Here is a 144,179-nt window from a genome sequence, read left to right on the forward strand (position 1 = left end):
TTGCATTAATGATTCAATTACAGGTATGGATGTGTAATTCACTGTGGTTGGATTTATCCTGCAATGGAATATTTATTGTTTGCCATGTTAAATGATATGTTAGGAAAACTAGGTATTTCAATACTCACTGTTACTATCCTTTTCCAACTCTTGAAAATTTGAGTAATTAGATTTAAATTTAGAAATCAATAGTTAAATCAAATTTTGTGGTAATTTATCATCAATTAATTTATTTAAGTCACAAACTATATGTCTAAACATTCTATCTAGCTATCACAATTGTTATCTAAGTCTAATTACAACTATCAATTTGAATTCTATCCTAATTCATTCCTTAGTTTGTGATAAACCATTTAAGTAAACTATATACAGATACAAATGAGCTATGTTTCATCTTTTGCAAAAGTAGTGGTGTCTTTATAATCATTCCATAAGAATCAAAGCAATAAGGTAATTTTAGATCTATGGAGTGAATCAAATCATGTAATTAACGATTCAATTGTTATCCTAATTGTGTATGCAAATTGACCTTGCTATAAGTACTGTGAGGTCACAGCCAATGGGCGTCCCCTGAAGAAGTCATCTTTGATGACGAAACGCGTTGGGCGTGGCTAAGACGGAGGAGGCACTTTCCCACTGAATACAGCTATCACGGACTATTTGGATTGCAGTGTGAGAGCGGCGAGCCAGATAAGAAAAGCGGACACATCCTTACCACTCCTGGTAGTGCAGCAACCAGACGCAAGCAAGCTAGGACACAGGCTGTGGTTCCTGTGGTTCCCGGAGGGATTTCCTTTTGCGGGGCACACGACCGGGAGGACGTCACTTCCGGTGAAGGAGACTGAGCCACACGTGCAGGACAGGTCTCCATTGCTGATCCGGACGCTACTGCTGGCATATGAGAGCCAATCTCATAACTGCTTTATTTTACCGTTTGACTTGTGAGTGGGCATTTGTCTTTTTTAATGTTCCATAAATTGTTTGTTTTACTTTAATGCACTAGGTGTGCGCCTGTTTTTTTCTCTTTTTCTTTCATAGGTATCTACAAGGGAGTTGTGATCCCTTTCAAACGGGCTGCCATTACCTGGATGCACTTTATTGGAACTGGACTCTATGTTTTTTAAGGTTTTGGTGTTTTTTCAATAATTTTTATGTATTTTTTAATTATACAATATTTTTTTTTTACATTTTTTATAGTAGTTTTTATTAAAGTATTTTATTTAACATGTGGTACCCTTATAACATAGGATCTATTTTATAATTAATACCCCCTCTGGCCACCCCATAGGTTGTCTCAACACAGTAGCTTACTTGCTCACAGTTAGGCAGGTTGCAATAGTAGGCGCTCCTTAATTTTTTGTTTTGTTGTGATATATATATATATATATATATATATATATATATATAAAACAAAAGGCACAAATCAGAGACAACAGGTGGTTAAATGTTTAAAACCTGTGGGATAAATACGTAGAATATCCTTATAAGAATCCAGGACGAGATATGATCTATAAAAAAAATGCCAATATAGTGAAGTACGTTTTATCATATAAATAAAGCGCAAGAAAAGTGGCTACTTACAATGTAGCTGAAATAAACAGGCATGTAAGGATAAAATCCTTTCTGTGACTGCAGCAGAGGGGCTGGTGATGTCAGGAACTCCTCTCAGGTTACACACTGTGCTCACAATCACTGAAGTTCCCTTGGTTGAAAGTGAACTACACAGTCCCAATAGCCCAATAACGCTTTGCAGCACAGGCAGGAGAATAAAATGTCCTTACTTCAGACAGACAGGGAGATCTGTTCAGATCTCTATCTGGAGAAGCGTTGCCATGGCGTCAAATCAAGGTAAGGCGCCGGGAATCAAGGTAAGGAGGAGGAGGGGGGCGCGCATAGAGGAGGACATCCGGCAGGGGGGTGCAGGGAAAAAAGTTTGCGCCCCCCTGGGCTAGAGTAGCCGTGTGTATTAACCCTGGTTGCATATCTAAGTCACGTTCTCACAAGTGTACTGTTCGTGACATATTGTATATTGGGACGGATTGAGGGGTGATATTGAGATGAAAAGTGGACCAGCTAGAGCACTGTGTATTAAACCTTGTTCTATATGCAGGTCACGAGTTCACAGGTGTGCCGTACGTGACAGCAGGAATTACTTTTATTTTCCCTCAGTTAACACCCCATTCACACAAGGAAGAGGTATCTCTCCCCCCAGATGGAGTGTACAGAAAGTCCAATAGCATGCATTCTCTGGACCAGCGTTGCGCAAACTCCCCACGCCTGTGCCCCCCACCGCGCCCCCCCACCGCACCCCCCCTCCCTCTAATCTTGCTTCAAATAACGCTGCGGGGTCATGTGAGGTCACGTGACCCACGGCGGCATTTGACGCCACGTCTCCATGGCAACGGGCGTCCGTTGTCAGAGACGTGTGACTGGAGCCGGGTAAGTTTACAGAGGCCTCGCGCTCTCAGCGCGGGACCTCTGTAAACGCCACGACCCCCCAGAAAAGTCTCCCAGTTTGCGCACCGCTGCTCTGGACTCTAGAGAGCATGAGAACTTACACAATGGGGAAGGACTGTACAGAGACAAGGTGTCTGTAACAATGAAGATGTGCTGGATCTGAACATTCACAGCTCACGGTTTGTCTTCAGTGGCAGGGACAGCTCCGTACAGTTATCTGCTAGCTAGCTGATAGAGCGTCCTTCATTACCACAGCCGTATACGGACTCACTTAAAGGGGTTAGCAACGGTCAAAAGGAGTTAAGCTGTGAATGTTCAGATCCAGCACATACTTGCCTCTCCATTGTTACAGACAGCTCAAGTGTCCCACTCCACCCTATATTTGTTGCTATAGGGTTCCCTATGCTGAGGGCTCTCATAGAAATTCAGGTGCCAGCATTTAAACATACAACCACAGCTACCTACACACGTATGCAGTTTAAATCAGCCGTGCGCAAAGTGGGGGGCGCTGGATTATTTTGGAGGACGCGGGCGCTTGCAGAGGCCCCGTGCTCTTCCCCAAGGCATTTAAATTAAATGCCGGGGGATCGCGTGAGGGCTCTGCAACAATAAAACTTACCTTGATTCAGATGCTGTGACGCGTCGCCATGGCAACGTGGCATGAAATGATGCCGCGGGGTGACGTCACACGGCCATCTCCATGGAAACGGGGTCACGTGACGTGACAGGTGGGCGCTGCTCAAAAAGTTTGTGCTCCCTTCGTTTAAGGTATTGACCTCCTGGTAAGACCTCTTTCCCCTGTCTTCGAACCAATTACTGTACTTCCTATTAAGAGTACCTACCAGCGGCAATTGTACCGTTGTGCAGCTGCAACTCAAAAGTGTCTGTTTTCCAACCAACACTTAACTAGAAAAGCCTGATATTTTGTGGTGGCTTCTATTGACAACTCACATAATGTGTTTGTTTGTATCTGTTTTCTAATCTGCCCCATTTATTTGATCCTATTTGCATATATTATTACAGTTTCGTTTTTAACCTATCAAAATTGCATTAAGCTCTTTATCTGGGGACACTAAGTTACTCCCTACACAGTATGACACAGTGGTGCCGTCTCTCCAGTCTCTGTACAGTACTCCCCCATTGTGTAAGTTCTCATACTCTATATAGTCCAGAGCCCATGCTATTGGGCTTTCTAAACTCTCTCCGTCTATGGAGAGAGATGTAATACTTCAACCAGGAAGCTACAGTGAGAACACCCATCTCAGACCTACAACCAGGACCTACCAAAAGAAAACATAGGGAACGACAAGGAACACCAACAAAGTGTGGGCAACATGAATGGGAGCAGGAAAGCTGGCTAGCAGGGTATTAGTGTCCATTTGCAATGCTTTGTTTAAAAGTAAAAGTTTTTTAATTTCTCTCTGAATGGAAGTAAAGCTTCCTCATTTCTTAAAGCAGCAGGTAGCTTATTCCAGTGTCTTGGGGAGGTTCTTGAAAAAGCTCCCACCAGTTTTATTGACCTTAAACCACGACTCAATCAGCTGAGGAGCAATGGCAGATCTAAGAGCATGTAATGTCCCCAATCTATTGATAGTCACCTCTATTCTCACTGACAGTACAGCCAATACACCTCACTTTTAGAAATTACATAAGTAGTGGTGTTTTAAACGATAAATATGTAAATAAATGTTACATTTTATTATAGAGGATAAAAACAAGAGAGAGGCACACACCTCATAGTATAGTATATTTTAATTTAATTGGCAGAAAAGAAAAATGCACTTGAACAAGTCTGTGCATCAAGAGCAGTAAACAGAAGCACTGTCGTGGTCTCTGTAGTCCAGGGACTGTATGCAGGGATCCTCTCACTCTGACTGACGCGTCCATCAGGTTGGTCTGTCCGGATACACTCCTTCGGTATCCCAGTGCTTTCGCACCATGTGGGTGAAGCGTCGTGACGTTACTCCGTCACTACGTCATTACTTCACCATGAACCAGACATCCAACACAAGAATGGAGCAAGGAGGATGGTCTAAAGTCCGTAAGCTCCATGGGCTTCTCCTTCTCCTGCACTAGAATCTCGGCTACTCCCACAATTCCTAGCAACCAACTGACCACCCTATGCGTTTCTTTGACGCAGTTTCAGGAATCTATCTCCTCCTTTAATTCCTAATTTGACATGTTCTATACCTATTACCTATTGAAGTGTTAATTAGTAGGGATATATAAGGGACCAGAATACCAAAGAAAGCCACAACCCTGACGAAGAGGTAACGCCTCGAAACACATAGGGTGGCTTTCAGTTGGTTGCTAGGAATTGTGGAAGTAGCCGAGATTCGAGTGCAGGAGAAGCTCATGGAGCTTAGACCATCCTCCTTGCTCCATTCTTGTGTTGGACCTCTGGGCCGTGGTGACGTCATGACGCTTCACCCATGTGGTGCAGAAGCACCAGGATGACGGAGAAGTGTATCCGGACAGACCAACCTGATGGACGCGTCAGTCAGTGTGAGAGGATCCCTGCATACAGTCCCTGGACTATGGAGACCATGACAGTGCTTCTGTTTACTGCTCTTGATGCACAGACTTGTTGTAAGTGCATTTTTATCCAGTGACAAAAAGACACAGAGAGACAGCTACCCAGCGCCACACACACGGTACCCTTCCAAGCCTGTCGCTCACAACAGCACGGACCGTACACACAAAAAGTGTGCATCACGTGCACAAGCATTCGCACAGGCGCTCACTATATTACGGGCCTTATTCGTTACCTCAAACAGTGCTCAAGCAGAGCAAATCAGGTACATTTTTAGGAAACATTGGGCAGTACTTTCTCTTGATCCTGTTCTAATGTCCTTTATCTCTTCAGGCCCTAATGTTGTCTTTAGAAGAGCTAGAATAGTGGCTAATTCCTTGTCCCCAAGTCTTTTTACATCAAGGGTCGAGACCAGACCCAACCTTTTTAAAGGGTCCTTCAAGTGCAATAAATGTAAGATTTGTATTAGAATGAACACCACTAACACATTTAGCTCTACAGTGACAAGAGAAATCCACACGTTTATTCATTGTACTGTAACTCATCATTTATAATTTATTTAATAACGTGGGGTTGTGGATGACAATTTGTGGGCAGCCCTCAAGGTGTCTTAAAATCAGGATGATGGAGCACCTTCGGCTTATATTGAAGGGGGATCTTAATCATCGGGTCGGCCCCAAGGCACTTCTCTGGTTGCCCAAGAAGATGTATTGAGAACTTCTGGTTTCAGGGCATTGAGTCAGTCCTCCTTTACCTAGAGGAGGGAATAGAACAAAAATTCTGGATCAATGTGAAGCATTCTGGATCTTCACGTTGAAAACTAGTGTAGCCCAGGTCTTATTTCACTGAGCAAAAAGAGAGAGAAAAAAACGGAGCACTATATCCAAAACTGGCTGGGCAAGGACAAAAAACAAAGATGCGTTCCCATAATAAAAATCAAAGCTTATTTTAATGGAGCAAGAACAAAAAAACCACACCAACGCGTTTCGGACTCACAAAAGAAACTTTTGTGAGTCCGAAACGCGTTGGTGTGGTTTTTTTGTTCTTGCTCCATTAAAATAAGCTTTAATTTTTATTATGGGAACGCATCCTTCTTTTTTGTCCTGGCCCAGCCAGTTTTAGATATAGTGCTCCGTTTTTTTCTCTCTCTTTTTGCTCAGTGTATCTTCCACAGACGGAGGCACATTTAACCCGTGGACTACTGGACATACTAGGACTTGCTGTCAATCGTGGATATTCATCCCCATGTGAGTCTATTCCAGTTTATCCACTATGTTACTGGACTTTGTATATCAAGTTTATTTCGTTTAATAGATGTTCGTTATATTGGTCACCGGCAGGTGTTAAACTATTATTGTATCCTTACTACAGTGCTTTGTGGGATTATAGTTCACCAGTTTACATCTTTCGGATTTATTGGTTACCTGCATTTATTGGGTTAAATCCATTTTTTCAAGATTTTATCATGTTTTTTGCTGTTTTCTATTGAGCACCATACAACATATTTTTCCAGGTCTTATTTCAGCTCCAGAGACACCCTCTGTAGCGGGTCGAGCGGTCGCGGGTCCCGCCGGAGCCAGCGACGGGCCCGCCGGCTGCTCGCGAAGGTGGGGGCCGGTGCAGGGAGCGATCAGAGTCCCTGGAGCCCCGGCGGCGCACCCGGCTAGTGGGGGCCGCCATTACCGCTGCGCGCGCATGCGCAGTGCTCGCGCATGCGCAGATAGGACCCAGGAGTTGCGGTGGCAATTAGGGGGTCGCACATGCGCAGGAGAAGCACGCACGCGGCCCCAATGCTATAGCAGCCTCCACGGGACTACAACTCCCAGGGGGCATAGGGAGGCAGGTACCAGGTGCCTCATAGTGGCCAATGAGGGCCCAGGATTGCCTGGAGGAGCATATAGATACATTTCACGGGCTTTGGAGCAGGCAGTTGAAGCTGGGAGCAGGAAGGGGGAGGAAGGGTGTAGGGAGCAAGTGGCTCCTACACCAGGTAAGGTAATTCCCCAGATTCCAGGCAGGCCCCAATCCCCACCAGGGTAGGGGGTAGGTACTGAGGGAGGGCCCATAGGTTAGGGACTCTGCCCTCAGGTGTGTGAGGGTGCATTCTTGTCAGTGTCACGGCTGGTAGTGCTGTGAGCGCTGACAAGTAGGCACAGTGTGTGCAGTGCAGTGGGTTGCTGCAGGTTGAGTGTGTGTGCAGTGTGTTTGCTGCAGAGGTTAGGGAGAAGTTAGCCAGAGGGGACCCGGGTGGGTACGGGAAAGGTAGTGTGGGTGCAGGGGGTCAGTGACCCACCTGCATAGGATAGGCTACCCTGTAGGCCCCTAGGAGTTTCCCCTAAAGCCATCCAAGGTTGCTGGGCTGTAGGGACGGCCTATAGTACAGCGAGTGTCACGTTAGTTCACGGAGTCAGACAGGGACTCCATTGACGCTGCGTACCCGTGCAGAAGGTTGGGCGCTGCTCTTCATTGCGGCTGCAGAGGCCATCTTGGTGGGGTCTTCCCGGACGGTGGATCCTGGAGGTCGGGCCGAACTCGACGGATCCTTTGTGAAGCAGTTGCAGATCCGAGCACGCCAGGTACTATATCAGGCCTGCTCAACATATGGCCCAGGGGCCACATACGGCCCGCCTGGCCTCTCTGTGCGGTCCGCGATGACTCCGGCCGGGCGCAAGTTAATTAATTAAATAAAATAAAAATAAAAAAAAACTTTAAAAAAATGGCGGCGATTCATGACATGTGAGGGGGGGTGCTGACATGTGAGGGGGGGTGGGCTGCTGACATGTGAGGGGGGGTGGGTTGCTGACATGTGAGGGGGGGTGGGCTGCTGGCATGTGGGGGGGGGGGTGGGCTGCTGGCATGTGAGGGGGGTGGGCTGCTGGCATGTGAGGGGGGGTGGGCTGCTGGCATGTGAGGGGGGGTGGGCTGCTGGCATGTGAGGGGGGGTGGGCTGCTAGCATGTGAGGGGGGGTGGGCTGCTGGCATGTGAGGGGGGGTGGGCTGCTGGCTTGTGAGGGGGGTGGGCTGCTGGCATGTGAGGGGGTTGGGTGGGCTGCTGGCATGTGAGGGGGGGCTGCTGACATGTGAGGTGCAGGGGGGGAAGTGATGTGAGGTGCAAGGGGGGGAGAGAGTGTCATATTGAGGGGAGGGGGAGAGTGTGTCATATTGAGAGGAGGGGGAGAGAGTGTCATATTGAGGGGAGGGGGATAGAGTGTCATTTAAGGGAGGGGGAGAGTGTCATATTGAAGAAAGGGAGAGAGAGAGTGTCATATTGAGGAGAGAGAGTGTCATATTGAGGGGAGGGGGAGAGAGTGTCATATTGAGGTGAGGGGGAGAGTGTGTCATATTGAGGCGAGGGGGAGAGTGTCATATTGAGAGGAGGGGGAGAGAGTGTCATATTGAGGGGAGGAGGAGAGTGTGTCATTTAGGGGAGGGGGAGAGCATGTCATTTAGGGGAGGGGGAGAGTGTCATATTGAGGGGAGGGGGAGAGTGTCATATTGAGGGGAGGGGGAGAGAGTGTCATATTGAGGCGAGGGGGAGAGTGTCATATTGAGAGGAGGGGGAGAGAGTGTCATATTGAGGGGAGGAGGAGAGTGTGTCATTTAGGGGAGGGGGAGAGCGTGTCATTTAGGGGAGGGGGAGAGTGTCATATTGAGGGGAGGGGGAGAGTGTCATATTGAGGGGAGGGGGAGAGTGTCATATTGAGGGGAGGGGGAGAGAGTGTTATATTGTGGGAAGAGAGACATGGGGGGGATGCTGACTTGTGGGGGGGGGATGCTGACATGTGATGCTGACTTGGGGGGTGGGCTGCTGACATGGAATGGGCTGGGGGGATGTGGAGGGGGTATTGTGTGTTTGATGTGGAGGGGGGTATTGTGTGGGTGAGGGGGAGAGATGGGGGTATGAGAGATAGATGGGGAGTATCGTAAAGGCTGATAGTGAGGGTTTCTGGGGGAGATATGAGGATGATGATGATGATGATGATGAGAGGTGCTGGAGGAGAGATGATGATGATGATGATGATGATGATGATGATGATGATGATGATGATGATGATTTAACCCGTGCGGCCCAAATTTTTTTTCCTTGGAGCAGTTCGGCCCTTCTCACTTTACGAGTTGGGCAGGCCTGTACTATATCATCAAGTGCACCAACACCGGTCATCAGGCGCTGATCCCGCCTTAGGCTAAACTCTTTGTAGGAACACTGAGCGAGTTTACAAGACTGAGCCTATACCATATAGTATCATACATGGACACAGTGTGTGGAGCACGCGGTAGCGGGACTGAGACAGTACTCCGTAAGAGGGTGGCTAAGCCATTACCGTTATAAGGACGGTACCAGTTATTAGGATATGTGTTATTGCTAATTGCATGTTAGAGTGATAAGGTTACCATGCATTATCATATTACATAAAGTTGGTTGCATCACATGTGTGTGTATATATTTCTTGCCCAGGGGAATCTCACATCACGGGGATCCTGGGTAAGTGGAGGCGCTGCGCTAAGTAAATGTATAAGTATTACCCCAGGCTCCCAGCTAGCGGAGGCTCAGATCTCCTGGAGCCGCAGGTGTTGTTCAGCGACCAGTAGTTCTTTTGGGAGGGTTCAGAAAAAGGGCTACACTAGAATACCCCATGGGATTAATATAGATTGGGATCTCACTCATTTTCTCTAATCTTCATATATATATATATATATAGCAGGGGCGTGCAAACTTTTTTTCCCTGCACTCCCCTGCTGGCGGTCCCCTCACACCCGCTCTGGCGTCGGCTCCGGCGTCATGACGTCACGTTGCCATAGCAACGTATGTCTTATATTAGTATCTAATATTTATTGTATTACTTTAAAATAAAATAATAAAACATGATAATTTACCAATACCACTATATTATTACGACTGGCTCTATGTTCATGTCAATAGTGGGTTTGATTGATTTCCAGTATTTCATGTATGTTGTGTGAAGATTTGCCAGCAATAATTATATGTTCAGTTTATTTATTTTTAACATCTTTTTGGATACTGAATTTAGAATTTTTCTTTATGTAATACACATACGCACGCACACACGCTTTTGGATTTTTTCCTTTTTGATTATTTAGTTTATGCTTTACATATAATTATTGATCACATTTCAATCTCATGTTCTGATCTTGTGCTATCTATCTTTTGGGTATCTAATATGCTTTTATTGCAATTTGAGCATTTAAATTCCATATTAGTTTTATAGTTTCTTTATGAGGATCGTATACTATTTTTAAATGTGTTACCCAATTCAGGTGAAAGAAAGGGTTACGTTATATCACTGATTGGATTTGAATTAATATGCATTGGATATAATAATGCCTTTTAAGAAATAGTTTATTTTTATACATTTGATTTAACTTTATGTATATATGCTAATTTGATAGTGAGTTATTTTGAAATTAGTTTTTTGCATTTCTACCATTTATTACTTTTCACCCATGCATATTATTTCCACTAGTGTTGTACAAATGTTTTTAAGTTTGTCTTTTACATTTTTCGGTTAGTTTTTATTATTTTTATTATATTTGTCAGTTTTGGGACTGATTAAAGTTCTTTGTTGTTTACACTGTCAGCTGACATTCAGGGCCTGTGGGGTTGACGCTACCTCAGTGTGACCCATTTTGGGTCGCGCACCGGTGACGTCACTCCTGGCACTGAGTGGCACGAATAGCCATCTTTAAAAGTGTTTGTAGTTGTCTTTTAACTCACACCTTGATCAAGTCCTAATGGACAAAAACACGTAGGTTTTCCTTCACCTCCATTGTGAGCTACTTTGAAATAAATTTTCATTGTCATCGGGAGTTGCCCTGGAATATTTTATTTTTTCTACGTGGATCCTGGCTGCGCTCCTGCTTCTAATCGGAATCTTCTCGGTTAAGCTTGCAAAGTAATACCTTTGTCATGTTCCTGCTGCCTCTGAGTTAAGCAGCAGTCTCACACTTCCCATTTTTTCCTGGGGGGTATTTTTTTCTTCAATGACTTGAAATTGGGGTGGGGGGAGAAAGACATCAGGATGGCAGGGTCTGCACAGCTGATCAGTGGTCCCCAGCTTGTTGCTGCAACACCATCGAGAGAGGACATTGAACTTTATTAGTGACCCCGCCGCCGTATTTGTACTTTTTGTTTCACACATTAAAAAAAAAAAAAAAAACACGTATCTTTGGAATCACTATACACTATATACTATATACACTTGGATGATGTATTAATCAGACCTGTGGGAAATAGAAATTAACAAATTATTTATACCATTGAACACTTTAAAGACCGGCGCCTCAATGTCCAAATGGAAAATAATGAGTCCAAAGATGTGCTGCAATGTCCAGTAAAGGTGATCCAGTTGTTAGACAGCAGGCTCCACAGCAGCAACCGTGGTATATAATGCAAGGGAGATACAGGGAGAAATCATAGCGTGGCACTGTATAAATATAACAAATAACACACAAACACAAACATACAACCACTTACAACACTGACAGATAGGCTGACTATAAAACAGAGATTTTATTTAAACATTAATACTAAAATGTCAGTGAACTGACGGAGCAGGTCTAGGATCCGGTGTGTAAAACCGGAATCCTACTAGCAGGCAGTGGTATACAAGAGGCTCTGTCCGTTAGCAGCTGATCTTGAGCGCGTGGTGCTCCCGTAATGGCCGCAGTTGCCTCTTCTGATCACTATCAGGCCGGGCGTCACTGCAGGCCACTTCTCGCGATGTCTCCCGTCTGTGACCGGAATGACGTCACCCGCTCGGCGGAGCCGCTTGCCGCTTGCCGCACTTGCCTCTCCTGCCGTCTGAGACTGAGGCTTTCTGCAGGGGTCTGCTCCTGGTAGAGTTCACTGGCAAAATAATTCTCTCAAAGACCCAACGCGTTTCGTGCGCATGCGCACTTCTTCAGGGTATAGTTTAGCACAGTTCATGCACACCATATGCACAAATTGGGTGCCAGAATGGTGCAAAACTGTGTAACATCAATGGAGGATATGTGTAATAGGTTTTAATATTGATGTAGAATCAATTCAATGATTGTCAGGACATTGTAGGTATGATATGCTTTTGTAGTGTGTTTTATGTTACATGTTGTATTGTGTGTATGTTAGGCTGCCGTTTGTAGCACACAACATGACTGACAGGAGTGTCAATCAATTATGATCGCCATAAGTTCAATTGACATTTTATTTCAACCAATGGTGTATCACCTGCCATTATATATGGTGTGCATGAACTGTGCTAAACTAACCCCTGAAGAAGTGCGCATGCGCACGAAACGCGTTGGGTCTTTGAGAGAATTATTTTGCCAGTGAACTCTACCAGGAGCAGACCCCTGCAGAAATCCTCAGTCTCAGACGGCAGGAGAGGCAAGTGCGGCAAGCAGCAAGCGGCTCCGCCGAGCGGGTGACGTCATTCCGGTCACAGACGGGAGACATCGCGAGAAGTGGCCTGCAGTGACGCCCGGCCTGATAGTGATCAGAAGAGGCAACTGCGGCCATTACGGGAGCACCACGCGCTCAAGATCAGCTGCTAACGGACAGAGCCTCTTGTATACCACTGCCTGCTAGTAGGATTCCGGTTTTACACACCGGATCCTAGACCTGCTCCGTCAGTTCACTGACATTTTAGTATTAATGTTTAAATAAAATCTCTGTTTTATAGTCAGCCTATCTGTCAGTGTTGTAAGTGGTTGTATGTTTGTGTTTGTGTGTTATTTGTTATATTTATACAGTGCCACGCTATGATTTCTCCCTGTATCTCCCTTGCATTATATACCACGGTTGCTGCTGTGGAGCCTGCTGTCTAACAACTGGATCACCTTTACTGGACATTGCAGCACATCTTTGGACTCATTATTTTCCATTTGGACATTGAGGCGCCGGTCTGTATTGTTTTTTCTGTGCTTTTCACTAACTGTGTTTGGGTTAGTTGTTTCTCGGCAGCCGTACCATATTTAGTTAATATTTTATAAGATGTTTCACATTGTGGTTTGTAATTTCACTATTTTGCACCATATTGTAATTATTATTATTTATTTTTAGCGCTATATACACCATTTTTTCTTTTAGTCACCATTGAACACTTTGAGTGTCAGAGTACTGCAGAGTGGGTATAAAGATTGAACTGTGAAGAATTCACCCATCAGTGCATACGATGTGGTCGGGTACCACATGGAACCATTTAACAGTCCCGGCAATATCTCACAAAGACATAGTCTCTAAATTGTCTTGTAACAAATCAAATTTGTTGAAGACACTAGTAAAAAGTTAAAAACTCTTAAGGTACTACACGCTGATGGCTAGTCTAGAATTTTTTTTAAAGTTCTGAATTCTCATGTCTCTGCCACCCTGTTAATTATTACAACAAAATGTTGACTCAAGGTACTTGCCCAAAATACTTTAGTTCAGCGTACATAAAAAGGTCCTTCCGAAGAAAGGCAGAGGATGTAGCTTCATATTGACCCATTTCATTGCTAAACCTAGACTATAAAATCTTTACTAAATACTAGTTGATAGGCTAAATGGTGTCTTCCCTTCAATTGACCATGATGGCCAGACTGGATTTGTTAAAAGCAGACGAGTTAACAATATTTGTACGGTACTAATGGCAGTTCAATATTATTGTGCTGGGAACCAGGCAAAAGGAGGCTTGGATAACCCACCAGGGCAGAAACCCACGTCTTGTTTGGTAAGCTCGGATGCTGCAAGTCTTCAATATGATAGGTTGGACACGTCTATTCAATACCATGAACCGATTTGGGATTAAGGAAAGGTTTTTATCGGCTATCGAGACCTTATACAGTGACCCACTTTCCTAAATTGTTACTAGTTCAGGGAAGTCGGAATGGTTCAGCCTGCAGAGAGGTATCAGACAAGGTTGTCCTCTTGATGGACATTGCATTGGAATCCTTGAGGGAAATTGTAACGGGTATACACATTGGTTCCCAAACAATTAAGTTGGCACTTACGTGGACGATTTGATATTGCTCATTACGAACCCTTACAAGACAGTCCCAGGGATTCTTAACTTAATCGCACTCCTTTTCAGGCTATAAAATTAATTTTCACGAATTCTCTGGTTAAGAGAACATGCAGATCCTGAACTAGGGAAAATTCCTTTTAAAACGGCAAAGGATTCCGTTAAGGATCTAGGCATGGTTATTCCTTGTAACCTCTCAATTATATGCGCTAAACTTTAAACCCATCATAGTCAAGATGCAAAAAGATTTAGAGTACTGGAACATGCTCCCATTATCCCTATTTGGTAGGATCGCCCTACTAAAAATGAACTCCTTCCCCAAGCTAATATACCCTTTACTGATGCGTCCTCTACTAATAATGTGTAAGAACATCTCCCTTATTAAGATTTTTTTCAGACTTTGTATGGCAGAGGAAAAAGCATAAAATCAAGATTGACACACTGTGGGATGACAAAGATAGGGGAGGGACCAACTTCCTCAACCAAGCCTGTTTAACCAGATATGTAAGAGATTGGCTCTATAATTGGTCAGTTTACTCAAACAATGGTTTAGAATCTGCTTTGGCCCAACCTATATCAATTGCATATGTGCCTCCTGCCCTCCCTAACATCTTGACTGGAATACGCAACAAAAAACAATATAGTGTTTTATGATTCCCTCAGGGCCTTGAAAACGCTTAGGAAGAGACATAAAATTAGTCCTAATTACTCATTATGTCTGCATGTGAGAGGTAAAGCACATTTCCTCCATTTACCATTTCTTTGACAAACTGAATAAGTGCATCCCTACATATGAGGATATCAAGGAAACTGTCTCTCTGCCAAACACACATTTTTTCATGTTTCTACAATGTAGACATTTCTCCCATATTGAATCTACTGCTCCCAACTTGCACCTGTTTCAAGAAAGTAACTTGGATATCCTTTAAAAAGAGATTGAATTAAGAATGGGTTCTCCATGGCTTTCGTGACAAACTTGTTTTTGAGGCGACTGTTTCTCTTTCTTCTTTAAGCATTTCTAGAGCTGAAGTAAGGATTTCCTGGAGGTAGTAGACTGTGAGGCTATGTTTAAGGGCTATAACACCGTGAAGAAATGTACTTTAACAGATTTGAGAGAACTACATTTTCAAGTTTGCTCATAGGGCCTTCATCCCTCCATTGATCTATAGCAAATTCCACCCAGACTCAAATGGAAATGGTCTAAAACGCAAAGAAACCAAGGGCAGATTTCATGCACTGTGTATGTATGGCACTGCAGGAAAATGAAAACCTTCAGGTGAAAGGTAATGGGATCAACACTTTTACACACGTCACTATTCTGTAATACGGCACTAATATTGTTTGGAGACATCTATAGTCAAACAACTCACAGACTAAAAACAGTATACTTGGCCTAATACTTTTGATGGCAAAGAAGGCCTGGATGATTAACTGGCTAAATGTGAGACCTCCCAAAATCCGGCAACTGGAGAACCTTTTGTTCTCAGCGCTGTCCACTGAGCGGATGGATTCCTCTATGGACAAAGGAGCTGTACATTTCTTAGGAAACCCATTTATTGTGAAACTACTTTTAGAAACAAGGAGAACTTATCCTTGGGCCATTCGAATACACAAAGGAATTTGCAACAGCTAGATTAAGACACGAGAGGTAGAACTATTCTTTTCTTGCCAACTCGATCTGTCCATGAAATATCTGTGAATTGACTGTTTAACCCTGTTCTTTTATTGTAACCATGTATTTTTTATAACTTTGTGCCCAGGACATACTTGAAAACGAGATGTAACTCTCAATGTATTACTTCCTGGCAAAACATTTTTATAAATAAATATCCATCCTATCCAGACACACAGGTCTCATGGTTTATCTCTATATAGTTACAACTTATTGTAGGCTTTCACTCCCCTTCCCCTGAGGTGGCTGGGGTCTTGATAAGTAGATCATGTGTACTCTTATAAACAAGGTGTGATATTTAGTTTTAGTTATTAGTATTTAGTAGGTTTTGAGGAACCTACCCGGTCTCTATGATTGGTCTGCCAAGACATCTGTGCACCCTAGGGTGGGTGGACATAGCATACTACGAGAGGAATTTTTAATCATTTTAATCCTACTTTAGTTCAATTTTTTATTTTATTATATTTAAGTTAGAAAATAAGTGCAAGCTGCAGAAATAGCTCAAGCATTAAAACTACATTTTAAATGCAGTGAACCTTGGAGAAGGTCCGTAAACCTAGGATGCCACTGTATTTGATTTATTTTGTATTTAAGAAAGGATGAAGGTGCTAGTTTGGTATGTTGTTAACCTGAGCTGACTGTATCATGTAAAATGCTGTACTGTGACTTTACGTTACTATGCATGTATGTTGATCTCTTTCTTTCTTTGTTGCACCAAAATAAAATAAAAATAGAATCGTTTGATTAGAATCCCATGTTTTAGTTATTTGGGATGTGTGGCTTCTGCACATATGTACTCCCTGGATTTGACTGCTATTGCAGAAACATGTTACCTTGAAGATGTGCAACTTTAGAATTTTCCTTTGAAAAATCCTGAAGCAAATATGCTAAATCAGGGTTCTAAGTCAGAAACACTACAAACCTATATGTATATGTTTGGCATCTCTAAACTTCTACATCCAGATAAAAAAAACATATGTAGTATTCTCTTGCTAGCTCTGCACCTGTGTGAAAAATATAACTTTTTTGAATCTCAGTTTTGTTAAAATGAATGAGAAACATTGTCAGCAGTGATTAATGGCTGTAAAGGTTGTAGGCAAAGGTGTTACCCATGTTTGAATTGCTTGGGGTGCTCAATTCCACACAATACTTTTGTGGGATAATTTTACTTTATGGGTTTGTTTTGACATTTCAAATGCAATGTGCACCTATTGCATTCAGTTTTGAAAAATTCCTGCGAGATGCCCTATGTACTTTTTGTAATGTGGTCCCTGTACGAACCAGAAATAGTAATTGCACCTACACATACCTTGTAATCCTGAAGTCGGGAGTTCAAGGGGAACATCAGTTGGTAGTAAAGTGAGCTTTGTGAGAAATCATGGAGGTGAAATGTCAAGTTTTGTGGAGATAGATATCAAGACGAATGTGGGAAGCAGCATTAACCATGTCTGCATTTATAGGGTTCAACCCCCCCCCCCCCCTGAAAAAAAGGAGTATACTTTCGCTTTGTGTACTGTAAGTACAAGGTGTCTAGCATTAAAAAAAAAACCCAACCATATTCACAATTAAAGCTGGGCAATGTGCTAAAATTTGTGATATATATGCAAAGCAAAAAGATAAAAAAAATAAAACTAGGTTATGGAACATTTTATGGACAATTACAGAGGAAGAGGCAATAGGGTTATATGAATATGCAGTGTTAGTGTTATATGTATTTTAAATAACATAACCGAGGATAAATTATTACAAGCCAAAATGTGTGTATACCTCTTCCTCCCCTTCCCCGCCCCGCCCCCAAAAAATTGCCCCTTTTACTTGATACACTAAAGGAAAAGCAGGAACCTACAGGTACTAAAAAGTAGCAATTCTATTGGTAGATATCTGAAAAGCACACATCTACGATAAAATACATAGCACGTGCATGCACCAAATAAGTGGGAAATATGATATATATATATATATATATATCAGCAATTAGAGGGAAAGGTGTGTTATCACCATCTCTAACTAGAAGCTCATTGATAGATGCACTCCGGGGCTATTAAAACGTAACATTTATTGGGTATACAACTAAAATAAAGTCTACATACATGAAATTCTAAAATTAGATAGTGTGTGATTTAATAAAAATATATAGGGTGGGAACGAGGCAGGGGTGGTAGAGTTGAGCTAAAGGTGTATTGCCAAATCAGGGCTGACTACCATGATTGGAGGATACGTGTGCTATTTTTACCACCTAAAGACACCTATCATATGATAGAGTAACTGAACCTCAAGGGTGCCTCTGCAATATGTAGCTGCAGTGTGTTCTGCTCGTGCTGATATAGAATGTAATCACTAGCACAGCATACAGATCAAACCAACCGAAGATTGTAAAACGTAGTGTCGTCATCAGGGGAGAGACAGTGAAGCTGTGTACCGTTGGTAACTGTATCCTCCACGAGGCTGCCACAAGTCAATTGTATGCTGTTTAGCTATTATGTGCCGTGTGCATCCTTTGTATATATATAGCTTTGACGACTTTGTAGTCTTACACCACTGCGGATCCTATTGTAATTGAATCTGCTATATACACTATCTTGCGCTGCATCATACACTGAGAGGTTTTTTGATATAGCCAGCATTCTGTGTTATGGTTTACTCTATATAGTCATGTGTGCATTGTTATCCTAGCACCAGTATATTCACCATATCACAGTATATATTGCATGAATAGGCTATACCTCCCTGTGAATAGATAACTATTATACAACAGGTGTGTTGATATCATCAATATGAGTTATTGCAATGCTGAGCATTGATTGTCATACTTACCAACGCAGTCATAACAATGTTAGTCATCACTACACTATACAGAGTACTTTACTGTACACGCCAATGTTTTATCCTATTTGTAGTGAGACATTGATGCATCCATCTAGGTCTGTCACTACCATAATATTCCATTTCCAGTATTGTATATTATTATAGCAGGCTGGTTCCACGTTTTACAATCTTCGGTTGGTTTGATCGGTATGCTGTGCTAGTGACTACATTCTATATCAGCACGAGCAGAACACACTACTGTACAGCTACATATTGCAGAGGCACCCTTGAGGTTCACTTACCCCATCATATGATAGGTGTCTTTAGGTGGTAGAAAATTGGACACATATCCTCCAATCTTGGTAGTCAGCCCTGATTTGGCAATACACATTTAGCTCAACTCTACCACCCCTGCCTCGTTCCCACCCTATATATGTTTATTAAATCACACACTATCTAATTTTAGAATTTCATGTATGTAGACTTTATTTTAGTTGTATACCCAATAAAATGTTACGGTTTAATAGCCCCGGAGTGCATCTATCAATGAGCTTCTAGTTAGAGAGATGGTGATAACAAACCTTTCCCTCTAATTTCTGATATACATTTCATTAGCTCATCTGATGCACCCAGTGCCAATCTAGGCACTTGTGGGCGCAATTCATATTTACTTATTACTTGAATTACAACTAGTGAGCAGTACATGTTTGTGTGTGTGTGTGTATATATATTAGTGTTCTTTGAGGATATGAGAATTGAAATTCAATTGTGAATATGTATAGAACATTGCTTAGAAAGAACCACATCTTTGCTACATAAGGTGAATGTACAACTTTTATTAAAATGGTGATTTTGGTCAGTCATGGAAGCTCACTGATGCAGCTACGAAGGTGTTACTTGATGCTTAACCGGTCCACAAGCGGCAAAAACACAAACATTGTTCTTACTGCTACCCAAATTACTTCATGTTCAACAAAATATTCCAGTGAATAATCAATACTTACATTTCTACACTGTACATATAGGAACATGTAGCATCACTTATGGGAGACTGTAAAAAGCAGATTACAAATTCATTTACAACAGCAGGTTAAGTATTCAGCAAGTCAAGTAAACCACCAAGTTAACTGTACATAAATTGTCCCCATCATTCAACTCACTCATTCTTAAGATATGCTTTTTTTCTTTGAACTATATTAACAGTCTTCAGGAGCAGCTGTACCATTTCATATTCCCATACCTGCAGTTTGTATTCCAGCTGCAGAGCAAGAACGTCCGTAAATCATACCCATCAATATCATCGGCCACATACCCTGTATCTGTTTTGCCATACTGCAGTGGCTTGCACTCAAAGCATTCAAAAGGTGCGTTACCATTTTCGACTCATCCCCTAAAAATGTATATGCTGCAAAAGGAATAAATATCAAGTATGAGTGTATACTTCCAACAGGTTAAAGAACCATCTATATAACCCATCTGCAATGCGTTGCTGGGTCTTTCAACACGGGGTTAAAAGTACGAAGCAAGAGACAGTGACAATGGTATGTAATTCACTTAATTGTGCCTGCTTCCTGCCGGACATCCTGATGTTTGGTCCTATGTAAATGCCCATGTTTTAGGTTCCAGGGAATTTCACAAGGCGAGAATAAAAACGGTTGCTTTAAATTGTACTTTACGTGTAGAGGGCAGGGTAGAAATACCACGATACACTCAGCATCATTATCATAATGCACCATATTCATTTTTGAGGGTCAGGGAGAGGTTAATTTGTTTTACCTCTACCAGACAAGCAATGTCTCCTTCAAGGGTCTAAACAGCCATTAATTTCAAAACCAATTGTCTGATCGTAAAATCAGAAAGCACTTCATCTGTTGCCTAACAATTACTGATGGACAGCAATTGTCCAGGAAACAAAAACCCTGTTCTTTGTAGATTTTATTTTATAAGGCTCAGAGGATTGGCAATGAAATGTTAAAATACGAAACATTGAAATGTTCCATTATTCTCACCCTCCCCAGAAAGCGAATACATTAAAATGCGTTTGAGGACTGTTACAATCAGGAAACAAAGAGGAGCACAAACTGACCAACATCTGTCCAACAGGGGATTGTTATACTATGCCTCCAAGGACATGAAATGATCAACACCCTTCTAAGGCTGAGTCCATGGTTTGGGAGAACGCGCGGAGGCGTCCGCACGGGGCACGATCAGACAGCCTTAAGGCAGTGATCGCGCACATAGACCATGAGGGTGCACGTGGGCGGAGGCAGGAGGGGGCGCGCGTTGTGCAAGAAATCAGTTGAAACCGATTCCTGGCACGACACGACACGCGGGTCACGTGAGCAGTTTACTCAATGAGGGCAAACCAGCTCCGTGACGCTCGTAGGAACACCCTCCACGGCCCATCGACCATGGCCAGGGAAAGCACCCGCTTTCCCACAGCCTCCGCACGCCTCCGCGCAGGCACCATGGCAGGGGCCTTAGTCTATGCTTCTAAGCTAGAAGTGAGCCTCTGTGCTGGCACGTATGTTTTTTTTTTTAATGATTTAATAACAATCCCGAAATACACTACAGTATTGCTGGTTTGGGAACTTGTTTGCCAGATAAAAACAATGCGTTTTTAAACTCACAACCCTTTATATAGGTGATGGACATTTATCTTCCTCTTTAAAAGGTGTAGTCCCGCCTTGGGACATGCATAGATGGGAAATATATATCTATTTTTTTTTTTTTTCCTACTGAATAGGTTTAAGGCACCCATGGTTTCTGAAGGTGTTTTCCCTTCAGCATCTCGTCCAACGCGCAATGTCAGAAGAAGCGTAACAATGCACGCTCGCCATTAACAAGTTACCCCTGGGTGCATTACAGCAACGTGCGAGAGATGGCGTGAAGACCGTCGCATTTCAGAGCCACAATTTGAATTTAGAAAGAAAAATAATATGAAGGTGCTGAGAAATTAAGGGCTATCAACATGTGGAAAATAGTAGAATGGAAAGGTTTTATTGGTAATCATATAGTTTTAGGGATTAGGCAGGTCTACACCTTTAAGAGGTAATGATACACAAAATAGATTTACTTTTGAAATAATACAAATGTATTTCGTTAGTGACGAGATCAGATTTCTTTGTTCCACAACTTCTTTTTTCCCTCCCAAAAAATGTTTTGACCTAAAAACACCGGCAAAAGTTTAGTTTCTATGCTACTTCACCAACCCTTGTACACACGGTTGATTTTAATCAGTATATGTATAGACACTAATTATTTAACACAATCTCAGCTTAGTGCTATCCTTACACCTATAAGATTTTCAGATCTTCAGATACATAACATTGCCAGTTACATCATATACAGAAAAATACAAGACTATAATTGTTTTTTCCACAATATTTAATTTGTACACTAATGTAACTATATGCGTCTGAAGACAAGGTATGAGGGTACAAGAAAGGTTTAGAGCACGTTAATAGTTTGGTCCAATATTATCTTAATGTAGTGGTTATTTTCTCCCTTCCATTTATAGAACAAATGAACACGACATACGTCACATGCACAATCATCCACATATGGGCAACAGATTAACATCTGTATACCCAGCTTCAACCAAATGATACCTATCTAATAAGGCTATTATAATACATCTATATGCAGCATAAATTGTCAACAGCCATTCTTAATTGAGCACCGTATATACATATGTATATATAAACAGTTTGAAACAGCAGACACATGGGAATAATTAAAAAGTGCCATTCCAAGGCTGCACATCATAAAAGTATTTACAAAGCTTGGAAAAAACAGCTGCAACATAATTTATTGCCAATGCCCCATAGGAAAAGAAAATGCTCATATTGTACATTACAGGTTAAAAGTTCATCATCATGAATGTTACATCTCCTCTGTTCATTTACAAAATCCCTGCTTAAGGATTCAAAGCAAAACCTATTCTATGGCTTCACTGTGCCTCTGATGATATTGCCTTAAATTAATAAATACGGAGCTGTGAAAAAAAACAAAATAATGCTAAAAAGGTCTAAAATAAATGTGTTTATGAACGCTTAATATTAAATATAGCTGTACAATTGTCAGTCGACTACGTTGATCATGGACTAAACAGGAAAACAACACATAGTAATAGAAGAAAGCTGAAAAGAGACGTAGTTTGGGAGAACCAGTGTGTTAACTACGCAATTCCTTTCCAAGTTGCAGTTCTTTGGTAGTTTCTCCTTTAAACCTAATGTATGACTTGTCTGACCCATGTTGTCATAATAAACAGTGTAAATTTCTACCATGCCTCTGAAACTTGCAGGGTTGCTACATTTCATCCAATCCATGCTCGATTTACTGATGTGAGCAACAAATCAGGGACTACTGGGTAAAGAGCACAAGAACACATTCATGGCCTGCTCATATTCAGGAATAATTCTGTTATCCATTTTATTAGGCACATCCGAGCGCTACAAAAACCACTAAGTGGCCAAGTGATCATTGGAGAAAGTTCAAAGCATGAAATGTTTTCCTTTTGGTCAGACTTGTACACTGAGTAGATATATTACAGCTTATTTCTTAAACTCTCAGCAGTATAAAAAGATAAAAAATAATGATGTGCAATGATTAGGTCACATGAGCATTGCTGCATTAGGAATCATTCCAGAAAAAAAATAAAACCCCAGGAAATAAGTTGGAATGCAAGCCTGACTTGTCTAGCTAGCTATAAGACACATTAGACACCCACAATGCAAATATGTATACTTTGCCTCTGAAATCTATACATTATGCATTGCTGTGTTACAAGCAATTCAAAAATAGGTCTAATTCCCTTTAACATAATATAGGATAAATGCTTTTTAAGCAAGTCTATTTTTTGTTTTGCTTTTTAAGAATCCGCAATCTGAAGGAAATATTTTAATCCCTTCCTTAAAATATATATATAATAAATATATATCAATATAAGAAAATATTAAGAGCCTGGCCATTATACATTAAAATACTGCAAGCAAAGGATTCTGGGACTGGCAATGTAAGCAACCACATGGAAGTGATTAAACCTTTAATTTCTTGAACCGCTTTCAGGTTTCTGTAGGACCGAGCTCGGACAGCTTAACTATAGGAACTGAACTGCAGTCAAAAATCACCAGCAGACAAAGCTTTGTCCCATGGGTTCATCAGTTCAGGAAGGCCCAGGAAAATGTAAAAAAAAAAAAAAAAGTCTGTTGTACTGTAGAATAGAAAAAGTTTGCTTTAATATTTTCAGTCCAGATTACTATGTTTTGGATTGATTCTGGACAGGTTCCAAATGTTAGATTGTTTAAGACAGATGTGGGACACTATTTGGAACACTGAATTTCAGTGCATCTTTACTTTGTGCAAGCCTTGGAATTTCTGAAAGCTTCTTCAGGAGTTTTAAACATCAAAACATTATTGCTTTGGTTCTACCTCAGACACACAGAAGTGTACCACAATCACAGAAATTAGGGCTGGAATTAACACATCATAAGAAAACCAAAACGCTTTCTTAGCTTAAGTGCTGAACTTGAGACTTCTAAGTGCTCCACACACAGTATGCTCTAGATTACACTCAGTTTGAATCCAGATTTTTCCTTTTTCTATTAAAATACGTGGAATTTAGACGATAAAAATATTCTAAACCAGCTGCAAAGTAAGGATGTATCAGCTAGCAGCATGCACAAATACAGTGCACAGCCATTCTACCTAGCAAACATAAAATGGTAATAAATAACGGCCAATAAAGCCTATCTAAAAAAAACCTAAACAAAACAAAAACAACATTAAGACAACAAAATGGAATACACAGACAAAAAAAAGTGTTCACAGCCATGAACAAAGAACATTGCTAAGTTGCTTAGTGTGTCAAGCAACTGTTAAATTACATGACAACAACTGGTCTGACTAGCGGTACATAGAAGTCCCTCCTTGGGATTCCGTTGGATATTCACAGATATTGTTTTTTCACAAAGAGGTAGCTGTAATACATTATTTACAAAGTTCTTGCTCTTTAGGAGTTCTAGTTCATTAGCAGTGTCTGACATTTGGTCAGAGAATAATTTTATGCCACCTGTGGGCACCGCTTTACTGGCACTACCATTAGAGCTGATGCACATCTTCCAGCTGGACTTCTCCTGGACCTTGACGCTGGAAAAGGTCAGATTATTCTGTGGGTCGATTATGTACTTCGCTCCATTATGCAGTTGAGAGCCCAAGCATAGGCTCATTAGTTTCAGACTCTCTACCAGTTCTCCCGCACTTCTTGGCGATTGCTGCACTGAATTTCCAGAACCAGCACAGTTGCGTGTGGACCCAGATGTGTTGTTGGTGTTACCACTTGATGTGTTGGAGGGGCTGCCGCCTCCTTTGTTATCGCTGGGGCTTGTTTTGTCAACACCAGCACTTCCATTGCTTGGTTTACTTTGCCCACCACCATCACCTTGGTTTCCAGGTGGACCTTCACTGCTGTCTCGTCTATGCCAGGAATAAGTAAACCCGCTATCTTTATCCAGCCTTCGTCTGCTTTCAGAGTCATCGTCGCTAGTTTCTGAGCTGCTGCAGCTTGATCCTCGGCCTTGGCTTTTCCTTCGGTGGTATCTCTTGTGCACGGTACCAGGAGACGCTATGTTCATTTTTAATCGGCTCAACTTTGGGGGAAGATTCTCATCCATGTCAAACTCATCGTCCGACTCCCCTTCCTCGAAGATCTGGTTTAGCACTGGTGCACTCTTCCTAGAAGTGAGGCGATTTGTAACAGAGGGCTTGCGTCGTAAGACAACTTGTGTAGAGAGTGGAATAGGCTTCTTTTCTTCTTCGTCTTCCTCTTCGTCTTCCTCCACCCTAAAGAGACACTTCCTTCCACTGGTTGTTGGCTTCAGGCTCACAGGTGGCAGTCCTGAAACTGCTGGGACAGAGAAATCAGGGACGTCTTCTCTCTTCAACGGCTCCACTAGACCTTTATTTCTATGTCCGTTAAGCACATTCTCTGCAGTGCGAGCTGGTGAAGGTGGAACAGTCACATGGGTTATTGGAGGAGTTCTCAAATCATCATCCAAGTCCTGAGGCACATCAAGTTTTGTTGGCCATGACTGCCTGCACAGGTGAAAACACATGTAAAGACAGATTAGGAAATTGGTAAACTAAATGCATTTTATTTTTAATTCAATTTAACACATACATTCATACACATGCAGATTACACACAAGATTAAGCTTGAACAGTTGGTAGTCCTTGCACTTAAACGCCGTCACTTCCTGTTGCTAATTAACACAGATAATTGGCAAGGAGCTACATATTTGTACTACAAACATTTAGGTTTTTACAATAAGCCATAAAGAAAAAATATATTCTGCTTGCTAATATAGTTCAAACTGTAAAGATGACTAACAAGTACAACTGTTGCGATTAAAAAAAAAAAAAAAAAGTAATTTCACATAGAACACAGTTTTCCCCAAAGTTGGAGAGAGAAATCTGTAGGGTATGAAACTGCTGTAAGCTTTATGTTTATACACTTATGCGATATATTAAGAAATGTCATCAATAATAGTCAAAAGTTACCCTTGAGTTTACAACACAAGTTAAAGCAGCAAAACGTGAAATCATATGTTTTTCTTTCACTCAGTTCTGTAGTAATAAATAGTGAATATTCTATTTTAAATATGGGTCAACTTTGGGAAAACCAACTTTTCTTCTGAAAGATGCAGAGAAAACACAAGACATGGTGCACTTACTTAAAGCAGTATAAATATAATTAAAATCACTTCATGATGCCCTTACTACAAGAATAGGTTACAATTACAATTATAAAGCCTAGACAGTTTTATTCGTAATATAAGTGTCTGTCTGTGACATTGGACATTAAATCTATATATGTTTATCTATATATAGATAAAATAGGAATTACACAGTACTCGCACCTAAAAAATAATACAGCTCAACCCCATTATAGCACGATTCACTTATTATGTGGGTTGAGCGTGGCTCTCGATTTAGAACATCCCTAAAAAATTTTTTTGATTTCCCCTCCCCCCAAAGCGCGCGCACGCACGTCACCTGGCCCATGTTGGAGGAGAGTTCTGTTTCATTCATATAAATAATACCTAGTTCCTATTCATCAGAAGAAGACATCATCTGAGCATATCAACTACTGTAAGTGTCAGGGTTTATTCTAAATGTAAGGATATCTGGAACTGGACATCTCACAAGCGGTTGGTTTAGAAGAAGATTTTCTCTGCACTGAATACCATCCTCAGTCTGCGCACAGCAGCGCAGTTACAATGAGGCAGTGATGGGCATAGCGCCGCTAGTCTGCGCATTACGGTAAATCCGAGGACCAGCAGCCAGAGCCGCAGCAGAGCATCCCCAGCACTGGCCCAGAGACATGGAGCGGCCCGAGAGAGCCCGAGCCTCCCGCTCCCCCAGAGACATGGAGCAGCCAGAGAGCAAGTACATGATAGAGAAGGAAGGAGGGAAGGAGCCGGCGGCAGCGGAGGGAGCAGGTGCAGTGGGGGGGAGGTCAGCAGGGACATGAGAGCCGTGCTGATCTCCGCCTTCGGTGGCTAAACAAGCTGAGGTTCGCCCAGAAAGGGATGCCCGAGCCCCAGTAGGGGGAGCTGAAGATCCGGCTGAAAGCCTGGCCCGGTACCCCTTACCAGGGAAAGTGTTGGTGCGCGCGTTCCTCACATGCGCTCTCCAGCGTGTAGAGTCTGATAATTTTACTGATTGCGGCAGGCATTTTGTTTGTTGTTAACGCGATCCCGGTTATAACGCGCCCCCCCCCGGGCATGGCGTTATAATCGGTTTATTTAATCCATCAAATCAACAAAACAGTGAATTTTCAGGCCAACCTAGCCCTTTGTCAAGCTCCAGGCTGGCCTGATACGTTGCCCATGAGGTGATCCTAGACCAAGGGTGGACAACTCAAGTCCTCAAGGGCCACCAAAATGCCAGGTTTTCAGGATATCCCTGCTTCAGTACAGTCGAAGATTGAGCCACTTGTGCTGAAGCTTGGATATCCTTGAAAACATGACCTGTTGGTGGTCCTTGAGGACCGGAGTTGCCCGTCCCTGTCTTAGACCATCCATCGTGCACCCTTGCAAGAGCAGTACACCGTTTGACATTTTGACTATGATATCTATTGAGTACTCCGGCAACAACCTTTTTTCTTTGCATATCTGTATATTCCATGAAGACTTTATTTATTTTTTATTGTTTGTACCTGAACTGAGCCTTGATATTGCTGGGACTGGCAGATCTAGTTTGTATCTCTTTCTCCTGCTTTTCTCGCAGTATCCTCTCTGCCAGTAGGAAGTAAGTAGCGGTAATGTGGTTGTATTTGTTGGTTTCCAAGGCACTGAGAATAACAGGAAATACAATGCTTAATCATTACAACAGCAAAAAAAAAAGAAAGGGAGAAAATATGGGCAATAGTGCAAAGAAGGTTAGGAGAACATACACACAGAAATGCAGGCAATGATGTTCTGTCTGTACCGTTACTTTTTTTATATATATATTACATTGTACTACAATAGTCTAATTTTTTTTTACAATTTTTCTGCTAGTTTGTCAAATAAACCAAAAAGTGTCAAAGAGCAGAAGACGTACTCTACGATGGCATCTCTGTCTGCAATGTCACCCAAGACCATGCGTTGTATTATGCTGTTGTGTTCCTCGTCAGAGAGGTTTTTGTAGGACACAAGAGGGATGTTGTATTTTGTTGCAGGAGATGGGTCTACTCCTTGAAGCCATGGATGGTTTTCAATTTCCTCCAAAGATGCTCTACGTTTAGGGTCTCTCTGCAACATGCGAGTGATGAGACTGGGGGGGAAGAAAGAAAAAAAACCAGTATATAAAAGTTTGTCAACCTCCTGAAAACAATGCAACATTCATGCAGAGACTGGACTGTCCGAGTAATGCCTTTCCATGAGTCAATATCAGATGTTGGCATCCCCTGAAGTCTTGTCTGGTCTAAATAACAGGAAGCTCAGCAAAGACTGAAGCAGAAAGTTAAGAACAATATTTTACAGTATATTACCACAAGTAAAGATGCGAGGGATCTGTGATTTAATATCCTTTTGATGCCAGTCTAATGTAAACATAATTCCTTCAGGAATCACTGTGCTAAAGTATACGAACACCATACATAGATACGACACTGTCGCTATCACAGGTTTTCCCAGTTGCTCCGTTAAAAAAAATAGATATACCGCTTTAACAAATATCAATTTAAGTGCAAAAAAAAAAAAAATTGGTACATTTTCACATTTATCAAAATACAACTAAAGTCTAATACATCTGACCTCCAAAACCTCTCGATACCGACAGGAACATAACTTCACAGAAAAACAGACACACTCTCAATTGAATAAAAATTCTATTGTGTAATACAAAACCATCTGTATTTTTTCATATAAACAAACCTAGAAGCCACATAGGACTCCTCCAGTAATGAGGAAAGCATTTAAGATGCACAGGAAAATTAGCATAAATAGTTACAAGACACTGGCCTTGTTTAATTTGGGCGGTACCGACAGCAAATGTAACCAGATTATTCAAATAAACATTGTTCATCTTCACTATTGTTGTAATGATGTAATTTGTTTGCAAGAACCTTACACCGCCTCGTTTCAATCTTCCAGACAAACCTATTCAAATGTGACTAGGTAATTTGTGACCGACATGCAATACCTTACATTCACCTGACCGTTGCAAGCTAGTGATTTTCCCTTGTGTAGTACTTACTCTTTGCACTCTTTGGATACATGTATTGGCACAGTGTATTTGCAATCCATAATCATAGTTAGGGTTTCACTATCATTTGCTTCCTGGAATGGAGGAGTTCCACACACCAACATAAAGAGAATAACACCAAGGCTCCAAATATCTATAAAAGAGAGAAGAGAATGACCGTCTTAACATCAGTGTCTTTAATCCTATTGTCTATTATACTAATAAATAGCTTCTTCTGTATGAGGGTATCTTCAAAAGATCCTGAAGCGCTGTAATATACAACGATAATGCTTCTGTAAGGCTCCACGAATAATAACCAAAGCCCCATTTCACATTTAAGAAGTGTTTAAAAAGAATGGTCTAATCTGGCACCAATTTTAAGCAGAAGTTAAACTATTGTGATTTTATAAAACACCAAGTCATGTTTATCAGGAAAAACAGGTCGACCTTTCCATTGAACAAAGGAAACTGTTCATGAAGTTTTTTTTATTTTATTTTTTAATCTCCCCTCCCCCCCACCCCGCCGATTTACAGTGGCTCTGCAACCCTACTTAAGAGCGGACATAAAATATCCATGATGCATTAAAAACAAGATGCTAGAGCTCTCATTCCCTTCTCCCCATTCCCCTTGTTTATTGTAGAAGCATTAAAAACAACCCAGATCTAGGCTTTACTTTCACACTGAGAAATAATCCCAGAATTTCCACGAATAACTGTCACGCCTCTCATTTTCGCCGGGAGGATTCTCACACTTTTCCTATTGGTAGTGAAATAGTATTTGGCAGCACATACGGACCGTGGCCTATTACAAAAGCCCCATCTGTCCATTCAGTGCCTATTTCACAATGGTCAAGTATTTCTTCAAACCAGGAGTGCCAAGGACATGGAAAGCAAAATAACTTTTGGGCTTTATTCTTTTATAATTGCTTTCCGTTTATCCCCCCCAAATACGCACATTTGAACGTAACCCTTTCGTTGACAAAGGGGCCAGCAACGCATTGTTCAGCAACGCATCGCTAGAGGGGCTAATCTAACATACACCAGTAACCATTTTCTTCTTAATATTTGTGGGCACTCTGTGATTTTACAGGACAGTTGCTCAATGGTAAGAAAAAAAATATTTTTTAATTCACCATTGTCCCATCAAGCATTTCTATATAGGGCTTCAATACCAGCAAAAACAGGCCCAAATGCCTCAAGGTTCGAGACCTAAATGTCAAATTTATCCAACACCCACCCCACATAAAATAATCCGGCGCAAGATTCAACAGGAGCATCTTGGTACCTATTGGGTTAGCATAAGTCATTATATTGAGCATTTTCCTTGTTATCCGAGGCCTGTTTCTCATTAATAAATGTATCAATGCTCAAATCGATCGATTTTGAAAGAATCAGCTTCAGCGTTTGCCAATATTTTATTGTGCATCTTACAATCTCAGTTTAAGAGGGATATTGGTCAATAACTATCACATCTCGTAGCATCTTTTTGGATTACCAATATATGAGCTTTGCTTGACTTAGTGACTTAGAAAACATAATACATTTCCCCCCTCCCCCCCCTCACAGATGCACAGAAACATTTGCCAATTATGTCTCAAAAAAGGGGGGGAAATAAATTCCTTTTCGACTCCAGTAATGGCAATCAGATTTCCCCCCTGGATCAACATCCATACAATTTTTAGCATATACCAGTATACTGTAGCTTTCCTTTATAAAAAATAGATCTGCCACGAGAGTCTCCCATGTACAGGTAGTCCTCATTATCCAATGTTTCACTTTACAACGAATGGCATCTCCAACGCTTTACAATGCAACCCTAAGGGCCGTTTTTCGACGCCAGAATGCGCTATCCAACGCCTGAATGCGTTATCCAACGCTCACCGCCACTGATTAACATGGGACCCACTTTACAACGTTTTCACTATCCAACGCTACTTCCAGAACGGATTCCGTTGGATAACTAAGGACTGTCTGTGTAATAAAGTCCACGTTAGCTATCCTTATTGTAAACACCTTTATTTGGAGAAAATTAGATTTCACCAGCAGCAACCTGAAGGGATGAGCCCTTGTAGTTTGCATGGTTGGGATGAAAAGTTCCTTAAAAAAGTTATTTGTATTGACCTTGAATAGATTTGTAAATCGTGGTAAGGAAACATGCAATTTGACAGCATACCAGAACAACTTGGCCCACCTAATATGCCCATTTTACAATCTGTTACCAAACCTCAGACCCTTTTGGATCCTTCACATTCTTTTAGATTTAGGATAGCCAGGTGTCTATCTCAAGGATTGTCCACCACCCTTTCCCTGAGCAGGTCACACCCTGCAGCTTCAGAGCATGACCTATTGTTCTAGCACTACTTCATCCCGCCCACCCCTCCCTCCCCCAATATACATCTATATTTTTTTTAAGTTGCAGTCATATACACTCACCCTTCTCACCTCTAATCTTTACATGGTGAGATCCTTTATTCTTTCCTGATACAGTTTATGATGTAGACCATGCACCATTTTAGTAGCCCTTCTTTGTACAAGCTATAACCTAAGTATGTCCTTCTGGAAATATGGATTACAATACTCTTTCTGCCAATACTTCTCCCTAAACAACCCAGCACCCTGTTTTCGTCCCACTGGCTTTGTTACAGTGCTTGCCTATTTTTAACGCTTTGATTGCAGGATTGCACACAGCACCAGAGTGCCACAACCCCTCAAGCACCCACGCCCGCTTCTCGAAAACAATGATGTGATCGCTCAGTCACTGATGGCGCAATGGGAGTACTCTCCCGTTCCACTGCCTCATAAACTGTGTTCTGTGCTCCACAGGGTCGCAGAACGCAATCTTCCCTACAAAAACAAGCTGTACGATAATGGACGTAGCTACTACGTCACAGGGTCCCTGGAGTGCCAGATCTAATGACTTGGTAGTTACTTCTATATGCAACCAAAGGGTTAAGTCTTCTGAAATAATGGCTCACAGGTCCCTTTCCTCCACAACAATAATGTTGTATTCTGCCTTAGAATTTTTGTGATCCATGTGCATGCTTTTGCACTTTGTCATTCAAGTGTAGTTGCCCCACACACTGGCTCATTCCTCTAAAACAGAGTCTAATGTACATAAATCGATTAATTTACCCAACCCGAGCGTCAACCCTTTTGTATATGTCTGCTAGAAAAAACAAACAAAACCATGCCTGCCCCTGCAGACAACAATATCACAAGCACTGGTCCAAGTATAGTCACCTTCCCCTCCTCTAAATGCAATCAATTGATCAAATCTCTTTGTTGTTTTTCCTTTAACCAATGACTTACCCACTCAACCACCTTCAAATCCAATCCCAAGCCTGACAACTTGTTTATCAGCCTATGTGGGACAGTGTCAAAAACCGGACTACAAATCTAGCTAAGCTACAGTACATGCCAACCTACAGATGTAGAAGCCATTATTGCACACTTTAATGCAGGATCCAGCAACATTCAAACTCCATTCCTCCATTCAAACATACCAGGCACAATAATTGTAGAGTAAGTCTAGTATTGCTTCCTTGAAAGTGAGCTTCCTTACTAATAACTTGCAAGATGCCCACTACAAGAAATCCAGGAAAACCTGGTTTCTGTTTGAAGTTGCAAACTGCACGCCGGTCCACATCTGGCATATTACAAGTCTCCTATCTAAGTGATGTCCTCCATTTACACCAATTCATTTATTTATTTCGTTTTGTCCTGCAAGCCTGTAGATCAACCAAGAAAAGCCTTTTTTTCACCTGGTTAAATCAAATGTGCACCAGTCTTTTCTCCAGTATCCTGCTTTGAAGTTGCCTTTGCTCATAAATCAGACCTTATAACCCGTTATTAATCTAATGGCTCTTCTCTGTACTTTTATGGCGTGAGAGAAAATAATGCTTTTTTTGTTTTGTTTTTTTGTGCAGTTCTAAAAATACCGCAAGTGTGTATCTTTGTATGTGTTATTTGTAAAAGTATCTAAGAATGGCCTAGTTTTGGTTTATTGGGGGGGTAATTAAGCCATAAAATAAGAAAAAAAGAGGGATATACACTGCTGCGCTAACCGGAATGATACACTGCACAGAGGGTGAGTGCACAAAACAGTGAGTGACCACACAATTACTCCCAAGCGACACGAAGAGTTGTATATATAAATAGCTGCTATAAAATATATATATAAAACATAACATGCATAAACATACAACAAACGCAACTGGGGAGACAAGAAGGGAGGGGGGGAGGGGAAAAAGGGGAAGAATGGGGGGTGCAATGGGAAAAAGAGGGCCTCTAGAGTTCGGTGAATAAGTCAATGTAAATGAAAAAATGTCCTTTAACTGCTACTGGGCGTCGCTGCCAGTCTCCAGGAAAAAAACCACCTTCCTCTTGACCTGTATTAACGAAAAGAAGACAGCGCGGCTCCCATAGCATAATATTGTAATTTAATGGTTAAAATAAACATGCAAGTGAATCAAGGACACTTACAATGTGCACTAAAATATAAAGCATTAAATAAAGTCTTGTCAGTCACCCGGTCGAGCCTCCGTGAATCTCTGTTGTATGGGGAGTCCAACACGCTCTCCTCGTGGATGCCTGAAGGATGCGCGCGCACCCGTTCTCCCCCTGAATGGGAGTCCAGCGAGAGTATGTATCCTCCAACGTGAGAAGGTATGGACACAGCAGTCAGACTCCCTTCGTGCAGTCCACAATAATAGAGACACAAAAACGGATCGGCAACAGGGCTCCTCACAATTGCACAAATGAAGATGAATAAAGGACAGTGCCAGCTGTTTCCCTACACGTTTTGTCGTATAAAGCAACTTCCTCAGGGGATAAAGCTATACCAACAGTCTGACTGCTGTGTCCATACCTTGTCACGTTGGAGGATACATACTCTCGCGGGACTCCCATTCAGGGGGAGAACGGGTGCGCGCGCATCCTTCAGGCATCCACGAGGAGAGCGTGTTGGACTCCCCATACAACAGAGATTCACGGAGGCTCGACCGGTGACTGACAAGACTTTATTTAATGCTTTATATTTTAGTGCACATTGTAAGTGTCCTTGATTCACTTGCATGTTTATTTTAACCATTAAATTACAATATTATGCTATGGGAGCCGCGCTGTCTTCTTCTCGTTAATACAAGCCATAAAATAACCCTGTTTAGTGAGTGGACACTCGGATACAGATTCTATTGGTCAGCCAGGCAAAACCTCAAAAGCAGACGTAAGATCTTTCACCAGAAGCCACAGATGAAAGCAGTGACACCAGTTATAGCCATTCAGATTTACCAAATAAAGGTATTTGGGGAATTATGTCCATCAATGATATGAAATATTTATATTCAACACGCCAAGGATATCTATGTGCATACCTCAGATACTGGTTTACTCCTACAAAATTAGAACTTACATGGGCAAAAGTGGTATCTATACTTTCAGGAGAATCATGCGAACACCTTGATGCAGGTAGCATTATTCTGAGCGGTTACGGGAATAAGTTATAGGGTGTTTCATACTTTCAGATTTATTTTCTCTCCCAAGCTATAAATGTCACAGCAGACGGATTAGTGGGAAAATAGGACACGCACAGGAGGCTTAGCTTATTCTGGTCCGAGGATAAAAACCATGCATTTGGGATATCAAATTAGAATTCCCTAGAGAAGGGTGTTTTATGCCAATAAACATGTGAATTTTCTTATTTCAGGCCCTCTTTGAAGGATCAATGTGTTGTGTGATAATTAGATTTTTTTTATATCGTTTTTTTTTTTTGGGAAACTGGCTGCATTTCTTTTATTGTAAGTCTTTTATAACTTTATTTTCTGTAAACAAGCACTGTACCACTTTTCGTATATTAAATCTAACAAGTATTAAACACACAGAACCCCACCACACTCTTTTTGGGAACCTCTGTGCCCCCACAAAATATATATGTATACAAGTGTCAAAAAGGAGTGCTATTGAGCGTGGCAAATGTATATAACAAGCAACAGAAGCCCAATGCTACATCCAATATGACAAAAAAACAGTAAAATACTTATATATTCCCTTAAAAAGGGGTAATTTAGTTTAACCCTTTGGCCAAAGCATTGTAAACCTGTGAGCCACGACAAGGCAGACCCAGTTCACAGGTCCTAACACTATCAGATAAAATACTAATATACCCTACCAAAGGGTTAAACTAAATGACCCTTTTTCAAGAGAATATAAAGTATTTTACTGTGTATTTATGTCATATTGGATGTAGCATTGGGCTTCTGTTGCTTGTTGTATTTAAGAAGTATTGTAATTCGACTAATTTGAACCTAGTAACTATAACAAAAGGTTAAAAGCATTTGACATTTTGCTACGTTGGGTTTTTGTGTTACATATTTTTCCTGTAAAACAGGGGACCAAGAATCCCGGCGGCAAGACCAGAAATGATTCATGGTGGTGAAAGCGTAATCAACGTGCAGTGTGAAGGCTTTTGGGGAAATATTACTCATTTTGAGGGCCCGCGAAGAGGTAAATGAGTCAGTAGGATAGCTATAATTATTAACCCCTTTCACATACACAAGTCACATGCTCACACGTGTGGCATATGTGACAGAGGTGCGCAAAACCTTACTCCATATTGAAGTTGTGATCCTACTAAGGATTTATACAGTTGCAAACTTCTGCCGTCTTCCCATCTATACTCCATTTCATGCATGGTCATTTCCTGTTAGCCTTTCTATGATATTTCCTTTTAAGCCTGTCTACAAGCACTCCCTTAATCCTGGTGCCACTTAATTTGAAGGGAGCATGCTTAAGGTTGCTTCCCAAATTCATAACCTTACAATTAGCTTTATTAAATCTCCTCTGCCATTTTCCTGCCCAAGCTTCTAGTTTTTCCAAGCCCTGCTATAGACAAATTGCATTCTGCTGTAATTGAACTACCTTACATAAGTCAGTGCTAATCAGCAAAGAAGGACTTTGCTCTCTATGCCTACTTTAAGATTGCTAATAAACTGGTTAAAAAGCAGCTGCCCCAGTACCGATCCTTGATGTATTTATTCCACATACAACAGTAATCCAAATCTTAACCAATATCTTATTTTGTCAGGTACCATATGATTTTTATTTATTTTTTGCAAAATCTAAAATCTAAAAATGCACTGCCTCTCCTACTTACCTTCCACCCCCAAATAAACTAAACAAGGTTAGAATGGCATGACCACATCCCTCATAAATCTATGCTGGTTATTACCAATAATGTTATTCAAAATGTATTACTGAATATTTTCTTCCCACCTCACACTGAAAGGATATTTTATTTCCAATCTTATTGCTGTTAATGTACTTAAACTTTTTAGGATTGATCTTTTTTTTTTTTTTTTGTTTACTTAAATCCTTTTTCATTTCCATTTTTTGCTAATCTGACTGTCCTGTTGCAACTTTTGTTACATTCCTTATAATTCTGAAATGATGCAGCGGTCGCTTCTGACAGTTACAGGACAAGTAAAACAAATCACGTCTATCATAATTCTGATCTGAGATCTAGATATTGTTATGAGTGTTCTCTTGTTCCACTCAAACCAACAGAAGATTAACATTTTGTCAACTAAAGCAGATAATTACAGTAGCTGCTATTACTTCAATTATAAAGCTTGGGTGGCATATTAAAAGGAGTAATCCAGGCAATATCCTACATGTTATTTTTTTTTTTTTTTTTTTTAAACTAAATCAGTTCAGTAGTATTAGATTTTTATTCAGCTCAATGTCATTTTTAATGAGTTTTAATATGATGAGCATCCTTTGATTTCTATAGCAGGTTTTAACACTTCCCCAGCAATGCAAGATCTTTGCAACACTTTCCGGGTTTATGATAATTTGTTGCCAATATTTGCAGCAGTTTGAGCTGCAAAAAATAGATAATGTTACCATAGTAATATAAGAATACATTGTAGCTCCTGAGGTTACACTGACCAAAGGATTGATTGAAACTGAAAAGCAGCCATTTAGTGAGCCCTGGGAAGCAGGATCTTTGCTGATCAATTATGGGAGAACTAACCGATAAGCAGCTTAGGAAGTTAGTTTTCAAAGGCTGCCTACAGTATATTAAAATTGTATATATATATATATATATATATATATATATATATATATATATATTAAAAAAAAAAAAAAAAAAAAAAGAAGGATTTCAATGTCACTTGGATTACCTCTGTAAATATTTGCTAGAAACAATAAATAAATAAAAAAAAAATCTATCATTCAGGATGAGCAGACTAATGAATATTTGGTTTGGTTAGTGAACTTTGTGGTGAAAAGGTCCTTCCAAAAACTGATCCATTCCTGGGAATTTGAAAACAAAAAAAAAAAGCTCAAACTTAATTGGGCAGAGTGAAGCATGATCATGTTTAGTAATACATAGGAATGTCCTCCCTGAACAGGAACCGTTGCATGAAACAAGAAACTAAACTAAAAGTTCAATTGCTCAATTACACTAATAGGAGAGCAATGAAAATCAGATTTGTACTCTTAACTGTGTGGTATTTTCATGGAAAATGGAAGCAGTTCATGGCTTTTCTGAATGGAGCAACATTTTTCAATTGTAACAAAACTCTAGGGATCAACTATCGCAAGGAGAAAAGTCATCTAGCATAGGTCAAGAATGAGAATACTTGACAGCAATTCTCTGCCAGCAGCACAAGTGGATTCCAGAAGCAGAAGTTAAAAACCCACGGCTTTATTGTATCCGTGCAATCAAGATTGCTTGGATGACTCACCAACACTTAAAATATTTCCACACCTTAAAAGAGAACAGCCATTTTCATAGAAGGCATGTAAAGAAAGCCTGCTAGACAGTACTAGACAAATATTTTAACGAAGCAGGCCAACCTCGAAAGCAGGTGAACTGAAAAATACAACTGTACCTTCCCAAATGAAAAATAAAGATAGTTGATGGATGGCACACCAATTTTAAGGTTAATTATATAATTCTTTTAAACACAAATATTTTTCTTGCCATTGTGTTATTTACATACACTGCAGGAAAGTGCTCCTGAAAAAAATGAGCACATTATTTTCTGAATTTCTAGTAAAGTTTTTCTTCTAGCCCCACTGAAGCAGTACTAGAAAAGTAAACCCAAGACCTTAAGTTAGAAAAAAAATGGCGAGGGTTTTCATAGTCAGCAAAGCTTTGGCCTGGTCTATCCCTGTAGATGTAATACAGCTCAAGATTAGTTGAAGGTCCATGTGAGATCATGCGATATTAAGTATTTTAATCAATCTGGTGCTTCAGGAGTTAACATTGGTTACAAATGGTGTTAAAAATACAAGAACTGTTTTTTTATGGCAGGTCATGACCCTTCCTGTGTCGATCTAGAAAGGGGGCTTAGCCTGGGGGCCATCACCGATTGCCTACTAAAAGTGAAAGTGAAATATGTATAGTTTAAGGCTGTGGACGATCGCCAGCCTCAGCCTCAAAGAAATCCTTAACATTCGTGAAATATCCTTTGTGCATCACAAAGAGAGGTGACAAACCCGGTCATCACTTAGTTAGATGGCCTTATTAAAAAGGAAGATATCATGGGATGACCACTATTCTGAAGAATAACAAAGACATTCGTAAACCATAGCAATGTGACAAATCAAATGTCAAACATTTCATGATTAAGAAGTGCAAAAGACAGTTAGCTTTTTCTCCTTCGAGGATAGACGTTATGCTGTAACATTTAAGATACAGGTGTGTATGTTAAGAATATAGATGCAACAGTGAAGATGGAGTCTAAGTATTCAAGAAATGAAGATATGATGTCTTTTATACTGTAGTGCCGACGATTATTCTAAAACAAACCTGGAGCAATCTCCAAAAAGACCCAGGTACATGCTGGGTACATGCTGGGTACATGCTGCAACATTTCACACATTTCTGCAGACAGACTAATGGCCCATCGGATTAACACCGGGGGTCCCTGGCAGTCCCATTCAAACTGAATGGGACTGCCAGGAGCCCCTGCTGTGTTAATCCTATGGGCCATTAGCCTCTGCAGAAATGCCACTGAAATGTACCTAGCATGTACCTGGCTAGTTTAAGGCAAGTTTTAGAATACTCGTTGGCTCGTCTGTATATATTGAGTGAGACTTTTAAAATACAAGGAGGGGAGATTTGTTTCTTAAGTCATAAAACTGAGCCAGAGCTGATTTATGACAGGGGTGGGCTTATGTTGTTTCAATGGGGAAAAGATAGTACATAAAAGTCTTCCCAATGCAGTATGAAAAACATCACAATTCAACATAGGAGTGTGTTTTGGGATCAGATAAGTGAATTCTCATATTTCCAATGCCAGGGACCTCTCTGGGAAAAACTTATGACACGTGGTAAAGTATAGGCATTTCTACCCATTTATACATTTATTTTAAGAAACGGTTCAGCATTTATTGTAACTGTATGTTCTTGTAATAATCTTTTCTGTAATATAAGCATTGTATTTTTATATATATTAAAACAAAACTTTAATAAGGAATGCTTTGGGCTCTGAATGAACTATTTGCACGCTTTATATGGAGTAAAGTACATTTTCAGATGTATTTTGCCACAACAGATTTAAGTGCATATTTTTTTCTTTAATTAACAGAGGCTCTGTATATTCTTGTAATATATTTTACATTTGGTGGTGGTGGCAGTGGATAGATATGATTACAAACCGCGTAAGTGGTAAATATGAACTCATTTGAAGTACCTTGTGGAGACAAAAGGTGAGCCGGTTAGTTTAGCCGTGTGTATTAACTCTGGTTGCATATATAAAAGTCACGTGCTCACACGTGTGCTGGCCGTGACGGATTGAGGGGAGATATTGTTCATTTCAGGGAACTTTGCGGAAGGTGAAAAGTGGGTGAGCTAGGTAGCTGTGTATTAACCCTTGTCCCATGTGCAGGTCACTTGCTCACAGCTGTGCCATACGTGACAGTCCATCGCAGGGATATAAAGAAGAAGATGGGTCATTTAAACTGTCCTTTAGAAGCAAAATCTGAAATGGAAGCTGTATTTCTGAGCAGATAGAGAAGAGCAGTTCAAATTCCAAAATCTCAGGCTTTAGTACGACAACTTGATTCCCTACTATCCAGGTCTAAGACAAATGGCTATTGAAGGACAACATATTGCAGAAAATCAAAATATACAACCAATTAGTGACACGTTTTCCATTTGACTGATTTCAGCAACGTCAGACAAAGGCAACATTTTTGAACAAAATTAATTCTTTAAGGAGCAATGTAGTAATATCCTAAATGTGGGTTTTTTTTTTTTTTTTTTTTTTTAAATAAAATCAGTTCTGTTGTATTAGTTATCTTTTTTAAATTCAACTCTTAATGTCCTTTCTAATGAGTTTTTATATACTGAGCATCTTTTGATTTCTATAACATGTTAAGCCACCTTCCAAGCAATGCAAGATCTTTGTAACCTTTCCTGTTCGTGATCATTTGTTGTCAATATTCCCAGCAGCCTGAGCTGTAAACGAACAATAGATAATGTTACCCTAGTAATATAAGAATACATTGTAGCTGCTGACATCCACTGACTGAAGGATTGATTTGATTATTTGACACTGAAAGTCAACGATTTAGTGAACGCTAGGAAACAGGATTTTGCTGATAGATCACGGGAGAACCAATCGATTGGCAGCATAGATGCAGCAAGGTGAAACACGTGTAGAGTGGGAGTTGCTGCAGTGACCATGAGACTCTAATCTGCGATACATATTTCCTTGCTGACTCTGGGACTCACAATAATATGGATTCTGATATGTGGTGGAAACTTCTGCCTGGCATCTTTGAGTTATACTACCGCACTCTGTAACTCAAGGGGGGATGAGTATATTTTTTCTTTATTCCCTATGCTACAATTGAAGGACTTTATATGCTATTCGTTTAAGATTTCATACCATCCTGGATACAACTGGACATTTGTTAATTTTTATGTGAGGATTTTCTTTTTTGACAATTAGAAAATATTTTTTCTTTTTTTTTTGTGTTATTTTTTCATACGAATTTATCCATCTCTACACAGTTTTCCTAGATTTCTGCACACTTCCCACTACGGTGGGTTAGCTTCACATTAACGGTTTCCATCTTGCAGTGTGTGTGGTTTACATGTGTATGACATCAGTATATTCATTAGTGTGTCCCTTAGGTCTTTTTGGTACATTTTGCGACTGGCCGGTCTTGCTGATCCAGGGAACTAGTTTCCCTGGGATCTCACCTTACACTCTTCTTGCATTAGCCTGATATCTGTGTATAGGTTTAGACTTTTTGTATTGGCCTAATGGTATATGTAGTCACTTTGTCTATTTCAGGGTTCTGTTTTGTGTTTTAATCATGTTTTAGTTTGTTACATTTGAGGACATTAAAGTATCATTTTTGGGGGGGATTTTTTGACTGCTCATTTTTGAGACTTCTTGTGTTTTTTCTGTAAAATACACACACACACACACACACACACACACACACACACACACACACACACACACACACACACACACACACACACACACACACACACACACACACACACACACACACACACACACACACACCCAGTCGCCCACAGGCCATGGGCGACAGCATTTGACCCCGTGGCGACCTCCTCATGGCCGCCCAAGCAGCGAACGCGGTGCTCGCGCTGAAAAAAAATTACTTTTTTCTCCTCAAAATCCAGCAGCCTGATTGGCTGACAGGACTTGGCGGGCTGCAAAGATTTTTTCCCCTCAAGGCCACGCATGCGCATCCTCTTCCTTTCCTGCCTGTAGTGGGGTGTTCCCCCCTTCCCCCGCCTTCCCCCCCCCCCCCAGTCCCCATGTCTGCCCGTGGGGCAGGAGGTGGTAGCGCTCGGTCGTGGCCTTCTCCCCCTCCCCCCGTGAGAGTGTGTGTGTATGAGAGAGAGAGAGAGAGACAGTATGTGTGTATGAGAGAGAGAGAGAGAGAGAGAGAGAGAGAGACAGTGTGTGTGTATGAGAGAGAGAGAGAGAGAGAGAGAGAGAGAGAGACAGTGTGTGTATGAGAGAGAGAGAGAGAAAGAGAGAGAGAGAGAGAGAGAGAGAGAGAGAGAGAGAGAGAGAGACTGTGTGTGTGTGTGTGCAGGACACCAGAAGTACTCCTGTCACACCCCCCCCCCCCCCCCAACTGCCCCACCCCATCAACCCCGTCTCTCGCCCCCACTCTCTCTCGCCCCCTCTGTGACGCAAATAATTTTTTTACTTACCACCAGCTGTCACCATCCTAAATGGCTTAGCAATATACCGTACCGCCAATTCCGAAGAATCAAAAGGAATTGCACGGAAGAAAACATATTCCAAGATCAGGTTAATATATTACAAGGGAAATTTCTAGAGAGGAGATACAAGCCAGAACTTATCGAGTCTGCAGTAGAAAAAAAACAATTTAATTTCACGCAGCAATCTGCTTAAACAAGGACAGAAAAACAATAACACAGATTTCAAAACACCTTTCATCACTACATATAGTACAGATGCAAGGAAGGTTCAGGAAATTATAAAGCGACACTGGCATGTTGTACAGACAGATCCAGTTATGAAGGACCATGTCCCCCCTGTTCCTAAGGTGATCTTTAGAAAAGCTCCCTGCATAAAATTTAAACAGGCCCCTAGTGTGTTTAAAAAAAGAAGAGGTGAGAACTCAGAGTTGGCTTCCACCTCCGATAGGCTTCTTTGGATGCTTTGGATGTAAGGCCTGTAAGCAGGTCTCCAAGGGTGAGAGAACTGAATTCATCTCCAACGTTACACAAGAGAAATTTAAAATAAAACCTGAACTGCCGCACTGATTATATTGTATACTTGCTTTCATGCCCATGTGGTCTCCAGTACGTGGGCCGTACCTCAAGACCATTGAGGGTCCGCGTGCTGGAACACATGGGCAACATTCGAAAGCAAGTAATGACACACAGTGTCTCCAAGCATTTTAGTCTAGTTCATGGAGGCAATCCCGATGGCCTGATATACAAAGGTATTGAGAGGGTCGATAATCATTGGAGAGGTGGAGATAGGCTACGAAAATTATGCCAGAAAAATTATGCCAACGTGAGACTTGCTGGATCTACAGACTAAAGACATTGACCTCTTAACATAGACATAGACCTGGGGGCCTTTATGTAGATTCCAGTACGTTTATCACTGTCCATTCAGTGTTAAGTGTTATTTCAGTTGAGTTTTTTTAGTTTAGGATAAGACCATGACATATCTGGTGGTAAATCGCACATTTTATTAATGTGGATTTTGCAATATAATACAAGACACACTATAGATGTTTATATGACATGTGTCATAAAACACTCTTTGAGCTTAAGACATGAGTGATCATGCACATAAAATGCACATAAAATTGAATCATTATGCATTGACTACATTTACTAATTTTTCCCTCATTTCACCAAAGACTTTTTGAAACAGATGCATATGATCCCCAAAGCAACTCTATGTGCATGGATATTTTATTCATTTAATTTGGACATTTGGACTTTAATGAGGATTTCATATTCCTAACCTTTTAATTTTTATTTCATTTTTAATTTTATTTTTACAAACTTTCAAACGAAAATCCTTTTTTCACACGCACACCACTTACATCCTATATTTACATTTATATTTGTATTCACCTTTTTTTACATTCATATTCACATATATACTCACATTCATTTGACAAATCACACAAAATGTGATTAGCTCATCACTTGTTTTTCATTCCATTCAAATTCATTAGAATTCCACTATAGTTTAATAAAAGTTTGTTGAATTGTCCACATTAAATTCACTTTACTTCCCCTATCCCATGTAATTTTAGACACGTCTTTTACTTTAGATTCACATATTTTAGATATCAGCCTTGTGCTGTTGTAATTTTCTCTGCCATTAACTGGTATTTAATGCACACCAAATCGCGCAAGACTTACTCTCAGATGCGCGCGGAGTATACACCTGAGCAGCAGTAAGGAATTATACTCCTGTTTTAGTCTGCCGACGAACGAGAGGATGTGCGCGCAACGCACCAATGAATGCACGCACAACACACGATGTCGGCGAATTTAGAAGCACACGTGAAGCCAATTTGACTGCAGTAAGAAAGGGATAGGCTGGCCACTGTATATAAGCTACCAGTTCCTAGCCCATCTCCTTTTCAAAGAGCCTGAGGAAGCCCTGTATAGGGCGAAACGCGTAGCTCACTTTTCTGGACACTTGCAGCCACCATAGGAGGAGTCGGAAGTGACGTTGTAGCTTTGAATCTGGACGCAGACACAGATTACCTACCACTTACCACTGAGCGACTCCCTATGTTTTTCCCATGCATTTTTTGAGTGCTTCCTTGTTTTAGTACTAGTTTATCTTTTTATATCTTTTTATACCTTTTATTTCATTTCTTAATAAAGTCTTTTGCTCTAACTACAGTCCTCACTGTTGCAGTTTATTAGATACTGTACTTGGAAGAATCACATCCATCCAGCTTCTAAAGGAAAAAAAGGAACCAAACTACTAAAAGCAACCTTTACCAGTGTGTACTCGCACTGGCCCGTGTGAGTATTTGAATTTATATCTTTCTTTTCCCATACCTTCCCTCCCCCCCATCTTATTCTGGGTGACTATACATGGTTCAATACATTCAAATGAATCTGGAATGATTGTTTGAATACCACCTGACTCCACTTCTCTGAAATTTCAACTCCAGGGACTTGGAAGAAGTGGAATCAAGATACTGTTACGTGAGAACACTCGCATTAGCCCGTGTGAGTGATTGGTTATCACTATACCATTATCCAATATATTTCTTACCATCTACATGCTTCTCAGCTTTTTTGCTTTTGTTTTTTGGCAAATTTATTGAATAAATTTAATCACTTCTTTTCTGTGAGAGGGAGACCTCTAGGAGGAAGAAGCTAAGTTTGCGGTGAGTTACATCTCAGAACATTCAAGCACGAGACGACAAAAGGAGAGCAGGAGAAGAAAAACCATACTACAAGAAAAAGACGGAGAGTAAAGATACCTTGATGTAATAACATTTACACAAGGCCGTGTAAGTGATATACTTATTTATTTATATAGTATTATACTATTTCCCAGATCAGCGTATCCACCAGTCCATGTACCATTTAAAGTGATCTCACCCTGTTGGTCACTGGTCCAAAAAAAAAATAAAAAAAATCTTACCTCACCCTCACTATGTGCTCCCCCATTTTTGTGTGTTCCAAAATGGTTACAGAGCCATACAAATTATGTCCACAGAGAAAGCAAACAGAACATGAGTAGCTGTACATATGGAAGTCTTTATACATTTATATTTTTTCCCGTGCTAGGTATAGCTTATAATTCTTCCCATCTCTTCTCAAAATGCATAAAATGCCAATTTAGAGAAAGCGTGAAATGCAATGGAAAAAGCCTTTATAAAAAGATTAAATCCATGTGAAAGTAAAAAGGCTCACAAAGTTTATATTACGAAAAAAAGAACAACTCCGCCCGACTACAAAATGAGACTGAAAAAGTCTGAAATACACCAAAGCCTAGTCACTGATTGGAAAATAGAATCTGGTGTAACAGAACTTCTAAAAGTTATTATGACGTTTATGCCACTTATTTCTTAAGTGGTAAACTAAAAATGAAGAAAGCGCATAATATTTGGTGACTGTTCTCTAGCAGTCTCAGTAAATCTTTAAGTTTAACTATATATTATATTTACTAGTAGAGGTATCTGTACCGTGTTAGCTGGGCTTAATAATCAAAAACAAATAGTCGATACTGTTCTGTGGCTAACTAAATGCTTTTTATTTGTGCGAGCTTTTGAGATACACTGATCTCTACTTCGGGTGATGATGCAATTGATTAAGCCCCCCCCCCCCCCAAAAAAAACGCTCTTAGAAACAAGGCAATCTGTGGGTGAAGCCTACACCACCCCCCTATGCAGTATGCGATTTATGACTTGGTGTTAAATGATCCCAGAATGCTTGTGATGTAAGGGAATGCATGCGTGTGTGTACACAGCAGGGCCCCGCTTCTCGGTGATCCGCTGAAATGGCGTGACCGAGAAGGGGGCCGCCATGTTGGTTCCTAAAACGCGCATGCGAACGGGCGGGCGCGCCCGGCGCGCAGACCACAGTTTGCACGCGCATACCATAGGTCGCATATGCGCAGAACGGCAAAAATGACGGTTTGCGCATGCCCAGAACTGAAAATCGCCGAATCCGCTCTCCGGCGATTTTCACTATACGGCGGGCCTCTGGAACGGAACCCGCCGTATACCCGAGGCCCTGCTGTATATATGTTTCTCAGAGTCTGGCCATAAGATGAACGATCTGAAAGTGGCCATTCTCAAAGGTAAACTTAGAACACCGAAAGAGAGACGGTTACATACACACCTAGTGGTGGCCTAAACCGAGACCGCAGCTTCATGATCCACTACCCTGACAAAAGAGAACTCTTCCATTAAGTGCTAAAGCCCATGTCTATTAATACTGCGCTATATGTATGCACACACAGCTGTCTCTTACACAAACAATGTAATTCTATCCCTATATACCAATAGGGACTACATTCCCTTACATCACAAGCACTCGGGGACCATTTAACACCAAGTCATAAATTGCATACTGCACAGGGGTGAGGTGTAGGCTTCACCCACAGGTAACATTCCAGTTACCTTGTTTCTAAGAGTTTTTTGGCTTAATCAATTGTAACATCGCCCGAAGAGATCAGTGTATCTCGAAAGCTCGCACAAATAAAAGCATTTTGTTAGCCACAGAACGGTATCGACTATTTGTTTTTGATTATATTTACTATATATAGATTGCACACTTGCTGTAGAATCTCAAAAGCACATCCCTTCAGAGCAATCTAGAAAAAAAATGACACTAAAGAAGAAGGAAAAAGGTTACATACATAGGTTACACAACTAACTGGTGTCAAATTTTGCATAAATGAGCAGAGTATTCAAAAAACACAGAAGTTACAACAGGTGAAGGATTGTTTCTGGGACCTGGCTAAATTAGTAGTGAGGCAACGTATAATAACTATTTATATAGCGCTTTTCTCCCAATAGGACTCAAGTACCCTCAGCGCTGAAGCAGAGAAAGGAGTGGCTGAAAGGGAAGACTAGACAGATCAGAGCCACATGATAATCTGACCTGAGGGTCTGTCATGCAGCAGGGACATCCCTAGCCAGGCAATTGTCCTTTTCCAGCTCTAGATATACTACGAAAGTCAGAAGAATGCTGGCAACCTATTCCTGGTTGCAAAGTCACTAGTACAGAGATATCTATAAAGAGAAGCCGACATGAATGAAATGGCAACATGCCTAGAGAATAAGTAATCAGTTTAACGGCATATGTAGTAGTCTAGCCTATGAACTGGCATCAGGAGTCATATGAATGGTGTCAAGCAAAAAATGGCCTTAAAGAGTGAGGCTACTGCACAGAGGGCCTTTATTTAAGGCCTGTAGCAGAGTAACAAATCTAATAAATACATATATAACACACCCACTACTCCCCTTCCTCCCCTCCCAGGAAGAGTGCGTTTGTCTGTATCTGTGACTCACACATTAACTGACACACACAAACACACTTGTCGCTCCCATTTCCTTCCACAAGTTAAATTAAGGGACATGGTCCCGGAGCACTGCACCTCAGTTGAGTGTCAGTCACTGCTATGGCCAGCATCAGCACTCCCAGACATGCTTTACGCTCGAGGAGGCGACAGGTCAGTCAGCAGTCAGCAATGCTGGCACCAGGATAGAAAATATAGATGCCCAGGACTTGTACAGGCAGGCTCCACTCGTACAGTAGGTTTCCTTCCCTGGAGCCGCCGCAAAGTGAAAATCACCGAAAAGCGGAACCGGTGACTTTGGGCTTCTGCGCAGACTTGCAATCCTGTGTTCTGCGCATGCGCAGACATGGTGGCCCCCTTCTCGGTACCGCCGGATACTCATTTGCTGAGTGCGTCATGCCAAAAATCTCCGGAAAAACGGAACAAGCGCTGAACCTAATGAATATGGGTATACATTGGGGAACACAGTATGAGCAGAGAGCGAAAAGCGGGGCCCTACTGTACATGTGTGCGCGCGCACACACACATTTTGCCTTTATTAGGAGAATCAGCCCCCACAGCAGTATGTTTTTAGCGCAACACCAATTACTAAATGAAGGTCAGAATCTCTAAATCATTAGTCCTTTGCAGCAAGGCTGGCTTGTGCTATGTGTTAACATGCACGGCAGGCCTAGAAACAGCTTAAAGAGATCAACTAACGTTAGGTTCAGTAAGGAAGCTTCGTAGTACCGCTTTATGTGGTTATACATACACATGCAATCATTTCAGGTGACAGTTGCTGAAATAAGACAACCAATGCATATATCACTTCCCCATGCAATAGCTGCTGTTATGGTAACCAGGCTGCGTCACACTGTCCCTATCCTGCTGGAATAGTAAGCACAGAAAGGCCAAACGCAGCACATACATCACACTCGCTGTTTAGCTGTGACCAAACCAAACATGTCAGGTAAGCCAACAATTTATAGCGTTGCCCAAGCTGTAAAGGCAGCCAAATCATATGTGAAAAATTGGGGGGGGGTTGAAGTGATGATCACACAGAAATTAGAATTAAATACAACTTTATAACCATAAATCGAACAAATGTTGATTGTTCATATTTATTTGATTACTGTATTATCTGGCAACGGCAGAACAAAATAAGCAATGGCTTAGCGCAACAATGATAAACAATAAATAAAAATAAGACAGCACATTTTGAATTTCATTCAATAAAAACAGGATTCCAAATGAGTCAGATCTGGGCTTTTGTTTTTCCTGTCGAGAAACACAATGTGTGCTCTGTCTGAGGCATAACAATAACCACCAGGATACACGCACGACAAAGGAGTGCTAAGCACTGGCGTTCCAAGTCCTCCCACTTGGGTCCCTTGTTACCAACTTGCAATGCTCTGCTCCTCAACATCCCACTTACTGTACGACACAGGTGTTCAGTTCCTTTTTCAACAAGCGGATTCAACGGTTATTGAAAATCAAGCGGATCATTTCTGGTCAATTACAGAACATTTGCAAATAACTTCTAGTAGGATACTCCATATCTTCATTCTTCTCATTTGTGTAGTTACAATTACTTTTTTTTTTAAATGGCTCATGAATGAGACGCAAAAGGTTGAAACAGCTGCCTGAGAGTAGGTTTTAGAGGCTATGCAATTCTTTAACCCAGGCTGTGCAATACAGGAGCCATAAACTCATATGGGGTCCATGTCAAAATGGACAAGCAAAGGGTGACACACAGTAGCGTGCTCATTCGATGTCATTACCCAGAATCCCTTGCTGCAATGTATGCCAAGAGAATGCCCAAAGGAAGGTTTGCATATCTGTCTGACACATGCAAATCTGCTCATAAGTTTCTTTCTCCATTTAAAAAAAAAAAAAAAAAAAGTGAACTCAAACTATGTTGGAAAGCTAGTGTTGTAAAATAAAGAATTTATTAAAATCAGCGAGAGAACAAAATAAAACCAGATGGTAGCACTTCATTAGACACTACTTGATATGATCTGCATTAAAAGAGCAATCCAAGCTGTTTTTGTTCTTCATTTTTTTTATTAAAGGATTGAAGCAGCAGAACCCCATTAATTTCAGCTCTGGGGACCCCCTTCTACCAGAGATACTTGCCTCCGAAGGGGGTTCTGGTATCTCTCTGCAGCTTAAAGCTCCCGCATAACATGGGCCAATAGGAAGCCGCGCCGGATGACATCACTGCTTCCTATTTGCCCGCAGGGCGCAGGAGAATTGAAAATCAGCCATGTGAATCGTGGAGTAGCTAAAGAAACCCACTACGAAGGCATCTCCTAAAGCAAGTGGTCCCCAGAGCAGAAATGAATGTGGTTCAGCTCCAGAGACCCCCTGCTTCAATCCTGAATAAAAAACATAAAAAACAAAGACACAGCATGGATTGCCTCCTACGTGCACTAAAATGCTAGCAGAAATGGGTGAATGAGGCCCATATACTGCAAAGTCATTGACAGATGTTAATGTTTAGACGGATCATGGTGATACTATTCTTAGCTTTTTGGTTATCTAGTACAAGTACTTCCTCAGAAATGTGTAAATCACTTGCAACAATCATTTTCTATGAACTCTAAACTGAAATTGCATTTACTTTCGGAACTTGTTGTACAAAATGTGCATAACTCCTTTTATCATCGATCAAGAACATAGTACTGCTGTGCATACACAATACGTTACATACTTGGTCTACAGATCTTCACTAAAAAAGTACTGCAAGAGGAAGTAGCGTCTTTATATAATATTTAGAATATGAAATAAATAGAAACCATGGCACAGTAAAAATACACCAACTACGGATATACAAAAGCAACACAAGTACTGTCGTTAAGAAATACACTACAAGGAAAAATAGAAAATGTATTAATATCAATAAATTATATACATAAGTAGAAACAAGTGCACGAGAGAGAATATAGAAAAACTTCACCCAAACACAGGTCTGATGAAGAAGACTCAGCACTCCAAATTGAAAAGTCAAAAGAAAATGTTAAGTATCCAAGATATGCATAGTACTTCATATACTAACTATCCGGTTACAAGATCCAACAGTGAATTTTCAATTAGTCTATCAAAGGCATTTTCCAAAGGCACATATTGCCTGTATCATGGAGAAGTTTTAATTCACCTATATTCTACCATCTACCTCAGGCGCATAAATGCCTACTGGATCTCCCAGGGAGACCAATCATCTCTGGGGTGGACTCAATGACGTTCAGCGTGTGCCAATATGTCGAGGTTTCTTCTACAGCCATACGTTAAACTAAGGTCATACTTGAGGGACACGCTGCATGTCATCAACTCTCCAGCATTGAATTCATACTTAATCAATAATTTTTTTTGTTTCACAATTATTATTTAGAGATCTGTGGAATGGCCATGGGTACAAGGTTCACCCCCAGTTATACGAAACTCTTTATGGGGTTGTGGGAGGAGAAATAGGTATAGAAGAACTTACAGCTAGGGGCGGCCTAGTGTGCTATGGCAGTTTCATAAATTAAATTTGGGATAGTGAGGAGCAGCATCTTGGGGACATCCTATTGTCGTTCAACACCAACGACATAGGTTTGAAATTCACTTTTATTATTAGTTGCAGGTCTGTTTTTTTTAATTTAATATGTCAATAAGTATTTAAACGTCATTACTAATACACATTTCAAATCTGCAACTGCAAATAGCTACTTGCATGCCACAAGCAATCTTCGTAAATGGTTAGACAACATACCATTCGGTTAAAAAGAGCGAAAATACTGTGCGCTACTATCTAACCCAAAATTTAGAATATAAATATAGTGCAGTGACTAAACCACATAAATAAGTGACCAAGAAATACATCACAATAATCACAGTGAGGGTGTATATATGAAGAAATTATATCACATAACCGTGTATTTGTAGAGGCGTCTGCTGCTATAAACACAGGGGGTGGCTCAGCACCCCCCACACTCTAAGAAATGGAAACAAAAGAAACAGCGCACAACGCCAAATAGTGAAGCAAGTAATGCTATATATTAGTAATTAGTAGTTTATTCTACGAAACATGTTGGATGATTTTTATCTAGTGCCTTAATATTGCCATTGCCTCCATTGGCTTCACCCTGCTAGTATTACTCCCAGTGGTAATTTTGGGCATATGAGAGACTTTGAGAGACTTTGACTGCCTCCCTGCCGGTTCCCTCGCTGCTGCGGAGACTGTGACGTCATCACGCAGAATCCCGTGACGGAGCGACAACGTGGCACGCCGAGTGTACCCTTGCAGAGCTGAGGTCTCACCCCCGTACAGTGGATCTGTTCGCTGAGCCACACGAGCTGCACCAGACGGCTTGGAAGCGCGAGCGGTCCCACCAAGCACCAATACCTGCAACGGAGCGTGGTTGCTGTAAAGGGAAATCCCCTTGGGAGCGATGTACTGCTGGATGAGGGGTTTTGGACATTAATCCTGCTCCTGAACCAACGTAGCGCCCCCGCTGAGAGAAGCAAGCTGCAGACTCTTCTGACAACAGTTGCTGAGTGGTAACTTGTGTGAAACACACCAAATGCACCTATTCCACTGTTTTGATGTACGCAGATTTATTACCCTGTAATTACTAATATATAGCATTACTTGCTTCACTATTTGGCGTTGTGCGCTGTTTCTTTTGTTTCCATACCATTCGGTTAAATTAATAGACTAATCAGAAATTGTTCGAAGGAGGACTTTTTTTTTTAAACAGTTTGATGTCCTAAAGGACAAATTTATTTTAAAAGGATACAAAAATGAATTAATGCAAGAAGCCTTTAATAAAGTTCAATGAACCAACAGAGATATGCTATTTGGAAACAAAAAAAGAACAGCGCAAAAAAACCATTGTGTAGTGTATTAAAAAATTATTTATAATATAAAGGTGAGTATTGCACGTACATCAAAAATAAGGGTTAATAGCATGACATGTTAGGGACATGTTACCACTCTGCAGGCACAGCAGGATTCAGACACCGGTTGCAGGACGTTCACCCTCAGAGTGCTGGTGTAAGATTCCAAAGTAAGCAGCTCAGCGTTGGGGAACCTTCCCACACCGTCACGGAGCTCTCAGCAGCGTTGGGGAACCTTCCCACATGGTCACGGAGCTCTCAGCAGGGTAGATCGCCACGCTGCTTCCGGGTTACTCCACGCCGGCGTGTGGCGTCATCAGGCAGCGTCTCTAAGCCGGTCGCGTCTTTGATGCGTCACTGTCTCACATTCAGCAGTCCAGCGGCACACAGAGTCCCAAACACGTCCCGTAGCAGAACAAATGTTCAATTTAAAACCGCAATGGGGATGCAAATAGTAAGAATAAAGGAACGTTCCTTTATTCCTACTATTTGCATCCCCATTGCGGTTTTAAATTGAACATTTGTTCTGCTACGGGACGTGTTTGGGACTCTGTGTGCCGCTGGACTGCTGAATGTGAGACAGTGACGCATCAAAGACGCGACCGGCTTAGAGACGCTGCCTGATGACGCCACACGCCGGCGTGGAGTAACCCGGAAGCAGCGTGGCGATCTACCCTGCTGAGAGCTCCGTGACCATGTGGGAAGGTTCCCCAACGCTGCTGAGAGCTCCGTGACGGTGTGGGAAGGTTCCCCAACGCTGAGCTGCTTACTTTGGAATCTTACACCAGCACTCTGAGGGTGAACGTCCTGCAACCGGTGTCTGAATCCTGCTGTGCCTGCAGAGTGGTAACATGTCCCTAACATGTCATGCTATTAACCCTTATTTTTGATGTACGTGCAATACTCACCTTTATATTATAAATAATTTTTTAATACACTACACAATGGTTTTTTTGCGCTGTTCTTTTTTTGTTTCCATGTAGCCTTGGTGTTTGAGCCATCCCCACAGACCAGCTGCACAAAACCTCACTCGTTAAGGTTGTATTGTATATTTTCTACATACCTTTATGTTAAATCACTTTTCCTATTATAATCACTCATGAGCGCAAGTCCTGTTTTTGTCTTCACTCAAGAGATATGCTATTGGCTGAATCGAAAACCAAAAGTTTGCTTAGGGGGGGATGCTTCTGCTAGATCGGTGAGAGTTACACGAGATGTCACTCTGTGAGGTCCAAATTTGGGTCCTTCCAAACTTATTACTAGATTTAACCTGCTCACTCCACAAACAAACAAACAAACAAACAAACAAGTACACTGATTGATATATTGATATATATATCAATATATCAATCAATCAAACATTTGAGAAACATTTTGGAACTGATCAAGTTGAACAAAACTCTACTGATGTTTCGGCATCTTTTACTAATGGGAACTTTAAATGTGGTAGGAACCACTATTGCTTGCAGACATCTAGTGACAAACGATACATTTGTTTAATGTAGTATTGAGAACAGTCCTACAATTGCTCATTTCAAGAAAATGTAGCGTTTTTGTCTGCAAGATATGCCGAAACATAAAAGGGGTTCTGTTTTTTTCTGAACACTGTATGTGTGAGAATATATAGATGTGTGCGAGAGGAGATATGGAATATATAATATATATATTATTCATTCCATATCTCCTCTCGCACACATCTGTATATTCTCACACATATAGTGTTCAGAAAAAAACAGAACCATATACACACACGTTTTAAAGCTGCAGTTCAGTCTTTTTTTTTTTTTTTTTTTTACTTCAATAGTTTCATGTGGGCAATCTCTAATTACCTAAAGAACTGCATAGCTGCCGGTAAATTCGTTCTCCGTCGATTGATCGTCGAAGTTTGGCGACATCTTTAAATATGGGGAATGTAAATGGTTGCTATAGTAACAAGCATGCTTGTTAAAATAGAATACAAGAAAATTGGTCTTTCAAAGTTGTTTTTTTTAAAACAGAAAATGCTAAAAGTATTTTTTCTTACTACAGAACTGATTTATTAAAAAAAACACACATGCAGGATATTGGCTGAACTGCAGATTTAAGTTATGGTGGGTGAAAAAGGCAACAAGAAACCTCCACCGTATTGCATATAGCAAAAAAAAAGATCACTTGTGAGCACATGCACATGTCTTAGACAGGTCTGCAGCCCTGACTTTCACCATTATCCCCAGCATACAGTGCTTCCACTGCAGCAAGGGATTCTGGGAAACGGCATGCAAATAAGCACACAATGTGTTACCTTTTGTCTGAAAAACCATTGTTAGGCTAAGGACCCGCTGCACGCGCCCACACGGCCGCTTTGCTTGCCGGCGGCGCGTGCAATTCACTGCACCGCGATCTGCAGTGAATTTTTGTGGGCGAGGGGGCAAAACGGATGGGGGCGCGGCCATGACGTGAGGGGGCGGGACCATCACACAGCCCCACAGCGCAGCGCAGCACTGCAGCCCCTCACACGGGGGGGGGGGGGGCTGAATCTGAGCACGTGGGAATCGGAAGGGGGATCGGAGCAGAGGGGGGAATTGGAACGGGGGGAGGGATCGGAGCAGGGGGGATATCGGATTCGCTGCCTTACGTGTCACGTGACGTGGCACTCGCCAAAACCACAAGCTCCTTGTAGCTCGGCTGGCGCGTCACAGCACACAGTCAGCCACGTCGGAAGGAGCCAGCGGGGACATCCAGATCGGAGGCAAGCAGCTGGTGGACCGTGGCCACGCGTGCCGCCGGCCGCAGCAGCGGGACCAAAGCCTTACATGGAGCACATATAAGCCAAGGCTTGCTGTTAACACAGCTTTAAAAGCACAACATGGGAATCAGATGCAAAGCCAGAGAATCCATTCATAGACGTGTTTCAACCTTAATGGGTATCATCAGTGTGAAGACATGTGAATGTGCTCACAAGTGATCTTTTTATTTGCTATATGCAATACAGTGGAGGTTTCTTGTTGCCTTTTTCACCCACCATAACTTAAAACGTGATGGTAAACCCTACAGTCTTGAAAATGCAAAGCCAGCAGTACAACAAACTTCACACTGATACCCATAAAGGTTGAAACATGATCAATTATGAAGAAATAGAAATTATCAGCGTGGTCTTCTCAATTATTTACCAATTTCTTTGCTCCCATGAATTTAGAGGCCCTTGCACACACACACACAAGTATATGGATCAATGGGCCCAAGATTTTCAGGTAGAGATTCCTTGGGAGGACTGGCAAACTATCTGGACCAATGCAATGAACACATCATTATGCACAATATCTAAAGAAAATATTTATAAAGTTATTTTCACTTGGTATTTGACGCCCCAGAGGTTGAAGCAGATTTATCCAGAGACCACGACCCTCTGTTGGAGGGGTTGTGGGAGTGTTGGTGATATGCCACATGTTTGGTGGTTCTGCCCCAAAAATACAGAGGCTCTGGGTAGTGCAGAACTTTGTGCAAGAGACTTTTGGGATAAGGATCCCTCTAGATCCGATTACAATGGTGTTGGGTAAGCCTCTAGATAATTTATACGAAAATAAATCTAAACTATTGTCACATAGCCTGACCGTGGCTAGACGCGCCTACCCCATGGGCCTGGAAAAAGCCCCCAACCCCCTCCAGGAGAGATTATCTTGAGAATAAATGAAGTGCAATTGATGGAAAGATTGACATCTTATGTTAGACATAGTTAAAGAAACTTCCAAAAGGTCTGGGAACCCTGGAACTCAAGGGGGAACGATTTATTCACTGTGGAGGGAGAGCTATATTTTTCCTCTTTCAGACTTGGTTATTTTATGTGATAGCTGGACCTGGGACTGAACGGCGTCATATTTTTGTATCTTTGTATTTTTTTATTTTTGTGTTTTTTTTATACCAGTGTTAAATTGGTGGTACCGCCCCAACCCCCTTTTCTGTATCCCTTCCCTTTGTTTAAAAAAAAAACAAAAAAACTAAAGCGGTCTCACATTTTAATCTGGTCTGTAACTGTCACATACGCCTATAATATATATTATCTTTAACTGGGCATGCAATGCCTTGTATATAATATATAACCCTGTTCGCTTAATGTAACTATGTATTTGCCATCATAACTCTGTGCCCAGGACATACTTGAAAACGAGAGGTAGTTCTCAATGCATTACTTCCTGGTAAAACATTTTTATAAATAAGTAAAATGAAAGAACAGGATAAAAACAGCAGAACAGACTTATTGCAAGATTGATACACACCTACTGCGGGAGCATCATATTCATCTCCAAGCAAGATCTCTGGAGCGGAATAAGCAAGTGATCCACAACTCGTCGTCAGCTTCTTGCCAGGCTGGAATTTGTTGCTAAAGCCAAAGTCTGTCAGTTTCACAAGCCCCTGCTTCTCAAAGAAGACCACATTTTCTGGTTTCAGGTCCCTGTGCACCACATGCAGCTTGTGGCAGTAAGATATTGCATGAACTATTTGAGCAAAGTATTTCTTGGCTAAATCTTCACTGAGACCTTCTTCATGCTTCATTATGTAGTCGTACATGTCCCCTCCATCACCGAGTTCTAAGATCAGATATAGTTTGGTCTGTGTATCGATCACTTCATAAAGGCGAACAATGTTTGGGTGTTGCACCAGTTTCATGCACCTAACCTCTTGAAAAAGATGTCCCGTGGCCAGAGTGTCTAGTTTGGTCTTGTCAATAACTTTAACGGCTACCTTTTCACCTGTAAAGACATGGCGGGCCAGTTTGACGACAGCAAAATGTCCCCTGCCCAAGGTTTTATCCAGGTCGTAAAGTCCGGCAATCTTCCCATCATATCCTCGCTTGAATCCCGCCATGCTGTTCCAATTGACAAAAGATTGCTGAAGCTTTAGCCGTTATGCTCTTCTCATAACAGAATATCCGAAGCGAGCAAGGAATGCATTTTTATTGCGGCCAAACACATCTGCAACACAGAAAGCAATATATTAAAGCATGAAGCCCAGGTAAACTCTGGTTTACACATTCATATTAAAAATCTGCAAATACACACACGACAAATTAAAAGGTATTATGAGATTTAGCGGGTTAATTCAATATACACCAAACGTTCAATGGGAGTTTTCAGCCGATACTGGCCTGAATGGCGGCTTTAGAGTTAGGTTGAAGTACCTGCTTAAAATCTAATCTAAATAAGCCAATTCGTTACATGTTTGTGTTCTGTATTGGAGATTAATGTTTTAAAATAATATTTGACTGAATTATGTTAAATACTTTTGAACAAAGTCTTGGAAATGTTTGTAAACAATATACATTAAACCTGTTACACTTCGTTATCTTCTGCATGTTAAAGCAGCAAAATCTTATGTTTAAATTTTTTTTTAAAAAAATCAGTTCTGTAGTATTAGATAAGTGACTGTTTGTTTTTATTTACTCTTGATGCCATTTTAATGAGTTTTAAAGCATCCTTTAATTTCTATAGCAAGTTTGAGCCCACTTTTCCAGCAGTGCAGGATATTTGCAACACTTTTCTGTTTGTGATAATTTGTTGCAAATGTTCCCAGCAGTTTGAGCTGCAAATTGTAACAATACTGTAGATAGTGTTACCTTAGTAATATAACGATACATTGTAGCTGCCAAGTTACACTGACTGAAGCAGGTATTATGTTAGGCAAACAATCAGGATTTTGAGAGATTTATAACTGGAGCACCAAACGATTGCCAGCTTTGGTAAGAATGTAGAATTATACATTGTCACATACTTTACATATACAAATAAGAAAGAAAGAGAAAAAACAGTTGAAGTAGTATTGCTGCTTTAAACTCCCCACCAGCCTTACACCCCATACCTAATGCTTTGAGAAGCTGTTAACACACCATCACCAGCATCTTATTTTTTTAATTAACGTAGATAAAATATGATACTTTATTAAATGTATTAATAACCTCCCACCATATCAAAATAAAGGGTCAGTTAGTGGTTTGACAAGGGAAAGTAAATAAAATTGATTTAAATATCACTGGGTTGTAAACTCAAAACCTTTTATTTTTAATAACTTATACGTATCCATTTTTTTAAAGGGATTGATCACCAAGATTCTAACTTATTAGACATACAGGGTAGTGCTGCCTTTACTTTGTTACAAACAGGACTGCATCTTAACAAAACTCTTTAGAGAGATCAGGTAAAATAACACTTGTTTTGTGTTTGATAAAACATGTACAGACAGGATGAGGGAGCAGGGGATGTTACACCATATGTGAAAAACACACACTATTTTGTTTTGAATATGTTTGACATACAATGGATAAATGGAGTACAATGAACTACCGCCATCTAAGAAGTTTCACTTCAAAAACACACATGTATACCCCGGTTTAAGGACATTCACTTTAAGTACACTCGCGAGTAAGAACATGTCGCCCAATAGGCAAACGGCAGCTCGCGCATGCGCCTGTCAGTACGTCCTGAACAGCAATACCGGCTCCCTACATGTACCAAAGCTGTGCGCAAGCGGGGAGACTATAGAGCCTGTTACAAATGCGTTATTTACATCAGTTATGCACGTATATGACGATTACAGTACAGTACAAGCATCGATAAGTGGGAAAAAGGTTGTGCTTCGCTTTAAGTACATTTTCAATTACATACATGCTTCGGTCCCATTGCGGGGTATGCCTGTATACAAAATAGTGTAATATGTTTGATACAGTAAACAAATGGTGTTGAAACCTTCAATGTTTCTACTCACATTTAAGTGAGTTGACAAAGGCAGAATGCAATCAGTGGCACTGCATACACATCATCATGTGGGAGCGTGTGGGTTTACCTCCAAATGAAAAAAAGAACTACAATTGTGCAGATATATTCAAATAATCTTTAGCTAAACAATAAATATGACCTGGCCCATAGAGTGCACACTTACCAGAAGGCCACTCTTTTGGGCAATTACAGTGAAACAACGCAATCAGGATGGCGCTCACCACCTCTGTAGCGCCTATCTATTGTTTAGATACAGATTAATTTAATATCTGCGCAATTGTAGTTCTTTTCAGTGAGTAAAAGACACCGACTCTGGCCTGGGAAACCTGGTTCAATTCCCGGTGTCGGCTCCTTGTGACCTTGGGCAAGTCACTTTCTCTCCCTGTGCCTCAGGCACCCAAAACACAGATTGTAAGCTTCACGGGGCAGGGACCTGAGCCTGCAAAATGTATCTGTAAAGCGCCACGTAAAACTAGCAGCGCTATACAAGAACATTATTATTGTAATGAAGTAATAAAAACGCCAGCAAGGGCAATAGCAAAATAATTGGTTATTTTTGTGACCTATGACCACGAAAACGTTCCAAAGTGAACATAATAGTCAACTATGTTTTATTACAAAACGTAACGTTCATTGACTATTCTATTCCTTCTGTAGCCGTGCTTGACTGCTTTACTGTTTTAGTAACAATTTGTTGCTTACCATTACAAAGTGTGTTACCTTGGGAGAGAGAAAAAAAATTAAAATAAAAGAAAAAGAAATCTGAAGTGGAATAGCACCCTCAGAGAATTGTCCGCTTCACACACTCATGCTCTGCACCCTATGAGAGCTACAAGCCACCAGTTTTCTAAACGTGCATCAAATGTGGGTACGTACGTTAATTATTTTCCGACTTTTACTTCCCAAGCACTACCATCAAACGGGAAAAACGATCTAATAAGTATAATAGTGTAATACATCTTCATCAGGGGGGACGAAAATACACAAATTAAAGGGATACCAGTAATGACGAGTGGTTTCTGTCTGAGAAAGGATCTGTGCCCCGAAACGTTACATTGACTCTGCCTTTGTCATGAAGTAAACGTCAACAATTTTATTGCAACCATTACTCCACCTTTTTAATGTTTTGATCATTGATATACCCTTATTGTGAGAGTATAGGGGCATTCATGGGCTAGTCAGCACCAGGATTTTTGATTTCCACATACTTTTTAGGCAGAAGGAGTGGTTTGGATGTTCTTCATTTACCAGTAATGAACGGAAACCAGAACAAATAGTCAGGAATAAAAGGAGACACTAAAAGGCCTTATTCCCAAATTCCCTATAGTTCCAAATGTCCATTTGGCCAAAAAGAACAATTGAAGATAAGGATTTTTAGCCCAAAATGTCCCGAATGGCCGCTTCGCTCTACATATAATTACCCCCTAAAGGTGTACATTGAAATAATACCTCCTTTGAACTTGCATCTCTGCCACGCACACATTTCCCTTACCACCAATCATTCAGTCGTTAAAGGTTATTGATTTTGACAAAATACATCATTCATTAACTGAAAACTATTTAATCATCTGAATTTTTATGTATACGAGTATTAATTAATAAGCGTTATATAATTTTGCTGCATTAAAATATGTGCATTATCTAAGGAGCATGTGCTTCTGTTCTTTTTAGAAGCTATTTTTCTGAATCTGGTTGATCACTTTTAGAAGCCGATTTGACTACTGTGATTATCTATTTTCCCTGTGAATATCATGTTGCTACTTGTCATATTTTCACTAAATGTGACTATTTATGGTCTTCACACTGAGTTTTTTTTATACACGTTTGCATAGAATTGCATTTGTTTATATACCTAGTCTCATACATGTGAGTGCACTCATTAAATTTAGTGTATATTTATTTGCGCTGATAGTGTTTTTACACACACAGTTTGTGAACCACTTAGGATTTTCACATATATTTCAAACCTAAAATGTCATTAGATCTTAATCTAAGTCCCAATAATAGATCAATATAACCTGAATAAATTACACAAAAACATTACTTTTTCAATATTTATTTATCCACAGATTATTCAACATTCAATATCCATGTATGGTAAAGTATGTGAGCCTTTAGATTCAGTAGCCCTTGAGCAGCAAAGACTTCAAAGTGTTTCCTGTATCTGCTGGTCAGTCACTCACATCAGTTTTGAGGAATTTTGGCCCAGTCCTCCTTACAAAAGTGCTTCAACTCAGTGACATTTGAGAGCTTCCTTGCATGGACAGCTCGCTTCTGGACCTACCAAACCATTTCAATGGGGTTTAGGTCCAGACTTTGACTATGCCATTCTAAAATGCAGCATTTCCTCTTCTGTAGCTATTCTTTTGTAGATCTGCTTGTATGTTTAGTATCATTGTCTTGTCTTATTGCATGACCCACTTTTGCTTCAGCTCAGACGGATGGCTTGAAATTCTCCTCTAGAATCTTCTGACAAAGGAATTCATGGTTGTGTCAATGATAGCAAGCCGTCCAGGTCCTGAGGCAGCCCCAAGCCACCACACTCCCACCACCATGCACTTGGGATGAAGTTCTTCTGTTCTAATGCAGTTTTGTTTTTCGCTAAACAAAGTTTCTCATTGAGGCCAAAAAGTTCTACCTTTGACTCATCTGCCCAGAGAACATTGTTCCCGAAGTCTTGTGGATCATCTATGTGCTCTTTGGCAAACTTCAGACGGCAGCAATATTATTTTTAGAGAGCAGTGGTTTCCTCCTAGCAATCCTTCCATGAACATCATTCTTGCTCAGCCTTTTTCTGATAATCGAGTCATGAACACTCACATTAGCCAAGACGAGGGTGGCCTGCAGATCCTTGGATGTTACTCTGGGTTTTTTTTTTGTGACTTCCTGGGTGATTTGGCGTTTGTTCTTAGAGACATTTTGGTAGAACGACAGCTCCTGGGTCGAGTGACCGTGGTCTTGAACTCTCAATTTGTCTGACAATGGATTGATGGAGCCCCAAATTCTTAGAAATTGTTTTGTAACCCTTTCTAGGCTGACGAGCAACAACAACAACTGCTTTTCTGAGGTCCTCCAACAGTTCTTTGGATGGTGGCATGACGTGTTTCCACACACCTGTATGGTGAAGACCAAACTCACAAAGTTTCTGATCTTTATATAGGGTGGGGCCCCCCAAACTCACACCTGAAGATCTACCTAGTTATTTAAAACACCTGATTCAAATTATTCCCTTTAATATAGTGCCTAAAACCAGGATTACTTTCTTTTACACATATCCCGACATTTAATTACACATTGTTTGTCTAATTAATACATCATTTTGTTTTAAAAGACATGGAATTAGTTAATAAAAACCCTAATGGATATTTAAGAAAAGACTGGGTTTGATTCAAGAAGGTAAACATTGAAAAACTATGGAATTTCCGCAATTATGATTGCGGTACGCAAACGTTTTCTCGCCACTATATATACACACATACAGAGACACAAACATACACACATACACACACTTTCAATGTGCATTAAACACAAAGCTTTGAGGAAATATGCACATTATAAAAGTATATCAAAATCACCTACAGTACAACGTTAGAACTTAATTCATTTATAATGATCATAAGCCTACAAATTCAATAGAAATGGAAATGGAATAAACCTCCCATCATACTGAATGGGTTAACGCAACTATTACAAGCTTAGGCATAGAGGAAGAATGTTTGACGATTGCTGACACATAGAATAGCAATTGACTTAAGAATTCATATCATCCTGTTTAACTGCTATTTTTACATTCACTTAATTCTTCAAGAGTCACTGCATCTAGGCAATTTCTTATGGTGGGTGTACTTCAGGCATTCGCAGTTCACACATGTGTGCGTCTATTGATAAAACACACACACCCCAAGGATCCCTTTTATTTTTTCGTCATATCAACAAAATCAGTCATGATTTGAGCAATCATAGCTCTGTCACAGTAGATTTACTGTCATGATAGCAATATGAAATATTTATTTTTAAAGTGTCATACAGTGTTTACATTGCTTACAAATGGTCTTTAAAAAAAATTAAAACGTTAAATCCCTGTCCAGGCCTAGTTATATGTGCTGATCTAGGGATAAAGGATATCTGATTTTGCAAGTGGGGGGGATTGAAATATAGCTTCCTTGATACTAGAACAAACACAACCCTTTCAAAGGTACCTTGAAAATGCATTCTTAAGGGGATCTGCAAATACCAGAGGGTGGGGCTAAGACGGTATCCCCCCAAAAAGTTTGTGAAATTATAAAAAAAAATATCAAATGCTGGGCCTGAAAGCAATTCACAAGAACAAAAATAAATAAATCGATATTTGAAACCGTTGCAATTACACAATTCAAATTATACCAAAAAACAGTATTATTCTGTTTCTCCTGCAAAAATAGACGTGGAGTGGTCATATTTTATATTCAGACGTGTATCTTTAAGAAGCAATCCAGTCAGCACGTTAAAAAAAACAATTACCTGGCCAGGACGCGGAGCTGTATGGTCGCAGCTCAGCTACTCAATACAAGACCTAAAATAGACAAAACCCCATAGAAACACCCATTAAAATATATTGGGTTGCCTCAATCTCAGGTGCTTAGACCACCAAAGCTGCTGAGCGCACTCCGACCGACCCTGGGACCACCCTGCAGCCGAACCCTTGCTCGGAAAACTCCGGCCGATTTCCCCACAACCAGAGTCCCCTAAGATGTCCAAGATGGCCACCGTCTTCATGCAGCTCCACTAACCTGGAGGAGCCGAGACCAACGAGCTGCCCGGAGGTGAACGGAGGGTACCCTACGAGGACGAGCTCCCCCGTGACTGGCGGTGAGATCGGACGGGCTCCGGGACCCAATCAGGTGAACGCCAGTGAGCACAAGTAAAGCGGGGAGTGGAAAGCCGGAGGTAAGATCGGCAGCGTGGGTCATTCCGAGGCCTAAAGTCGAAAGATCTGGAGGGGGGGCAGAGCGGGGTGTGGGGAAGTGGCCGATCGGGGACCTTCGCGTCGATGCTGGGGAGGGCTCCCAGCTGTCGGCTGCTGCCTGATGCGGTCGCTGTGGAGGCCCTAACAGCAGAGAAGGACAGCCATCTTACTCCAACAACCTATAACGTGTCTGCAAAGAAGGGTGAACCAGTCTAATCCCCCCCCCCCCCCTGCTAATCACTGTACCAAATCCTCTAGCAGGCGACTTGGCTATAGCGGGACCCCGTCCCTTCCCCATCCTATACATATCTGGCTAAACTCACGGTGGTGTGCAGAGGATAAGTACCACTCTACAAAAAAAAAATCTACGTCCACAGAAAAGCCTGGATAGAGGTGACCAAGATGGCGTTCTGAGACCCAGGTTCTGTAATAACCCGAGCACCATTCTAAGCCTATGAAAGTAATTCAGCTCTGATTAATCCTCTAAAAAATAAACCATATCTCACACACATGTCACTTTTACCATGGCTTCGAAAACAATTAGAACCACCAAAAAGAAAAAAAAAACAACAGAATGAGTGTCGAGAAAACAAGGTCGACCAACACTGCAGGAGGAGGGGGGGGGGGGAGAAGATCCCTCCATGGAATGCTCAGACTCTGAACTAGCGGTGGAGATCGAGAATTTGTCCACAAAGGAGGACTTATCCATCTTTTTTAATAACATTTAATCTCCAATGAAAACAGTAGTGTAGGATCTTAAAGTGGAAATATCCTCCCTTGGGGAACGCACTAGCTCCTTGGAATCCAAGGTCAACGCCACAATCACCTGGCAATCTTTAATGGACATTGAGCTCTGGGAAGTGAAGTCCCAACTCCTTGACATTAAAGACAGACAGGAGAATGCATTAAAGACAGACAGGAGAATAGAGACAACCGCAATAATCTCCGGATTCGGGGGATCCCGGAATCTGAAACAGAGAGGTTCATAAGTAAATGGCTAACATTAACATTCCCAGATTATATAGAGGAGTCTCTTACCCTGGACAGATGCCATAGAGACGCAAGAATGAGACAGACCAAGGGATGTGGTGCTGAAATTCCACTACTTTGAAACAAAAGGAAGCTTTCATGTCAGCGACTAGAGGCTCCAGAGACATCAAGTTCCAAAATATATCCCTACAGATATACGCAGACCTGGCACCTTCCACACTCGCCAAAAGAAGAAATATCAGAGAGGTGACGGCAAAATTAAGAGACCACAAGATCAAATATAGATGGACATTTCCCTTTGGGTTAATGGTAATTAAAAATGGAAGACCACACTCAGGAACGTGGATGACAGTGAAGCCTTCCTCAACCATCTAGACCTGGTTCCCCCTCCCCCTGGTCTTGTTCCAGCAGATTGACCTCCATCGTGGCCAAACCCAGAGCACAATAAGGCAGAGCACCCAATGTTGGTGGTCGGGATGACTCCTGAAATAAGAGAACCCTGAAGGCTCAGCATAAACAAATTCCCTCATAAAAAGGACTATATGCTGAAGTGCCAATTTATGTTTTCTAGCTTTAGTTAATCTGAGGTTGCACCCAAAGATTTGATGTGACGAGAGCAGACACAAAAGTATTTTATGCTGTTATATTATGGTATGTTCAAGGGCTTATGTTATTACAAGGTTACTAAACGTTTAGTAGCGAAGTCCAAGCCCATGATATGAATACATTTTAGTCTCATTTTTATAATAAGCCCAATGCACAAAGAAACCCAGGAGATGGAGCTAGAGCAGCCAGACCAGCTGGGTCCTAGCCACCACCCCCAACTATGTCTGTGTCCTCAGTGACACAGTTGCCCTTGTTATTTTCTTTTATCTCCCTCATCCTAGATTTTTTTCCCAAGGCCAGGTAAGTATCAGGAATCCACGCTCACTTTTTTTTTCTTCTTTCCGGTTTAACCCCACACCCCCTTCCTATTTTGTTTCCCCCTTCTTCCTCTCCTGTCCCTGAACAGCCACTGGGTGCACAGTATAATAAAGGGTCAGCAATGCAAAGGTAGATAGGATATATGAGCCTGTAGGCCCAACTATGTGTATCTACTAGAATCAGTCCGGAAGTCTCTCGCGCTCCCCCCTGTAATTGCTATCTACCACGAAATTATACAATTAGCCAGGTCCCCTTGAGATGGCTCCCACCTCAGATATAGAAAATCGGCCCCAAAATGCTCACGTACACAAATTTATACTAGATGAAGTATTAAGAAATGCCAATTTATTATGATGCCCTTTCCCCCTCTTTTATTTTATGTATCTACTACACTCGCCTCCTCCCCAACACCCATTCTCTAATGTTTTATTTCTGTATGTCTATGCTTGGAAAAAAAACAAAAATTTAAGTTGGGGGGGAAAAAAACAAAAAAACAATTACCTAAGCTGTCGATTGATTCCATCTCCCGGGATTGATCAGAAAAGATCCTGCTTGCCAGGGTACACTAAATGGCTTCTTTTCAGTTTCAGTCAGTGTATTTGAGCAGCTACAATGTATTCTTATATTACTGAGCTAACATTATCTATTGATAGACACAAATATTCCCACATCGCAATGTAAAGGAGAATCAGACAAAGGTCAAATGCAAATTAAGAATATATTGAATGAACATAAATTGATGCAACAAGCAATTGCCCCTAGATAGGCTATGGAGAGTACAACTTATCAAGCAGAACTATACAATAACAAAAATAGGGGGAAGAGGATGGGTAGGGGGAAGAGGATGGATGGAGGGAAAAGGGGGTGAAAATACAAAGGAAAAGGGGAAGGGAAAAACTATGTAAAACAAGCGTAAAAGATGAAGTGATATATACAAGGGGGGCAAATCGCCTCTTCAAGCCTGTTCCCACAGACCATATGAGTCTATGGTACTTCCCTTATGAACCTCTATCCAAAACCCATCTATATCAAGTGCTAATATTTGGATATGCCAACGGCATGGACTTGATGCACTTAATTCAAAGAATGATAATCTCCAATCCACGCCTGGAGACACAAAAACACCTAAATGTACAGTAGTACCAGCACACTTACTACAGTACTAGCAGAGTACAAAATCCATCCTGTGTCTCAAGACTACCAAATTATCACAAACAGGAAAGTTTTGCAAATATCTCGCACTGCTGGGGAAGTGTGCTATAAAACCTGCAATAGAAATCTATGTATGCTCAGTATATTAAAAACGCATTAAAAGTTGAATTAAAAAAAAACATTTTTTAGTAAGTATCATCTAATACTATAGAACTGATTAAAAAACAATATGTAGGATATTGTATGCTTTAAGTCCACAGACGCAACAGTGAAGATGGGGTGTGTCCAAGTATTATAGAAACACATTAATGAAGTCTTTTATATCTTGAGACAAAGTTAAATATCATAAGAAAGGTTTTTTCCCCCCATAGGTTGTAAAAATGTCAGCCACAGCTGACTGATGAAAGAGGTGGGCTTATTTTGTTCTCAATGAAGGGAATTTAGAATATAAAGCCCTACTTTTTAATTAAGTTACATTTCAACAAAAGGGAGTATTTGGACATCAACAAGATACATGCAGTCTCATACTCTTGAACTCAAGACCTTTCTGAAGAAGAAACCTTACACATGCTTAGTGGCAACATACAGGAATTCTTTGTTTATCCTTTATTTGATTAAATTGTCTGCATTTATAACGGTTATCTTTTTCTGTAACCTATGCAACGTACTTTTTGTAATACTTTGGGCTCTGATTGAATTGTTGCATGCTTTGTAGAGTGCAAGTCACATTTTCAGACACATTTTGTTGAGTGTTGAGTTCGTGCGGTTCCATCTCCTGCATCTCCTTTAGAGGCTCCAGTCTGACTTCCAGGACTGTTATTCCAAAGGTTATTTTAAATCAGCTTTGCTGTAAGTAGGTTTTTAATTTTACCCCTACCGGATGATTCAACTTTAATAGCGTCTCTAGCCAAATGAACATTTGTTTATTGTTATATTTTAGTTTATTGCATTAAATTTGTAATTTATCTTTTTGCCCATCTTTTCAGTGAATTTTTTATTATATTAATTTTTTTTTTTTTTTTTAGATTTTTTTTGTTTTGTTATTTGAGTTACACTATGATTTTTTTCTTTTGTCTCTTTTTTTGTTTTTGTCCTATATGTTTGTGCGTCTTTCTGTGAGGCTTCTTTGAAGACTCCACTCAGGACTGCCTGTCACCAGTGTTTCTTTGTTACTCTGGGAACGGGCTTGATGATGGGGTTTATCCTTCAAAACATTGCCCCCTTTATGCTTTATTCCCTTCCCGGTATTGTTTGCCTGTTACTCCCCTGTGTATTTACAGTGTAATAATGGACTATTCACCGAGGTCCCTGTATAAGAGAGACGGAGACCTGATGCCTCGCTGGGCTGATAAGTAATTTCTTTTGATTATTATTTTGAATTATATATCCATTTACGCTATGAATGCTTTTTTAATTTAAATAGCTTTCTGTTTTTTTCTTTCATATGCACCTTCTATGCACTCAGATTGTGTAGTCATCTTTTGTGATTACTTATCAGTAAAATATTCTCATTTGGCAAAACTCATGCCGATTCTATATAGTTTTTCTTATGAGTGCTGGCAAACTGTTGTATATGTATTTTACATTTTAAGAGGATAGGGTCTCTTTCCTTCCCGTTGCACCACACACATATATCAGTATCCAACTATATTACCAAGGGAGTGTCATCTGAAGTCTGAAGCATACATTTCTGCAGTTGATTTTGTAAATTGTGCTTCTTGTATAGCGTTAATTCACATAACTGACCTACAATTGTACAAATTTTCATGGGGATTGAGCGAAAAAATATATAAGAGATGATTAAAAGGAAAGCAGGGACCCTTTCATTTAACACGGTGTGTGTTTATGTATATACAGTATACACACACGATCCACAGCTTTGTTGCGTTGGTGAAGGATTGGAGACGCAGTTGCTGACCGCGGCGTTGACAGACAGATCAGCACTGCCACAAACACAAGGGGGGAAATTTAAAGGCACCCAGGATTTTTTCATTCCAGATCGAACACACACACACACACACACACACACACACACACACACACTAAAGAATTAACTGCTTTGGTGCAAACTGCAAACAATAGTAGTAATAGAATAAGAACAGGCACGCAAGGTCTTAATCAAAAAGTGAGAAAAAAAAAGAAAAGTGTATACAGGCATACCCCGCATTAACGTACGCAATGGGACCGGAGCATGTATGTAAAGTGAAAATGTACTTAAAGTGAAGCACTACCTTTCCCCCACTTATTGATGCCTGTACTGTTCTGCAATCGTCATATACGTGCATAACTGATGTAAATAACACATGTGTAACAGGCTCTATAGTCTCCCCGCTTGCGCACAGCTTCGGTACAGGTAGGGAGCCGGTATTGCTTTTCAGGACGTGCTGACAGACGCATGCGCGAGCTGCCGTTTGCCTATTGGGCGATATGTCCTTACTCGCGAGTGTACTTAAAGTGGGTGTACTTAAAGCGGGATATACCTGTATAGCACACAACAACATTTTGTCTCACAGCGGAACACACACACACACACGGAAAATAGGAATCCAACAGGGACTGAAACGTCAATCTGGCCTGCAAATAAAATATGCACTTTTTTCCCCGTCAAGATTAGTGTGCTGGGCGGACACACACACACGTTGAAGCAGATGCTAATTTGCTCGAATACACCAGATGGCAGGAAAATTATTTTGTTATAAAAGCTACACTTGATTTCCTTTAACTAGTTCGAAAAACACAAACAATGTGAGGCTAGTTTTACCTTTAGTTATATTACCTACATTATATTATGCTTTCACGTAATGGTCACTGAGTTGGAGCAGGGATTCCAACTTCAGATGACTGTGTCACAACTAAACGGCCACTTAGAACCTGCTTGGCAAAGCCACATTCCCCAACCAGTTGCATGGCATTGTGGGGCAAGACTTTAGCAAGCAGAGACTGACAACTTTGCATCCAACCTAATTCTTTCCCAGGGGCAGGATAAATATTGATATACCTCAAACGTATGGTTCCTGGTCCACTTTGCCAATCAGATGGGCAAGCACATAATTAGTGATTAGCATGCATGCAGAAATGTATTAATTTGTATACCTTGCTGCCATTGTCTCTGATAAAAGAAAGTGTCTTGCAAGGAAGGAGGACTATGTCCCTGCCTTTCAAACATGCAAATCCAGTTTAAATTCCAGTCTCAGCTCATTGTGACCCTGGAGAAGTCAAGTTCTCAGTGTTCCAGGAAGCAAAAAATAAAAGAATGTAAGCTCTATGGAGTATGGCATTTTGTCTAAAATAACTCTGTCTAGTTAATGCCTTTAACTGGTTCAGTTGTGGCAACAATACAGCAACCAAGGGGTTAACTTTCAGTTTAAAAATACCTATGATTCTATGTCTCCTGTGAGGTCACCTGGGTTAACCAGGTCTGTGCAATTATGGGCCAATAAAAACAAATGAAAAACAATATGTTTATATTAAGTAGCGATGAAAGTGTGCAGATGTACCAGATCTCCAGGTTATGTTAAAGGGCATTGTGTACCATTCCTGAGATGGGTCTGGTTGGCAGATGGGACCAACAGAAGGAATTGCTCCCTTTCCTTACAGATAAGAATTAACCATAATTAAAATCAAATACAATTCACAGGGATAAAGAAATAGAGACGTATGGTGGACTTAGTCAAATGGGTCCAGAAACCCCTGAGGGCAAGTCCTTACATGATTCTTGGTGGTGGAAGCATATTAAGGTTTACTCTGACTGTTTTGGGGGAGTTATGCTCATGTTTAGTGTTCTGCGGGAAGGTAAGCAAGTCAGCTGGATAGCAGGAGGTTTTATCCCCTTTCATATACACAAGTCAGGTGCACACAGGTGTTACGTCCGTAACAAAGTTCAAGACTGCTTACATATACAAAGTGCTTCCATTACATGCAATCTCTCCCTTCCACCAAAACAAATATCTGGAGAGGCTTCTGCTCCAAATATATATTTTCATATTCCAAGAGATTCTACATAACTGTATTGTATACATTTGCACTGCCATATATTTATCGAATAGCAAACATTCTGTTTGTCTCAAAGAGTTTAAAACATAGAAAGGTTATGTACGTAGAGATTTGCACAGAACGATGATCTAATTGTCCCCAGTTTCTAAGCAAAACTGTAGTAATCATGTGTTGCCCATCACCCTACTGCATGGATTGTTAATACATTACAAGAGGTTTCGCTTAGCATTTAGCGCCAACCGAGGCTTAATATGGCAGTGAATTCAAGATTTGCTTTTGGAAGGACACTGGAAGTCTATGCAATAAGAATTTTAGTTTGGGTTCTTATTCTGTAAACATCAGAAATGAATCAAATCATGCAAAACTAAAGAAATTGCAGTAATGTTCAAATGTACTCATTAAAGCCCTATACTGTACAAAAGCAAAAATCTCTTGAGTACTACAGCATACAATTGTGGGGGACAAGACAGCAGAAAAGTCACAATGAGTGGGTTAGCAGGACTGTATCTTCTTTTAACCAAGGTATAGAAAATGTGTTGCTTCCCCCAAAAAAACCTTTTATTCAACAAACCAGGCATAGACCAAAAAGCATTTGCAGGAAGGGTGTGCTTTAGTTGTATTACTTCACATTTAACAATATTTCGCCAGTTTTGAGTCAGTAGCTATTAACCTTGAACGCCAAAAGGATCAGGACTCTAGGGGCCATGACGACGGTTCAGGGAACATCATGTCATTATTATTAATTTTCTAGTGGGAGAATGTGTTCACCACTGCCATCCGTGGTAAGTGTGATCGCAATGGAATTAGAACCCCGCCACTTCCGTTCGTGTCACTGGGGTCTTGATAATGCGATTGCTACTCCAGGCACTCGGGTGTCGCCTGTCTTCTACCAGTGACAGCACGTATGTGTGTTATTTTTTTTTTAATATAGATGATTTTAAATAGAGAGACGGTATGCAGGAAAAACTAAGTGCATGGGACATCCATGCTATAATAGAAAGGAGGCTTGTCAACTTACTAAATACAGTATAACTTAAAAAAAAAAAAAAAAAACACCATCTTAAGAATTGGTTCTCTGCTGTATCCCAGAAAATCATAATTTGAGCGCTTGGTATAAACTCCTCTGTTAGATGAAACCCACTAAAAAGATCATTTTGTTGGTCGGCAAATTAACAATCTTTATATATTAAAAACCATAGCTATTAGCCGTGAATAGCACCACCCTGTATATAGGATCTTACAGTAAGTGCTGCTTTAATCTACACCAACCTCTTCATAGCAGAAAATAATTAGACAATGTCCAACCCTGGGAAGACCCATGTCATTTCTTTTATAAAGAGGTGGCCCAGCGAAATAACTTTTTTATAAAACTTTGAAACATTTTTATAAATGTTATTTAATCTTGTAAAAAATATAATCACATGGGCCTCGTCGTTACTATTTCTGTGGGGGGGAGGGGGGAGAGGAAGGGGAGGGTTTAGGCTGCTAGATGCCTAAAAAATCGTCACGCAGATATTTAAGGTGCGATACCAGGTATGACCAACAAAACTGTATTTAAAGCAGAGTAGAAGAGCCTGCACATTTCTAATCTTACATTTTAGTCTACAGCATCCTGAGGGTTTTGGCACATTTGGGTAACTATGCTTCTCAGTTGGTGTAAAACCGATGCTATGAAGGTACACTTCACCATATTTTAAAAAGGAACATGACCTCCTAACATACCATTTAAAAAAAAAAAAAAAAAAAAACAGAAGGACGCAGATCAAATGTCACAACTTTCTTTGCAGTTTTCAGTGACAATTTAGAAAGCAAGACCCAGGGTTCCGTATCACTGCAATATAAATATGCCAAGGGAACATAATACCGACTTCCAATCGACACATCAATAAAAGATAGACGGTAATTAGCAGATTCTTTTTTGTTAAATTATAGGGTCCATGCCCAGTGAATCATCCTAGTGCAGGACGTTTGGCAGCGACAAAATCTCCACTGGCGCTCCGTCGCAACTACTGTCCACAGGACACCTTACAGCTAATTGGATCTCTGCACCAGCCATCTTTAAAGATCCTCCTCATCGGATCTCCCCGCTGCCGAAAGGTCCTCAGCCGCTGATCTCCCCACGAAGGTACTCAATCGGCCGCGGCTCTGACGCCATGTCAGCATGCAGCAGGACACTTACACGCCCACCAGCAGCCAGGACACATTTCTTAATTTCCTGAGGGAAATTAAAAAATGTGTCCTGGTTACTGGCAGACGCGCCGAGTGTCCTGATGCACGAATGCACGGCCGTGCTCACAAATGGCATCGGAGCACCAGCCGGCTTAGTACCTCAGTGTTGAGATCAGTGGCTGAAGATCTTTCGGCAGCGGGGAAATCCGATGTAGAGGACCTTTAAAGATGGTGGCGGCCGGGGGGGAGATATGGTCAGCGGTGAGGTGCCCTGCAGTAAGTTTTCCTGTGGTCAGTAGTCCCGGCGGATCGCCGACAGCGATTTGGTCACAGCCACACATCCCATTCCAGTGATCCGATCCATGAGTTAAACATGCTTATATCTGTCAGCGTTATAAACTCCCTCAATGTCCGGAGTATCCGTGATCACCACAATCAATGGCGACCCTTTAACTCTCGTGACCTCAAAAAGCAGATAACTATGCTGTAGAGCAATATTGCAAGTGTGCCACAAGGTATCCATGAGCTACCCAATGTTATTTGAGGGAGCTCCAAAACTCACAACCCTTCATTCATGTATCCATGGCGTACTTTCCGAAGTCTGAACATAGAAAAGTCGATGCAAACTAAATGGGAAAAAAGGCACTGCACAGCATGCGTTCGCATGTGCGTGTACACACACACACATTTTAAAAATAAAATCAATTTAACATAGCAACAGTAAAACTGTTGTTGCAATCATTTCTATTGTCGCCATGTGCCAAATAAATTGATTTTATTTTTGTAATCAAGCCCACTCTTTTTATGCTGTGAACCGCCTTTTTTCCCCATCTCGTTTGAATCGACTACGGTGACAAATGTCACCTTATTTTCTTGCAGGAAAAAAAATGAATACTGTACTATTTTCCTCATAAAAAATAATAATAATAACAAGCCATTTTACCCCACAGCCATTTTACATAGCATAGTATGCAGGCTACACCCTTTCCTTGAAATCTTTTCAAGATAAACCAAAACATTCACTAAAATAAATGTGACCTTTAAGCAGCTTTATTGTATTGTTTTGTCTAAGCTCCATGTTTCAAGCTACCACCTGACTCCAGATCATAAGGAAAGCTAAGGTTTTTGATTATGCACTCATCTTACAAACTGCAAGGAGCAGGCCGCATGGAGAACAAATGTGAAAATATAGTCTTCAGTTTCATTTTTGCTAAATTTTAAGAACATAAATCCTACACTCCTAGACTCCAAGAACCCTTTAGCTTTACATCAAATATTTCCTTTGCATCTTTCTGCATATTGTTGGTGTTCTGTCCCATATCCCACTTAGGAGTTATGAGAAACCTTGCTAACTACCAGAACTTCTATGATCCATAAGAGACAACCAGAGATCTGTCCACTTAATGTTCCATAATTCTCAACCTGGTGAGTCCCAAACCAATCATGTTCGCAGTATTAAATGTACAACAATGCATCTTCACTGTAGATCCCTCATGTTTTCAATGACCTCACCAAATGTGAAAGAAGTCCCCTTCGTTTTCACTAACCTCTCAACAAAACAGGGATGTCTTCTGTGATGTGAACATTATCAGCACAGAAGGACAGGATCTAAAGGATGTCAGCATATTTGAGCTCTACGCGTTCCGTCACATCAATAAGTAAACCAAGTCTGGAAATAAAGCAAGTGGCCCAGGAATAGAAAGTCTGGCCAAAGTTTGGCATTATGACTGATGCTCATAACTCACACATTTTCCTAATATTGTAACAAGCTCTCTTTTTACAATTGGAGCAGTGGGATAAAGATCAGGCAGTAAGCGACAAACTACAGGTCAATAAAACCCCTGAATACATTCATTTCAGTAGCGTGAAGGCTATTTTTAATTACTTTATCATTTTGTACTTGCACATTTTGTCATATCTGAGTAAAAAGCAACCTTGTATGGCATGTAATAAAGAAACAATTACTGTGCATTAAAAATGCCTGTAAGGGATCTCGTGGGAGAAAGACGCAATACCACTAATTTTCGTCAATAGAGTCATGGATATTCAGAGGTAGAAATAATAGGGATACATTGCGACTTACTGAATTAATTCTACTAGAAGCTAGAAAAGTAATCATGATTGGCTGTAACCCAACGGACCCTCAGTGGAAACCTTACACTCACTACTATACAAGATAATGACCATAGACAAGATAGAAACAAGTCTAGACAGATTTAGGTCGACAGAAGACTTTGACAAGATAAAATTGGTTCACTGATAACATACCAACACATTTGAGAAAAAAAAAAAAAAAAACACAGGTAGAAATATGAATACTAAAACATTTCGAGTCCTTGATATTACACAAAGACTAGTGCTTCAACATTTTAAAGCAGCCGTGTCATTTTTACAGACAAATTACACATTAATAAAATTATCTATGCCAGGTCATTTGAATAGCAGTAGTCGGACATTCACTATTTATAGTAGCACAACCAACTCCCAACCTTCTCCAGTCTCCATCAGATAGCATGTCATATTCCCCTACTGTCCATATCCAAACTACTATACCATCACAAGGCTTACTGAGAAACTTCCATCAGTTGCTAGGCAGTCATTGGTAAGAAAGCCTGCGACAGACACACACATTTAACAAATTTCAAATCACAATAGTAAATTGTAGGTGCCGACCTTCCTCGACAACATTAAGTATGTGAGTAAAGCGGCACTCCACCACAAAATGCGTAAATAATTGGAACAACTAATTATGTGGTGCACAAGAACAGAGAGGGACCCCAGGCCCCTTCAAAACATACATACATATAGTGGTTCCCAGCACTCAATAAGAAAAAACAGACAGAAGTGTCAATATTGAAATGCCAACGATATATTAAAGAAAATGATACAAATCCAAAGCCAACCCTAATAAAAAGGTTTGGAGGTTATTTTACATGGAACCTAATAAGTAAACAGTAAGTAAACAAATCGAAAGGGAGAGGGGGGGTGGTGGAGGGAATACAAAGGGAACAATACAGAGTGTAAAAACAAAGGGGGAAAGGAGGGAGAAAAATAAGGACAACGTATAACACACGCTCAGGTCAAGGTAATAAAAATATAGGGGGCAACGTTTCCGGGACTAAAGCGCCCCTTCTTCAGGCCCGTTCCCACGGACTAGGATAGTCCGTGGTACTTCCTTAAATAATATACTTGAAGCTCAACTCAAGAGGACACTCGAGGAGAGGAGAGGCATGCAGACCCGCTCCCAACACTAGTGGTAAATATCTCTGATACTGTCCTCTCTCTTGATCAAATTAAGGTATTAGACAAGGGACTCTCATATGTCCCTATCACCCCCCCCCCACCCCCCCGATCCCTTAACTCTGGATATAGAGCTTTCGAGGTTCTATAGGGCACTGCGCATTAAGGGATTTTTTTACCACACATCCCCCGACCTCTATAGGCCAGTCAATGGATATTGTGATAGATACACTGTTCCACGCACACTTCAGATTGTAGGAATTGGAGCAATTTTAATCCCGCCGCTAATAATCATGCTAGAGACCTACATCTCTTTAGTTCACAGAGACATAGAGGCTATTAAGAAGGCACCTCCACCCTCTCCAAGAGAGACCAATTTTTCAAAAGCCGATAGGGACATCATTAAGAGCATAGAGGACAATAAGGATATCATTGTCAAACCGGCAGACAAAGGTGGGGCAATTGTTATACTTAAACAGGATTATAGGGAGGAGATTTTGCGTCAATTTAATGATGAAGCAAACTATCTAAGCCATACCCCATTTGTATTAATAAAGAGTATTTTTTCCAGTTGACATGTATAATGTATTTTTAAATATGCGAAGTATGATTGTCAGGAATGTTGCACCATTCCTTCCCCCCACCCCTTACCCCTCTTTATTTCTGTACTCTCCCCCCTCCCCCTCAACTGTTGGAAAGAACAAAAACTTAAGTTAAAAAAAAAGACATAATTCCTGTATTTTATACACTACCCAAAATACACAACAATTTACTTAAACCACCAGGACGCGCCCTCCCCCCCCCCCAATTCGTTCTTACACTCTATTGTTCCCTTTGCATTCCCTCCACCCCTTCTCCCTCTCAATTGTTTACTTACTGTAACTTATTAGGATCCATGTAAAAGTAACCTCCAAACCTATTATTAGGGTTGGCTCTGGATTTGCATCATTTTCTTTAATATATCGTTGCTATTTCAATATTGACGCTTTTGTCTGTTTTTTCTTATTGAGCGCTGGGAACATACATACATACATAGTTCCTTGGCAACATTTGTCAGGCAAACTTTACTTTTCATTTTGTGTCTCATTGTGTACCACATTCTCATTGTAAACAGTTTTCTTTTGTTTAAGTGTTTATAGAAATAAAATATTTAAAAGCTATAATAGTCGTACAGAGATGTGCTAAATATGTTGGACGTTGTAATCCCTTTTAATGGACCACATTAAACCACGCCGACTGTTATTCTAAATAAATGCAGCAGTTCCGTGCCTTTAGGGCAATGCATTTATCTAAGCTGCCGATCGGTGAAGATCCTGCTTCCCAGGTCACCCAATAAGGCCGACTATTTAAAAAAATTAAGTGGTGTACAGTACCTTCTTCCTAAATAGTTGCTATAGCATAGCAACCCAGGGCACATAAAAAATCACTAAAAAGGCGTGGGGTAAAATGCAATATTATCTAATACCACAGAACGGATAAAAATAAAATAAAAAAGGATTTTGAATGAAATGCTGCGTTTTTTGTAAATATAATTCTGAGAATTCTAGGTGGTGATACATTTTAATGGATTGGTTACAATAATGTTATTCCATACAATGCTATAACAATACTGTAAACACTCACACATGCCACTGTGATTTAGAAAAGCTACTTTATACAGTCTGCACCTCATGCCCAAATAATTGAAAACCGGTGCAGAATTCTTATGTATGTTACTAAAGAAAGATTTCTGCAGGATTTGCGGCTCTAAACTGGGTTTAAAAATAAAAAATAAAAAAGGGACAAATCCCGCACTAGACAATAAGATTTAATAATAATAAAAAAAGTTATAATTCATTTTATGCACAGATCTAAACAGTTCAGGTGCTCAATTTCTTAACGATGTACTTGCTGCAGATATAGATATATATCTATCTCTTTATAGCATTACCGACACTGACCCAAATATACTCCAGAACTCATCAAGGTTGCACGACATTAAACTGGATTAGTTGCCTTTTAAGCAGCTTAGATCAACAAGCAACCAAAACAATCTACCCATCACAGAGCACAAAGGGTGGTCGTTTTTTCTCTATAACAAGGAAAAAGAAAACAATTTGCTTAATTTCTCCTTTCTAGCATAATTCCGGTTTCCTGTGTACAAACCGTAAAACAAATATTTTTTTGTTTGACAAATTCCTCAGACTACATTTGTTCTTGTGCCTCTTCTCCAAGAAAGTGTGCAATGAGAGATGGGGTTATTGAAATAAAGGGTGGCTAGGGAGAAAAATAGGTGGTTCAACAAGTGCGCAAAGATATTTTACTATACTTAGACAGGTGGTGGTGTTGCAGCCCAGTACACAGAAGCAGAGTGTATAGACCGGTCTTGTATTCCACAGAAGCAGAGTGTATAGCCCGGTCTCGTATTCCATAGTGGTAATTAGAATCACTGCTCAGATTGAACAATTCTTACTCTGTTTATTTTAACAGGGTATTCTGAAATTATATATGGATCAAAATGATAATGTGTCCAAAGTTTGTAAAAGTAGAGCTCTACGGTCTGTCTCCTGACTAGTCTTGCACTTCCCAAAATAGCTGTATTTTGCACAACCCAATATATGTAATTCAAGGCCTTATGTAGATACCTCAGAGGATTCCAGAACAGTATGTTATAGGATTTGTCATTTATGGAGGCCAAGTTAGGCTGAGTTTATAGTCATGCATCGCCACCGCCATAGCGATTGTTGCACTGCGGTGCGGGAGGCCTCGGGAGGGTTACAGGGGGCGTGGCCCGTGACGTCACGCGAGCGGTTTGCCCTCATTGGCAGAACAGCTCACGTGACGCTGACCAAAGACAAAAATCCTTGGCTTCAGCAATTCCGGCCACCATGACGCTGCGCAGCCGCGCCCACTATGGGCACCCACGACAGACGTCAAGTACTTGTGACGGCGTAGCCAGTACTAGAAGTGCAGCCTTATAGGAGAGAAGGGTCATAACTCTACATTTACAAAAAAAAACAAAAAGTACATGTTGGTGGTCAACCCATACATTTTTTTCACAACATGTTTCATTAAGAACACAAATTAAAATCTTTAATTTATTACTGGGAGGAACATTTAAAAAAAAAAAAAAGAGAGAGAAGGACCACCAGTGTCCTAAGCCCAGGGTGCGCCAACAGGCGGACTGCACTTACAGAGGCCCCACATTTCCCGAAGGCATTAACTGCCGGGGGTCGCGCAAAGCCTCTCTACCTTAACTTTCCAGCGCCATGGCAACACGCAGGGTTACGTGACATCACATGGCAATATGTCACGACCTCACGGCTTCATATGACGCCGGAGCCGACGGGGGGAGGGGGGGTGTTGGGTCGGGGCGCCCAGGCAGGCAGAAGAGTTTGCGCACTCCTGTTCTAAGCTATAAGATTTCTAACACACCAAGAGCTGGCTTTCACTTTAACAGTTGTGTACAGTTAAAGCCAGTACATCAAAATATCACAAGGGAATAATACCATTGAGACATAGCCATCACCATCACGGCAGCAAGAGGGTTATCCAGCAAGTTTATAGACTTTGGAGGCCACTTGAACATCACTCTTCTACAGTCTATAGAGATTCAAGCTACTACCCTAGCTTAAAATAGTCCAATACACCCATTATATAAATACTAGTGCTTTTATTTTATCCTTTTAGCAAAATGATTTCTTTAGAAAAGATGGTTATTCTAAGTAACGCGTGGCAAGACTACATCATCCTTTCTTCAAAGAGGTTTAGATTACAGAGTATAAAATGTGAATAAATAGGGACATTGATATCTGTTGTTACAGGCAGCATATTTGGATACATAGTCTGGTTACTTAAATTACCTAAATCAATAAGGTAAATGCAATAAATAAAACTTTACATTCTAGACATACATAATAAATTTCCATTTTATACCTGCACGTAAATGAATATATTCAAACTGCATATACATGAACATCTGCAAACTGTGATTTTCAAAACTCATGGCTTTTTTAATGCAACTTGTGTGTGCCTGTATAGGAGTTATAACGTGAAAACACTTAGCCGGCAACATCTACCCAAAATGTATTCATTCATGTACAACAAATATGACACCATGTTAAAGCACATTGCTGTGCTTCAGGGCTTATTTAAATTGGGGAAAAACACATTACAGCAATGATAAAAGGTGCTTTTAAACGAGGCTGATTTATGGAGGATTTCACAACAGAATGTGAGACTGTGGTGAAAAATGTAACCTGGCGTGTAAGGCCTCGTTGAGGGTGGGAGGGCGCTCAATCGCACTGACGTCAGGCGATTCCTGGCCAGATAGTTGCGTGCTCGGGAGGGGGTGGTGGGGGGGGAGCTATGTCACGGAGCTGGTTGGCCCTCACGTAAAAGCGAGCTGCCAAATCAAAATTGATTTGTCTCACCAAGCAGCTGAGCGCCGTGTGCGCACGTGCGCACACAGCAATTTACTTTGTGTTCGCGAGCAAGCACTCAGCCTGGACAAGGCCTAAGGCTGCGTCCGTAGAAGGCCAGACTGCGCTGACGTGTCTGCACGCTGCGCAATCAGACTGCCTAAGGCAGTGATCGCGTCTATGCGTGTGGGCGGAAGCGGGCGCATGAAATCAGTCAAAACTGATTTTTCGCACGATCGGGCGGTCACGTGAGCGGTTTGCCCAATGAGGGCGAACCAGCTCCGTGACGTCACTGGCCCGCCCATAGACACGCCCCCGGACGGCACGCGAACGAAGGCAAGGGAAAGCACCCACTTTCCCTCAGCCTCCGCACGACTGCTGTGTCTATGGACGCAGCCTTTGGCTGGTTCTATAGTGCGGGCGCATGCGGCAGTTTTAGTTGGCTGAGGATAGCCAGCCATTCTATAATAGGGCCGCGCGTGCGCACGGTAGGGAGCTTGGAGCGGACCGACGAGGGAGAAGATGAGGAAATGAATGATTTCGCGCCGCTAACCACGCTGTAGTGTGTGTGTGTGTGTGTGTGTGTGTCAAAGTTAAATAAAATTTTTATTACATTTTAAAAAAAATATTATTTAATACCACACACACACACACACACACACACACACACCACACACACACACACTAGAACGGCCTTAAGACTGCAGCTTTTATGTCCTTTTCTGGTCCTTCCTATTGAGAGCCAAATTCCTGGTCACACTGGTAACTATGGCAATCTGTCCTGTCAATAACAACAGCAAATCGGACATGTGTTGCAAGCATGGCATTCAAATCCACTAGCTGCAAAAGCGATATACAGCACATGGATTTTCCACACTGGCAGTTCATGGCAATGGATGCATTTTCAGGCAATTTTGCCACTGAAGAGGTTAATGGCCAATGTGGACCTCAGCCTTGGTAGAAAATGATGATTTCTGCTCAGTGCCACAGCAGATGGTCAGAGTGCTCTCCTGCTCACCCCATCAACGCTTGTGACTTTACAAAAAGGTAATGGAATTGGAAGAAAGCACTGCAGGAGATTGAGCAATAAGGCTCCAGGTCGCCATGATTGTCCTGAAGGGCTTGATTACCATTTCCATCAAAATCCATTTCAGCAACTGTTACAAACTATGTGGCTATGCAAAGACAGCTGCAAACTAGAAAAGTGCACTCTGCACCATGAAAAAAAAAAAAAGAAAAGTGTCTATGTTGTCCAAAGTGGTTAATGTCAAGGTTTTTATGTTGTAGAACTACACAGACCCAAGGATCGTGTCTTCACACCTTCCCCCTTCTGCACTAGATGAGTCAACATCTGGTATTGCATGCTAAAACGGTTTCATTCAATGAAAACAAGCATACTAATGTGTACTGTAACGTTACCATATAAACTATGCAGTGACTCTTTCCCAAAGCTAAATGCTAAAACTCAAGTTCAGACAGAACAGCAAACCAGCATCGCAAAACAATCCAAGCTATCATCCCATTAGTACTTAAAGCTACAGCGTTAAGTGGAAAATAAACAAAGGCAGAATGATAGCTCAATTCCATTAGCATATCACTAACTTTGCCATATGAATTGTAACTCATCGTTCTTGCCACAAGACTTTTTTGGATGGACAAAAATAAATAAAGTTTGACAAAACCAGGCAAAACACCGACAAACTTTTAAGAAGGTACAGTATATTCCACTGTAAAATAACAAATTACTGTGTTTCCATTGGATTCAATGGCAATGTTCCTGCAGAATTATACAACATAACCCACCAAAAAGAACAATGAAGTCTGTATATAACAATATTGCTTTTACTTTATTGCAGTCAGTCAACTACAGAATGATATGCTCTAACATTGTTAATGTTCATTTATTCATTTAAGATATGTCATATTTCTAAATTTAGGCCTATAAGCCTACCATGCATACAGTAAATAACATGATGAGAGGCTCATAGCTAACTCACCACTGAAACCTTGGAAATGTTTCAGCACCAAGTACATACTACCAAGGCTGCGGCCAGGGTGAAGAGACGCGCACTCACGCGTGTGACATCACGGTCTGCCCGAGCAGGAGAGATTGGGTGTCCTGCTCACTGCGTGCCACAGATGGGAGGGGGGCGTGACATCACATCCTCAGCTACATCTGATTGGTGTTTGTGACTGCTGTTCTGTCATTGGCTCTTACCTGGTCATGTGACGCGCCAAAGCACAGAAAAAAACAAGTTCTGTCTCCCCAAGCACACGTGTGCGCACGCACACACCTAGGACGTGTCCATCAGGAACTAGGTATTTAAACTTGCCGAGCGCGCTTTTCTACATCCTGGCTGCGACCGAAAGCAGTCCTTGCAAGATTCCCCCCACCCATAAGGCCACTAACATGGATTTTAGCAATATTTATCTAAAATTCTGGATTCTTTTACACCAACATAAATGGCAAAAACAGGTAATTTAGATATTGTATAAAATAAGTACATCCAAAAATATTGTGGCACAAAGCATGTGTATCTCCTTATTCCCATTTATCAAGGATGCACAATAGGTATCGACGTGTGTTGCTAAGCAAATGTGCAAACTTGTACCCCACCAAAAATAACTGCCCAACTTCAGTGAGCCAAAAATAAATATATATATTGCTTGCGACTGTAGCCATTTCATACCTGAATTGTTAGTTTATGACATCAAAATAGATGTTTTTACCACTAGAAGGAACGATGAAAATAATAAGCATCCTACATATTGCTGCATTACAGGCTGGGGCATTTTCCCATAGATTGTTTAAATACAGGTAGAAGACTGAACGCATACAGTCCAATTACTTCCTTTAAAAATCTTAAAATCAAGGAGCTACGCATTGCTTTTCTTCATTTGATAAATTTGGGTGGACAGGCGAGATCAGAGTTATTTCTGGCACAAGGAACAGGATGATGCTAAATTGAATTTCCTGGTAAGGATGTATGTTTGATCTCCAACTTCTGAGACTAACCCATTTACTGGTAGCAAAGGGGCTCAATTTACCCCCTCAGTCACTGCACATGCAAAAAATAAAATTAAAATAAAAACATCTGTCAGTAGATATTTCAGTTACAATAAAAACTGGCGGCCACCGCAAAACCTTCTCAGATCTCTCTTAGAATTATGATAACAGTATTAATGCAGCAATCCCAGCTGCTCTTTTTTAAAAACAGGATTGGAACCAGAGGGTCCTTCAGAGGCGAGCCGCTGTATTTCCAGCTCCAGGTGACGTTGCCGCTTCCTATTGGATAACCACGTGAGCCATCTTAAAATTTTTTTAAAAAAACCCACGCACAGGAAGTACATCAGCAGCTAAAACTTTAAATGGAGCAGTTCAGCTCCACCGGACCCCCGGTAACCATCCTATTAAAAACATATTTCAAATTTTTACTTCAAGATTTAGAACCAAAACCCCAAAGGTTCAGTGATACATTGAGTATAATATACACAAGCTACTTTCTTTAAGTATATATACACACACACACACACACACACACACACACACACACACAGCAGTGATCCCAAAGTAATGTATAACTTTTAAAAGGGGTTTTTGGAGGGGAGCAGACATTTTTAGGAGTCCCTACAAAAAATTTTTTACATCAATATAGAGCTACATGAGATTTTACAAGGAAATGTCTGAACAGGACGAGGAGTGGTAAGCAAAGGCAATATAGATATAAAACAAAATTCCAAACCACTTAAGTGCGACTCCACCTTGAAGGTGTTACTGTCACACTAGATCCTGCAAGAACAACAAGGCTACCATGGCAGAGAATGCAAGATCATACAGCAGCATTTGCAGGGCAATATTCAAGATGCATACTATCTGCTGTCTCGGACAGTCTTACAACACACACACACACACACACACACACACCATCCTTCTAAAAAGGAGCCACTGATACACTGTATTTACATGCGAGAGCTGAGATATAAATACAAATGTACACATTCATTTTTGTATATATAAATATACACAAATATTTACATTTTTATATAAATACAGATCATAGGTAACTATAGTAATAAAAAATAAAACACACAGCTTTCAGGCCCTCTGGATACACGTATGCAGAAACAAAATGTGCATATATACAATTACACAACATCATGTATAAACGGATGTGAAAAAAATAAATATATATATATATACACATACATATATACATATACACACACACACACACAGATCTGTGTACACACGTGTGTGTGTGTGTGTGTGTGTGTGTGTGTGTGTGTGTGTGTGTGTGTGTGTGTAGGAGTGCACATCTTGCATCAGCCTGCCATCACTGGACTGTACAGTACAGGAGAGCAGCACAGCCCCAGCCGCCTCCTACACTCACTGCAACCCCACACCGAGGTACCACAAGCCAGCAACAGGAGAGGCCACACACCCACAGGGATCACTTTAATCCGGAAACAGCTGGAGGGGCCCGCTGTGACACCCAAGTTATACTGCACATTCATGGGCCATCTGGCTGCAAGGGGTCACAAGTAGGGGGGGGGGGTCAACCCACGAATATTAAACATCTATATGCCCTTCCCCTCAATACCCAACTAGCACCCTCTCTATTCACCTTTAAGACCCACTTGCTTAAAGAAGCATACGAGTAGCACCGTGGCTAATACTATACACATGATACATAAAGCTTGGCCCCCTGCAGAAGCACTTACCAGAACTCCCTCCTACTGTCTCTGTACTTCCTACCTACCAATTAGCCTGTAAGCTCCTTGGGGCAGGGACTCCTCTTCCTAAATGTTACTTTTATGTCTGAAGCACTTATTCCCATGTTCTGTTATTTATATTGTTATTTAATGATTGTTACAACTGTGAAGCGCTATGTACATTAATGGCGCTATATAAAGAGATACAATCTATATCACACAAAGCACATTAAGCAAATGGGGTATAACTATTTACACACGAATAATATATATCTATAGATATCTATACCCATGCAGGACACATGATGCACACATCTCGGAGCATGTGTATATGTATTACATATGTGCATAGATATTATGCATGTAATATCGCACAAGCTTTGTTGGGAGAACATCTCTGCGATAATATGTAATAACCCCCTGGCATAGTACACCGGTGCCAGCAGCTTGGCCATGCGTGCACCGCACAGAGCAGTTCAGTGCACACAGGGATACACTGGATCTATAGCGACACATGCCGCTGCGTGCGATGGTTTGCACGGCGATCAGACAGGCACAGCCATAGCACAGCAGCAGCAGCCGCCCCGGGGAGGTGGGGCATGGTGAGACACCCATCACCAGGGTTTAAGTGAGAGAGACAGGGAGCCGTTAACGGATTTGGAACGTTCACCATTGGAGCGCGAGGGCCAAGGAGGCGTCTAGCTGCACGCGCCGCTCCGCCGGGCACAGGCAGGCGGCGCGAGAGAGGCGGAGGGAGGGAGTGATGCAGAGCGCAGCTCTCCCTCCGGTGACTCGGCCGAGCGGATGCGAAGGAGGAGGGGGGCTCAGGACAGCGCCGCTCTCTTTTCTTTATATAGGGCTATGCTTTGCGGGCGCAGAGGAGGAGGGGGGGAAAGAGTAGAGAGGGGTAATAACTTACATCCATCCAGCAGTCTTTTTTTTTTTAACGTTGTCCCCCCCCCACCTATTCCAGTTTAAAACGACTCGGGTGAACGGTATAAAATTATCCACGATGGTAAAAGGAGGAGGCGGGGGGAGGGAGGCTAAGAGTTGGGCAGATCCGTCAAGCCGGCGTCTCTCCTCCTGCTGCTGGGCAATGCCTGGGATGATGGTGGGTAGAGCGGGGTGATGATGATGGTGGTGGCGGTGATTTTCTTGGGTATGTGCGTCTTTGCATGAGGGTTAGTAACATCGATTGGCTCCGCTCTATCTTGCCGCCTCGGCCCTGTTCCTGCCGCTGTTGTTATTATTATTGCAGCCGTTGCTCCCCCACTCCGCACCAGCGACTGCGGCTCGAGGCAGCACTGACACACAGCAGCATAATAATAGAGCTGGTATTATCAGCGGGTGCAGGGGGAAGGAGTGGGGCCAGCGGCCGTGTGCGCAGGCGCACGAGAACACCACCCCGTCCGTGACGTCCCCGGGAGTGGGCGTGGCGGTGTGCGGCTGAACTCGGGGCGAGGGGCGTGGTTACCCAGCTGTCATTCACTTGCTGATGGCTGTATGTGTGCTAGACGGGTCCCTGTGCACAGTGCAAGTTTCATGCATGCACCACCTTCTCAGGCTGACATAGTAATGTTACCTGATAGTATATAATATGATCAGCACATTTCTCCTTCTATTTTAATCACTGTATTTTTTTTGCTGTGTTATTTTTGTTCTATATTTAATAATAATAATAGCATGTTCTTGTATAGTGCTGCTAATTGTACGCAGCGCTTTACAGAGACATTTTGCAGGCACAGGTCCCTGCCCCGTGGAGCTTACAATCTATGTTTTTTTGGTGCCTGAGGCACAGGGAGATTGTAAGCTCCACGGGGCAGGGAGCCGATCAGTGTCTTTACTCACTGAGCCACTCCTTCTCCTTTCATTGGCAATGGAGGTTAGCAAAGGAGTCACATTTGATTTGTAGGCATGAACAGCAGTAACTGTTTTTAAAATCCCCCCAAATGCAATATTTTGTCATTCAAGAGACATTTGGGTGTCATTAGTGTGAGGTTGGTTGATGGCTTTGCATTATAAATCTGGTTGTGGCCACAGGTACTGCACCGCAAACTCACCTTTTTAAACTATACACCCTCTACAACTCAATATGCCGCTTTGTCCTACAATATAATACAACACACATCACTACGAAATGCTCCAAGAACTAGATTTGCTATCCCTTGAGTCCAGATGCAAATTAAATTTTTCCTGTCTTGTCTTCAAATACTTTCTGGGCAAGCTACTTGGCAATCTGAACAAGCTCAGTCATCAGCCCTACCACATGCAGCACTTATTACCTGAGATCTGACTCCAAAAGACTGTTCATGGTCCCAAAGTTCAACAACGAATCCGGTCGCTCCTCCTGTTAACGTGCACCTCACGACTTGAACAACTTACCAGAGACTCTCAAAGCCTCGTCACCAGTTTAAGCTTTTTCAAGACTTCAGCTGTCTCACATTTTAATTTTGTCTGTAACTGTTACATACGCCCATACCATATATTGTCCCAAATGGTCCATAAAATGTCTGTAAATATAACGTGTAACGATGTTTTGTCATAAGTCAGTGCCCAGGACATACATGAAAACGAGAGGTAACTTAATGTATTATTTCCTGGTAAAACATTTTATAAATAAACATACCAGGCACACAAATAAGTTATCGTGAGTAAACAAAAGTGCCAAAATACCTCCAGCATACAGTAAAGATAAAGAACAATTATTACCATATTCACATCTCAAATAGGTCCCCAAACCTGTCTTTCCTCATAGTCACTCAGCATACAGTGCTTCCACTGCATCAAGGGATTCTGGGTAATGACATGCAAAGCAGACATTTTTGCTTTAATGTGGATGCACTTCCTTGACCCAGCCTTTGTTTTAAAAACCATGTGAAACAGCAGGCATAATCTTAAACAGGATCCACGTTAAATTGTATGCAGGGCAAAAAGCATACTTGCACACATTTTCCCAGAAAATTAGGAGGAGATTTGCCCCCCAGTGGTGTAATGGACTTTGCCCTCAGACCATCATTAACCCTGCCCCAAAATATAATTAGCCTCGCCTCTCCCTAGCAATTGTAGCACACAATCAATCCCTGGCTGCAGTGGACGCACTGTATGCTGGGTGATTAAAGTGTAAGGAGGCTAAATCCCCGGTGGAGGCTGCTGCACGCGCGCCTGGTGTCCTGGCGGCGCATGCACAGCTTAAAACCGTGATCTGCGGTCCGTAGGGAGCGATGGGAGGCGTGGGCCGTGGCCAAAATGGAAGGGGTGAAGATGTAGCCCAGCAGCTCAAAGCACTGCGCTCCCATTGGTCCTAGCTATCTGACCTCGTATTGGCTCCCAGCGCACCACGTGACCGCGTCGCTGCACGGGAACACAATCGTGTTGTCTCCGCTACTGGCTGACGCGCCACCGCTCTGCGTGAGCCAACACGCAAGAAGACACTGGGGCCTGCCTAATTGAAGTTAGCGACTGGTGTGCGGCGCGCACGCCGCCGTCACCACCGGGGACCTAGGCCAAGGCTGGGATTATGGTCCCTGCGCGGCCGCATGCGAACAAGAGCGGCGCACACTCCTGCAGCCTAAGCGATTTGTAAACTTGGCTGCAGGAGATTGTAGACGCGTGACAGGGGCGTGGCGAACGCGTCACGAAGCTGGTTCGCCCTCATTGGCTGAACCAGCTGATGTGCACCGACAAACGTGGCAGCCGCCTCAAAACAGATTTTGTTGTATGCCGGAAACGCTGCCGCTCCAACGCGCGCCTTTGCCGGCAGTTGCGCAGGCAGAGGGGAAGCTCCCATTACAAAATACAGCACAGTGCTTGCCGTGCACGCGCACGCAGTGACACCGGCACCATAATCCCAGCCTAAGGCAGGTTTGGTGAGCTGTCAGATACATGTGAATAAAGTGTTCTTTACCACTACTGTCAAATTGATGTTTTTAGTCATGCAAAAGGGGCCAAGAACACTGGCACATACAAAACTAAATCTCAGCAACAGGAGGGTCCTCAAAGATAAATATAGCTCAATTCAGCTTTGGGGGACCAGATTCTGTAAAAAGAAAATAATAATAAGCCCATGGGGGATTTCTGCATTTAATATGTCAAATTTAAAAAAAGTTACAGTTAACACATAATAAAAGATGGACTAGTTTGTTATAGGTACACTGCACAGCCCTAATACTGTTTGCCTAATTTCTAAACCCTTCACTTTCTATTTCAGTATTTTTACAGAGGTGTAGATGATATGATTCACAACTGCATTTTAAACTTGTATGAAACCATGAGGATTATAAACTCAGTGAGATTATTAGAGGGCAGGGTTTCCTTCTCTCTCTCTCTCTCGCTGTTGACTCTTATGTCAGATGTTGTAATCCTGTATTGTGACAGTTCTTGCATTTTACATTGTATGTTAAAGACTGCACACATGCTCAGCTGTATATACAAAGAAAGTAGTACTTTTTGTATGAATCGAATGTTTTTCTCATGTTTGATACACACATTAGAGGAATCTTGTGTCTTCTGCTAAAATTAGTTACAAGAAGGGTCTACATTTGAATATATAATAATGTTACAGTTATGTTAAGTATTGTAATAATGGGTTAAAAAAAAAAAGAGAACAAGAGGCAACAGCTCTTCAAACATACTGTATACAACAGTTGCTGCAAGAAATCGACATCAGCAGCGGAAAAATACATTACAGTGTAAATCTGGTTTTGAAAAGTGAGATGGAAAGTCAATCTGCCATAACCATGCTACTAGATTTTAAGGATAAATGTGAAATATGAAATTGAGTTCAATTTTTAGTTATTCCCTGATAATGCCTCGGGTTCTTCACTGCATGTTCTTTTATTACAGGATTGCCATGGGAACCACAATGTCGAATATATAGTTTGGTGAACATCAGCTCTGTATCTGCTGTCAAATGTCGGACAAGGTAACTTCTTGCTTTGTGAATATTATAGGAGCAGGGGGGCGCAAACTGGGGGGAGGAAGCTTTTTTTTTGGGGGGGGGGGGCGCGGCGCTTACAGAGTCCCTGCGCTTTTCCCCAAAGCATTAAAATTAAATGACGGGGGAGTGTGCGAGGCCTCTGTAAATTCCCTTACCTTGACTCAGACGGCTTCGGGTGATGCGTCGCCATGGTAACATGGCGTCAAATGACGCAGCGGAGTCACGTGATGTCACATGACCCTGTGGCGTCATTTGACGCTTGAGACAAGGTAAGGGTTGGCGCAACCAGCGGGGGAGAGCAGGCAGTGGGGCGCAGGGCAAAAAGTTTGCGCACCCCTGTTATAGAGGATGTATTAGTATGTTTCAGTACCATTTAGACCAGTGGTCTCCAAACTTTTCAGTACGAGGGACACATCGTATATTCTACACATTTTCGCGGGCCAGAGGAAAAAAAATCTTTTTATTATTTTTATATATTTATATATTTTATAAATGAATGAATAAGTGTTATTTGGATCTTTTTGGGGTAATCAGCCTGATATGATTCAGAACAAAAGAGAAATGTGACAATTACAAAGAAAGGATGCCGTGCTTACACTGGGAAAATAATGAGCAAAAATATATATTTCAAGTTGCTGCGGGCCGGATAAAATCTTGTGGGGGGTCTGATGTGGGCCCCGGGCCGTAGTTTAGAGACCCCTGATTTAGCCTGAAAAATACTCTGCATTCAAACCATAATATTACCTGAAAGAGTAAACAATTTCTGCATTTGTGGCAACGTATTAAAAGATACAGCTTATTCATTGCAAAATGCTGTTTGGGGACTATCAATGACATAGAAGAGGTGCAGGCACCCCTGCAAGTGGAGTGCCTGCACGTTTTCCTTGTAAGTTATATACGGTACCACACTTATGGTTTGTAGCGCACCCCAGGCAATTGTTCGTGTTTGTGAGTGCACCTACAACCCCCCCTGTGGACTAGCAATGACATAACAGTTAACTAGCCCACCTCTTCTCTGTAGAATCTTGTTTGCAGTTAAGTTCTGTATGTGGTGGATCCAGGTTAAAAGCTCTGACAGACAATGTAATAAAAATGGGGAAAAGGAATGAGAACACATGGAACAAGAAAATATGAGACATTGTCCAGAGGGCCGGGTAGTCAAAGGGAATGTTTGTCAATGGACAAGAAGAACTGAACCTAGGGAGCATTAAGTGAAAGAGCAAAAGTGAGCAAGTTTTACTAAAAATCCTTAGATGTTTTAAAATGACAACAGAATAGAATATGGGAGCACTCTTACCACTTAGATTGTAAGCTTTATGGGGCATTGATTTCCTTTCCTATTGTCTGACTTTGTTGTGCTTATTTGTATTATAAGTCCCTGTACTGTATGGGCTTTGTAAAGTGCGGAGTACACTGTGGGCTCTATATAAATAAAGATATACATACATACTCACAATTTGAATGATAGAAAGCAGCCACGGCTGCACATCCTTCCACAATACAGAGGAAACTCGATGAAGAACAAGATGAACGGCGCTCCAGCAGTCTTGTCTAAATGCCCCAGGTGAGAAAGGTCCAAAATAAGAACAGAAACGAAGATCCGTTGCAAATAAATGTTTTTTTAACTTACTATAAATTGGGGTCTTATATTTAGGAGTCGCAAAACGGCGATTTGCGCCTTCACAATCAGTTTGCACAATGACCCCACTGTTAGCCAACTTTAAATCGTCCCCTTTCTTTTAAATAAAAGGACTTTATTAAACAACTTGAAACATCCATTACTCCAGCAGTGCTCAACTCTAGCCCAAAGCCCACCAACAAGTCAGGTTTTAAGGATATCCCAGCTTCAGCACCGACAGCTCAATCAGTAACTCAGTCACTGATTGAGCCACCGGTGGTGATGCTGGGATATCCTTAAAACCTGATCCGTCGAGTGGTCATGAGGACAGGAGTTGAGCACCAAGGCATTTATCTACTGAAGAACAAAATGTGCAATGTTCTGGGTGGAGCAGAAGCTGACAGACAGGTGACACATTTAATGGTGCAATTATGTAATCATGTTTGTTCTTTTTTTTTTTTTTGCGTATCCCCCAAGTCTTACTCAAAGTGTCATGTACCATGTGAACTCTTCCACCCTAGTCCTAAAATTATTATCTTGTTATAGGAATAATTTAGGTGTGTCCAGTTTTCCCCTAGCATTATTTCCAAGTTTCCTATCATTAGATCGTTTTTTGCAGCCTTCAGAAAAATCTGATATTAGCTGGGTATTCTTTGACTTTCTAAATCTGCATGTGCGAAATAAAATCGCAATAGCAGTTCTATTTACGTTTTTGACCTCTGCAAATGAGCTACACTTGGTACCTGTGTTCCAGCAATAGTGGAATTGAACTGCTCATTGATCCTGTGAGAGAAAATGACCTGATTGCAGACGTCCGACTGATTGTGCTCAATGAGACAGCGGCACGCCTGGAAATGTGATTGCATGTGACATTTCACACAGAATCCAGTTAACACGGTGCAGACGCAGGTCCTAGTAAGAAGCTCCTTAGAGGATGGCAAAGATCCGAGTGAACATAACTCAACAACGTGCATATTTTGTGGTCGTTTGTAAGTGTGATACCGCAAGCTTTTTTTATATGCTGATTTATACCCTTTTATATTAAATAATTGTATGGTGGTTGCGCTTTTTTGTTTTTTTAGATCACTTTTCTCTGTCCTCGAGGTCCAACTGAAACTTTTTGAAGAAGCGGCACCTATCTTGGAACATTTTTGACACAACTGGTGGTCCTCGGTTATGCGCCGGAATCCGTCCCACAAACCGCCGTCGGATAGCGGACCATCGGATTGTGGAGTCAATTTTAATCTGAGGTGGTGAGCGTCGTATAATCCATTCCGACGTGAGATAATGCATGTAGCGGAATGCATTATCTGGCGTCGGATAATCCATTCGATGGATAACGGACCGTCGTATAACGAGAACCACCTGTACTGTGGTTTTTATCATTTATATTTATATAACATTCGTCTTTTGTAGTGTTGTTTGATACATACTAATCAATTGTTGCTTATTTAATTATCCTTATTAGCATACAGCTTTCGTTTATTATTCACCATCCTACTTTTATATACATCACTATTATAAGTTTTTAAGCGCACCTGTTTTAGTGGTTCGAGGTTTTAGTTATGAATCTATTTACGTGTATGCCTCACTCCTGTAGCATGTATGTCTCTTGTCTTGCTTTGTATTTCTTGTCATTCTGGTGTAGTGATTAATCGATTCAACAATGAATAGGGTGAGGCTTCTGGATTGTCATCTAATTTTAAAATCCTGGACTGGCTAGATCTTTTTTTAACTTAGACAGGATATTTAACCCCTGCAGAGGGGCCGGCAAGGTAGCACAAAGCGTTGTTGGCCACTCTGACAATGAAAGGGATAAAGCAGCCATGTAATTGACAATGTTCTTGGAACTTCCCTCCCTATTAAAAAGAATGTCATTCAGATTTTAAATCTCTCCAACACTTCCTTTCCTTCGCGAATGCCATGTAGCCCTAACTGTGCTCCATTATCCCATTAACTAAACAACAGTTATGTACACTACGTCACTGCTTCTTTTTTAACATGCGCAGTAAAAGATAAATGTAATCCTGTGTCCTTTAATCCATTTAGTTCAATCCTTTGGCCAAAAAATTTCAGGCCTGCAACCACGTCAAGGTGACCCCCTCAGCCGGTCCCACACTACCGATGTTATACTGTCCTATGTATTTCTTCCACTGCATGTAGAAATGAGGAAACAAAACAGTCCGATAGCCTACAGCATGGGAACTGTGACACATATGCAGCGCATAATCGGTTAGCATGAAGACGCACTGTATGTGCTATGTATGAACTACCTTGACGTGGTTGCAGGCTCGAAATGTCTTGGCCAAAAGGATTGAACTAAATGACCCATACTTAAGAGAAGAAAAAATATTGAAGAAACATATAGTAATGAACTAAATAATGTCATGTTCTCTGTTTGTTGTATTATACTTAGTCACTCTCCCAGTTGCACTATAATTGACATGTAGCCATGCCTGGTTTTGGCCAGTCTGTCCTTCCTGTCATGTAAGCCCTGGTAACAGTGCAGGCAGTGGCAGGACCAATCCTTGGTTTTCTCCACAGAAGCAGCTCCCTTGAGTGACAGGGGAAGAGGTGGGACTAGGCCTGGGTTCTGCCCAATGATGGGTTCAGACCTGGTACCTTCCTCCTTTGTATTTAAGGGGCTGCACCACTACATTTAATCAGTTGTCTCTACCCTTGAGAGAGACAGGTACTCACACAGGGGTGTATCTTGCATTGGCACCTACTGTCCTCTCCCCTTGAGGGTGAGTGAGTGATACCATTCCCCTGGCTCTGCTAGAGCACCAGGGAAGAGTAAGGACTGCCTCTGGTGCCCTTGGCCTGGGGTGTAGGCCCAGGGACCATCCAGAGGTTGGAGACCTGTTGAACTGTGAGGAGCAGAGATCAGTGTTGTACTGTGTATATAGAGGAGCAATACACCGGGTTCCAGTTAATCATACTCCTCCCTAGTGTGCAATCTTTCTGGGGGGTGGAGTATGTTCTTCTGTAGGAGATTGCCTTCACACTACTGAAGCCTGCAGCAGATGGAGGCGCTGTATCATCAGAGAGAAAGAACAGTAATGTACCCCAGAAACCTGTCCAGACGTACCCACTACCATCGACGGACCACTCAGCATCTTGTGTGCCAACAGGTAGTCAGCACTACACACCATGTAATGGTAGAATCTCCCAGAGGGTGGGGGAAACGGCGTTACAGACATAAATATATACATAAATAATACAGTGGGTCTAGGTTTAGAGCTTGTTAAGATTGTCTTAACCATTGGCCACCTTACTAATGGACATACCTAATATTTGTTATTGTGAAAGACAACGCAGCAAAAAGTTAAAATTTATGGTGCTGGGGCAAAGTTGGAGAAAACCTTCACCTTTTGTCACTAGTAAGGCCGTGAATCACTACATTGACAAAAACACATTTGAAAGTACCAATTAGGCCAGGGATGGGCAACTCCAGTCCTCAAGGGCCACCAACAGGTCAGGTTTTCAGTATATATATATATATATATATATATATATACACACACATACACACACACACACACATACACACATGGCTTGACAAATTACACGAAAAGCTACTCGTCCAACCAAAAAAGCTACTCGCCTCTGGCCCTGCCCCCGGTCACACTCCCATTTTTAAAAAATGGAATAAATTCCTAATAAGAAAAATTCTGCGCCTCTCTGCACCATTCTTTTCCCATTTTATTTTCCCAAAACAATCTGCCACATCTGTAGTGGCACAAGTCTACAATTCTGCATCAGATGTAAGAAACTGTTCTTGCACATGCCGGAGCTCTGCTAAGAAAAAACCCAGGGCAGTGCGTCTAAACACCGTTCTGTACGTCTATGTATAGACCCTTTAGAGCAGGGGTAAGCAACTCCAGTCCTCAAGGGCCACCAACAGGTCAGGTTTTCAGGATATCCCTGCTTCAGCACAGGAGGCTTAATTAGTGGCTCAGTCATAATGGCTCATAATGACTGAGCCACTAATCGAGTCACTTGTGCTATAGCAGGGATATCGTGAAAACCTGACCTGTTGGTGGCCCCTAAGGACTGGACTTGCCCACCCCTGAATTAGGCAGTACTTTTCTTTGTTTGTTTTTTTAAAACTAAAGTCTCCTGCAGGCAAACCACTGCAAATAAACTGCACCAGCATTATGAAGGGGACAATTACAATTGCCTCCTGTGATATTCATTTTCTTTTATAAATACAGTGCTGTTTTTGCACTGATTTTGTCAATTTTGCAGCTGGGCCCCTTCAGTGTTAAAATAGCCTTACCTTTTTGTCTGTATTTTGTATTGTGTCTTATAAATCTTATCTTTCCTTAGATATCTCAATCATTAACATTTTCAGACTGACATAACATCGTCAAACTTTATTCATTTAGTTATGAAAGACTTTTACAATATTTCTATACATCAGGAGTACTCAACTCCAGTCCTCAAGCCCCCCCACAACAGGTCAAGTTTTCAGGATATCCCAGCTTCAGCACGGGTGGCTCAATCAGTCCCTGCTTCAGCATAGGTGGCTCAATCAGAGGCTCAGTCTTTGACTGAACCGCCAGTGCTGAAACTGGGATATCCTGAAAACCTGACCTGTTCGGGGGGCTTGAGGACTGCTCTCCAGATGTGTCTGTATTTTATTATCTACAAAATACTTAACATTTTCCCTATTCTTTATTCTCAAGCCTGCTAATGAAGAAGGGAAAATCAGCAATAAAAGCTGAAGGAGCACCTTGTCTGTAAGTACCGTACAGGCAGTCCTCGTTTTACAACGAATGGCTTATCCAAGGCATACCTATGTTCATTTATACAACGCCAAAACGGTTTATCCAATGCTCTTACAACGCTTTGCAACGTTGTTTATGTGTATGTGTGTATATATACACACACATACACAACGTTGCAAAGCATCGTAAGAGCGTATATATATATATATATATATATATATATATATATATATATATATATATACAGTATATATATATAATATTATATTATACTATATAATATTATATTATACTATATAATATATTATTTATTATGTTATATTATATATATAATACAGTATATACACTATATAATGTATGGGTGTGCTGCATATCTTATTGCCTGCGTAAAATATTTGGTGTATTTTAGTGTTAAAAATGCCTTTAGGAACGGAACCTTTCATTTAAACAGTGTTCCTACGGGAAAACGTGTTTCGCTTTACAACGTTTCGCTATCCAACGCCATTTTGAGTAACGCATTGTGTCGGATAACCGAGGACTGCCTATATATGTATTTACTGATAGCATGATTGATGAATCTGCTCTGAACTAGTATCCTTCAGCAGTTACGTTAATCTGAAGAATTTAATGATTGTCTGGCAGAGTCTGGCCAAAGTTCAGTTTGAAATAATTTTACTTTACAAGGATTCACATTTTTATGTTGATATTGTTTTCATTCAAAAAGCAGGGAGAAATAGGAAAATTGTACATCAAGTTGCTTCTTTTTCTCATGTTAAGTCTTGTCATAATATCTGTGTAGTTTTGACCATAAAGCACAAGTAGAAATATATGTCAAATCTGAAATGTACTATGCTCTCAACTTTCACACGTCATTGTGATGTGTGCTATGTTACGTACCCTGTAACTAATCGTAACCCGTTTATATTTCCATACCCTACTTTGTTGTTCCACCACAACTGTCTGAAATGAAGGTCCCTGACAAAGTGGCACAGGTCATGAAATGCATAGGGGTGTGTCTTCTCCTGCTGGTCAATTGTTATTATGAACGTTTGTAATAATTTATAAGGTTTAATAAATATTTGTTGTAGACATCCTTGGATTAGTTCCCCTTTGGAAGTCTGCTGAAATTAAGTTGTATATTTACCCTACAATTACATTTTGCTTCTTGCAGTTTACTAGAGCGTTAATGGGGTACTTCGCACCAGCAGTACTCTCATGAGCATTAAGCAATAATAAACCCTATCTTTTGTTCCTGTTTTTGTGTAGACTTTGAAAAAAATCATTTTTCATCCTTCTCACACCAGATGGGATTTAATCATGGTGTATCAGAGGTGGAAAGGATGCACGTGTGGGGCTGAGTGTGTGTGGAGGGTGGGGGGGCACATGTTGGGCTGCGTGTGCGGGAAGGGGGGCACATGTGTGGCTAAATGTGTGTTAAGGGGAGCACATGGGGGGCTGAGTGTGTGTGGTGAGAACCACATGTGGGGTTGAGTGTGCGTGTTTGGGGGGGATACAGGTAGGGTTGCCAGGTGGCTTGCCCAGAAATACTGGGCACAATGGTGAAAGGTGCGACACACGCGAGAATTGTTGGTGGGGAAGAATGTTATTTATAAATGACCTGACTGTTATGTCATTTGTTCTAAATTTCACTCCAAGTATTCACCAATTTGCACCAATTTATATTCTATTTCGTAAAAAATCTGGGGAGGGGTCTTGGGAGTGAGCGCCCTTCCGAGGATCTTTTTTAGGAAATAGAATATGAAATAGTGCAAATTGATGCAAATTGGTGCATGCTTGGAGTGAAATTTAGAACAAATTACGTAATGGTCAGATCATTTATAAATAACTGACCTGCAGTCATACTGTACATGGCGAGCAATACTAATCTTAATGCTCCTCACACAAATTCCAAGATTGTTGCACCCCCTCCTCATCCTCTCTCTCTCCCCCCTTGTCCTCTCACCCCCTCCCTTCATCCTCTCTCATCCCCCCTCCCTTCAACCTCTGTCACCCCCCATCCCTTCATCCTCTCACTCCCACCCCCTCCCTGTCATTATCAGTACAGTAGCTTTCAAATTTAGACTTCAAAATCCAGCCTTAAATTGCATATTTAATCATGCCATTGAATAAGTAACCTGCTCTGCCTTCTTGGGGATGATCAGTAAGTAAGAGTGATGCAGAGATTGCAATACTGCTGTGATGAGAGCTGAGTTATGGAGCCTTTCTTAGAATTTACAATGATGGTTATTTTTAATAGATCTTGAAAATGGGAAGACTGTTAGTATAGTAAAAGAAAAGTGAGGGTGATTGAGCAATTAAACAAAGTTGCCAGTACTGTATGTACTGTCTGTCACCACGCACTGAGACATATACACACACACACACACACGCAGGACACAGACAGAAAGACAGACACACACACACACTGAGACACACACACAGACATACACACACACACTGAGATACACACACACTGAGACATTCACACACTCACACACTGAGGCACACACATATACAGACAGGACAAAGACAGAAAGACACACACACAAACACACACAGGACACAGATAGACAGACACACACACTGAGACACACACACAGGAAGGACACTAAGGCCTCGTTCGGGGTGCAGGCTTCGGAGGGAGGGCGTGCTGACGTGCGAGCGGCCGTCCGACACAATGTATTTAAAGTGACTTGTGGTTGTCAGGGTAGCAGCTGCCCTGTCTCCGAAGTACGGAGTTGACGCTGGCTACAGTTTCAATAAAAAACCCAAGTCGTTTTTTGAAGCTGCAGCAGCGTCACTGGGACCTCGGCAGCCAATGAAATCATTCTTGAGAATGATTTCAAGACTGCAACTTGGATCCCTAAGCTGCCGCCTGTAGCCCCGCCCCCTCCCCGCCTCCTCAACTCCTGAAAAAGTCTGCTGGGGAGGATGAACACACATCGCCCAGCAGACTGCCGCCCGCCCTCGCGAACGCCCGCCCTCCAACTCCTGCCTGTGGCACCCTGAACGAGGCCTGAGACACACACAGCCTCACCTCTCTGCTGCAGACTTTTCCTCCACTCTTTGGCCCCACGCCCCAGGCTCCTGCCACCTCCTGATTGGCTGAATTACACAGCAGCAACCAATCAGAAGCTGCCCAGCCCCCTAGCAGCAGCCGCCCTGCTCTATCCCATGTCCCATATTATATCTCATATTTTACCGGACAAGGGAACCAAATACCGGACTGTCCGGTTCAATACCGGACCCCTGGCAACCCTAGATACAGGTGGGGCTAAGTATATGTGTGTGGGGGATATGTTGGACTGTGTGTGTTTGGGGCACATGTTGGACTGTGTGTGTGGGGGAGAGGGAACATATTGGCCTGTGTGTGCCTGTGGGGGGGGGGTACATGTTGGACTGTGTGTGTGTTAGGGGGGTACATGTTAGACTGTGGGGGGGGTACATGTTTTGCTGAGTGTGTAGGGGGTACATGTTGTGCTGCGTGGGGAGGGAGTACTTGTTTGGCTGAGTGTGTTGGTGTGTGTGGAGAACCACATGTGGGTTTGTGTGTGCGTGGAAGGGATACATGTTGGGCTATGTGTGTATGTGTGTGCGTGGAACGCACATTTTTGGCTGTGTGTGTGTGGTACATGCTGAGCAGAGTGTGTGTGTGTGTGGAGAGGGTCGGTGGGGTCATGTTGGGCTGAGTGTGTGTGTAGGGGGTACATGTTGGGCTAAGTGTGGGGAGGGGGTACATATTGGGCTGAGTGTGTGTGTGTTTGGGGGGGGGTCATGTTGGGCTGAGTGTGTGTGTGTGTGTGTGTGTGTGTGTGTAGGGGGTACATATTTGACTGAGTGTGTGTGTGGGGTCATGTTGGGCTTGTGTGTGTGTGTAGGGGGTACATGTTGGGCTGAGTGTGGGGAGGGGATACATGTTGGACTGTGTGTGTGGGGAGGGGGTACATGTTGGATTGAGCATGTGTGTCAGGGGGTACATGTTGGATTGAGTGTGTGTGTCGAGGGGTACATGTTGGCTTGAGTGTGTGTGTTGGGGGTACATATTGGATTGAGTGTGTGTGTTGGGGGTACATGTTGGATTGAGTGTGTGTGTATGTGTGTCAGGAACATGTTGGTGGGGTGTGTGTGAGGGGTGTTACATGTTGGGCTGAGGGTGTGTGTGTGAAGGGGTACATGTTGGACTGAGTGTGTGTGTGTTGTACATGTTGGGTTACATGTGTGTGAGTTTTACATGTTGGGCTGTGTGTGTGGTACATGTTGGGCTGAGTGTGTGTGTGGGGATAAGCACGTGTGTGTGTGTGTGTGTGTGTGTGTGGCACATGTGGGGTTGAGTGTGTGTGGCACATGTGGGGTTGAGTGTGTGTGGGGGGAGCATGGAGTTATTCATGAAGGTCCATTGTGAATTTTTGCATCTGATCTGGGTGATAACTGCTATTCAAGTCAATGACAATTAACGTGAGAACGGGGGCTGTAACACAGACGTATCACTGTTTGAGAGAAACTGCCTCTAAATCCAGCAGTAGGACTCTGAGAAAAGCCTGATGTGAGAAACAGGAGAGAGATTCCTTAGCTCACATTTGGGCTGACAGAAGGAGAGCAGAGAAGCCTGCACACAGACACTGTCTTGAGCACAAAGGCTGTGCTGAGATCAAGACACCCAGACACCTATAGTTCCTGGACACAGAGTACCCAGGAACCTGCCAGAGACTGACATGGAGGACCACCTGCTTAAGGTACTTTCTGAGACTTTGAGTGATAAGCTGGTAATGGGAATATCCCTCCAGTCCTGCAGATAGGGCCTCGGGAAGGAAGTTAGCCCTTACAAAGGGATAGGGGTTTGTTATTTTGTTGTTTTTGTATGTCTTGCCTGGCTAAAGGAACAGGCTCAATAAAGCCAAGATATCATTTCACCCTAATCGGTCTCCATTATATGTACCTCTGCACACATCTCTTACAGGGGCGTTAAGTCATAAGGGATGTTATGCATAGAATAAATAGGACAAAATTATTATGGATAAAAACTGCTTTAGAAGGCCAAAATTAAGCTATGTAAATTTACCAGGAACTAATAACACTGATATTCCACAACATTTCAAAGCAGAACATAACATAAGAAAGCAGCACACAAAATTAAATACCAAAGCATCTCAAAAATCAAATCCCAAAATAAAATAGGACAGTTATCAAAGTATGGGTTTCAATTGGGTTAGGAAATAACAGTCTCCTATTCCTGAATCTCTAATACGTTGAGAAAAAAACTGCTAATACTGCAGTGGTTGCAAGCAAGTTGAACCGCCATTTCACAAAAAGCCTGGTCACCTAACTGCAACAGTGTTGACTACTTTCAGAGGCGTTTGAGATGCCAAACAAAGCAAGCTTCCAAATTGTTAAGAGGGCTACTACTGTATTTCAGAGATGGCTCAGGTGGCTAGTTATTTGGTTTCTAAACTTGTCACCAAAGAAATGAAACCACACACAATCGTGTCCATGAAAAGAATTATGTATTTCTCTGTATTTTTCCTGCTCTCAGGCTGCCAGCCCTCTCCAGCTGAAGTTACATGTTTTCCCCTGCTCTGAAGCAGCCAGAGCTGTGTATATTGCAACATAGTTGTTACAAGTGTAGCCCTGTGTAATTTTGGGGTTACATGCCTCTCTCCTCCTGTGCAATAATCCCTTTTAAAAGGGCAGGTTTGCCAGGAGTAATCATGAGGTTTGCCCTCATCCCCTGTGATGTGTATTGTGTAGTGAAGGAAGTGACATCATGCTCTGTGTCCAATTACAGTGACACAGGGGTGGTGCCTACTGGAGCTATATAGTATGCAACACTGCCTGAATTTAGGGTGTGTGAGTGTCTCATCCCACTTGAATGAGACTGTCTGACCCAACACACTGCCAGGGCTCTGGCAAGGATTGTGGCCCTCCTTTAGGGGAGAGGTGGGCAGACTATTCCCCTTACTCTATTAGAGAGTAATGGAAGAGCAAGGACAGCTTCTAGGGCCCTGACTAGGAGTGGTGTCCAGGGACTTCCTTGAGGTGGGCAACCTTTATGATGAGCGGCTAGAGACCGGCCGCAGTGATGGGCAGTCTGCCACTAAAGATGACAATAAAGAATGTCCAATTTGAAAGAACCTTCTTGCCTGAGAGTGGAGTCATTCAGGGAGAAGTTGCACCCAGAGGTTCTCTTTCAGAGACTCCTCCCTGCTGTCATGGGGACCTGGAAGAGATGGAGGCGCTGTACCAGAAGTGAGTAGTTCTCAGCATTACCTCATGAGCCAGTCCTGATGTATTTCCCCATATCACCGCGGAAGACTCAGGAGTCCTGTAAGCCAGCAGGTGCACCACACTATAGTACATGTAACATGGGGCAGTTTCCTCACGTAAGGGGCCAATATGAGATTGGGGGGGGGGGGGGAACACTGTTACACAAGTAATCCCCTTTTACACAACCTCTAGTCTGTTGCCCTGGCAACCTCCCAATGCTCATATCTGAGATTGGTTTAGTCCTCTCCCCCTGCTTTATCTGCATCCTGTTATGCCCCTTAGTGTGCCTGACAGACAGGAAAGTGTGCTCCCTCCTTTCCAACAAGCAGCCAAAGTGAGTAGACACTTCTTCCACTGCTTCCTCAGAAAGGGAAATCCTTTTTCCCTTCCCCTCAGAGAAGCACTTCCCCTTAGCAGAACACCTTCTTCTCATAGGTTATTGTCCTGACAAGAGAAATCTGCTAGCACAATCCACATATAGAACTTTTATATTTCTGTTAACTCCCCTCAATAAAGTTGAAGAAAATAGAAGGACTTTGTGTGCTTTAAAAGGGGACGAGTTAAGCTACATGGACTTACTTACATGCTACAGATGAGCCTGGGTTCAGAATAAATTGCATAACCTTTCATTTTGCCTGCATGCCAAGAAATTGTACGAACCATGTTTTGTGCAGACGCTGAGAAAGAAGTAAAAAAAAAATCCCTCTTTCCAATGAGTCGCCAAGTTCAACATGTCTGATGAAGATCAATTACCAGTGAAAATTAAAAATGCTGAAATGTTTACTCTGCAAATTGATGAATCTACTGTCATTAGTGGGAAGGCCCAGCTTTCATCATACAATATAATGGTTGTTGATGATAGCAGCAGCAGCAGCAGCAGCAGCAGCAGCAGCAGCAGCAGCAGCAGCAGCAGCAGCAGCAGCAAAAAAAAAAATCTTCCACTATCTGGCAAAGAGCTTTTAGAAAGAACAATAGGGAAAGATATATTTCAGACACGGAATCTATAGAGACTTCCTCTTCATGAAATGCATGTGTTGGTATTTGTACTGATGGGGCTTCTTCAATCAAAGGTTCCTAAAAAGGATTCCATGTGTAGCGCTGTTTCCCCGACCCTATGGGAGACGTGGCGGTTACTGAGTGTGTATGTGGTGCATTGCCTGCGGCTCACAGGAGGCCTGAACCTCTGCTGCTGGGAGCCTGGGATGTACCTGATCCATCCAGTGACAGCGCCTCCACATGTGAGGTATCCTGACAGCACCGGATAACCCCTTCACAGGACCCAATACAATAAGTACACACAGCGTGTATAATGACAGGTTTACTGACATGCAATTGGCAACACTGTAATATATATATATATATATATATATATATATATATATATATATATATATATATAACTCAGGCCTCGCACGGCCTTACCCACACAATGTATCCAACTGTCCAACCATCTAGTCCGCAGCCCGGTGAGAGTGTCCCCAACATACTGAGGTGCCCTGGGCACCTAACCAACCTGGTGTCCACAGTATCCAACCTACCCTGAAGTGTGTGACAGCGCTGCCAGTACAGTATAGTTGGTGCACTTGTTGCAGTACCTGCCCAGGTGTTCCACCACCCAGGTACTGCTGAACGGTAAAAGGGATCTGCGGATCAAGCGACGTTGTCCGCGATGGCGTCTGCCTCTACGTGGGGTGGACTCCCGCTGAAGTGTCCCACCATGAAGAGAGTCTCTATATTTGTGGGGTGATCTGGTCCCAGACCACCAGATGCGAGTTCTGTGCAGCACCCTGGCTGTGTCCCTGGCACTGACACAAAAGGGGCAATGATCCCTGTCTATGGGCTGGTCCCTGAAACAACCACAATATAGTTATGGCTCAGGGCCTAAGGGGAGTAAACTAGGCCTAGTCTCAGAGCAAATGACTCTGAGACACTACCTACTTGGTTCAGCTCCTTCCCCAGACTGGTGTGGCTCGTAGCGCGCCAAATGTAACAACTCTCCCGAGCAGGGGATTGTTGCAGCCCCTTTGGCTGTGTCTAGCACCTGATTTAGCAGTCCCAGGGTTTGTTGGGGATTGTAGTTCCCCCTGCGGAGCTTCCCATAAAATGGCCGCCGCTCCTGCTAGCCAATGCACACACGCACCTCCTTGTAATGGCTGCCGGCTATGGAGCCTCTCTGTGCATGTGCGCACATCCAAACATGGCGATGCCCTGCAAAGAGAGCCGCCGCGGACCTCCGGCGACCCAGTCACCTCTCCCTAAATGCGCACAGGCTCCTGCTCCTTCCCCCACCTGCCGGACGCACCCGCGCACCTCCGTAGCCACATCGGGAGGTAAGGAACCACGGGGGACCTGCCTATACATGCAATTGTGAAGCGTCAAAATCCAGACATAACCACACATGCTTTATTCATTGAGGAGCTTTACCTTGTAAAACTGTGGGAGTCGAGTTAAAACATTTCCTGGATGAAGTAATAAAAATTGTGAATGACATAAGAAATATACCTCTAAAATCACGTATGTATGAAAGAATTTAAGGATTCGCGTCAGCATTTGTGCTTAATATTGCACACAGCAGTATGGTGGCTGTGAAGAGGGTGTGTATTTTCACGAGTGCATGAATTTAGACAGGAAATGCTAGCTTTTTTCAAGCTTGAACAGAAAACCGAATTCTGTGCTAGACTGAGCAGTGTTCGGTGGTGTTCTCAATTGGCATAAATGGCTGATATTTTCTAACAAATAAACAAAGTAAACAGTTGCATGCAAGGGGGAAATGTAAATATCCTCAGACAAAATGTGTGCATTCAAACAGAAGATAGTAATATTGAGAAAGCGTATACTTGAAGAAAATATATAAATGTTTCCTCTTATTAGAGCTGTATAAAAAAAAAAAAGAGAGAGAATTTAACCACTGATTGGTGAATACTAGGAAATTTCACAAGAAAATATCCAGCACTAATTCCCTAAATTAAATGTTGAACATTATGATTGAATCAAGAATCCGTTTCTTGAAGCAAAGGGACTGTGGATTGCTGTCTCAAAGGATTGGCTGATATTCGACTTAACCCCACTCTGAAACTTATTCATGTAGAGGTCTCACTGACTATTTTTTGGGCCATACACTCTGGAACCCCCATCAATTGTGAGTTGTTTTTTTTAATTTGTTTTATTTATTTTTTTAGCAGTAACAAACATTGGGCTAGAGTCACCAAACTCAGTTAAAACAGAGTTAATACCACACCTGCTGAAAAAATAAAAAATATCGGGTGCTTCTAGTGCAAGATTATGGGGAAAGTCATCAACATTGCCATAAAATGTTACTGGGTGCAATATTTTAAGGTGAGTCATCATGCAGTCACCAAAACATCGGAGTTAATTATCGCACTGTGATACAGTGGTGTAGGGTAATGATATATTTCTACCATAGGATTATGGAATATAAATAATTAAAAACACTCTGGTAGAAAAAAAAAACGTTAACCCCTTTGATGCCGGTGGCTACCAAGGTATACCACACAGGCACCAATGGGGTAAATATTAAACTAAAAGTACACTACCTACCCCTCCATGACTTCCTAAGTCAGTGTTTCCTCAGGGAACCCCAACAGGTCAGGTCTTAAGGATATCCCTGCTCCAGCACAGGTGGCTCAGTCAAAATGACTGAGCCGCTGATTGACCCACCTGTGCTGGAGCAGGGATATCCTTAAAACCTGACCTGTTGAGGTTCCCTGAGGACTGGAGTTGGGAAACACTGTCCTGAGTGAACAGTAAGGCATTGAATGGCAATGCCTTACTAAACGCTAATGCAGACAAGGGGTTATCCAATACCACCATCCCCATGGGGGCCTAACTATCCTCCCCAGCGCTACTACACCTAACACCAACCCGCTATCTCCAGCCTTGGCCACTAAACGCACAATACATAAATATATATATTTTTTTCATTTAGACATTACCATAAAAAATACAATATTTTAACATTATTACACATTATTTAAACATTAACCCATTGAGCGATGCCCAACCATAAAACCCCCATATCAGTTTACTCTGTAAAAATGATTTGCAGTTGCAGTATTGCTTGACCTGAGGAGGAATGCATTGCTTTCAAAAGCTTGACTTTATATTCTGGTAGTCCCAATTAAAAAAATATTATCTGTTATTGATATGCTCACTCTCAATTTGATGGGTTAGCTCGGGGGGTGCTCAAGTCCAGTCCTTAAGCCACCCCTCCAACAGGTCAGGTTTTCAGGATATCCCAGCTTCGGCACAGGTGGCTCAATCAGTCCCTGCTTCAGCACAGGTGGTTCAATCAGAGGCCCTATTGTGTCACCTGTGCTGAAGCTGGGATATCCTGAAAACCTGTCGGGAGGGGCTGGGGGGGAAGAGGACTGGAGTTGAGTACTCCTGGGTTAGCGAATGGGCATTAAAATTATTCTTGCATTGGGCCCCCCAAGAATCTAATATAGTTAGTGGCTAAACTAAACTACAATGTTACAACCTAATAGATTGAAAATGCAGCGCGGGTACTGCTAACAAAAATGTCGATGTCGTCAGAGTAGCAGAGTAGCAGAGTAGCAGGCAAGTTCAGGCTGCTCACAGAACCGGGGGTGTGAGAACCTTGAACATTCTTTACAATCATTTCTCTGAATGAGTGAGAGGAAGCAGAACACATGATGTACATGGTGCCAAATGTGGCTTTAAATACTGTATGTAACTTAATTCTGTCATTTTTACCTGATAAGAGGTCCGTGCTGGACCGGACACATGGTGTTTCTCCCTTGTTCCTAAAATAAATGTAAATCTATTGAAAAGACTGTGTAGAACTTTTACTCAAATACTATTGGAAGATATCCCGCATTGCTGAATTTTTTTTGGCTACACATGCAGGTTCTCTTTTGTGAGGCTTTTTCCCCTCCATTTTTTCTTCTGTTTGGGTCATCAGTAGAACATTTATGATATCTTGATGAAGGGGAAGAACGTCAATAAACAAACACAAATTTTATAAAGACGTGAGTGCCTGCTTGAATATATGTCCTATGGTTGTCCTATACCTGTATAAACTTGGCAGGTATAAATACATTTTGTCTGTGGTCAGTTCATATACAATGTGTAGGATTCTTCATATACAATTTGTAGGATTCTTCATATACAATGTGCAGGATTCTTCATATACAATGTGTAGGATTCTTCATATACAATGTGTAGGATTCTTCATATACAATGTGTAGGATTCTTCATATACAATGTGTAGGATTCTTCATTTACAATGTCTAGGATTCTTAAATTACAATGTGTAGGATTCTTCATATACAATGTGTAGGATTCTTCATATACAATGTGCAGGATTCTTCAAACACATTCAAATTTTTTCTTGGGTGCACATATTTAGGAAAACTACAGAATGGAATTCACCCATCATTGGTATGTGATGAATATTATCCAAGATGGGCTTTTGTTTTGCAAACACTTATGTTTAGTACCTTGCAGTATCATTGACATACGTACAGTGTCGGTGGGTACTGCCAATATGTTCTTGTGTAGACCTGTGGAAGATATATGAATGCACTTGCTTCTTTTTTTTTATTGTATGTTTTATGGTGGAGGATTTATGTGAGTTTCACAGTGCAGAACCATTGGAAGCAAGATATGTTTTTTTTTTATGTGGGTGTATTGATCAAGTGTAGTCTGGCCCACTCCCGTTCAGCAAAGTGATATCACAATCAAACTGGAGGAAATTAAACCCTTCAATGTCTCAGTTTACTACTGTATGTTTACACACTAACATTACATTTTTTATAAGGAAAAAAAATAAAATATATATATATATATATCTGTTGTTTTGTAAAAAAAAAAAAAAGTGTGAATCACTAGATTTAACTAAACATGTCACTGCCATTGGGACACTTTTGTCCTAGGAGGGACTGTACCCTTAAAACAGGCCTGCATGTACAGGCTGTGTACAAGCATGATGCAATATCTGTATATGAAAAAAAAAATTAAATCTATAGTAAGCGTAAACTAAAAAGTAAGGGTGCTTAATAGAATGTCATTAACCAGAATCTTTGACTGCAGTTTATTCGCTGTAAGATGTGCTAATGGCTGAAGCTGATTTGGGGATCTATAAAAAAAAAACCTGCTGATGCATTCTTGAGTTTATTTTGTTTCTTGTGAAAATGGCTTTTGAGTGAGCACCATGCTTCATGAAATATAGAAAGGTCACATATAGATTTATATTTGCGAAGACAGTTATGAAAAGAAGAAAAACAGATTTTAGATTTGCTTGCGTTACTCAGTTCTGTATTGATTTTACAGCCAACAAACAACATTAAATATATCGTTTAAAATCAATTAAAAAAACAAAAAACAGACTGCATAGGTTTTGTTTTGTTATCACATTCTAGGAAACATCTTTACTTTTCCTTAGTAAACGCCGTCACACCATAGAAGATAAAGAATATACAGTACAGGAGTTGCCAAATTCTACCCTTGTTTATGACCCTAAAAACTGCCTGTTAACAAATCCTTACGTGTTTGGTGTTTGGCCTATAAACAAACATCTTCACAGCCATGCAGTGCTCTGCCAACAGGAATACCGAAGTGATGCATGTGGTTACACTCTAACCCTGTAAGAGGTGTGTATGCCTGAAGGAACATAATTAAGTATGATTGTTTTCCATTGGAAACCTACATGTGCCTGCATTATTCACACAGTTTTATTTTATAAATAGAGGTGCTAAAGTAATTTCTCCTACGGTACAGGAATTAATTCATGAGCTGACACCAGTGACTTTCACGCATTAAAAATATTTTGATACTCCACATAATACTTAAAGCAACTCTCTGGGCTGAATAATGTATACATGTTTATTACATAACTAAATCAGTGGGTCTCCCCATGCGAGACTGCGTTGCACCAGCACTTCCCACTCGTCAGCTCCGGAGAGGTTGCGGCTAAAATAAACCTCAATACAGCAATTCCATTTCATTTCTCTGTGATTTATACAATGACCACCAGCAACTTTTTTGCTGGGGACCAAACTATACCTTTGACGTCAACAGGGGGTACGTGGGCTGTAAAATATGGGGGCTTTACTATGACATTGGCAATATTGACTGGTTCATAAGAAGATAGAAAATCCAACATAAAGAAAGAAAATAATGGGGGGCGTGGCCAGGACGCCGACAGAGATGGACGTGTAGGAGAGGAGCTCCCCAGACCCTCGTATAAACTAACGAATATTGGCGCTTTTCCCCCCAAAATCCCCCTCTCAAAAACGAACCCCCTATAGCATATATCCTGCTGGGATGGCGAGCAGACAAAAAACCCAGGCGGCGCAGGCAGTCACCAAATATTTTGCCCCTTCCCCACGGAACTCAGAGGCGGCTCCCAGAGACCAAGATGGCGCGGGACCATCCAGCGCACGAGGCCCCAAGCAAAGTGTCCCAGATCGGGACCGATCAGCGGAGCCAGCACAGGCGGACGAAACACTTACCCGCGAGTACATGAAAGAGCTCACGGTCGCGATGTTAGACAACCTGCATACATCACTAAAGGCAGATCTAAGAGACGCGGTCACTGAGCTGAAACAGGAGATAACAGGCCTCACGGAGCGCACATTGGCCCTAGAGACCAAAATGGCGGATACCACGCAAGCCCAGGAATTGCAAATGAGATATACCGACTTGGAGCAGAAGTAGAAAATCTCCGCGAATGCCTGGAAGATCAGGAAAACCGCGATCGGCGGCAGAACATTCGGATACGTGGTATCCCAGAATCGGTACTCCCGGGCCAACTAAAGGCCTACCTCCTGGACTTTTTCACTTCACTAAGCGGAGACCTTGAACAGAAAGACCTGGAAATGGACAGGGCTCACCGTTCACTGGGTCCGCGGTCAGAGGAACCGAACCGGATGAGAGACGTGATCGTCAGGCTCCATAGGTACTCGGTGAAAGAGAGGATAATGGAGATTACCCGAACCAAACAGCCTATTACGTTTAAAGAGGACCCCCTACAAATCTACAATGATCTCTCCAAACTCACGGTTAACCGCCGCAAGGAGCTAAGACCACTAACTCTCCTATTGCGCGACAACGCGGTTAAATATAAGTGGGGGTTCCCATTCAGGCTAATGGTTCAGCGCAATGGCAAATTCCTCTCGATCAAACACCCAGAGGACATGGAGCACTTTGCAAAGGCACTAAACCTCACGCCCCCTCCTAGCTGGAGCGCCGAAGCCACTGGGCCAGAGGAACCTACGATCAGGGCCTCCTCCCCCCCTCCCCTTCCTCTCCCCCTTCCCCCACACCAAATGAGGCCTCCCTCACTACTAGACCAGGCGGGCCTACTGCAATGTTGACTATATGAGAATATGCAAATGTAATGTCACTGCTAATATATTATTGAATATTGCGAAACAGGACAGAACCTGAAACATCCCCCCCCCCCACTCCCTACATCCCCCACCTCCCTCTCCCTCCTCCCTTCCCCCACCACTCCTAATCCTACCCCCCTCCCCCCCTCCCCCTCCCCTCTCATTCCCCCCCCTACCCCCCTCCTCCCCCTCCCCCCCCTCCTCTCCCCTTCCTCTCCCCCTTCCCCCACACCAAATGAGGCCTCCCTCACTACTAGACCAGGCGGGCCTACCACAATATTGATTATATGAGAACATGCAAATGTAATGTCACCGCTAATATATTATTGCATACTACGAAACAGGACAGAACCTGAAACCCCCCCCCCCACTACCTACATCCCCCCCCCTCCCTCTCCCTCCCCCCTTCCCCCACCACTCCTAATCCCTACCAAGCATAAAAAATGACACGGATTGGAATCAGAACAGAGGGATAGAAGGGGGAAGGTGCCGCACAAAAGCAACTTAGGGTCTGGACCCCTCTGTTGCGTCCCGGTCGTCGGAACCGGACACACCCCAGAAGGGCACACTAGCCCAAATGCCGGTCGTCCAAAGACCTGGCAGCACCACACTAGGACCTAGACAGGCCCTAATCTTATCTACTCTCCATCTGCTGGTTCTGTCCCAGCAGATCTTTACCCCCTCCCCACCCCCATCCCCCTCCTCCATGGCAAGCAATGTATACTCTCCAAGGGAAAAGGACCTGTCCAATAGGTATCCTAGGACACAAGGAGACCCCAGACAATAAAAGCAAGTTCCCCCCTAGTGGGAAAGGAGGGATCCCAAGGCCCCAAACTATAAAAAAATCCACAATGACCTCCACAGCCCCAATTAAGGTCCGATCATTAAATGTCAAAGGCCTACAAAATAACAGGAAAAGAAGGCTAGCCCTTCAGGACATGAAAAAATCAGGGGGAGACATAATATTCCTACAGGAGACCCACTTCACATCACAAGACCCCCCAAATTTATTCAAAAAAGTGTTCCCAATGTGCTTTTTCGAATCATTTAGTAGAAAAAAAAGGGGTGTGGCTATCCTAATCAGACAAGGCACCCCATTCAATCATGTCAAAACAACAATGGACCCAGAGGGTAGATTTCTAGTGGTATATGGCTCGCTAGCGGGCTCGGCAATTGCTCTGATCAATGTGTATGCCCCTAACGAGAATCAAACAGAATTCCTACAAACTGTTCTCGAGGGCGTCGACCCGGGATATCTGTCATCGATGATAGTGGGAGGAGACCTAAACATGGTCTTAAACCCCACCGAGGATAGATCGACCGCAATGGGTCCTCCCCATACAACCCACTTCCAGATCAAAGGGAAAAGGTTTAGGGGAATCTTGAGCGAGTTTTCTCTGGTGGACGTATGGAGATCCCAGCATCAAGGCCAGAGAAACTACACCTTTTACTCAGCACCTCACCAGACATACTCTCGAATAGACCACTTTCTGGTCACCAAAAATGTATTGGCGGCGACCATTGGCTCAGACATTGACCCAATCACTTGGTCTGATCACGCCCCGATCACCTTGACCCTATCAATCCCCTTTGAAAAATCAACAAATTATCTTGGAGACTAAATGACTCATTACTAAACCATCCTGAGATAGAAAGGGAGATTAGAGCCTCACTTAAGGACTATTTCTTTTTCAACACAGGATCAGTTTCCTCCCCAGCAATCCTATGGGAAGCCCATAAGGCAGCCATTAGAGGGAAATTTATTTCCATTGCGTCCCACAAGAAAAAAGTCCGCCAAACGCTAATCAGGGAGCTCACAGAGAGCATCAAAACAATAGAACAAGCCCATAAGGCTAACCCCTCAAAAAAGATATATAAAACATTGCTAACAGCCAGAACAAAACTTAAGCAAATCCAGCTGGAGGATGTTGAGAAGGCCCTCAAATGGACCAATCAACAATACTATGATAAGGGTAAAAGGCCGACAGACTCTTGGCCAGTAAACTGAGAGGGGTACAAAAAGATCCCAAATAACGGCGATCAAGAGTAGGTCTGGTGAGATACAATATAGTGACAGCAAAATTGCAGCAGAATTTACAAAATACTATACTGAACTCTATAACCTAAGATCTAAAAACGGCCGACCTGAACCGATAGCAACAGAACTAATAACGCAATATTTAGATAAATAACAACTCCCTACATTAACGGAGGAGGAAAACACAGTCCTCAATGCTGAGATTTCAAAAAAGGAACTGGAAGAGGCGGTCAAATCACTAAAGATTACTAAGTCTCCTGGCCCTGACGGTTTCACCAATGTCTACTATAAGAGATTCTTGCCCACACTATCCACGCATCTCTTAAAAACATTCAACCACTTTATGGAAGGGAACCAAATCCCCCCATCAATGTCTCTTGCCAACCTGGCTTTCATACACAAGGAAGGCAGAGACCCGATGCAATGTGGAAGCTATCGCCCAATCTCCCTTCTCAACAGTGACCTCAAACTATATAGTAAAATACTTGCAAACAGATTAAACCCCATCTTACCGAGATTAATAAACATTGACCAAGTAGGATTTGTCGCGGGCAGACAAGCCTCAGACAACACTCGGAAGATAATCAACATTATTGATCATGTCCACCTCACAGGAACCAAGGCACTACTTTTAAGCCTAGATGCAGAGAAGGCGTTCGATAGAATAGATTGGCTATTCCTGGACCACACAATGCGCACATTTGGCTTCAAAGACGCATACCTAGAGGGGGTCCGTAGATTATACCAAAATCCATCAGCAACGGTAAAATTACCAGGGGGCAGTAACCAGAGATTCGAGATCACGAATGGAACTCGGCAGGGATGCCCCCTATCTCCTCTCCTCTTTGCACTAACCATAGAACCCCTGGCATCGGCAATACGAACCAATATAGACATCCAAGGAATAGAAATTGGGCACAGGCAGCATAAAATATCCCTATTCGCAGATGATGTCATTTTAACTCTCTCCAAACCCCAAATCTCCCTACCCAACCTTCAAAAAGAACTCCAGGATTTTGGAAGAATCTCAGGATACAAAATTAATAATGATAAGTCGGAAGCCCTGAACCTAAGCCTGCCAGAGCCAGAGGTGAAACTCCTCAAACTAAACTTTAATTACCGTTGGAGCTCCTCTTGTATCAAATATCTGGGAGTCAAGATATCGAGGACCTACCAATCACTATACCAACATAATTACCCGGCCCTGTTTCGGAAAATCAAACAAGACCTAGATAAATGGGGAGGATATCAGATATCATGGATCGGGAGAATGATCTCGGTTAAGATGAATATACTCCCTAGATTACTATACTACTTCCAGACTCTCCCGGTCCACATCCCTTGCTCAGAATTGAAGAACATCCAAAAACTAATTTTCCATTTTATATGGCAGGGTAAAAAACCCAGAGTCGCCAGAACTGTTCTTTTGGCCTCAAGGGGGAGAGGAGGACTTGGAGTTCCAGACATCTCAAGATACTATCAAGCCACCCAATTGCGACAGGTAGTAGTCTGGAACGCTAACCCAAACCAATACTGCTGGCTAGATATAGAAACGTATTGTGCCGGGATGCCTTCACTGCCAGCTTGCCTTTGGTCCCTGAGCAGGGAAGACATGCAGAATAGTAAATTCAAATTAGGCCCGATGAGACACACATGGGAGACCTGGACGAAATGCAAATTCAAATTTAAGCTCACAGTACCTCATTCCCAACTTACATCAATTCATAAAAACACAAAATTCCCACCTGGATGTGAGCCCAGGCAATTCGATCAATTTAAAACAAAAAACATCAAGGTGGTTGCCGACCTCCTGAGTTTTGGACAGTTCCTGAGTTTCCAAAATATAAAAACCAAATATGAAATAGTAGGGTTGAACGTCTTCAAATACCTACAAATTCGACACTTTGTTCAAACATTATCCCCAACGTTGGAATTTCCCCCTCTCACTGGTTTCGAGCGGCTCTGTAGAGAAACAGGCCACCAGAAAGGTCTAATAACGCAAATTTGTGCAGAACTGGAGAGGGCCACAGAAGCCCCCACACACGACTATATACTACATTGGGCAGCAGAACTGAATATAGTTATAGACCGAGAGGATTGGGAAAGTATTTGGGAAACAGCCTCAGGAACTTCCATATGTACCACAATTAAAGAAAATATATACAAAATACTGTTTCGCTGGTAGCTTACCCCAGTTAGAATAAATCAAATCTACCCCCTGGCTTCCGATCTATGTTGGAGAGGCTGCGATCAAAAGGGGGACATGGCAAATATCTGGTGGACATGTCCGGAAATTCAGAAATACTGGGAAACCATACAAAATTTTATAAAAGAAGTCACAGACCTCATAATACCCATTGACCTGCTGACCTACCTGTTGGCCAAGCCCTTAGAGACACTGGACCGACCAACAGGAAAATTAGTCTCCTTCATTCTCACAGCGGCTGGGTGTGCGGTGGCTGCCTCCTGGAAGAAAGTGTCTCCCCCATCTAAACAAACAGTAAAAAAAAAGGATACAGGAGGTGATGGAAATGGAGAGATTGTCAGCCTTTTTTAAAAGGTCCACGGTCTCTTTCTATAAGACATGGTACTCATGGTTGACCCAAATGGCACTCCAACGTTGAACCACCTCGCAACAATAGCAAAGGAGCCAAGATAGAACAGGGACCCCGGCAACGGAGGCTGAGGAGAAGGGAGGCAATGGCCCCCCCCGCCTCACCCCCCCCTACCTCCCCACCCTCTACCCCTTCTTTTCCCTTTCTCTGTTTCTATACTCACGCCGCCCCTGCAGATCCCGGAGGGTCAAGGGTACGTTGAGGCTTTCCCCCTTCAATCTCCAACAAAAACGAGAAAACTCTGTATTAAGCCAAAATATTCTATGTATCTGTAACTCTGTGAAATGTATTTATGCCTAATAAAAAAATTTGAAACAAAAAAAAAGAAAGAAAATAATGACATTTATTTCACGAATGAAGCAAAAATGAAGAACAAGATCTAGTCAAAACTGAATCTTATTGTTACTTTTAGATTTTTACTATAAATTGGCTGTCCTGTTCCAACAGACCCTTCAATGGGAGATTACAATTTAATTGGATGATCTCTTACTGCATCATAATAAAATATACACTTTGCTTACTAAAATGCTCAGGCATACAGCATATTTACAAAGACAAAAGTCAAGAGCAGAAAGCATGTGACCGATTCAGCTGACCTCCCGGTTGGTTACTGAGGCAGAAATGCTGGTGGCTATGACATGACCTATTTCAAGCATCACGCTAAGAATCACATCAGATAATCAGACATTGATTAAATGTAATATCATTCAAGCAAACTGTTCCAAAATGTCTTCTTCCCTATTTAACTGCAGCCTAGGTATTCATTCAGCACCTAAACAGACTGCTTCGGAGCATACACACTGTACTTAGCTTGCTTTGCAACATCCCTTTTAGGTGAGCAATTCTTATTCATGTGCCCGAGACTAAGGCTTGTTATATAGTAGGTGATGGTGCGCGCGCACGGCGTTGCACGTGGCGTGCGCGTTTAGTTGTTTGGGTGCAAGCGGTGATGCGCGTGGTCAGGGGACGTGACTGACGTCACAGCATTAGGCTGCGCTGTGATTGGTTCGTGGCGTGGCAGCAGCAGCTCGAAAATACAATTTGATTGTATTTTCCCTGGTCTGCCGCGCCACCGCTCACAGCCGTGCACGCGTCCCTAGTATAGAAACGTCTGGCTAACACAGCCAATTATGATTGCACGGTAACACACTATATTACACGCCTAAGAATGTCACAAAGACCACAGATTTAGAGTGATAACATATGTAGAAAAAGTGAGGGGTACAATGGTTTGTACACCAAAAGAAATTCACTTAAATGCACACTACCCAATATTTAAAATTTAACCTTTAATAGTCAATCCTTAAGACATATATTACCAATTTATAAATGTGATAACGTGTAAAAATAAATTAAATAAATAAATCACTAGTGCAACTAGGCAGTCTCTGATGTTGAAATGTCTGAGTGTATTCACAAAGCTAGAAGATAGGAGACTGCTAGATTGCAAACAGCCGGAGTGAGCAAAAAAGCCCACTACTTCATTGATCAGCCTAATGGATAATAAACATCATGAGGGTTATTGGCATGAACACTTGAACAGGACCTTAACTAATATAGCAAGTCCCACCTGGCCACTGCCCTAATTTTTATAGATGGCTAATCTAATGAATGGCTGACTAGTACTGTATTAAAACAACCCCATGAAGGGGGCTGACATCATCAAACACGCGTCCAACGCGCGTTTCCCTCCTACTACGGAGCTTCCTCAGGGACAAAATTTGTCCCTGAGGAAGCTCTGTAGTAGGAGGGAAACGCGCGTTGGACGCGTGTTTGATGATGTCAGCCCCCTTCATGGGGTTGTTTTAATACAGTACTAGTCAGCCATTCATTAGATTAGCCATCTATAAAAATTAGGGCAGTGGCCAGGTGGGACTTGCTATATTAGTTAAGGTCCTGTTCAAGTGTTCATGCCAATAACCCTCATGATGTTTATTATCCATTAGGCTGATCAATGAAGTAGTGGGCTTTTTTGCTCACTCCGGCTGTTTGCAATCTAGCAGTCTCCTATCTTCTAGCTTTGTGAATACACTCAGACATTTCAACATCAGAGACTGCCTAGTTGCACTAGTGATTTATTTATTTAATTTATTTTTACACGTTATCACATTTATAAATTGGTAATATATGTTTTAAGGATTGACTATTAAAGGTTAAATTTTAAATATTGGGTAGTGTGCATTTAAGTGAATTTCTTTTGGTGTACAAACCATTGTACCCCTCACTTTTTCTGATTCACTTCAGTTCACAGTTGCACCTATCTCTCATTATCAATCGAATTATTATTATTAAGTTTCTACACATTTAGTATGGTTTAGTTTGATCACACCCTTACTCCCCCGTTTTCTGTGATAACATATGTAGCAATCTGAATGAGGCATTGATTATTACGTTTTCTAAAGAAGTGAGTAGTCCAGTTTTTAAAATGGTAAAACTGCTCAACCATGTAAAACATTTTTTTATCTGTGTATACTGTACTTATTCATTTTAATGAGTAAAACCTCTGTAGATAAAAGTATGCATGCTCAAGGCAGGTGTCCTGCTTGGTAAACCACATCTAAAATGTGGTAAAGAAAGTGATTCTTTGTTACACTAAGTTTTTAATGGACATGCTACATCCATTTCAGTTGCAGTTCTAAATTAATGGAAGCAAAATATTCCATAAATCCATTAGCTATGACCTTTCCTTCAATTAAAGTGTGGCAAAGTGACAGAATAATCACATTCTACATTTTTGAATTAATAGTTTTAGAAGTTCATAAATTCATAGTGCTGTGCAAGACATCAGTACCTCTGACTGAAAGTGACTTTTTCTTTTGAAGATGCAAATTGCCAGTTATAAATAATCTGGCAGATAATAAATGGACAAAAGACAAACATACCCAATACTACATTGGGTATGTTTGTCTTTTGTTGTATACATTTTGCCAAGCTCAATAGCACTCCTTTTGACACACACACACACACACACACACACACACACACACACACACACACACACACACACACACACACACACACACACACACACACACACACACACACACACACACACACACACACACTATGTGGAGGGTTCTGGTGTTAGAGCTTCCTGTAATTCTGTGTTTATAGATAATAGATTGAGTTTAACAAAAAATCTCCTTACCAGTAAGAATAAATAAAAAGATTCATATGAATAATGGATATAATGATGTATATGTACTAATCAGGGAGAAATATATCACATTCATATTTAACACCCATGGTAAAGACCAGTTTAAATAAAATATAATTAAAAAAACAAGTTTTATTGCACTCACAAGTTTTCCATAGAAATATAGCCTTCACACTTTTCAGGGGCAGTGTAGCGCCCGCTCAGAGGGTCCTGCAAGGTCCTATTGTATCCGGATCCTTGTGTCTTTCTACTGTAGTGAGATCGGTTGGTGGAGTTGCTTCCGTGATGTCTGACCACCATGCTCTCAATCTTCGCAGTGGTTTACAGAGAGCCGGAGGGACCAGGGCTTTCCCTCAAGAAATGGGCAGCCAGGTACCAGAGTAACCCATTAACCGTAGGCCTCGTCCATAGTGCAAGATACGGAGCGAGCTACATAGTTCGCGCTACAAACAAACGTGTGCATTCCAAAGCGCATGGCTATAGTCAGCACGAGCTTGCACATGCACGTGAGGTACAAGGATACCAAAAGCAGAGGAGACAAAACTTGTTTGCTATTGCAGCGAGACAGCCTGGTCATGTGAGCGGCTAACAGCCAATACAAATTTACTAAGCTTTTCTGTCTGGATACTGTTCAAATTACTTTGTCAGTTGAGTTGTTTCTGAGGCTTACAAACGTGAACCTTTAATTCATACCATGACAGAAATATCAATGATAATTTATGGAGAGAAATTTCTGATGTATTGTCCATTACTTGTATATAATTGTTAAAAAACAAATTGTAGTGTACAATGCTTATTTAAATGCATCACATTTGATAAAATTTTATTTTTAACAAGGCATGTTTTCATGCATGACATAGTGTATATGTATGTTTGCAGAATACTTCTGTAAATTTCATGGCATTATGTATTTTATTATTTGCTAAAGGCGTGTTCTCATACATGACATTTCCTTGACACGCTCCCCACGTCATGACCACGCCCACCCCCTCGCTCCCTTCCTAAAACCTACAGTCCACACATCGCTGGAGAGGAAAGCTCACGTGAGGCAAGTAGCACTGTAGCACTGTAGCGCTCTCGCTCGCTTTCACTATGGACAAAGCCTTACGGATTTTGTGATAGCGATCACTTCTATGACACTTTCATCATTTTATAGTTCAGGTAATTGGTAATCATTTTTTATGGTCACTCCCTTAATTGGTTAAGTCTATACTAAATACATCTATTGGCTAAAGGCATTTCAGCCCCAAAGTTAATTCTAAAGTGTCCATAAAAAAAATACATAAACAACTTAAAATGCCTTTAAAAGATATACAGTTAGGTCCAGAAATAATTGGACACTGATACACGTTTTCTTATTTTGGCTGTGTACCAAAATAAATTCAAGTTACAGTTAAATAATTAATATGGGCTTAAAGTGCTGTCTATCGGCTTTAATTTTAGGGTATTCACATCCAAATTGGAGGAAGGGTTTGGGAATTACATCTCTAATATGTAGTCCCCTCTTTTTCAAGGGACCAAAAGTAATTGGACAATTGACTCAAAAGCTGTTTCATGGACAGGTGTGAGCTATTCCTTCGTTATTTCATCATCAATTAAGCAGGTAAAAGGTCTGGAGTTCATTCCAGGTGTGGCATTCGCATTTGGAAGCTGTTGCTGTGAACCCAGAGCATGCGGTCAAAGGAGCTCTCAATGCAAGTGAAACAGGGCATCCTTAGGCTGCAAAAAAAAAGAAAATCCATCAGAGAGATAGAGGAACATTAGGAGTGGCCAAATCAACAGTTTGGTACATTCTGAGAAAAAAAGAACGCACTGGTTAGCTCTGCAACACAAAAAGGCCTGGACGTCCACGCAAGACAACAGTGGTGGATGATCGTAGGATCCTTTCCATGGTAAAGAAAAACCCCTTCACAACATCCAGCCAAGTGAAGAACACTCTCCAGGAGGTAGGCATATCATTATCCAAGTCTACCATAAAGAGAAGACTTCAAGAGAGCAAATACAGAGGGTTCACCACAAGGTACAAACCATTCATAAGTCTCAAGAATAGAAAGGCCAGATTAGACTTTGCCAAACAATATCTAAAAAAGCCAGCCCAGTTCTGGAACAGCATTCTTTGGACAGATGAAACTATGATCAACCTGTACCAGAATGATGGGAAGAAAAAAGTGTGGAGAAGGCTTGGAACGGCTCATGATCCGAAGCATACCACATCATCTGTAAAACACGGTGGAGGCAATGTGATGGCATGGGCATGCATGGCTTACAATGGCACTGGGTCACTAGTGTTTATTGATGATGTGACAGAAGACAGAAGCAGCCGGATGAATTCTGAAGTGTATAGGGATATATTGTCTGCTCAGATTCAGCAAAATTCAGCGAAGTTGATTGGACGGCGCTTCACTTTACAGATGGATAATGACCCAAAACATACTGCGAAAGCAACCCAGGAATTTTCTAAGGCAAAGAAGTGGAATATTCTGCAATGGCCTGATCTCAACCCGATTGAGCATGCATTTCACTTGCTGAAGACAAAACTTAAGGCAGAAAGACCCACGAACAAACAACAACTGAAGACAGCTGCAGTAAAGGCTGGCAAAGCATCACAAAGGAGGAAACCCAGTGTTTGGTGATGTCCATGCGTTCCAGACTTGAAGCAGTCATTGCCTGCAAATGATTCTCGACAAAGTATTAAAAATGAACATTTTATTTATGATTGTGTTAATTTGTCCAATTACATTTGAGCCCCTGAAATAAGGGGACTGTGTATGAAAATGGTTGCAATTCCTAAACGTTTCATACGATATTTTTGTTCAACCGCTTGAATTAAAGCTGAAAGTCTGCACTACTATTGCATCTCAGTTGTTTCATTTCAAAGCCATTGTGGTGGCGAACAGAGCCAAAATTATGAATATTGTGTCAGTGTCCAATTATTTACGGACCTAACTGTATACTTTATAATGGTGAGAAATAGAGAGAACTACACACAGTCTTACTATTGTTGACAAGATTGTGTGGGGAAACCTCTTGTCCAGATTATACATCTAGACCAGTTTTAGTTTTTACATCCAAAAAGCCAGTATCTAAATTTGCTTTATAAATATCGGTTTCTCCACACAAAAGTGTCTGTACAAAAAACAGTACAAATATAATGCATGCATATGCTTACAAAATAATTTACATAGGGATAATCCCCTAGATAGGTATTAAAATATATTTATATGCAAGGCAACTTTGAAAAAGGCATTTCCAGTACAATAAGCATGTTCCTAAACAGGACAAATAAATGCCCACCAGCATATATATGTTACACTGTTTTGCCCAAAGGATACATAATTTCACCCAAGAGGCTATACATTATGTTACATGAGTATCAGATTCCTACATATATTACATCATGTGTCGTCTCTTCCACGGGCAGGAGAAAATAATTACTTTTGGGTACATCACTGTGTACCCATCTATATCCAGTATTTCATGCGTAGGAGAATGAAGGAGTAAATCAAATGAATTGAGTTACTGTATTTCAGCTGAGGGGATAGAGGCATAACTAGCATGTGATGCATCTGTATCTGTATTTTACCAGCCGCTAAAGGGCAGAAAGGTATAGAGAGTGTAATGCTTTTAGTACTGATTTGTACTCTCAAATAAGGTGTCATACCATCATATCATGCTTCATCTTTACCTCAAACTGGAAGAAAGACTACCTGTGGTGTGCATAAAAGAATGGATATAGATTCACATATAGAGTCATGTGTTAACACGATACCCACATAATATACTATAAGAGGGTCCTTTGAACCATTACACTGATTAATTAGCTACGAGGTGGTTAACTTAACGATCTACAAAAAATAGAGAGTAGAGCCATCAGAAAAACATTATCACATAACACTAAACCATGACATAGGACATCAATGACTACACTCTGTGGATGGCTTACTGCCATAGGGGCAGAATGTGATCAGAAACATAATAATTTGACACAGAAATGTACTGTCAATTGGAGTGGCATATGACATGTACGACTCCCCTTATACAGGAAGAGACAGTTTGAGCGGATTAATATATGAAACATTAAAGGTTTTATAATTCTAGACCTTTCAACAAAAAAAAAAAGTGGAGAGATGGGAACGTTGCTTGAACTATAGAAAGGAGATGATGTCAATCTCTTCATTTAACCCATTGGTATCATAGTGTTTAAAGATTAAATCCAAAAGGGCTCTCTGTGACAGAATTAAAAAAAACTATCTCCCCGTCTTTGGTCTGATAAAATGTGTTTTATTCTTCTAACTCGCAAACCTTTAGGATCCTGATTGTGAGATGAGAGAAAATGTCATGACACGTTATGCAGCATAAAACCTCTTGATATTTCAGATATGTTCCTGTAATCTAATCTTTAATAACATTTTTGTGCATCTGACATTCTGGAGGCCACACTGACACTCCAGTAGTTAGACCACAAATGTAGTCATACAATTTATAAAGGATTTGATTTTATATTCTTTCCTTATACTATTTGTTGCATGAAAAATATTCCTCTTTTCACTGTACTGACACACTGAACCCTTGCCACAACAGAAAACAAAAACCTAGGTTTAGGGGTAACCAATCTGCTTGACACCACACTTCTAATTTCCCTTGGTGCAAGAATACTTTTAACCGTTCTTTCTCTTTTATAAATAACCTTTGGAATTCAGGGTAATAAAGTTTAGTATTTGCTCACTTTGTAGAATTTTTCAATTCTTTACAAGGATATTTTTTATTTTATCTGCTGCATAGTTATACTTAGTAATAAATTAAATACGAGCCATTATATTAGTTTCTTTTTGTGTTCTTTTTTCTTCTTTTTTAGCTTGTTTATATTCAATTTTTTTGCCCTATCCATAGCTGATTTTATTAGTGTCTCCTTATAGTGTCTCTCTAGGAAAACGACCCTTTAGTATCTCGGCCTGCTCCAGATAGTCTGGAAGAGAACTACAGTTTTTTTACCTTCTGGAACTGGCAGTATGAAATATTTTTTAACCAGCCACCTTAGTGGCTGCTCTTAGTGTGTAAATAGCTGTTGCAATCTACCCTTTTCATATGGGTATTGTTTTTGATTACCATTTGATCAATTATCTCTAATTGGAGGTCTTGAAAATGTATTTTCCTGCTATCAACTAAATGTGTAAATTGAATATTATAATCATTATTATTAATATACTGAATGAAGGAATCCAATACTCCAAGGTCACCCCTCCACACTATCAGCACGTCGTCAATGTACTGCCTCCACAACACAACGTGCTGGCGGAATGGGTTGGCACCATAAATGTAGTTCTCTTCCAGACTACTGTATTTATAAAAGAGCAAAAACTGTTAAAAGTGTCCCAGCCCAGAGGCTGCTGGGGGCCAGGCCGGCTGGCGCTGCAAATTAGACCTGGCCAGAGCCTCCGGATGGTAATAGTGGTAATTGTATCTAGGTGGGGGTAGTAGTGGTAATTGTAACTGGGGGTTGGTAGGGGTAATTGTTTCTAGGGGTAGTGTGTAGTGGTGTCTGTATTTGGGGGGTATTGTGTGTGTATTGGGTGGGGTAATTATTGTGGGGGGGGGATTGTACAAGTATCGGGGGAAATTGTGTGTGTGTGTGTGACCAGGTGAGGAGGGGGAAATGAGTGTGGGGAGTGGGATTGAGTGAGGGGGGGGAGGAAGTGAGGAAGAGAGGGGGGAAGAGTTAGAGACAGAGGGGGGAGAAAAATATAGGTGGGAAAAGGGAGGGCTCAGAATCCCGTCGACAATGGGTAAATTAATAAAGAGGTAAATTAAGTAAATCAGAAAACATGTAAAGAACCTACAGCTACTGTAAAGCAGGTATTCCTAAATTAGTGTAAATCTAAGACTTTCCCCGAAAAAGTGAAATATTACAAAATATGTGCAAAAATTCATTTGAGGAAATATTTTGTAAGTATTGTTTTTGCTGGCCATAAATTGTTTCACTGCTACAGTGACCTGCTGAGCTCCATGACTAGTTGTATGTGCACTGTTCCCTCTTCTTCTGTACGAGTAAAACAAATCTGAGCACGTCTCATTGTGAATGATGATTGAAAACAATCAGTAGAAAATAAGAACCGATGGAAGGGATTGAATAAATGTGTCCTGCTTTAAAAAACAGAATTCCATGTTACAAAAACCTAACCAAAACAAATGGTACTTTCCAGAAGTTCTGATGCCACAGGGTACCGCAGAACATGACTGGAAAACTCATATCTGGTTCATTGTTCTGTGGAAGCTTTCAGGTCACCCAGCAATTAAAGTCGCCATAGTGAGTTGCTGTTCCCAGTGTCCAGAGAAATGCGATCACAATAGCAGTACATTTTGGCTCTTCTGCCTAAAGTGAAGATAAACTACTCCTCTTGATCTGTCAAACATTGTGACTGCAGGATGAGAGGGGCACAGAACAGACAGTCCACAATCAAGTGACAGTCAAAGAACACCAGAACAACAGTAAATTAATTAGAAATTAGAATAATTGTAATCAGATATCAGGATATCAATTAAATTGTCAGAGAGTATGCAGTAAAACGTGTTGTAACTCATGAGTCATTCCAGGGTAATCTTTGGAAATTCCAGAAGAATGACTGAAAAACATATAGGCCCATATTTGCTAAGCAGTTCTATTCCAGAAGACGCCTATTCAGTCGAATGATACACATATACATTCCATATACATTTAGGCAGTGGTTAAAGCACCATAAAAAGTAGGAGTATTGTGTCTAATATTAAGAAATTCAGAACATGATGTAATAATGAGACAAGGTCTCTGACCCTCATTTTGGAAATGTATTTAATACAATTGTACCATGGCACTTTAATCTCAGTATTTAGGATGTGTTTGCTCAGAATCTAACTAAATTGTCATGTCAAATTGAACCTTTATTTGGAGTATGTGTTATAACTGGAATATAGGCTCCAGGAAAATATATGGTAGTGGATACTGGAACTGTCTCACAGTGAATGTAGTAAGGTAGGATAGGTAAATAAATTAAAACATGCTTTAAAGAGAGACTAGGTAAAATAAAAGTTGAGTCTAAGATTTTATAGTAGGTTCGATTACGTGCCCAAAGGTCTGTTGTCAATATATCTTATTCTGTGTCTATAAAAATACCATTTATTTCAGCTAAATTGATAGTAACAACAACCAGTGCTAATTTTCTATCACAACATTTTCAGGAGTTAAGTATTGAAGTCAATGCAGATAGAACTAGAACCTAGGAAAAAGATTTAAAAAAACCTCTGCATAAAAAAATGAGTGAAAAATATTATTTAAAGCAGCACTCCTGGGGACATGTTTTCTTTCTTTAAAAAAAAAAAAAAATAGGTTTGAATCAGGGTGTCCCTAGATCTGAACCACGATGATTTCATCTCTGGGATCCCCCTGTTTCTCTAGATATTTACCTCGGAAGGGGATACCGGTAGCTGCTCCGGTGCTAATATAATGGCAGCTTAAATGTCCCGTGTCCTGCGATCCAATAGGCTTCCTAATGGCCCATGTGACACGGGATATTTAAACAGCAGAGAGATACCAACACCCCCTACAGACGTAAATATCTTGATTGCCAGTGTGGTTACCTATGCCCTTAATGCGAGAAAGATAACCCCAATAGCAATGAAAGGGCAACCAACTACCACCCACTCTACCCCCAACCCCCCACCCCTAACACATACAGTGCAGTAATGGGCAAAATCCCAATTGTTCAGATCTGGATAATAGCTCATTTGCCCATTAAAAATAAAACATTTTCCAGTCAGCATAAAGTAAATGTAAGTTCTACTTACTCGTGCCAGGATGAAGGCCATACTCATCTTCCTCCCTGTCCTCCCCATCCTCTGTGGACAGCAACATTACAATAAAAAAAGAAACTAATGCCACTAACCCCTTAATCATCTTAGTGGTTAGTAACCGCTACAGTAATTAAGGGGTTAACCCCTGTTTCCCCGCTACCCACCCGGGACACCTAACCACCCTCCCTGGGGCAACTACCCCCACCCTATCCCCTCTACCCATTGATTGGCACAGTGGTAAACCATGCCCATTATATGGTCATGGTTTGCTATTATGGCAATAAATATCGGAAACACAAGAGTTTATAAAAATGAATTAAGTGGAAAAAAGTTATCCACAACTGACATAAACAGACAACACACAATCACCACTGGGGAAAAGCTGCGGTAACCTATAGTGCTAGGTGCAAGGACCTGCTTGCAGAGATTTCCCTTGTTCTCTCTTCCCTGCAATGTCCTCTGGAACAGGACTCCATTCCTGACACCAGCACAGGAGTGGACACTGCAGCTTCTCTCAGCTACAGCAACATCTTCTGCAACTCTTATGGCTCATTTCAGTCTAACTAGGTGTCTCCCTCACCACCTTTTTATGCACTAAATCCACAACATTGAAACATTCAGGGTCAGGTGCTGTCTACGTGCCCAGCCCCTGATTGGTGGGTAGAAATGCAACATCATTTTTCTTTTTATACAAAATGCTACAGGGAAAGGTCATATACACTTTTGAAACCTTTTTCCTGCAAACAAAATTAAACCATGATCCCTGAGGTGCTGGAACCAGGTTAAGACATAATACATTATACATACACATAAAATAATACCAGTGTATTATTGACAGGTAAGGGTAACAGGCTCGACCTTTTTTTAACAGCAGCCATATTTACCCCTACCGTCACAGACATCACCAGAAAAAAATGGATGCCCTCACATGGCTTTCCAACCAAACAGATTGGGAGATATACCATGTGAGGCATCACATGGTACACCCTCAATCCGATTGGTTGAAGTACCATTTGACAGCTTAACTTTTTTCTAAAGGATGTGACAGGGAGGGACGTCACATCCTTTAAAAAAAATGTTTAAATCTCCTGCGTCACATAACCAGTACATTTAAATGCACAGGAGATACCAGCACCCCATACTCTAATTTGGGAAGCAGGGGGTCTTCGGACCTGAAATTAATGCAGTTCAGCTCCGGAGACCCCATGCTACAACACGGTGTTATTAAAATTTAAATAAAAACAGTATGATTGCCTGTAAGAACTGTGCAGGGAGATATATCTCTCTGTGTGCAGTTCTTACAGACTGCGGGAAGATCACAGTGGTAGGACTTAGAAAAAATCTGCGATAACTGAAATTTTATTCAATTTGTTTCGTCATGAAACAATACATAGCTTCATATTCAAATGAGTCACAGATGTAATACACATATATCAACTTGTAAGAAAAAGAAAATTTGACCCTAAATCAGGAGGGGTGGGAGGGGTGTTGTTGTCCATCTGCCCTCTTCTCTTTCCTCTAATACGTGCTTCTCTCATTCCAAGACTCGTGATTAAGTCTCCCGCGATAACAAGGCTTGCAGAAATCCCTTTGGGATGAAGCACGACTGCGCAGGGAAAGTGGGAACAGGGTGGAGAGAAGATGGGGAGAAAGGAACCCAGGCTCACTGGAGTGTTAGCCAAAGATTCTGAAAAAGTGCCACGGGCAAAATCCATCTAAATGCCCAACTTGATTCTGCAGGAAGACTCTGTTTGAATTGCAACATCTCCATGACGAGGTGCTGCACACTGAAACATTATGCCCATCCCAACTATAAGGTTATGTTGTAACGCTGTCTATTTCTAATATTATCTTATTGTGTTGCCTCAATTGATTTCCAATTTTGTGCAATTTATATTCTCATGTTTTCTCAATATATTATTGTGCTTTATATCCAATTGGTGTGCAGTGTCTTTCTTGTCCTTTCTTCTTATTAGTATTTTGTGTCATTTGGTAAAATGTATAAGGGCACTAATGTATCTGTCTGTAGGAGAGGTGAAGTATAACCAGGGAGACGTATTTGAGGGAAAATAAATGTTGACTTTTATTTAGCCTGATCTTTTAAACAATACAGCTTCATGTCAGCATGCAAAACAAAATAAAACAGGCTTATCCCTTTGTAAGGGCTAACTCACACTTCCCAGTCCCTATCTGCAGGACTGGGAGGCTAGGCCTCTTACCAACCTCGGACCCCAAAGTCCAAAGAGGTACCTGTCAGCAGGGGGCTATTTTCACGAGTTCTGGTCTGAATTGGTGTCTGTGGGGTGCACCCTCTGGTGAGTTCCAGAGTCCGCTGTATCCTGGAAGAGAGGGTCTGGTTCCCTGGGATCTCTCTGGCAGCACAGTCCTTCTGGGCTAGAGAACCCTGTGCAGTTTGTGCAGCACACCTTTAAACCAGCTTGATGAGCCAGGTGGAGGCTGTTTAATTGACTCTATCTGAAATTAACCAGCTCCCTTGCTAGACTCATCAGCTACAGACATGCTTTATGTCTGCTGTCTGTTTAAACCGGGGAAAGGCCCTGTCACACTCTCCTAAATGGTATATACAGCAATCCACATACATAAATTCTCCACTGCACATGGGTTTGCTGAGTTAATGGCTCTTATTGTGTAAATCTTGTTGTGAGTGGAAACTACTCCTTATGAGGGAAGAAAGATTACAGGCATCTCCACCAGAGATCCATTTACTAGACAACATAACTCATTCCATTGACTGTGAAAGGAGCAAATTCAATTAAAAAAAGGAAATTAGTACTGAATGAGTTTAAGAGACTGGGTGGGGAAGTAGTACTGCTACAGAAGAGTTCTGGTAGACGTAAAAAAAAAATTGTTCGCTTTCCTCATCCACAAAACGTACCTTTCCAACTGAAGGATCAAAGCGTGGACACAGAGAGAAGGTATATTAGGTTAAAGGATTTATTAGCAGTCAACTGTACACAATAGTAAATGTATATATGCTCCAAATTAGGTCATAAAGCCTTTTTAGAACTTATGTTAAATGCAGTGGAGGACATTAAAGACGGCTGTTTAGTGGCAGGATGAGATTTACATTTGTTGCTGATTTCCAGCATAGATAGTTCGCAGGAAAATAAAGTCTGACCAAGCAACAAACAAGATCAATTAATAGGACCCTTGATCTTCATAAACTAATTGACACGTCGAAAGATAAAACCCCCCAGAGGTAGAGATTATTCTTTCTACACTAATCTACACAAGGTATACACAAGGATACATTATTTCCTGGTGGAGCATACTGTACATCTTCAGACACAGTATTGGATTCTAAAATTGGACCAATTACATGGTAAGACAATGCCCCAATTGAGTTGAGATGAAAGATGTAGGGCCCCAAGAAGGGAGAATTAATACATCTATACTGAAGGCAACTACTATGGCTAAAAAGGTCAGGATGGGTTTGAAATGATTATTTGTCAATAACCTCCCTGAAACCACCTTGGAGACTATACATTTTAAGGCACAGAAGTATGTGGTGCTGGGCGAATAAATTAAACTTGCTTCCTTTCAGTAGAAACAGAGAGGGCTGAAGATTAAGAAATTAATTCAGAGGAAAGATGAATTGGAAATAAATGTAGATTAGGGGGTGTCAAAAATAAGGCCTGGGGGTCACATGTGGCCTGCAGAATGCTTTTGTCTGGCCCGCAGAGCAGGAATAAAAAGGTCCTGTGCTGCCACCTTTACTGTCCCAAGCTGCTACCATCCTTGACTGTAGCAGGAACTATCGCGAGGCTTACCGACAGTAGAGCCCAGTTTGTCTTCACATGATCCTGTTGCAGCGACTATCTGTCAGTGCGCTGAAATTCTCGCCTCTGGTTCACCCCGCTTTGTTCCTCCATAATCAACGCTGTCCATGGGACACTACTGTTCTGGGTAAGAGAGAGGGGAGGGAGAAGGGTAAGAGACAGAAGGTAGGGTAAGAGAGAGAGAGGAGAGGGAAAGAGAGAGAGAGAGAGAGGGAGGGAAAGAGAGAGAGGGTGGGAGAGGGGGAGGATAAGAGAAATGGGGAAGGTAAGAGAGAGAGAGAGGGAGTGGGTAAGAGAGAGGGGGAGGGTAAGAGAGAGGGGGAATGGTAAGAGAGAATGGAAACAGTAAGAGAGGAGGGGGAGAAGAATAGAGAGGGAAGAGGGAGATACATAGAGAAGGGGAAATCATGAGAGAAGGTGTATGAGTGATAGAGGGAAAGGAGTAGAGTAAGTGAGGGCAAAGGGAAAGATGAGACAGAGAAAGGAGGGAGAGTGGGAGAGAGCCAGAGAGCGAAATGGGGGGAAAGTGAGAGAGAAATGGGAAGAGTAAGAGACAGAGGGACAGTAAGAGAGAAGGGGAGAAATAGAGAGAAGAGGGAGATAAATAGAGAGAAGGGTGAGATAAATAGAGAGAAGGGCGGTGAGTGAGAGAGGGAAGGGGCGTTACTGAGAGAGGTAAGGCAGAAGAGTGAAGGAAGGAGTGATGAGTGATAGAGAAGGGAAGATGAGTGAGGGGATGAAGACAGTGAGAAAGGGGGAGAGAGAGGGGAGAGAGATAGGGGAAGAGTGAGAGAGAAATGGGGGGAAGAGTAAGAGAAAGGGGGAACAGAAAGAAAGAAGGGGACAGTAAGAGAGAGAGGGGAGAGATAGAGAAAAGGAAGGAAAGAATGAGAGAAGGGGGAATTAGTGAGAGAGAGAGAAGGGGGGATGAGTGAGGGGGGAGACAGAGAGGGAATGGGAAGGATGATAGAAAGAGGGGAAGAGTGAGAGAGAAAGGGGGGGACATGTAGATGAAGCTGTTGAGAAGGACATGTGGGGAAAAGCTGGTGAAGAGGGGAGTATTTAAGGGAGACACAGTTGAGTAGGAGAGCATGTGGAGCAGAAGCTAGTGAGTATGGGAACATGCGGGAAGAAGCTGGTGAGGAGGGGAAAATGTGGGGAGAAGGTGGAGAGGAGGGGAGCCTTAATCTAATATACAACCATACTACTATGTATTATTTGTGTATTTTGACAATGTATGGTGTGTATGGCCCGAATAAAGTACAAATAAATCTAATCAAGCCCCACATATGTAATGAGTTTGACACCCCTGCTGTAAATGGTTTGGAATTAGTGGATGTAGGGATGCAACTCAAAGCCTTATTAAACCCGAATCGGAAAAAGCCATGTTATTGTCTAGGCAGAGGTATCAGGAAAAAGGGAATAAGGCAGTCAGATTATTAGCAAGGAGGCTGAAGAAAAAGCAAAATCAGTTTTATATAAGCTCTGTGAAGAAAGGACAGGACGTTACTTATGAACCAAAACAGATCAGAGAAGAGTTCAGGGAGTTGTGATCGAAGCTATATAAAACAGATAAAGCCCCGCTGTGATGTGCTAGCTACAGGCCTATATCATTATTTAATGTGGACATTAAAATGTATGCTAACATTTTAGCGAACAGGATAAAAGTGTTCCTTCCACATCTGATCAACTTAGATCAGGTGGAATTTATTCCCAGGCAGGGAAGTAAGGAACAACAGTAGGCAGTTGATAAATATTACCTACTACACCCAAAATAAGCAGATTCCTACAATGTTCCTGTCCATGGATGACGAAAAGGCCTTCGATAGAGTAGGCTGGGTGGTCATGGACAGTGTGTTAGAATTAGATCATGTAGGGCAGGGATTATTTGGCATATCCAAAAGTTTGAGATTGTAAATTAAACTAAAACTAAAGAAAACTAACCTCTGTCTTCCACCTCTCTCTCCGCCTCCCTGCTTCTCAGCGTGTCTCCCCAGCAGAAGCTGGCTTGGACAGTGACGTAGTATGCCCTAACATGGATATGCCCATATATGGATTTGCCAATATTAGGGTATTCCACGACCTGACCGGAGCCAGCTTTCAGTTGGGGAGACAGGGAGAGGCAGAGAAGGAGTGGAAGGAGAGGCAGGAGGGAGAGGAAGGCTTGGCCCAACGTCCACGTCACCACCGTGTGTGTACTGCACCGACACACTTTATTCGAGCAAATACCCAGTATGTACCTGGCAGATACCTGGAATGCACCGCTCCTCACCTCTGACCAGCCCCGTTGCATTTGCCTTCCCAGCCTGGGTTCATGCCTGGCTGACGGGCGGCTGATCTGTTAAATGATAATGATTAGGATTTAATAGGCTGCAATGCTTCGCGTGTCTACCAGATGGCATAAATTCATGAATTGTAATGCAGTATATATATATATACTGTGCAGTATTGCAGCCAGCGGGAATAAAATGCTTCAATCCCTGCCTGGAAAATAACCCAATGCACTCGGGCAGAAAACAGTCACAAACCTCAACACACCCGGGTATACCCGAATTCGTGGGACTAGCCGAGCTCGAATAAAGTGTGTCGCCAGTGTATGTATTATTGTGTGTATTATTATCTGTATTTTGTTGTTGGGATACTATATTTTGGAGGGGTATAGTGGGTGGATATTATTATGGGGGATATAATACGTGTAGGATATTATATTGTGGAGGATATTGTGGGGGTATTATATGCTGGATGGGTATTATATTGTGTAGGGGTATTGTGTATATTGTGGGGGGTAAAATACAATAAACGTTTTGAGCATGCAACACATTTTCTGTTTTTTTTAATGCGTATTGGCACTTGGCCTTAAAAAGATTCACAATCTCTGATGTACTGTAGGACTTGGACAGGCTTTTAAGAATCAACTTAAAGCATTATATACTAACTCAACAGCTAGGGTCAAAGTAAATGGGTCGCTTTCAGATTCTTTTACAATCACCAATGGCGCGAGGCAAGGATGCTCGCTGTCTCCACTGATTTTTGCCCTGGTGCTAGAACCATTAGCTGAAAACATCAGATCAAACCCTAACATTTCTGGAGGAAGTATAGGATCAAAGACCCACATGTTTGCTACAGATGACATCCTGTTAATTATTACCAATCTGTTGATGTAGATGCCAAGCACCATGTGAGAAATACATTTATTTAGCGAAACCTCTAATTTTAAAATCAATTCCTCAAGATTGGATGCTTTAAATCTTTCTTTGCCAATGAAACTAGGGTCTTTACTAAAAAAAATGTTTTCCCTTTAAGTGGAATGACGTGTCAGTGAAATATCAAGGGGTATATGTACATATCTCTTAATCCAGTTAATCTATTCCAATGCAATTTCTTTAGGCTGATTACTGCAATCAAAGAAGATTTAAGGGATAATTTAAGTTTTTCCAGGTTTGGGAGAATGAATGCAGTAAAAGATAAACATGTTACCTCAATTTCTTTACATAATAGAAACAGCCCTTAATAAACTAGCAAATCATTTTTTAAAGTCAACACATATATTGATTAACAGGTTTATCTGGCAAAAAAAGCGCCCAAAGTTAAAAACATCTTTATTATATAATAACAAACAGAAGGGAGGACTGGGGGTTCCAGACATTAATAGTTGCTGCATTGCAAATCAACTGACTTGTTTATTGGTGATGCCAAGCAATCTCCAAATCGAGAAGAATCTAGGGTTAGAGGTTAGGGCCCAGTTAGACTATATCTGCTGGATTTATAAAATGTACAGAAATAAAAATATATATGAGCATTCGCTATGGGATGGAATGCTACATGCCTGGGATAGACCTGGGGTTCCTAGGGGTCTCACGACATTCGTCTCCCCTTAGTCTATTATGTAATAATCCAGAATTTCCATCAACTCTAGATCCTGGAGTCTTTAGAGGAGGAGAGCAAATATCACCAGGTTAAATTACCTCTTTTTGATGGATACATTCATGCCCTTTATGTAGTTTAAGTCTAAATGAAATTGGAAAAATAATGAATCTTGGCAGTATAGGCTGGTGATTGACTATGTCTATAAGTATGAACATAAAGGGTTAATTCTCAGAAGACCAACTAAATTTGAAGCTACGTTTACGCATCTGGCAGCAACTGGACATAATTTGGCGTCTATATATAGAATGTTGACAGATGACAGAGAGTAAGAGTTTCATTAAAGCCTGGGAAAAAGAGTTAAACTATAAGCTTAGAATGATGGAATGGAACAAGATTTGAGACAACACCCAGTTCTCCTCTATATCAATTAAGACTCTAGAGAGTGTTTACAAGATTATCTACAGATGGTATTAAACCCTGTAAAGACTGAGAACAATGTTTTCAATACTTTGGATAAATGTTGGAGGGAGTGTGGGGTGGAGGGTACTTTATTACGTTTGGTGGAAGTGTCCATTTGTTAAAAAAAAAAAAAATTTTTTTAATGAAATGTAGTACAATTAGTAATAGATATTAAGGTCCTGAAAGTTTCTTGGCTAGTACTTTTAAACAAGGACTTAATTCCCAATCATAACTTTAAGAATTCCCTAATCTTACATTTTCTCATTCGGCCGGAAATGCTATTCCCCTATTCTGGAAGTAAGATGCTACACCCAGCCTAGAAGTCTGGGTAGTATAGGTTTGGGACTCTTACACCATGGACAGGCTGAGATGATTCTATGTATACATCTGTAAGGATTCTGCTCGATCCGTGCCGGGTTTTGCTTCCAGTTCGGGTTTTCCAGGTTGCCTGTCCTTTCTGCTTAATTTGGCTATTTTGGTTACTCGGCGCCTGCTATATAAGGCTGCACTTCAAGGTGGGAGTCGCCGAGCAAGGTTCTAACGTTTGCAGTTCCTGTTGTGTACGCTGTCACGCTTTACCCTTTTGTCTGTTTGGATTTCCCTGTTGCTGACCCCGGACCGTGACCCCGACCATGCTGCTTTCTGCCTGCCCTGACCCTTTGCCTGCTTACCTGACTTTGCACCACAGCCGCCAGCTCTGACCTCCTGCCTGCTTACTGACTATGGATACTCTAACAGGACTCGGAACCTGGGCTCTGGTCGGTTATTCTGCATCCCTACTTCAGCCCTGCGGGTCTGCTTCCTGATTGGAGACGAGCACCGTCACAACATCTGAAGAGACATGGGACCATGGATGCGATTTAAAGCAGCAGTCCAAGCTGCGGTTTAAAAAAGAAAAAAAAATCCCCTTTAATATGTGCATCAATACAATCCACACAATGATAAGTAATTATCTAAGTTGCCGATCGATCCGTTCTCCTGTGATCAATTTGCGAAGATTCGGCTCAGGGGATCACTAAATGGCTGTCAGTGCAGCAGAAGAGGACCAAAGAGGCAAAGTTCTGTGGGGGAGATCATGTAACCAGTCAGTCACTAGATAAAACTGGTGCACTGCTAGAGAGAGGGTAGGGTTCATAAAGGGGTGTGTCAGAGCTTGTTTCAGAAAACTTTGTAAATGGTTGCTATAGAAACAAAAATGCTTGTTACATTCTAATACATTAAAATGTCACAGAGAGTTGTTTTAAAAAAATGCTACAAGTATTTTCTCATAGTACAGACCTGATTTATTAAAAAAAAAACAAAAAAACAAAAAAAAAACATGTAGGATATTGCTTGGTCTGCAGCTTTAAAGGCCTAAATAGCTTTTGAGGAGTATATAAAGCGTCATCTGTCAAGAAAAAGAAAAAACTTCTAAACTCACCAAAATACCTTTCCCAGAGGCTAGTGATTGAATACATTTACGGCCAAAGGATGATTAGGGCAGATTTCCCGCTATACAACTGTATATTTATTCTTGGTTCCTTTATTCTTAGTTCATTTTACTTTTCTTAATTTAGTTGTGTCACCATATAACGGGAAATCGTATAATTTATTATTCTATTTTTGGGTGTTTGTTTTTATATACATGTAAATACTGCAGGAAATAATTGTTTATCTAAAGAAGTTCATAAATGTATCTCATATGACATATACAGTATGATCTATTCTTGTAGTATTTGTATTGACTGGAGTTTTGGCTTAAATAAAAAGAGAGATAGGAGTAATCCTGCTTCACAGATATACGGATCTCAAATACTTGTGTAGTGCTGCTTCCTCTCCTTCCCCCCCCCCTCCCCCCCACCTCTGGGAGATCTTGCTATTGCTACAGGTGTCATGGTGCTAAATACCCGAGAGGGTCCAGGAGATGCTGAGGGTCTGCGTTGGGATAGGGAAACAGGACAGGCTTTTGATGATCCTTCAGGCTCTTCTCATGGTGTCAGTGCCTCCAGTCACAGCAGGCTCCAGGTGTACTTCTGAAGTGGGCTTACCCTTACCCCAAGGTGGTAGTATTGGGGCGGACTTAGTGGCTTTGGAAGGGACATGGGCAGCTGGGGCCGGTGAACAGGGGCTAACATTGTAATGACCAGTCCTTTGGGTGCAATCTTACCACGGCCCTTAGGGAGGGGTAGTGTTGCGGTATCAGGGGTCAGGTGACCCCTTCCTCGAGATCGGAGCCTGTGTAGAGGAGTGTCAGTAGGAGACTGTCCAGCACTCACCGCAGCAGGTCAAACGAAGGTTAAACAAAGGTAATAGGCGCCATCTTGTCGACGTCATCAGGGAGTGTGTTTGTGTGTGTCACTTTTTGTGTGTGTGTCACTCTGTGTGTGTGTGTCACTCTGTGTGTGTGTGTGTGTGTGTGTCACTGTGTGTGTGTGTCACTGTGTGTGTGTGTGTCACTGAGTGTCACTGTGTGTGTGTGTCACTCTGTTTGTGTGTGTCGCTGTCTGCGTGTGTGTGTGTGTCATGTGTCGCTGCCTGTCTGTACAGTATGTGTGTGTCACTGCCTGTGTGGTGTGTGTGTCACTGTCTGTGTGGTGTGTGTGTGTCACTGTCTGTGTGTGCCAATGTCTATGACATCACGCGCGCCGCGAACAAAAGGCCGTACCTCTATGAGGCAGGCTATAGAGCGCGCAACCGCACGCACTTTTCTCGGCCAGACAATTCATTTTGTATTTGCCGCGCAATGGCCGGGTCACGTGCGTGGGCGAACTGCTCACGTGACGCCATGTCTCCCCGGACCTCAGTGCAAGTTTCGCATGTGACGTCACATGCGCAGTGAGTATAATCGCAGCATTACTTATTTATGCTTTTTCTCTCTCATCCCCTTTTTTTTGAGAACTTGGCATATTTAAGAGGGCATGAAAAAACACATTTTTTTTTGAGAATGTTATATTTATCTTTGAAACATTGAAAAGTATGTATGGAATTGTCTAACCTGTTTTAGCAAGTTTAATATTCCTTATTTTGCGCAATGTGTGACGGAGTATCCAGCTTCCCCTACCTTAAACTCCCTGTTTCATTTTAAAATAAAGTTTATTATATAATGCAAACCTTTTACAAATTATTTGCCAATATTTGTATGTGCTAATAAATAAAGGATTCACTTTCACTGATTTTTCTACGTTTATCTTGAATTCCAATATTTTCAAGAATGCCAGGATTGTATCTATTATATAGTTACATAATTACATAGTAGATGAGGTTGAAAAAAGACATACGTCCATCAAGTTCAACCTGCAGTATGCTAAATTTAGACAACAGATACTTTATCCTATATCTATACTTACTTATTGATCCAGAAGAAGGCAAACAAAAAACCCCAGTGTTATTTCATCCTATGATATCTCATAAGGGGAAAAATAAATTCCTTCCTGACTCCAAGAATTGGCAATCGGATTAATCCCTGGATCAACATTCTTCCCATGTTTACTTATTTGGTATATCCCTGTATACCTTTCCTTTCTAACAAGATGTCCAACCTTTTTTTTTAAACAAATTTATTGTATCTGCCATCACAGTCTCCATGGGTAATGGGTAATGAATTCCACATGTTAACTGCCCTTACTGTAAAGAACCCTTTCCTTTGTTGCTGGTGAAATCTCCTTTCCTCCAACCTAAAGGGATGTCCCCGAGTCCTTTGTACTGCCCTTGGGATGAATAGTTCATTTGGAAGCTCCTTGTACTGTCCCCCAATATATTTGTATATAGTTATCATATCCCCTCTTAGACGCCGCTTTTCTAATGTAAATAAATCTAATTTAGCTAGCCTCTCCTCATAAGATAGATTGTCCATCCCCTGTATTGATTTGGTGGCTCTTCTCTGCACTCTCTCTAGTTCCATAATGTCTTTTCTAAGGAGTGGTGCCCAAAACTGAACTCCATATTCAAGGTGTGGTCTTACTAATACTTTGTAAAGGGGCATAATTATGTTTACTTCCCTTCCATCCATTGCCCGTTTAATGCGAGATAAGATCTTGTTTGCCTTTGCAGCTACTGCATGACATTGGGCACTATTGCTAAGCCTGCTGTCTACAAACACTCCTAAATCCTTCTCCATCAAGGATTCCCCCAATTTATCCCCATTTAATTTGTAAGTCGCCAGTTTATTCTTGCATCCCAAATGCATACAGTAACCTTACATTTATCTGTATTAAACCTCACCTGCATTTACCTGCCCACGTTTCCAGTCTCTCCAAGTCCTTCTGGAGAGAAATTACATCCTGCTCTGATACTGAAAATGCCCCAAATGGGGTTAAAATGTCCAAGCATGTGCTTATATATCTAGTGCAGTTACAACTGGTTAATACCAGTGAGAACACTTACATGTGAACACTTACATGTGAACACTTACATGTGAACACTTACATGGGGGCCCCACTATTAAAGTGTAAATAGATTTGGCCTAATTGCCTGCAAGTGCATATATAAGCAACTTGTGGGAGACTAACCCCTCCCTTTTCTAGGTATATTCTCAGTATGGGCCCTGGGTTACCACCATTCACTCCCCATGTATAAGTGTTCTCACTGGTATTAACCCGTTTGTAACTGCACTAGATATATAAGCACATGCTTGGACATTTTAACCCCATTTGGGGCATTTTCACATAACACAAGTTGCAGTCAGTGTAGGGACCTGCCTATGAGACTTACCTTGGCGTTTGGTGGCAGGCTTAGGCATTATTTGATCAAAGGATGTAACTAAAAGTCTCCTTTATCTCATAGATTTGCATATCATGTATATATATTTGTTTCACATATATTGTTAACCCATTAGGCAGAAGCGCAGGGATTCACTTTCCATGTTTCAGTAATGCCTATATCATCATACTGCTCCCTTGTAGCTGTTAATTCAAACTCCCCCATTTAATGTCAGGCTTCTTGCATTAGTAAGCATGCATTTCAGTATTTTTTCAGCCTGTACTATTATCTTTTCTGCTCCTTCCTTTCTGCGCCAACTTGGTTTAGTCTTTAGAAGTTTTCTAGTATTATCTCTATGTGCTATTGGTGTCTCACTGCTTGTCAAACTCGCACTTGCCCCCATTCTACCTCCAAACCCCCTTGTTTCCTCTTCTATTGTATTTAGTTCATTATCTGTTCATTTCCCTCCCCCTTCATCCTAGTTTAAACTTTCCTCCAACCTTTTTAACATTCTCCCCCCTAGCACAGAAGATCCCTCTTCATTGAGGTGTAATCCGTCCCTAGAATATAGATGACATCTCTCAGAAAAGGAGTCCCAGTGCTCTAAAAACCCAAACCCCTCCTTCCTACACCACTTTCTTAGCCATGCATTAACCTCCCTAATCTCCGACTGTCTCCCTGCGGTAGCACATGGCATTGGTAGTATTTCAGAAAATACTACCTTTGAGGTCCTTGCCTTAAGCTTTTGGCCAAGATCCCTGAAATAATTTTTTAGGACCCTTGATCTTTCTCTAACTTTGTCATTGGTACCAACATGTACCAAGACCGCCGGGTCAATCCCAGCCCCCCCTCCCCAACAATCTGTCTACCCTGTCCCGCAATGTGGAAACGCTGCTTCAGGGTTTGATATAAGGAACAGCATACCTATCTTCAAATGCAGGTTCTTTTAGTTCCTTTCTCCAATGTTTTAGAAGTTGGTCTAACGTAGGGTAATCAGATGTCCAGGGTAAGGAGGTAGAGAGAGAGAGAGACTGGCAGAAGGGAGAGAGAGTGAGAGGAGAGAGAGAGAGACACTGGGGAAGAGGAGAAAAAGACACTGGTGGAGAGGAGAGAGAGAGACACTGGGGGGGGGGGAGAGAGAGACAATGGGGGAGAGGAGAGACTGTAGGGGGATAGAGAATTAATAATACAGCATAAATGGGGACGCTTTTAGACAAATATAATATCATTTATTTTTAAGTGATGTAACTTGTTTTATAAATAATTTTTGAATGTGTCCCTGCTTTTACTTTTGAAAATCTGGTCAACCTACCCCTTGGCCCTACTTACCAGCATCCTTTATCCCACACTCCCCACCACTACCGGAATCCATTCCCCTCCCCCCCCACCCCCCGTTACCGGTACTCTCCGCGGCCCATCTCCTCCAGTGCAGTGGCACTTTGGCCTTAATGCGCCCAGCGACCTCCCCAGCCAGGCTCCTCAGGCTCATCCCCCCACCCCATCAGGCCCTACCAGCATCCTCGGGTCCCCCAGGCCCTACCGGCATCTTTTGCCCCTCCCAGGCCCTACCGGAATCCCACACTCCCCCCACCGGCATCCTCCATCGAGTCATCCCCCTCGTTCCCCCAGGGCTGGTTGAAGCCTTCCCCCGCAGGCCATTTGAAGGCCCCCCTGCGGGCTGGTTGAAGGCTCCCATGTCCCCCCTCCTCTCCCCCAGGACCGGTTGAAGCCTCCTGCCGCGGACCGATCGAAGGCCCCCCTTGCAGACCGGTTGAAGAGCGCCCCCCAGACCGGTTGAAGAGGTACTGTAATTAATACTCATCAATACTGTACACCTTACACCCATACTTAACCCCCCCAGGCCTATACTTAACCCCCCCCAGGCCTATACTTAACCCCTTCAGGCCTATACTTAACCCCCCCAAGCCTATACTTAACCCCCCCAAGCCTATACTTAAACCCCCCAGGCCTATACTTAAACCCCCCAGGCCTATTCTTTATTCAAATAAACAGACGGCATTGTAATGTTTTATTCAGTATCATAATAACAAGAAAACATTTAATTTAAAGTTGCGTCCGAATTGTTTTTTTTCCATGTTAGGTAAGGGGGGGGGGGGGCTGCTCCTTTCATTTGTCCTGGGCCCCATGATTTCTGTTGGCGGCCCTGCTAACTGCACTGATAAAACAACAGAGAATATATGAGCCCTCTGCCTTGCAATGTGTGACTGGTCCTTACTGCGCTGATAAAACAACAGAGAATATATGAGCCCTCTGCCTTGCAATGTGTGACTGGTCCTTACTGCGCTGATAAAACAACAGAGAATATATGAGCCCTCTGCCTTGCAATGTGTGACTGGTCCTTACTGCGCTGATAAAACAACAGAGAATATACAGATGCAGTGGCCGTTATTTTAAGGCATTACGGCGCCGTTTTCGTGTGCGCTGCTGTATTCCACGCGGCATGAACACGGCCAATCGCGGTTGCTTTGTTTGAATTTCATGGATTGTGTGCAATTAAATGCAATTAAATGAATGAATTGTAATGTGTACAGTACTGTGCTACTGTGCTATTGTGTCAATTTCAGGTGTTTATAAAGCCAGAACACTAAAATGCCATTTTATGTCCTCGCCTGCACTCGCGTCTTAAGGCGGTACGGTTGGAAGAAATCCCGCGCCATGACATGGGTATTCCGAGGTATACACCGCGTGATTCCTTAAAATAATGGCCGCTGCATCTGTATGAGCCCTCTGTCCTGCAATGTGTTACTGGGCCTTTCTGCACTGATAAAACAGCAGAAAAGGGGAACTAGTCTTTTTTTTAATCAAATTTAGTTTTATAAGAAATGTTAACAAGGTATTTTAAATTAAAAAATAGCGGTTCTCCTTATCTCCTCTTAGATTACCCTTTCAATCATTGTTCTTGCCTTTCTTTTTAGACAAATAGATATATACATGTGAGTGCATTTTATGATTTATAAATAATGACACACACAAAACATTCGCCATCTGCAAAACCCCTCCGGCAGTAACTGCTATGGTAATTAAAGGATTAACCCCTCCCGCAACACTCCGGGGATACCTAACCAACCACCCACCCTGGGGCAACTACAACCTTCACCCACCCCCTCTGCCCCCAACAAACTAGGAACTGCTGTTTAACCCATTAATTTCCTTAGCGGCTAGCCACTAAGGTAATGAATTTACTTTTCTTTTTATTATATTATATTGAAGCTGGGGGTCTCTGGAGCTGAACCGCATAAAATTCAGGTCCGGGGACCCCCTGTTTCCGAGGTACAGGCCCCAATATGGGGTGTTGGTATCCCCTGCGTGTTTAAATGTCCCGGGCACGTGGCCTGTGACGCAGGAGAATTAAACTAGCAGAAGCAGGAACCCGATATGGAGGCCTGTAACTCAGGAAGCAGGGGGTCCCCGGACCTGAAATTAATGCGGTTCAGCACTGGAGACCCCCTGCTTCAATTCTATGTAATTACAATAAAATAAAAAACACGCGATCGCCTGTTAAAGCTGTGCGGGGAGAGGGGCCGCTTCTGTCTGCTCTCACTGCCCAGCTCTTCCAGACTGATGCCGCCCGGTAGGATTAACTCAGTGGGAGTCCCATTCAGAAGAAGAGACCTACGCCATGTTAATCCTGATGGGCAATTAATCGACTGAGTTTTTGGCCGTGGGGAAGCCGTGATCTGGCTGTGGTCAGGCTCCCTTTCAGCTGCAGTTTACTTGAAGCAAACTGCTAAATAGATCTCGTTGCATCTGTAGCTGCAAAAGGGATTCAACAAGCAACAAGTTCAGATTAATGAATACAAATGTATGTTAATTTGCTGTAAGTTACAGTATGTTATTAAATGCGTTTTACGGACTACCTGTCAGATGGTACTTGCTGCTGTGAAATTCCATTTGGGAATGTTAGCTGTATTCAGTAAC

At 41.7% G+C, this 144,179-nt stretch overlaps 1 protein-coding gene and 1 long non-coding RNA gene across 2 annotated transcripts; one reads left to right on the plus strand and one right to left on the minus strand.

Moving 5' to 3' along the window:
• Window positions 1-19,279: 19,279 nt before the first annotated feature.
• On the minus strand, window positions 19,280-87,267 carry SNRK (SNF related kinase). The gene is made up of 6 exons (XM_075587057.1): window positions 86,803-87,267; window positions 56,865-57,560; window positions 29,207-29,348; window positions 28,070-28,282; window positions 27,684-27,818; window positions 19,280-25,558 (listed from the first exon to the last, which is right to left on the minus strand). Exons 2-6 carry the CDS (start codon window positions 57,451-57,453, stop codon window positions 24,343-24,345), a joined length of 2,295 nt encoding a protein of 764 aa, XP_075443172.1. The 5' UTR covers window positions 57,454-57,560; window positions 86,803-87,267; the 3' UTR covers window positions 19,280-24,342.
• LOC142487542 (uncharacterized) lies at window positions 86,544-96,327 on the plus strand. Its single transcript, XR_012799250.1, has 3 exons — window positions 86,544-86,994; window positions 90,726-90,804; window positions 93,520-96,327. It is a non-coding gene; the product is annotated as an uncharacterized LOC142487542 (long non-coding RNA).
• Window positions 96,328-144,179: the final 47,852 nt, after the last annotated feature.

The sequence above is a fragment of the Ascaphus truei genome, chromosome 2 (assembly GCF_040206685.1).
Source record: "Ascaphus truei isolate aAscTru1 chromosome 2, aAscTru1.hap1, whole genome shotgun sequence".
NCBI lineage: Eukaryota > Metazoa > Chordata > Amphibia > Anura > Ascaphidae > Ascaphus > Ascaphus truei.

Excerpts from the sequence above, each read along its gene's own strand:
- SNRK (XM_075587057.1), bottom strand. The coding sequence starts at position 57,453 with ATGGCGGGATTCAAGCGAGGATATGATGGGAAGATTGCCGGACTTTAC. Across the intron at positions 29,349-56,864 it reads ATATGATGCTCCCGCAGTAG|ATATTTGGAGCCTTGGTGTT; the intron begins GTGTGTATCAAT and ends TCTCTTTTATAG. Across the intron at positions 25,559-27,683 it reads AATATCAAGGCTCAGTTCAG|GCAGTCATGGCCAACAAAAC; the intron begins GTACAAACAATA and ends TCACCTGTGCAG.